At 41.7% G+C, this 138,163-nt stretch overlaps 4 protein-coding genes across 6 annotated transcripts in view; 3 read left to right on the forward strand and 1 right to left on the reverse strand.

Annotated features, from left to right (window-relative positions):
• LOC111970341 (pleckstrin homology domain-containing family A member 6-like) overlaps positions 1-11,263 on the forward strand; it is a 53,882-nt gene extending 42,619 nt beyond the window's left edge. Inside the window, exons 18-19 of the mRNA XM_070445719.1 lie at positions 3,170-3,277; positions 6,612-11,263. Coding sequence (XP_070301820.1) covers positions 3,170-3,267 — 98 coding nt within the window. The 3' untranslated portion in view covers positions 3,268-3,277; positions 6,612-11,263. The remainder of the gene's footprint in view (positions 1-3,169; positions 3,278-6,611) is intronic.
• A 16,819-nt stretch (positions 11,264-28,082) lies between these two features.
• On the forward strand, positions 28,083-37,400 carry LOC111970342 (vesicle transport protein GOT1A). Of its 3 annotated transcripts, XM_023997022.2 has the most exons (6): positions 28,083-28,197; positions 28,484-28,575; positions 32,646-32,824; positions 33,609-33,672; positions 33,782-33,884; positions 34,138-34,872. In XM_023997022.2, the coding sequence occupies exons 1-5, from the start codon at positions 28,173-28,175 to the stop codon at positions 33,875-33,877; spliced, it is 456 nt and encodes a 151-aa protein (XP_023852790.1). In that variant the 5' UTR covers positions 28,083-28,172; the 3' UTR covers positions 33,878-33,884; positions 34,138-34,872. The 3 variants fall into 3 exon arrangements, with proteins under 3 accessions (XP_023852790.1, XP_023852792.1, XP_023852791.1); XM_023997024.2 differs by lacking the exons at positions 33,782-33,884; positions 34,138-34,872 and adding an exon at positions 37,314-37,400; XM_023997023.2 differs by lacking the exon at positions 33,782-33,884.
• A 52-nt stretch (positions 37,401-37,452) lies between these two features.
• Positions 37,453-43,581, forward strand: kiss1 (KiSS-1 metastasis suppressor). Its single transcript, XM_070445720.1, has 3 exons — positions 37,453-37,537; positions 42,579-42,713; positions 42,992-43,581. The coding sequence occupies exons 2-3, from the start codon at positions 42,623-42,625 to the stop codon at positions 43,246-43,248; spliced, it is 348 nt and encodes a 115-aa protein (XP_070301821.1). The 5' UTR covers positions 37,453-37,537; positions 42,579-42,622; the 3' UTR covers positions 43,249-43,581.
• A 17,268-nt stretch (positions 43,582-60,849) lies between these two features.
• csf1a (colony stimulating factor 1a (macrophage)) lies at positions 60,850-92,897 on the reverse strand. Its single transcript, XM_024147325.2, is given in 10 exon segments — positions 60,850-63,623; positions 65,441-65,487; positions 65,649-65,839; positions 66,130-66,884; positions 66,886-67,009; positions 79,457-79,646; positions 80,927-81,097; positions 82,149-82,211; positions 83,013-83,126; positions 92,592-92,897. Coding segments are annotated over 10 exon segments (1,743 nt in total). The 5' UTR covers positions 92,625-92,897; the 3' UTR covers positions 60,850-63,568.
• Positions 92,898-138,163: the final 45,266 nt, after the last annotated feature.

The raw sequence follows: 138,163 nt of genomic DNA on the forward strand, positions 1-138,163 counted from the left end.
ATAGTGAGACAGACATAGTGAAATATTTGTGATGAGATTGGAGGCACAAGATAGAGGGAGAGAGTGGATAAGGACAGTCAATGGCGCGAAGTCCCCGCCAGCATCTCCAGCACTCGATCCACACCAATCGGAGCATCGTGTTAGGTTAGTTGCGACACGCACATACTTTTGCATATTGTAGCGCAATCTAGTTGGAGGCTTAGGGTCTTTTTGTTGTGGCTCACAGCTTGGTGTGGCTACTACGTGGTGGGCTAGCCCAGACCCGTGGGCTTACTCCCTCACGGCCCGAAGCACGGTTCTCGTTAAACCCCAGCTCGGGTACGTGACAGACAGACACCGCTCCTCATGTGAATATTGTGCTGCAGACCGTTGGAGCAGGAATAGTCGGGACGGTACGTGATGATAGAGAACAGACCAGTAATATTTTGTACGGAGTGGTGGAGACTTCCACTGTCCTGTCATGTGGCAGGACTCAGTCTACACCCACTTCCTCCACTCCCCACGAATATAATATTTGCGACTCCTCGGGTCCTGACTGGTGGCTCACTACCCGCAACCTTCTCCTCCCACTCCCCACATATGCACTGGTCTGTCTCACACCACTGGTCCGCGTCCACTCTCCACGCAAATTCATGTCTGTCTCACTACCCCACTCCTCCATCTCCACAAATTCACTGTCTGTCTCACTACCCCACTCCACACTCCCACAAGTATGCACTGTCTGTCTCACTACCCCACTCCCCACTCTCCCACGATATTCACTGTCTGTCTCACTACCCCACTCCTCCACTCCCACAATATGCACTCTGCTGTCCTGTCTCACATATTCCACTCTTCCCCACTCCCCACAATATGCACTGTCTGTCTCACTACCCCACTCCCTCCACTTCTCCACATATTCACTGTCTGTCTCACTACCCCACTCCTCCACCCCCACAAATATGCACTGTCTGTTCACTACCCACTCCTCCACTCCCACAATATGCACTGTTTCTGTCTCACTTTACCCCACTCCTCCACTCCCCACAATGATGCACTGTCTGTCTCACTACCCCACTCCTCCACTCCCCACATATGCACTGTTCTGTCTCACTACCCACTCCTCCACTCTCCACAATATTCACTGTCTGTCGCACTACCCCACTCCTCCACTCTCCACAATATTCACTGTCTGTTCCACTACCCCACTCCTCCACTCTCCACAATATTCCACTGTCTTGTCTCACAACCCACTTCCCCACTCCCCACAATATGCACTGTCTGTCTCACTACCCCACTCCCCACTCCCCACAATAGCACTGTCTGTCTCACTACCCCACTCCTCCACTCCCCACAATATGCACTGTCTGTCTCACTACCCCACTCCTCCACTCCCACAATATTTCACTCTGTCTTCTCACTACCCCACCTCCTCCACTCTCCACAATATTCACTGTCTGTCTCACTACCCCACTCCTCCACTCTCCACAATATTAACTGTCTGTCTCACTACCCCACTCCTCCACTCCCCACAATATGCACTGTTCTGTCTACTACCCCACTCCTCCACTCTCCACAATATTCACTGTCTGTCTCACTACCCCACTCCTCCACTCTCCACAATATTGCACTGTCTGTCTCACTACCCCACTCCTCCACTCCCCACAATATGCACTGTCTTGTCTCACTTACCCACTCCTCCACTCTCCACAATATTCACTGTCTGTCTCACTACCCCACTCCTCCACTCCCCCCAATATTCACTGTGTTGTCTCACTACCCGCACTCCTCCACTCCCCACAATATGCACTGTTCTGTCTCACTACCCCACTCCTCCAGCTCCCCAACAATATTCACTGTCTGTCTCACTACCCCACTCCTCCACTCCCCACAATATTCACTGTCTGTCTCACTACCCCCACTCCTCCACTCTCCACAATATGCACTGTCTGTCTCACTACCCCACTCCTCCACTCCCCACAATATGCACTGTCTGTCTCACTACCCCACTCTCCACTCCCCCACAATATGCACTGTCTGTCTCACTACCCCCACTCCACACTCTCCCACAATATGCACTGTCTGTCTCACTACCCCACTCTCCACTCCCCACAATTGACACTGTTCTGTCTCACTACCCCACTCCTCCACTCCCCACAATATGCACTGTCTGTCTCACTACCCCACTCTCCACTCTCCACAATATAGCACTGTTTGCTCTCACTACCCCACTCTCCACTCCCCACCATATTCACTGTCTGTTCCACTTACCCCACTCCTCCACTCTCCACAATATTCACTGTCTGTCACACTACCCCACTCCTCCACTCTCCCACAATATTCATGTCTGTTCACACTTACCCAACTCTCCACTCTCCACCCACAATATTCACTGTCTGTCACACTACCCCACTCATCCACTCCCCACAATATTCACAACACACGCTGATGCTCCACTGTCTTAACCTAGAGGCTCTACTATATAGTCCTTGAAGATCACAAGCTCTCCTATAGTTAGATCGACAGTTTCCGTTTGCTCAAAACTACGACACTATTTCTTACTGCTTACCCTCTGTCTCTGCCCCTCTACCCACAACCAACCACATATTCACAATGGCATCACGGTTAACTTAATGATTTGGGGAAATTGAACATTATCTTGTCAGCTTTAAGTGATAAGCTGAAGAAAAACAAAACTGGCTTGATTTATCAACTCTTATAGTGCCATTAGTATTCAGTCATACTATGTGCTGCCTGCTGTCAGTCGTGGTCATAAAAACATGGTCCAGCTGCACAGAGATCAAACCAAGTTTGCGCTTTATACTGTATCTGTGTTTCTCTGGTGATGCCAGATAGCAACTATTTTATTTTGTCAAGCCTCCTTAGGCTCCAGAGCCGAAGTGCTCTGAATGTGTGTAGGTGAACTCCAGATCCAGGTACAATGGCTTTATCATAGTATACACTACCCCCATAGTATACACTACCCCCACATAGTATACACTCCTCTTGCTTCCTCAGTACAGAGCTACATGCTAAGCACCATTCATCTTATGCTTGTGAGGTGATGTGAGTGCACAGTCTCCCCTGTTTTACCTCCCTCACTCTACCTACCGTTTTTAAATTGCTTTACACCTTTATGTTTTGCTATTTGTTTTGCTCGTTCTCACGTCACACCCCCATTCCATTCCAGCCCAGTGCGCCCCCAGCCCCCTCGCCTCCCCGACCAGCCTGGCCCCTCCCCCCTCCTCCACTGGCTTCTCCGACTCCGCCCACATCATGAAGGTGTGAGTCTGTGAAGGTGAGTCCCCGCTCACCAACCACACTTACCTCCCCCATTAAGCCCCCACTCCCCATTAACCCCTCGCTGGTTGCCGTACCTCCTACCTCTCCTGGTTTGGGCAGGGCTCTCTGTTTTTCCCTCAGGTGATGTCTTGACCAATGGCAGCAGGTGGACATCAAGGAATCTTTTATTGTTACCTTTTATTACTATCTGCTTTGCTCAATTGTTTTACTAACTGGAAACAAGTTCAGAATGCACTCAATGGCCAGTGCTAACATCAGATTTTTGCTAAGTATACCAAAATAAACACACACCAATAGTATATTACTACCAGTCCTTTTCCATATACTGTACTCATTTTAAGGTACGGAAACCGTCAATCAATACAGATATAGCAGTGAACTATCCTTTTAAGATTTATGACAGTTAATATTAATATCACAGGMTCAGATCAGTGGGGCTAAGCTGTTATTACTATTATCACGAGGTCAGATTAGTGGGACTAAGCTGTTATTACTATTATCACAGGGTCAGATCAGTGTGGATAAGCTGTTATTACTATTATCACAAGGTCAGATCAGTGTGGATAAGCTGTTATTACTATTATCACAAGGGTTAATATTCAGTATGTATAAGCTGTTATTACTATTATCACAGTGTCAGATCAGTGTGGACAAGCTGTTATTACTATTATCACATGGTCAGATCAGTGTGGATAAGCTGTTATTACTATTATCACAGTGTCAGATCAGTGTGGATAAGCTGTTATTACTATTATCACGAGGTCAGATCAGTATGGATAAGCTGTTATTACTATTATCACAGGGTCAGATCAGTGTGGATAAGCTGTTATTACTATTATCACAGTGTCAGATCAGTGTGGATAAGCTGTTATTACTATTATCACAGGGTCAGATCAGTATGGATAAGCTGTTATTTCTATTATCACAGTGTCAGATCAGTATGGATAAGCTGTTTATTACTATTATCACAGGTAATATCAGTATGGATAAGCTGTTATTACTATTATCACAGTGTCAGATCGTATGGATAGCTGTTATTACTATTATCACAGGGTCAGATCAGTATGGATAGCTGTTATTACTATTATCACAGTGTCAGATCAGTGTGGACAAGCTGTTATTACTATTATCACATGGTCAGATCAGTGTGGATAAGCTGTTATACTATTATCACAGTGTCAGATCAGTTGGATGAGCTGTTATTACTATTATCACGAGGTCAGATCAGTATGGATAAGCTGTTATTACTATTATCACAGGTCAGATCAGTGTGGATAAGCTGTTTTACTATTATCACAGTGTCAGATCAGTGTGGATAAGCTGTTATTACTATTATCACAGGGTCAGATCAGTATGGATAAGCTGTTATTTCTATTATCACAGTGTCAGATCAGTATGGATACGCTGTTATTACTATTATCACGAGGTCAGATCAGTATGGATAAGCTGTTATTACTATTATCACGAGGTCAGATCAGTATGGATAAGCTGTATTACTATTATCACAGGTCAGATCAGTATGGATAAGCTGTTATTACTATTATCACAGGGTCAGATCAGTATGGATAAGCTGTTATTACTATTATCACAGTGTCAGATCAGTATGGATAAGCTGTTATTACTATTATCACATGGTCAGATCAGTGTGGATAAGCTGTTATTACTATTATCACATGGTCAGATCAGTGGGGCTAAGCTGTTAGTACTGACAACACTCAGTGGTTTGGTCTCTGCATGCCTCATGTTGCTCTAGGTGTGTCCTAAATGGCACCCCATTCCCCATTTTGTCCAGAGGCCTATGGGACTAGGGTGGCATTTGGGATACAGACTCTATTTTTCTGCCTTGGACCAGTCAATTTAGAGCTCTACACGTTGAATAAAGCCAGGCTGCCACATCCAACACATATTCAGCAATGAACCCAAGTAATGATAAACTGCTGTTTCAGACTTTGAAGCTAACAGACATCACATTCAACTAATAAGAAGAGGATCACTCTTACTGTCAGCACTTTAGTTTAATCATATCATGTGTACAGACTCGGATGAATACCAGATATTTGAGTTAGTTTAAATATTGAGGGATCGACACTGGGTGGTTGCGACGGTAATGCAACCATAATCTTTATAAGCCCTCCAGAAGACATTCTTGTCATTTCTGGTCAAGAAATCAAACCTCAAAAACTACACTGATTTATTTCCCTTTCATTGTGTTTGGCAAAAACAACTCAAGATATCCGCCTTACTTTTAAACATTGGCAGGATCACACATGGCCCTTACAAAAGCCAAATGCACAAATTGAATGCAGACGTACACCAATGGCACAAGACTGCAATGCCTAAATAGACCTTGAAGTCCATGGGTAGTATCTTTGGTTCTGCCTGGTTTATGATGTTCAGGGTCTATTGTCCATATACTCACACCAAACATACTTCCGTGACTTTCTATGGTCATTGTTGTTGTTTACAAGCTGATAAATCAGCACATTTCCTAAGACCATTGTGGACTTGTTTTACCCAAAATTACAACTATGCAGGAAAAGTATGTTAGCTGGAAAATTACTCAAGTTGATGTTGCACTGCGACTTTCTTGGCCTGGTTGTGACAACTATTGAATCCCTTCAATAACCACTCTCCCACATAACAGGGGCACTTCCTGTACTGTGCGACAGGATTCTCAGCTGTGATTGGTTCAAACTGGCCTGGAGCGGTTGACCAAAATGAGGCAGCATAGAGAGTTGTCCTGCTGTCAAATTAGCATTTAAAGTCACACGAAGACATAACAGAATGGGATCTCATATGAGTTCGGATGCATTTCCTTTCCTTGCTTTCAGTTTTCATTGTGTCTCTGTTTGAATGTTTTGTAAGAGTTTTACTGGAGTTAAAGTGTATTCTCTCTCTCTCCTTCCCGTCCTCCCTCTATCTATCACTGTCTCTATCTCTGTGTCTATCTCTGTGTCTATCTCTGTCTCTAACTTTGTCTCTGTGTCTATCTGTCTCTATCTCTGTGTCTGTCTCTGTGTCTCTCTGTGTCTATCTCTGTGTCTATTTCTGTGTTTATCTATGTGTATATCTCTGTGTCTATCTCTGTGCATATGTATGTATCTATCTCTGTCTCTATCTCTGTGTCTATCTCTGTGTCTATCACTGTGTCTCTCTGTGTCTATCTCTGTGTCTATCTCTGCATCTAACTCTGCGTCTATCTCTGTCGCTGTCTCTATCTCTGTCTCTATCTCTGTCTCTATTCCTGTCTCTATCTCTGTCTCTATCTCTGTCTCTATTCCTGTGTCTATCTCTATCCCTCTCTCCCTTTCTCCCTTTTTCATTTCTAGCTCAAGCACTGGCTGCCGTTAAGTTTGATGGAGCATCCTTCTGAGGATCCACTGGAATATAAAGAATAAGCCCAAAGAAACTGGTTTTGTTTAGTCTCTGACCGTACGCCTGCCGGTGTATAAACCCAACGACCTCCACAACAACACAACAGGAAAAAGGAAGCTGTCACAGGAAGTCTGGAAAGTTGGCCACCTGAGGACGTCTTCAAGCCAAACAGACTAATGATGGAGTAACTTAAACTTAATGTCCACACCTCCCACCCACCCCAGGGGCTGCTATAACAGCATCCTCCACTCTCCTTCTGTCAATGACCACATTTACACTCTTCCTCTCAGCCTAGGCCTGGTAGAAAATAGCTTCTCTATGAGGGCAGGAAAAGCAAACAAAACAAAAGCAAATTCACAATTTTGGGTGTACACAATTTTTTGATGCAGCATCTGAAGCTACTAAACTAGCCATAGAGCATAGGGTGTATACAGTACATTACTCATAGGGTGTATACAGTACATTACTCATAGCGGTGTATACAGTACATTACTCATAGGGTGTATACAGTACATTACTCATAGGGTGTATACAGTACATTACTCATAGGGTGTATACAGTACATTACTCTAACATGGTCTCCGCCATGCTAAACAGACAGTCAGACAGTGTTTCTCTGTTACTCAGCTCAGAACGGTATCTGCTATGGAAAGATTAGAAGTACCACAGAGACTAGAAGCCAAGGACAGTAGAGTTTTGTGACTGAACGGTTCAGGAGAGCACTTATTGTACGTGATGCACAGATCTCAGTTAAGATGATTAGGGAAGAGGACTGGCTGAGCTGGACTTCAGGAAGAAGGTAGGAAGGTTTTTATTGGTGCAGAGAGTAGTAGAACAAATCAGAGACTGATGTGTTTAGTGTAACAGAAAAAGGTCACAGAGGAGAAGGAGGTGAACGGAGGGTGGTTCAAGAACCATAAAGAGATAAAAGTAGCAACAGTAACAGAAGGTACCAGAACAGAATACGGCATCTTAAGAGCAATGTGGTCTTCTCTCTATTTGACTCCTGGGTCATGTAGTCTTGTTTCTGATTGGCCCCTGGGTCATTGTCTCTAACTCAGTTAAACAGCCCTTGACCCTCAGAGGCCAGTAGCGGGAGAGCTGTACTGCATGCAAGCAAAGTGTCACACACATACACACACACACACACCATTCTTTCCCACCTCAATCCACTGGTGTCAGGGCATGGGTGTACAGCAGTGCGTGATGAGCCACCCCCCCCTATTCCTTTCCAACCCTCTCATCCCAGGTCAGGAACACACCTGTTGAACACTTACCTGACCCACTGTGCCTGCCTCCCAGCCCCTTCTCCAGGCTTGGCTACCCCCTTCGGTTCCCTCTTCTGTCTACACCCCGAGCTTGTTGGAACCTGTATGTGTATGTGTGTGACTGTCTACAGGAAGACCCATTCTGACTCTGGTAACTGTGAATCTAGATGTGAGTAAAGCCCAACCACCTTTAGCAATAAAGCCACTGTCTTCTCTTACTCCTCTCATTGCTAGGACCTTTCTTCAGTGGTACAGTACGTCAATAGCTAAATGTCTGGATAAAATCCATGCATACAGTAGCAGTCAAAAGTTTGGACACACCTACTCATCCCAGGGTTTTTCTTTATTTGTACTATTTTCTACATTGTAGAATAATAGAGAAGATATCAAAACTATGAAATAACACATATGGAATCATGTAGTAACCAAAAAAGTGTTAAACAAATCAAAATATATTTTATATTTGAGATTCTTCAAAACAGCCACCCTTTGCATTGATGACAGCTTTGCACACTCTTGGCATTCTCTACACCAGCTTCATGAGGTAATCACCTGGAATGCACTTAAATGAACAGGTTTGCCTTGTTAAAAGTTAATTTGTGGAATTTCTTCCCTTCTTAATGCGTTTGAGCCAAAGTTGTGTTGTGACAAGGTAGGGTTGGAATATAGAAGATTGTTTGGTAAAAGACCAAGTCCATATTAACTCAAGAAGATCTCAAATAAGCAAAGAGAAACGACAGGCCATCATTACTTTAAGACATGAAGGTCAGTCAATCCGGAAACTGTTAAGAACTTTGAAGTTTCTTCAAGTGCAGTTGCAAAAATCATCAAGCACTATGATGAAACTGGCTCTCATGAGGACCGCCACAGGAAAGGAAGACCCAGAGTTACCTCTGCTGCAGAGGATAAGTTCATTAGAGTTACCAGCAGCTCAAATAAATGCTTCACAGTGTTCAAGTAACAGACACATCTCAACATCAACTGTTCAGAGGAGAATCAGATCTTCGTGGTCGAATTGCTGCAAATAAACCACTACTAAAGGACACCAATAAGAAGAAGAGACTTGCTTGGTCCAAGAAACACGATCAATGGACATTAGACCGGTGGAAATCTGTCCTTTGCTCAGATCAGTACAAACATGCGATTCTGGTTCCAACCGCTGTGTCTTTGTGAGATGCAGAGTAGGTGAACGGATGATATCCCAATGTGTGGTTCCCACCATGAAGAATGGAGGAGGTGTGATGGTGTGGAGGTGCTTTGCTGGTGACTCAGTGATTTATTTAGAATTCAAGGTACACTTAACCAGCATGGCTACCACAGCATTGTGCAGCAATACACCATCCCATCTGGTTTGCGCTTAGTGGGACTATCATTTGTTTTTCAACAGGACAATGACACAAAACACACCTCCAGGCTGTGTAAGGGCTATTTGACCAAGAAGGAGAGTGATGGAGTGCTGCATCAGATGACCTGGTCTCCACAATCCAGGTGAAGCAGGTTGAGAGAATGCCAAGAGTGTGCAAAGCTGTCATCAAGGCAAAGGGTGGCTACTTTGAAGAATCTAAAATCTAAAATAAATAAAACATTTTATAACACATTTTTTGTTACTACATGATTCCATATGTGTTATTTCATAGTTTTGATATCTTCACTATTATTCTACAATGAAGAAAATATTAAAAATAAAGAAAAACCTTTGAATGAGTAGGTGTGTCCAAACTTTTGACTGGTACTGTACATATACAGGTATATAAATATATATACATACAGTACAGTATAAAGTATGTGGAAAGATGTCAGTGGAAAAAAGAAGTGGCCTTAGAATTGTAAGTCTGCTAGTTGGAACACTTGTGTTAAGATGGGCCAGCAACTTGCATCACAGCCAGCTTACAGTGCATAAATATCAGAAAACAAAATGCATCCTACATGTATCATATCCCTAATATTAAACAGTGCCATGATGAAGTCTGAAGCTATTTTAGCATATAGAGATGGTTTATCTTGTCATTCTGATCAGACAGATAAACAGATAGAGATATCCTGGTAAGGGTTGGAGGAAAGGAATTCTATCTGGAGTGAAGGACGTTTAATGGTGCAGTAATGTGCCCTATTCTGCTTCTACTGCGTTCCTCCCATGCAAGTTGTTGACCCATCCTTTGTATTTGGTCTGTCTCTCTTGACACAAAATCTGTTTGTCAGTTTGTCAGTCGATCACTGTCAGCGTCTCCAGATTTAACCTGTGGCCTTTGCGAAAGTCCAGCCCTTTTTATTGCCTTTCATTCATTCCTCCCTCCATCACTATCCACCCATCTCTCCCTCGTCTCTTTTTCCCTCCATCCCTCCCTCTGTTTCTCTCTCTTTGTCATATTGGCTCAAGAGGTAATGTTGTGTCTGTACAGAAAGACATGTTTCTTCAGACCAGCCAAGATGTTTGATGGTACGTGAAACGTGTAAACACAAAGCAGATTATCAATCTCACAAAGCAAAAATCAACAGGTCTGAGGAAAATAGTTATATTTTTTCTTGTTTTGAGAAAGGGAAAAATATGGTCAAAAAGATGCACAACATATTTTTTTAGACACATGGGTATTTGATGATTAAAATAAGATTTCAGCCAACAGGTTACATTTTTAACAAGTAATCAGGAATGTTTAGAATTTTTTACGACATTGGGGAACAATTGTTGCAGAAATATTTTATTTAGGCTATTTATTGCTTTTAAGAATTGATTTTGGAAATGGTTGATTTTGGTTGATTTTGAAAATATAGGTATTTTTGGAACAATTGGCATCAGATGTGTTGAGAAATACAAAACAGCCAAATAAGMGMTGTCCAATATTTGATAACAAATGAAGCATTTATGGCTAATAATGATGTGGAGAGATTTAGCACATTGGTCAATGTACATATTTCTTATTTGAACTACGTATATCTTAATAATAACATTAACTGTTACTATTTTGGGGAAATACACAAACTGCTTGAACTATGCAAATAAAAAAGTGAAAAACCATATGCTTGCTTAGGAAAACCTTCTTGCAATAAAGTGAATGTATACAATAAAGTATGTTTTACTCTTTAGATGCTTTCGGAATATTCACGCTGTACTTTATAACAAAAATTATTATCGTAATCATTGATATTATTAGCGTTATTGTTTTGATCATAATATTGATGTTGACTAGGCCTATCACTGCCAAAATAATCACACTACTGAGATTGATTGCTCACCTTTTTGTCTGTTATATTAATAGACCTTTACTTAAAATAACATAAGGACTCTGTTATATAATATCATGTGTATGTCCGGATAAATAAACCTGATGATATCATGTAGACTTTGAAGACTGACTGGATTTGTGGAAAACACTGTATCAACTGTCACTTGACTTTCAGAATTTCTTTGAAACTTTCTCTTCTGCATCTCGGACACATTTGACTGACAGATTATCACCATGGATTGTAAATAAGAATTTGTTCTTAACTGACTTGCCTAGTTAAATAAAGGTTAAAAAAATATATAAATACTCGATTAAACACAGAGGTCAATCTTCGTTGCTTCGCATGGGGAACACTTTCTGGATTATGCTATGGTCAAGAGCCTACTACTATACTTCACAGGGAACTCCTCTATTAAAATATATTTTAATTTCTATAAGGTAAAGCTATCTGGCATCTGTTTGTTCTTATTGACATTGGTAGCCTAGTGGTAGAGTTTAGAAAAGCAACAAAGCAACTTGGTCATCTTTTATGCCACAAACAATTAGATCTTTTACTAATGAAGTAAGATGCAGGCTGTTGAGAGAGGCGGATCTCACATTGACTAAAGCTATGATGTGTGTCATGCCAGTGAAATTACATCCAGTCCGGTTAAAATGCTCAATGAGGAAATTGAAGTACACAAGATAAAAAGTGTACAGTGTTGGCCAAAAGTTTTGAAAATGATACAAATATACATTTCCATAAAGTTTGCTGCTTCAGTGTCTTTAGATATTTTTGTCAGATGTTACTATGGAATACAGAAGTATAATTACAAGCATTTCATAAGTGTCAAAGGCTTTTATTGACAATTACATGAAGTTGATGCAAAGAGTCAATATTTACAGTGTTGACCCTTCTTTTTCAAGAACTCTGCAATCCGCCCTGGCATGCTATCAATTAACTTCTGGGCCACATCCTGACTGATGGCAGCCCATTCTTGCATAATCAATGCTTGGAGTTTGTCAGAATTTGTGGGGTTTTGTTTGTCCCGCCTCTTGAGGATTGACCACAAGTTCTCAATGGGATTAAGGTCTGGGGAGTTTCCTGGCCATTGTCGTGTCTTTGGCTATGCCGGATTAAGTGATATGACATGCTATTCTCTAAAATCCTTTCTCCGAAATTAATATTACCTGATTGAGCTAATCATGTAAATGTATTTAACTAGAGAGTCGGGGCACCACAAAATAATATTTATAGAGCTGTTATCTTCCGAATAAACTCTTAAAGACCTAGTAATATTTTACATCAATAGCAGTCAATATTAATCGTCACCTTAACGTTGTAAATTATTGGTTATCTTCATGAACCCTGGCTAACAAGTTGAATCAGCAATACAAAATTGGGTTTAATTATTTATTTACTAAATACCTAACTAATCACACAGAATTACATATACACAGAATGAATCATACCTTGATTACAAATTACGTCATAAAGGAAAACGTCCCTAGCGGGCGGAACAGATATGACAGCTGGTTACACAAAATAAAAGGGGGCTGGGTTTGAGTGAAAGAGCGGGAAGACTTGAGGAACCAAGGGAGAAGCCATGCTATCGTAAATATAGTATCTTATGCATTCTAAATTACCACCCATTTGGAAAAGGAAAATGCAATAAATATTTACTCCAAGCTGCGCTTCGGTAGGTTGGTGGTAGATGGAAGGCCGTGTTGCCCAACCGAGTCCTTTGTCCTTTGAAGAATGTCTCTGCTGGTAAATTGGGTACGTTGTAGTAACATCGTTGTGTGGTAGACGGGATACTCTGTCTGTTCTTTTTTAACTTACGTTTGCAGCTGCTGTTGCTAACTCAACGTCTAGGAGGTATCACTTCTGTAGTGAATAAGATTTCAAAGTTCATACCATTCGCAACCAAAGCTCACGCTGATGTTGGCTTAGTTCTGTAGTTGACATGTTAGTCCTTTTTAACGCAGAGGCTGCAGACCTCACGTACTTGGAACAGGATGTTACATTTTCGTCAAGGGCTTATACGTATAGTGGAGGGAGAAAAGGGGTGTGTTTCATAATTTACAACCTATGTCTCTTCACGTGGACGGGCCACTGAGTCGGGCCTAATTCACTCATGAAAACTCAATTCTCACATTTTAGAAGCTAAAATCACATTTCATCCCATCACGAATAATTTAATATTCAAACATTTAAATTGAACAACAATTCCATGTGAATCCGATAACTCTGATGTGTAGACTTTCCACTGTATAGTTTGTCATCCTATCATTGATGAGAATGTCTCAGATGACAACCGAACTGACATCATATTCATTAAGTACCACCGCATATGTTCAATTGGTCGGATTACCAGAATATAGTTCATTTCCCCCCACCTTCTGATGTTCCCAGAATCTCTATGTTAACCAAGGGGTTTTCTAATGTCAGATCAGTAGGGTAGAGAGAGGAAAAAGGGGGGAAGAGGTATTTATGACTGTCATAAACCTACCCCCAGGCCAACGTCATGACACCATGGACCCAAGATATTGATGTTTTGTTCCCCGAGCCACTTAGTTATCACTTTGCCTTATGGCAAGGTGCTCCATCATGCTGGAAAAGGCATTGTTCGTCACCAAACTGTTCCTGGATGGTTGGGAGAAGTTGCTCTCGGAGGATGTGTTGGTACCATTCTTTATTCATGGCTGTGTTCTTAGGCAAAATTGTGAGTGAGCCCACCCCCTTGGCTGAGAAGCAACTCCACACCTGAATGGTCTCAGGATGCTTTACAGTTGGCATGACACAGGACTGATGGTAGCGCTCAACTTGTCTTCTCCGGACAAGCTTTTTTCCGGATGCCCCAAACAATCGGAAAGGGGATTCATCAGAGAAAATGACTTTACCCCAGTTCTCAATCCCTGTACCTTTTGCAGAATATCAGTCTGTCCCTGATGTTTTTCCTGGAGAGAAGTGGCTTCTTTGCTGCCCTTCTTGACACCAGGCCATCCTCCAAAAGTCTTCGGCTCACTGTGCGTGCAGATGCACTCACACCTGCCTGCTGCCATTCCTGAGCAAGCTCTGTACTGGTGGTGCCCCGATCCCGCAGCGGAGTCAACTTTAGAAGCCGGTCCTGGCGCCCTGAAGTCTTCTTCACAACATTTGAACCGCTCTCCTTGAAGTTCTTGATGATCCGATAAATGGTTGATTTAGGTGCAATCTTACTGGCAGCAATATCCTTGCCTGTGAAGCCCTTTTTGTGCAAAGCAATGATGACGGCACGTGTTTCCTTGCAGGTAACCATTGTTGACAGAGGAAGAACAATGACTCCAAGCACCCCCCAAGCACCCCTAAGCTTCCAGTCTGTTTTTCGAACTCAATCAGCATGACAGAGTGATCTCCAGCCTTGTCCTCGTCAACACTCACACCTGTGTTAACGAGAGAATCACTGATGTAAGCTGGTCCTTTTGTGGCAGGGCTGAAATGTTTTTTGGGGGATTCAGTTAATTTGCTTGGCAAATAGGGACTTTGCAATTAATAGCAATTCATCTGATCACTCTTCATAACATTCTGGAGTATATGCAAATTGCCATCATACAAACTGAGGCAGCAGACTTTGTGAAAATTAATATTTGTGTCATTCTCAAAACTTTTGGCCACGACTGTAGAACTGCAAAGAGGTTCGACAAGAACAGAGCAAAGGCAGCTCAAGATGAACAAYAAAATATATGTAAATTGCAACAGATGTGGTTACAAGCGCGAGTACAGAAAATTCCCAGCCTATGGTGAAGTATGTAAATCCTGCCAAAAGAAGAATCACTTTGCCAAGATGTGCAAATCACAGAGCCAGCAGAACCAACAAAGGAAAATGCATGTAGTTGAGCAGAGTGAAGACAATGACAGTATGTTCCTAGGCACAGTTGAGATTGAGATGACTGAAACATTAAAACACATTGAAGTTGTCACTGCAGATATGGACAATGACAAGCAAAATAGACTGAGAAACTGAGACTGAGAAACTGAGAATAAAAAACAAAGATGTGACATTCAAGCTTTACACCGGTACTGAGTGCAACGTAATGTCTTCAAAGATCTTCAACTCACTTGGACTGAGAGAGAAGTTTTGGGGCGGCAGGTAGCCTAGTGATTAGAGCTTTGGGCCAGTAATCGAAAAGTTGCTAGATCGAATCCCCGAGCTGATTAGGTAAAAATCTGTCGTTCTGCCCCTGATACATGGCAGTTAWCCCACTTTTCCTAGTCTGTCATTGTAAATAAGCAGTTGTTCTTAACTGACTTGCCTAGTTAAATAAAGGTTAAATAAAAAATAAAGAAATAAAGTTGAAGAAGTTCACCTGCAAACGGCTTACCTATTCTGGCCACCAGATATCGCCATTGGGTCAGAAATCATTAACTTCCAGATTATTTAAAGAGATGCTCCAGCAATTCTCAGAAGATACACATGTCAAAAACTAGGCATGGTGAAGAGAATACATGATGTTCGAGTCAAACACAATGACATACTGAAAGACTTTGAGGATCTGTTTTCTGATCTCCGGTCCATGATGGAACAACATCATATACAGTTAGACCCTACAGTTGCACCAGTTGTGCACGCCCCAAGATAGTTTCCAGTTGCTCTCAAAGACAAGATCGTTGTGGAACTTCACGGAATGGAATAAATGGAAGTGATCACTAAGCATACAGAACCGGCAGACTGGGTTAGTAGTGTGGTCAAACCAAACAAGATACGGATATCTATGGATCCAGTGGACTTGATCAAAGCAATCAAACGGGAGCACTACCCACTCCTCACTGTTGAGGAAGTTGTATCCAGCATGCCAAATGCTAAGATATTATCTGAACTGTACACGAACCAAGGACTCTGGCAGATAAAACTGGACAACGAGACTTCCAAGTTCTGTACATTCAACACGCCCATAGGAAGATATTTATTTCTGTGTTTACCCTTTGGTGTCTCATCTGCATCTAAGGTGTTCCGGAGATCCGTGGCACAGATGATTGAAGACCTGGAAGGAGTAGTCAACATCATCAATGATTTGTTGGTCTGGGGTGAAACTATGGAGGAACATGACCACAGACTGAACAAGCTGCTACATAGAGCGAGAGTACAATCTCAAACTAAACAGAAAGAAATGTAAAATCAGAACGACAGAGATTAAACCTCTTGACGCTATTATTTTTAAATAACGTTCCCAAGGTAAACAGACTATTTCTCAGGTCCAGATCGTAGAATATGCATATAATTTACAGATTAGGATAGAAAACACTCCAAAGTTTCCAAAACTGTCAAAATATTGTCTGTGAGTATAACAAAACTGATTCTGCAGGCAAAAACCTGAGGAAATCTAACCCGGAAGTAATTTTTTAAATTTTTAATCTGTGTTTCCTGGCCCGTCTTTCTTCCATTTAAAGGGGTATCAACCAGATTCCTTTTCCAATGGCTTCCTCAGGCTGTGACCAGGCTTTAGACATAGTTTCAGGCTTTTATTTTGAAAAATGGGCGAGATTTTCAAAACTAGTCAGGGTGTCCTTTTGATTAGTTCCTGCTCGCGAGAGGGGTAGCTCTCCATTCTCCATTCTTTCTCTCTTTTATTGAATAGGTTCGGTCCGGTTGAAATATTATCGATTATGTTTGTTAAAACATACTGAAGGTGATTATAAAAAATTTGATTCATGTCTACGAACATTACGGATACTTTTTGGAATTTTCGTCGAACGGAATGAGGCTTTGGTTTTCTGAACATAACGTGCAACCCAAATGGCGTTTTTTTGGTTATAAAAGTAATATTTATCGAACAAAATAACATTTATTGTGTAACTGGGAGTCTCCGTGAGTGCAAAACTCCGAAGATTATCAAAGGTAAGCGATTAATTGTATTGCTTTTCTGACTTTCATGACACATGCTAATTTGGGGCTAGCTGTTCTAGGCATTGATTGATACAACTCACAAAAGCTTGGATTGCTTCGCTGCCATGTCATATTTTCAAAATCTGACATGATAGGTGGATTAAGCAACAAGCTAAGCTGTGTTTTGGTAATTCACTTGTGATTGCATGATTATAAATATTTTTTAGTAATATATTTTTGACATCTGATACGTTTGGGAATTCTCTTCTGCCTTTCAGGACCGGAACGAGGCTGTAGTTTTCTGAACATAACACGCAACCCAAATGCCATTTTTTTGTTATAAAAGTAATATTTATTGAACAAAAATAACATTTATTATGTAACTGGGAGTCTCGTGAGTGAAAACATCCGAAGATTATCAAAGGTAAGCGATTAATTGTATTGCTTTTCTGACTTTCGTGACCATGCTAATTTGGGGCTAGCTGTTCTAGCATTGATTGATACACTCACAAAAGCTTGGATTGCTTTCGCTGCAAAGCATATTTTCAAAATCTGACATGATAGGTGGATTAACAACAAGCTAAGCTGTGTTTTGGTATATTTCACTTGTGATAGCATGATTATAAATATTTTTTGTAATATTTTCCGCCCTGCAATTCAGCGGTTGTTTAGGAAAATGATCCCTTTAAAGMGATCCGTAGCGCAGAGAAGTTAAGCATATTGTCACAATGGTCTGAAACCAGATGATGAGAAGGTGAGGGCTGAGGTGCAGATGCCTCCACCTGAAGAGATTCATGGGCATGCTACAGTATCTTGCCAAACTCAATCCCAAACTTTCTGAAGCTAGAGCTCCACTCAGAAAGCTCCTCGAGAGTGTCACTGAATGGCATTGGGATCAAAAACAGAAGAACAGTTTTGAGAAACTCAAAAGTCTGGGAACAATTGCGCAAACACTGACGTTCTATGACATGAATAACTCCTAATACTGTCAGTAGATGCCAGTTCAGGAGGTATAGGAGCAGTCATACTCCAAGATGGTAGATATGTTGCATATGTGGTTCTCGATCATTCACAGACTGTCAACGTAGATATGCACAGATCGAGAAGGAACTACTTGCCATTGTTTACGGATGTGAGAGGTTCCATCAGTATGTGTATGGCAAAGAGGTACAAGTTGAGAGTGATCACAAGCCCCCCGAGAGCATATTCAAGAAGCCGCTAAATCAATCTCCTTCAAGACTGCATAGGATGTTGCTCCGACGTCAAAGATACAGTCTCAATGTGACCTACAAGCCAGGCAAAGAAATGCACATAGCAGATGTGTTGAGTAGAGCCTACCTCAACAAACAGAATGAAGATGTGCTGGGAGAGGAGTTGGAGGTAAAATGGATAACACCTCAGCTGCCAATCAGTGGAGAAGCTACAAGCGTTCAGGAAAGCAACAGTAGAAGATCCCGAAATGCAACTGTTGAGAGAAAGAATGATGAGTGGATGGCCCAGTGAAAAGAGTGTAGTTCCCAAAGAAATCCATCCATACATTCAAGGAAGAAATCAGCTACACATCAGAACTGATGTTCAATGCCGTGAAGCTCATTGTACTACATCAACTGAGACAAGAAATGCTGAACAGAGTTAACAAATCACACCTGGGAATAGTCAAGTGCAAAGAAAAAGCAAAATACATTCTATACTGGCCAGGTATGTCAACACAGATTGAGGACATTGTGTCTCAGTGCGCTGTCTGTACCGCCAAAAAGAACAGCAACCCGAGAAAGCCATTGCTTCCACACACTCCACTAGAATGACCATGGGCAAAGATCAGCACTGATCTGTTTCACTACATTGGCTCAGAGTATCTTCTCTATGTCGACTATTACTTCAAAGATCCAGATATCACCAAACTGAGTGAAACTACGAGCAGCAGTGTCATCACAGCCATGAAGTCTACATTCGCCAGGCATGGCATAGCAGATGTTGTCGTTTCCGACAGTGATCCACAATATGCAAGCACCGAGGTCAGATGTTTTGCTGAAAGCTCAGTCAAAGGGACAATCGGAGATCAAGAACCTGCTCAAGAAGGCACAAAGTAGCAAGAGTGACCCCGACAAAGGTCTACTGGAGTACCGCGGCACACCACTAGAGGGCATAGGTTTATCACCAGCCGCACTACTAATGGGATGGCGACTGAAGTCCAAGTTGCCAACCTCTACCACCCTAGAGACTCCTAATGATAACGTTCAACTCCAAGACAAGCTGAATTACAGACAGCTTAAACAAATCATATCAAATTGTATTTGTCACATACACATGATTATGGGTTGGCGACCCCCTTTGGGTTGTGCCGTGGCGGAGATCTTTGTGGGCTATACTCGTCCTTGTCTCAGGATGGTAAGTTGGTGGTTGAAGATATCCCTCTAGTGGTGTGGGGGCTGTGCTTTGGCAAAGTGGGTGGGGTATATCCTTCCTGTTTGGCCCTGTCTCCTGAACCCTCCTGTCTCAGCCTCCAGTATTTATGCTGCAGTAGTTTATGTGTCGGGGGCTAGGGTCAGTTTGGTGTATCTGGAGTAATTCTCCTGTCTTATCCGGTGTCCTGTGTGAATTTAAGTATGCTCTCTCTAATTCTCTCTTCTCTCTTTCTTTCTCTCTCTCGGAGTACCTGAGCCCTAGGACCAATGCCTCAGGACGACCTGGCATGATGACTCCTTGCTGTCCCCAGTCCACCTGGCCGTGCTGCTGCTCCAGTTTCAACTGTTCTGCCTGCGGCTATGGAACCCTGACCTGTTCACCGGACTGCTACCTGTCCCAGACCTGCTGTTTTCAACTCTCTAGAGACTGCAGGAGCGGTGAGATACTCTTAATGATCGGCTATGAAAAGATAACTGACATTTACTCCTGAGGTGCTGACTTGGCTGCCCCCTCGACAACTACTGTGATTATTATTATTTGACCATGCTGGTCATTTATGAACATTTGAACATCTTGGCCATGTTCTGTTATAATCTCCACCCGGCACAGCCAGAAGAGGACCGGCCACCCCTCATAGCCTGGTTCCTCTCTAGGTTTCTTCCTAGGTTTTGGCCTTTCTAGGGAGTTTTTCCTAGCCACCGTGCTTCTACACCTGCATTGCTTGCTGTTTGGGGTTTTAGGCTGTGTTTCTGTACAGCACTTTGAGATATCAGCTGATGTACGAAGGGCTATATAAATACATTTGATTTGAATTGATTAGCAGATGTTAATGTGAGTGTTGCGAAATGCTTGTGCTTCTATTTCCGACAATGCAGTAATATCTAACACGTAATCTAACAAATTCACAACAACTACCTTATACACACAAATGTAAGGTATGAATAAGAATATGTACATATACATATAAATATATGGCTGAGCGATGGCTGTGCGGCATAGGCAAGATGCAGTACATGGTATAGAGCAGTATATAGTAGTACATATGAGATGAGTGATGTAAACATTATTAAAGTGGCATTATTTAAGGTGACTAGTGATACCTTTATTAAGTCAATTTATTAAAGTGGTCAGAGATTTGAGTCTGTATGTTGACAGCAGCCTCTTTATGTTAGTMATGGCTGTTTAACAGTCTAATGGCCTTGAGATAGAAGCTGTTTTTCAGTCTCTGGGTCCCAGCTTTGATGCACCTGTACTGACCTCGCCTTCAGGATGATAGCGGGGTGAACAGGCAGTGGCTCGGGTGGTTGATGTCCTTGATGATCTTTTTGGCCTTCTTGTGACATCGGGTGCTGTAGGTGTCCTGGAGGGCAGGTAGTTTTCCCCCAGTGATGCGTTGTGCAGACCGCACTACCCTCTGGAGAGCCTTGCGGTTGAGGGCGGTGCGCGGTGCAGTTGCCGTACCAGGCGGTGATACAGCCCGACAGGATGCTCTCGATTGTGCATCTGTAAAAGTTTGTGAGTGTTTTAGGTGACAAACAGAAAAGGTACTATGACATACAAACGAGACAACTACCAGCCATACAGTACCAGTAAAACGTTTGGACACACCTACTCATTCAAGGGTTTTTCTTTATTTTTACTACTTTCTACATTGTAGAATAAGAGTGAAGACATGAAAATTATGAAATAACACATATGGAATCATGTAGTAATCCAAAAAGTGTTAAACAAATCAAAATATATTTTATATTTGAGACAGCTTTGGCATTCTCTCAACCAGCTTCACCTGGAATGCTTTTACAACAGTCTTAGTGCTTTTTATTTAACCTTTATCTAATAGGCAAATCAGTTTACTTCTTATGGCTGCAATCCCGTTAACGGGATGATATGACAACAGCCAGTGAAAGTGCACGGCGCCAAATTCAAACAACAGAAATCTCATAATTAAAATTCCTCAAACATACATGTATCTTAAACCATTTTAAAGGTAATCTTGTTGTTAATCCCAGAAAAGTGTCCGATTTCAAATAGGCTTTTCAGCGAAAGCACCACAAACGATTATGTTAGGTCACCACCAACTCACAGAAAAATTCAGCCATTTTTCCAGCCAGAGAGAGGAGTCACAAAAAGCACAAATAGAGATAAAATGTATCACTAAACCTTTATGATCTTCATCAGATACACTCATAGGACATCATGCATGTTACACAAATACATATATGTCTTTTTCGATTAAGTTCATATTTATATTCAAAAACTTCAGTTTACATTGGCACCATGTTCAGAAATATCTCCAAAATATCCGGAGAAAATTGCAGAGAGCCACGTCAAATAACAGAAATACTCATCATAAACTTTGATGAAAGATACATGTTTACATAGAATTAAAGATACACTTGTTCTTAATGCAACCGCTGTGTCAGATTTCAAAAGTTTTACGCCAAAACAATATTCAATAATCTGAAAACAGCGTTTCAGTCACAAAAGCAAGCCATACAGTTACCCGCCAAAATATGCAGTCAACAAAAGTCATAAAAAAAGCATTATAAAAATCTTCACTTACCTATGCTGACTTCGTGCGGAATGCACTCCAGGACTCCCACTTTCCACAAGAAATGTTCGTTTTGTTCGTAATGTCCATCATTTATGTCCAAAATAGCTATTTTCGTAGCGTTTGGTAAACAAATCCAACGTCAGGAAGCACGTTCACACTAAAAAGCTGACGAAATGGTCCAAAGGTTCCTAACAGTCCTAGTAGAAACATGTCAAACGATGTATTGAATCAATCTTTAGAATGTTTTTAACATAAATCTTGAATAACGTTCCAACCGGAGAATTACATTGACTTCAGATGAGCGATGGAACAGAGCTCCCTCTCATGTGAACGCGCATGGTCAGGTCATGGCAGACCTGACTAATTCCCCTCTCATTCGGCCCCCCTTCACAGTAGAGGCATCAGACAAGGTTCTACAGACTCTTGACATCCAGTGGAAGCCGTAGGAAGTGCAAACTCATCCATATCTCGCTGTGATTTCAATAGGGTCTTGGTTGAAAATCGACCAGCCTCAGAATTCCCACTTCCTGTTTGGATTTTTTCTCAGGGTTTTGCCTGCCATATGAGTTCTGTTATACTCACAGACATAATAACAGATAACTGATAACAGTTTTAGAAACTTCAGCGTGTTTTCTATCCAATACTAATAATACTATGCATATATTAGCAACTATGACTGAGGAGCAGGCTGTTTACTCTGGGCACCTCTGTGCACCTTTCATCCAAGCTACTCAATACTGCCCCTGCAGCCATAAGAAGTTAAGCACAAATTCTTATTTACAATGACGGCCTACACAGGCCAAACCCTAACCTGGACGACGTGCCAATTGTGCGCTGCCCTATGGGACTCCCAATCATGGCCCGTTGTGATACAGCCTGGAATTGAACCAGGGTCTGTAGTGACGCCTCTAGCACTGAGATGCAGTGCCTTAGACCGCTGCGCCACTCAGGAACCCTGAGCACTTGTCGGGAACCCTGAGCACTTGTTGGCTGCTTTTCCTTCCTTCGCTCTGCAGTCCATCTCATCCCAAACCATCTCAATTGGGTTGATGTCGGGTGATTGTGGAGGCCAGGTCATCTGATGCAGCACTCCATCACTCTCCTTCTTTGTCAAACAGCCTGGAGGTGTGTTGGGTCGTTGTCCTGTTGAAAACATATGAGAATCTGTCACGCCCTGACCATAGAGAGCCATTGTTTCTCTATGGTGAAGTAGGTCAGGGCGTGACTGGGGGGTATTCTAGTTTATTATTTCTATGTGGGGTTCTAGGTTATTATTTCTATGTTGGTGATTTGTATGATTCCCAATTAGAGGCAGTTGGCTATCGTTGTCTCTAATTGGTGATCATATTTAAGTAGCATTTTTTCCACCTGCGTTTTACGGGATATTGTTTTGAGTTAGTGCACGTAGCACCTCTGTAGTCACGGTTTGTTGTTAGTTTATTGTTTATTTGTTTTTTGTCTTTGCTAAGTTTCACTTTATCATCAAATTATGTGGAACTCAACATCCGCTGCGCCTTGGTCCGATATTTATTCCAGCGAACGTGACAGAATCCCACTAAGCGCAAACCAGATGGGATGGGGTACTACTACAGAATGCTGTGGTAGCCATGCTGGTTAAGTGTGCCTTGAATTCTAAATGAATCCCTGACAGTGTCACCAGCAAAACACCATCACARCTCCTCCTCCTCCATGCTTCACGGTGGGAACCACACATGCAGAGATCCGTTCACCTACTCTGATGACACGGCATTTGGAATCAAAAATCTCAAATTTGGACTCATCAAATCAAAGGACAGATTTCTAGTGGTCTTATGTCCATTGCTCGTGTTTCTTGGCCCAAGCAAGTCTCTTCTTATTATTGGTGTCCTTTAGCAGTGGTTTCTTTGCAGCAATTTAACCATGAAGGCCTGATTCACTGACCGTGAAGGCCTCCTCTGAACAATTGACGTTGAGATGTGTCTGATATTTCAACTCTGTGAAGCATTTATTTGGGCTGCAATCTGAGGTGCAGTTAACTCTAATGAACTTATCCTCTGCAGCAGAGGTACATAACTCTGGGTCTTCCTTTCCTGTGGCGGTCCTCATGAGAGCCAGTCTCATCATAGAGTTTGATGATTTTTGCGACAGTACTTGAAGAAACGTTCAAAGTTCTTGACGTTTTCCCGGTTAACTGAACTTAATGTCTTAAAGTAATGATGGACTGTCCTTTCTCTTTGCATATTTGAGTTGTTCTTGCCATAATATGGATTTGGTCTTTTACCAAATAGGGCTATCTTCTTTATACCAACCCTTCACAACTGATTGGCTCAAATGCATTAAGAAGGGAAAAAATTCCACAAATTAACTTTTAACAAGGCACACCTGTTAATTGAAATACATTCCAGGTGACTAACTCATGAGCTGGTTGAGAGAACGCCAAGAGTGTGAAAAGTTGTCAAGGCAAAGGGTGGCTACTTTAATACTTTTTTGGTTACTACATGATTACATATGTGTCATTTCATAGTTTTGATGTCTTCACTTTTATTCTGCAATGTAGAAAATAGTAATAAAATAAAAAAATGAAATTAATAGGTGTGTCCAAAGTTTTGACTGGTACTGTACATGCAGAAGAAAAGTCAGGATCCAGAGAGGAGAGGTGTGGCAACCAGCTGTCGCGTGCTGAAAAGACATGAGCAGCTAAGGTAATTTGTTGTTCGTATGCCGGATGGAAGAATCTACAGGAGAAATTGGAAGCATCTGCTGAAGACAGGCGAACGAGCGTTTTCACAAATGGAGTCAAAGAGAGACATTAGTGCTGACTCTGGGATCACAAACACTCATGTGTATGATCATGATGATCAGTCAGCATCGAACAAGATCACATACCAGCCTGACACACCTGAGAGACACAACTGTGTCAGACAACTAGATTAGGCAGCGCAATCAATGTTCCAGCTAGATTCAGAGACTAAAAAATATTCAGCACAGATTTACACTTAGTTTATGTTCATGTATAGTGTATAAGTGAAAAGAATAGGGACAATGTCTGGACTGTGTTGTAATTGAATGTATGTGCAGATAAAAAAAAGGGTCAAAAATGTTGTTTCTTTGTTAAATTTTGCTGGAAGTAAGATACACCAGTATTGCACATTTGAGGCATTATTTCATGTTTATGTCACATATATACTGAACAAAAATATAAACGCAACATGCAACAATTTCAACATTTTTACTGAGTTACAGTTTATATAAGGAAATCAGTCAATTGATATAAATTCATTAGGCCCTAATCTATGGATTTCACACAATCGGGCAGGGGCGCAGCCATGGGTGTGCCTGGGAGGYCATAGGTCCACCCAATTGGGAGCTATGCCTACCCATTGGGGAGGCAGGCCCAGCCAATCAGAATGAGTTTTTGCCCACAAAGGGCTTTATTATAGACAGAAATACTCTTCAGTTTCGTCTGGGTGGCTGGTCTCAGATGATTTGCAGGTGAAGAAACCGGATGTGGAGGTTCTGGGTTGGCGTGGTTACACGTGATCTGCGGTTGTGAGGGCGGTTGGACGTACTGCCAAATTCTCAAAAAATACATTGGAGGTGGCTTATGGTAGAGAAATGAAGATTCAATTCTCTGGCAACAGCTCTGGTGTACATTCCTGGAGTCAGCATTCCAATTGCATGGTCCCTCAAAATTTGAGACATCTGTGGTATTGTGTTGTGTGACAAAACTGCACATTTTAGAGTGGACTTTATTTGTCCCCATCACAAGGTACAGCTGTGTAATGATCATGCTGTTTTATCAGCTTGTTGATATGCCACACCTGTCAGGTGGATTATCTTGGCATCATTAACAGGGATGTAAACAACTTTCTGCATGAATTTAGAGAGAAGTATGCTTTTCTGCACAGAACATTTCTGGGATCTTTTATTTCAGCTCATGAACCATGGGACAAACACTTACATGTTGCATTTATATTTTTGTTATTTATGGCAAAAACAAAAAATCTCCAATAAAAGGCTATTATCATACGACATGTGTTGCTGACACAGAGAAMAGTATGCCAAACTCTGTTTAGTGGCTCTGGGTATTGGGTGGTCTATGGACTACTGGTAATGACTCCAGCCTATCTCTACAGCGGGGGTCCTCAAATTTTGGGCCCCCTTCCAGCATTGAGGAACATCCTGCTCCCCCTTTCTTGTGTGCACGCGCTACGTCTATTTCTATGGGCACTAGCACTGTTCATGACACAAACTGTTCACACCCCTCTTGTTGGTGGAGAGAATTTTGCAGGTTTAAAGCTTATTTCCTGAAATTCTACACATTTTGAAGTTTTGAAGCACATTTTTTTATTTATTATTTTATATTTTTTACCCCTTTTTCTCCCCAATTTTGTGGTAYTTACAGTCTTGTCTCATCGCTGAAACTCCCGTACGGACTCGGGAGAGGTGAAGGTTGAGAGCCATGCGTCCTCTGAAACACAACCCCACCAGGCCTCACTGATTCTTGACACACTTCACCTGGAAGCCATGCGCACCAGTGTGTCGGAGGAAACACCGTGCACCTGGCGACATGTCAGCGTGCACTGCGCCCGGCCCGCCACAGGAGTCGCGAATGCGCGATGGGACAAGGACATCCCTGCCGGCCAAACCCTCCCCTAACCCGGACGACGCTGGGCCAATTGTGCGCTGCACCATGGGTCTCCCGGTCGCGGGCAGCTGTGACGGAGCCTGGACTCAAACCCAGAATCTCTAGTGGCACAGCTAGCACTGCGATGCAGTGCGCCACTCGGGAGGCCCCTTTGCAATTCTATACATTTTGCCATGTCTAATGTGTATTCATGTGAAATTTGAGTGACAAAAATTACAACAATATCTATGGGCTAAAAAACCTAAATATAWTTTTTTTTTCAGAGATGGGCTAGTTGATCTGGACATTTCTGACAAGTTATAAAGAGCTCTCTAAGGTATGCAATGACTACAATGGCAAGAGGAACTGATGATGCACTACCCAATTAAAAAATGATACCTTATGCATTCTACTATTACAACTTTCAAGAGTAAGTTTAAAGCCAGACCCACACACAGAGACGTACGCACGCACACATACCCACACACATTCTCTCCCCTCTCTCTCTCTCTCTCTCTCTCTCTCGTGACTTCAGATTCTGAAGTTTTTCCACATTTCTCCAAACGTAGAATTTTGAACACCCTGGGCACATTTTCGGTTGAGTTAAGAGTTAATGTTTGGGAAAGAGTTAAAACAAAAACACCTTCACGGTTAAGTTTCGGCATTAAGATTGAACACGCTACCCTCTGAGCTTTGTCTCGCGGCTTACGCCTGTCCGCCTTCCCTGTCCACATGCCCTAGCAAAATCCAAGCCTACTTGATGGTAATAGCGCTCACTGTTGCCCCTAGTCGTAGGTTTTGAAGACATCTCCCGACGACCTCCCGACCTCCACACTGTGGACACTATCCTGCTGCTTTTCCACCATTGTCCACTGTAGCCTGCTTCATTACTCAAACACAGGGCGAGACGAGGTTAAACTCTCTCGGGTCTGTACAACCTCCAGTGTACACATGATGCTGGGTATCTTGTTTCTTCACAAGTTAGACTTTGTAGTGTCTGTAGCCTTTTTTGAAAAGATTACAACCATGCCAGAACAATCACACTGAGTCTGTGAAAACTGTGAATCTAATGATCATGGTGGAGAGAGGAGCCTCTGACAATCCAATCAGTTGATAACAAGCCTACAGAGGCAATCAATTTCACATCCACTCTATCAAAACCTGTAAATTGTCTSCTTTATAAAAATAGGGCCATTAAAAACAATAGTTGTATATGATTCCTTGATTCAAACTAGGAAGTCCCATTATGATAAACTGGATCCTTTTTTCAAGAGAGACCAAGTCAGGAAGGCAGCTTAAGAACAAATCAATGGATAACCCCCCCCCCCCAGTCTGGTTGATGATCACCTAGCACGCAGGATGTGACAGCACAGTTCAAAGGTCACCGAAGAGAAAGGTGCACAGATCTACACACCGATCGCAGAGAGAGGAGAGAGATGACGAGACGTAGAGAGAGAGAGAGAGAGAGAGACGAGAGAGAGAGAAGAGAGAGAGAGAGAGAAAGACGAGAGAGAGAGAAGAGAGAGAGAGAGAGAGAGAGAGAGAGAGAGAGAGAGAGAGAGACGCAAGAAGGGGGAGAGAAGGAGAGAGAATTCAGGGGAAGACAAGGACATCATGGTTTCAATCACGGAGACTCAGAGTAAGTGGTTTACAACAGCCTTTCTTACAATCAGTTTGTTTTTTATTTACTGCTCAGGTAAATCTGCTAGTCGACATATTGTACCTGGACTTGAGTTATTTTGTTGTGAACTTTTACATTTGAAGTGTGTCATGGTGAAAGCCTACAAGGCTATGGATACTGTGAGTTTGAACTCTGTAGACTGCCTAAATGTAGGAACAGACTGTAGAGTTGGTTTAACTACTCGGGATGTCTCGCTAATTTGTATGTGTGTGTGTTTCTCTCTCAATGTGTGTGTGTGTTCCAGAGATCGGTGTTGGTCTCACAGGCTTTGGCCTCTTCTTCCTGCTCTTTGGCGTGCTGCTGTACTTTGACTCTGTCTTGCTGGCGTTTGGGAATGTGAGTAATACACTTTCTAATTTGAAAATGATAATACAAATATATATTTTGTACACAATAAAGAAAATAAATTATGGGTCAACATCTAAATATTGCTCCCAGCGTTGATCAAAGCTCAGAACGCTTATTTTCTTGTTCTGACTGAGTTCTAATCGCGCCTGACTCTTTGTGAACAAGTGGAATCTTGAACAGTGCTTTGTATGTTATGTTGGCCTGCGTCTTATGGATTCGCCTCCCAGATTTGCCTTTTTAGCAGCACATTCACCACTCTCTCAAACAGCTAACTCTGCACTCTCGGGGCACATGCAGAGAGCCTGAAACATGAAACGAACTACCCCAGTTCGTAATCGGGTCCCCTCTAGACAACTATACTGTAGGCGGCGACAGTGTGCTTGTGAGATGCCAGACAAAAGGCCATTTTAAAACCGTCCTGGGACTACTGCCGTGTCTACAGACATCCCCCAAACAAACAAAAACGGACTCTCAGAGAATGAGTCGCTTATAGATACAGTCAGTCAGGTGGCTAGCTGCCGGCAGAGACTTCTATTGCAGTCACGTTGAAGGGCTCTGGCTAGTATTACTTAGCCAGCTAGAAAGATTACATAAAAAGCTCATGTTAAATGGAGCCTACCTCAGCAGGATCAAAAAATACGCAGGCTACAGGAGGAAGTAGACGATACAGCGAGAGAAAGGAAGCAAGCAGAGAGAGAGAGGTTAGCACAGTGGTTCCTTAATTTGGGGTCGCACCCCAATGTGGGGTCCTCTGAGAAAATCTGTACTAATCTTTTCAAACAATTTTTTTTATATAGATGTTTCAAAATGAACATCTCCACAGGGCTTATCTTCACTATAGMTAGGCCTACATGAAATTGCAGTCAAAATACAGCTCTAAAAATGTCATATACGATTTTGTTTATATCGGTGGTTGTTCATCTTATCTTGATTGCCTACTGGAGTTTATAGTTTACTCATTATACACCTTTTTTTTCAAATAAAATCACAGGCGTAGACTAACAGTGAAATGCTTACTTATGGGTCCTTTTCCAACAATACACAGTAAATAACGTATAACAATAATGAGTAACAATAACATGGATATATACAGCTAAGTACTGTCGGTGTGTGTGGGAGAACAATGTTTTTGCATAGTGTCAGTGCAAGAGAGTTAATGCAGAAAAGGGTCTATGCAGGTAGTCCGGGTAGCCATTCCGCAGGGTTGTTTAGCAGTCTTATGGCTTGGCACAAGCTGTTCAGGGTCCTGTTGGTTCCAGACTTCGTGCACTGGTACTGCTGGCCTTGCAGGAGCAGAGAGAATAGTCTATAGCTTGGGTGGCTGGGGTCCTTGACCATTTTTTGTGCCTTCCTCTGACACTGTCTGGTATTTAGGTCCTGGATGTCAAGGAGCTCGGTCCAGTGATGTACTGGGCCGTATTCACCATACTCTTGCGGTCGGGTGCCTTGCAGTTGCCGTACGAAGTGGGGATGCAACAAGTTAAGATGCTCTCAATGGTGCAGCTGCGGAACTTTTGGAGGATCTGAGGATCCATGCCAAATCTTTTCAGTCTCCTGATGGGGTAGAGGCATTGTCGTGCCCTCAACTTTGTGGGTGTGTGTCGAACATGTTAATTTCTTACTGACGTGGACACCTTTGGAACTTGAAGCTCTCGACCCGCTCCACTACAGCCCCATTAATGTGAATGGGGGCATGCTCACCCCTCCATTTCCTGTACTCCACTATCATCTCCTTTGTCTTGCTGACGTTGAGGCAAAGGTTGTTGGCTTGGTAACACACTGCCAGGTCTCTGACCTCCTCTCAAACTTGATGATGGTGTTGGAGTCGTGGGCCAGGCAGTCACGGGTGAACAGGGAGTACAGGAGGGGACTAAGCACACACTGTTGAGGGGCCTTCGTGTTTATGGTTGGATATGTTGTTGCCTACTCTCATCGTCTGGGGGCGGCCCGTTAGGAAGTCCAGGATCCAGTTGTAGCGGAAGGGGTTCAGTCCCAGGGTCCTGAGCTTAGTGATGAGAGTGAAGGGGACTATGATGTTGAACTGTTGTAGTCAGTGAACAGCATTCTTATACTGAACAAAAACATAAATGCAACATGCAACAATTTCAAAGATTTACTGACTTACAATCTATATAAAGAAATCAGTGAATTGAAATGAATTCATTAGGCCCTAATCTATGGATTTCACATGACTGGGAATACAGATGTGCATATGTTGATCACAGACACCTGTAAAAAAGAAGGGTTGTGGTTCAGAAAACCAGTCAGTATCTTGTGTGACCATCATTGCCTCATGCAGCACGACACATCTCCTTCGCACAGAGTTGATCAGGCTGTTGATTGGGGCCTTTGGAATGTTGTCCCAATCCTCTTCAATGGCTGTGCAAAGTTGCAGGATATGGCAGGAACTGGAACACGCTGTCGTATACGTCGATCCAGAGCATCACATGTCTGGTGAGTATGCAGGCCATGGAAGAACTGGGACATTTTCAACTTCCAGGAATTGTGTACAGATCCTTGCGACATGGGGCTGTGGATTATCATGCTGCAACATGGGGTGATGGTGGCGGATGAATGGCACAACAATGGACATCAGGATCTTGTCACTGTATCTATGGGCATTCAAATTACCATCGATAAAATGCAATTGTGTTCAATGTCCGTAGCTAATACCTGCCCATACCATAACCCCACCAAACGCAAGTGAAATGTTGGTCCCATGTTTCATCAGCTGAAATAAAAGATCCCAGAAATGTTCCATATGCAGAGTTGGCTGAGAGCCAGAGGAAGGCATAGCACTACAGGTTTCACATGGGTTTAATACTAAAACAGGAGGATCCAACCCCAGTCCCAGAGTGCTTCAGTATCTTCTGAACTATACTGAACAAAAATATAAAGTTTAACATGTAAAGTATTGGTCCCATGTTTCATGAGCTGAAATAAAAGATCTAGAAATGTTCCATACAGTATGCACAAAAAGCTTATTTCTCTCAAATGTTGTACACAAATTTGTTTACATCCCTGTTAGTGAGCATTTTTCTCTTTGCCAAGATAATCCATCCACCTAACAGGTGTGGCATATCAAGAAGCTGATTAAACAGCTCGATCATTACACAGGTGCACCTTGTGATGGGGACAATAAAAGGCCACTCTAAAATGTTTTGTCACACAATACAATGCCACAGTTGTCTCAAATCTTGAGGGAGTGTGCAATTTGCATGCTGACTGCAGGAATGTCCACCAGAGCTGTTACTAGAAAAATGGAATGTTAATTTTTCTACCATAAGCCACCTGCAACGTCATTTTAGAAAATTTGGCTGTACGTCCAACCGGCCTCACAACGGCAGGCCATGTGTAACTACTCTAGCCCAGGACCTCCACATCCAGCTTCTTCACCTGCGGGATCATCTGAGACCAGCCGCCCAGACAGCTGGTGAAACTGAGGAGTATTTCTGTCTGTAATATAGCCCTTTTATGGGGAAAAACTCATTCTGATTGGCTGGGCCTGGCACCCCAGTGGTTGGGCCTGGCTCCCAGGTGGGTGGGCCTATACCCTCCCAGACTCACCAATGGCTGTGCCCCTGCCCAGTCATTTGAAATCCATAGATTAGGTTCTAATGAATTTATGTAAATTGACTAATTTCCTTATATGTACTGTAACTCAGTAAAATTGTTGAAATTGTTGCACGTTGCGTTTAAATTTGGGTTCAGTATAATTTAAGAAAAGAGATATCTATGGAAAGAGTTTATGATTTTATGCAATTCATCATCACAACTCACTGAGCAGTCGCTGATGCTATGTGTCAGTGTGAATCATTTCCCATATTTCCCCCTTCTCAGGGGTATAACATTACAATTGTATAGCTAATAGGCTATGTGTTTGTAGATCGACTGAGATTTAATGTATCTACAGCAGCCAAGGTGGCGACCGCGGAACTCTAACTCTGTTGGCAATTCGGTTGCATGACAATAGTCACAGTAACAGGAAATAACAGTGACAATAATAGCATCACAAACAGGAAAAGAGTTTTCTATATTTTCATACTTCTTTCCTTCAGGTTCTGTTTCTGACTGGTCTGACGTTCATCATTGGCCTGAGGAGGACGGCCGGCTTCTTCTTCCAGAGACAGAAGCTCAGAGGCTCCACCTTATTCCTGGGGGGCGTGGCCTTGGTGCTGTTCCGCTGGCCAATCATCGGCATGGCCGTGGAGAGCTACGGCTTCGTGCTCCTGTTCAGGTGCGTTCAAAAGACATCTGGGGTATTGATAGAGAGGACATTTTAGATGTTACATTTTTGTTGTTGTCATTCAGCAGACACTTTCATCCAGAGCGTCTTAGAAGACATGCTTTCTAGAAAGCAAGGTGGAACAACCACATAGCAACAGGAGAGCTGGGAGACGATTAGGTATGAGAGACGTACAGTACCTTGGTGGCGGAACCGTATTTTTAAACGCCTGCTTCTCCTCGTTTCCTTTCTTTGATGCCAACTGATTGGAAAGTTCCAGGGGAAAGCAGTATCAACTTTCCCAGACCTCTCAACTATATTGGCCTTCAATTTAAAACAGACAAAGCAAAGGAGGGATTCCATTTAAGGTTGTTTGGAAACAGTGCGTTTAACACAGCAGCTATATGACTGATGCCATGCCAACACTTTCAAAATGAACACCCAGTTTGGAAGATCACAGACGCTACCACGTCCGAGTTTCTCTTCCACCTTATCCAAGGTTCTGACATGACTGAAGGGTCAAAGAAAGCCAACATCACTTTACTGACCGCGTCCAGGGACCAGCCCTGGACCACTTTCTGAGACAAACTGTGGACAAAGCATGTGAGAAAGCTTCAATCCCCAAAATAATGTCTGATATGTCTAAAGGGATATTTGTCTTGGGCATAGTTCTGAAGTTCTGTATCCTGGGCAACACCAAAGACAGAATCACTCTGTGGTAGTTGTAAGCTGAAGTGACAGTGTCTGCTGGGTTGAAATGTTCTCACTTCTTATGTATCTCTATATCTCCTTCCAGGTCATTCTTCCCTGTGGCGTGTGGATTCATTTTATCGTTGGTGAATATACCCTATCTCAATGTGGTGAGAGCAACAATCATTATTTTTTTCAACTGTGACTGTCACTAAGCCAGACTCATCACTTTGAATAAACATAATACATTATGATTTTTTTCATTCTCCCACAAAATAGCCGAGATCCATCAGTAAATATGGGAAGCGTTGTTTGGGCTCTCAAAGCAATGGAAAAACAACAACAATACATGAGCCCGTCTCCAAGACTACTTGACGTTTGGGTACACCCCAGATATTTCATCAAAGACAACATTTTTCCAAATAACATTTTCACAATGTGTCTAGTGGCAAGTTATAGCCTCCCGATAGTGCTGCTTCATGAAAGACTGAAATCTCTCTCTCTCTCTCTCTCTCTCGCTTCTCTTTTTTTTTCTCCAAGGGAAACAGCTCCTCTATGATCTGAGGGAAGAGAAAGGGGGTGGAAGCTCTCTATATTTATCTCACTCTTTCTCTCTTCTTTCTTTCATGTCCCAGTTGTACAACAACTTCATAGGAAGTAGCCCTTCTATTGTCTGAGGAAAGGGAGAGAGAGAAGCCGAAAAAGAAGAGAGGAGGAATGGAAGTGATGGATGACAAAAGGAGAAGTGTATTTGGGCTCAGACTGGCTATGACCTTTGACAGAGACTGATGGAGCGGGGAGGTAGCTTAGAGCCTTCCCCCATCAACAACCATGAACCAACCGATGGACTCTTCTTCTTGAAATGTTTACATAAAACATGAACCACCACATGATGTGTGGCAATGACTAGCTGCCCTACCACTAATGTACATGGTTGGGAGTAACCGATTACATGTAATCAATGACATGTAATCATTTACAAGAAACTGTAACTGCAATCAGTTACGTTACAAGCAGAAATATTGTAATCAGATTACAGATACTTTTCAAAAACTAGGTGATTAGTTCTTGGATTACTTTTACATTTAGAAAGGATGTTTGCAGAAAAAAATACATTATGACACCTTTCTGTTTTCTCAATTCAGCATTGACAAAACGGCACGTTTAAGTTTGTTCAGCCTGAGAGAGTCTGACCACAAGTCAGAGACCACTATGATGCGTTTGATGGATCCTTTTTGTCTCTTTAGAGGAAGGCATTCAAAAAGCAACTGAAAGTTATCAGATTATTACTTAGTTTGGGTAATCATTTAGAAAGTAACCTACCCAACCCTGCTTATGTATTTATAATTAAACCATATTTTTGATCTACAGTTTATCATACTCTTTATTATAGTTGTAGTCAAGCAACTACGAGCCCTTCTGTTAAACACACTTTGGGCTCAATTCAATCCATAGTGCTGAACTGCGATAGAAATTTAAAGTCAATGTTCCGCCATTCGAAGAGAATGCATTTATGGTTAATGCTGTATATGTTGGTTCAATCGAAATTAACTTTAAATTTCGCTCTAAAGTGTGGATCTTCAGCGCAATGGATTGAATCGAGCCCTACACATTTTATTTATTTACAGTGCATTCGGAAAGTATTCAGACCCCTTGATTTGTTCCATATTATGTTACGTTACAGCCTTCTAAAATTTACTAAATAATTTTATRCCCTCGTCAATCTACACACAATACACCATATTTACAAAGCAAAAACAGGTTTTTAGAAATTTTAGCACATGTATTACAAATAAAAAACAAGTATTCAGACCCTTTGTTATGAGACTCAAAATTAAGCTCAGCTGAATCCTGTTTCCATTGATTATCCTTGAGATGTTTCTTAAACTTGATTTGAGTCCACCTGTGGTAAATGTAATTAATTGGACATGATTTGGAAAAGCACAAACCTCTATATAAGGTCCCACAGTTGACAGTGCATTTCAGAGCAAAAACCAAGCCATGGGGTCGAAGGAGTTGTCCGTAGAGCTCAGAAACAGGGTTGTGTTGAGGCATAGATCTGGGGAAGGGTACTAAATAATMTCTGCAACATTGAAGGTCCCCAAGAACACAGTGGCCACCAAGACTCTCCCTAGAGCTGGCCGCCCGGCCAAACTGAGCAATCGGGGGAGAAGGGCCTTGMTCAGGGAGGTGACCCAATGGTCACTCTCACAGAGCTCCAGAGTTCCTCTGTGGCACTCCACCAATCAGGTTTTTATAGTAGAGTGGCCAGACAGAAGCCACTCCTTAGTAAAAGGCACATGATAGCCCYCTTGGAGTTTGCTAATAGGCACCTAAAGACTCTCAGACGATGAGAAACAAGATGGTCTGATGAAACCAAGATAGAACTCTTTGGCCTGAATGCCAAGCGTCACGTATACGTATGGAGGAAACCTGGCACCATCCCTACGGTGAAGCATGGCGGTGGCAGCACCATGCTATGGGGATGTTTTTCAGTGACAGGGACTGGGAGACTGATCAGGATCGGGGGAAAGATGAACGGAACAAAGTACAGAGAGATCCTTGATGAAAACCTGCTCCAGAGCACTCAGGACTTCAGACTGGGCCAAGGTTCACCATCCAACAGGACAATGACCCTAAGCACACAAACAAGACAATGCAGGAGTGGCTTCATGACAAGTCTATGAATGTCTTGAGTGGCCCAGGCAGAGTCCGGACTTGAACCCGATCTAACATTTCTGGAGAGACCTGAAAATAGCTGCGCAGCGACGCTCCCCATCCAATCTGACAGAGCTTGAAAGGATTTGCAGAGAAAAATGTGAGAAACTCCCCAAATACAGGTGTGCCAAGCTTGTAGAGTCATTGATGACCTTTCTTTAACCTTTATTTAAGGCATGTCAGTTACAAACCAATTCTTATTTACAATGGGGAACAGTGAACTGCCTTGTTCAGGGGCAGAATGACATATTTTTACTTTGTCAGCTCGGGGATTCGATCTWGCAACCTTTCAGTTACTGGCCCAACGCTCTAATCACTTATCTACCTGCCGCCCCAGGTATATAAATAATATATCTATTTTTTATCCATTTTAGAATAAGGCTGTACGGTAACAAAATGTGGAAAAAGCCAAGGGGTCTGAATAGTTTCAGAATGAACTGTATTTCCATGGTATGTTGTACATTTAGAAAGTGTTGTGTGTTACCTATTTAACATTTACTTAAGTGATAATGCCCGAGAAGCCTGTGTTTGAAGGATATACAGTACCAGTCAAAAGTTTGGACACGTTGACAAGTTGATAATTCGCCTGGCTGGGCTAATAAGACAATGGGTTGCGCAGTCAGATGGAACAGAGTAAATAGGCATTTTAACATCATAGATTTAGCCGGTGGTAACTTCTGGAATAGACACCGGCTTGAATGTGGTTTTAACCAATCAGCCTTCAGGATTAGACATCCCATTGTATAATGGTAGATATGCCTTTGATTATTCAGAATGTCTAGTGAATTACTTTTTCCACTCCTTTTTGGGGGAAATGGACTAGCAACTGTAGCCAGTGCTATTTTGTAGCATCCCATACCCCTTTTGTGTAGTTTAAATACAAGGAACAACATCAAGAAGACATTGGGTATGAGGCTACATATTCATCAAACCACTTCTCCTTTGCAATGTTCCATTATTTTGTTTATAGTCTGGATGATCTTGACATGTCACATTCTTTTGTTTATTGTCCGGATGATCTTGACATAAAGCTCAATTACCCTGCATTATGTGCTGGATGGGTCTAAATAAAACTTAATTGGTTCCAATTCAGGGGATTCACTTCTGAGAAATTCTGGCAATCACCAAACAGAAGAGAGGACAGGAGGATGAAAGGAGAGATAGAAAGAAGGGAGGAGGTCCAAGCACACCAGGTTACAACACAGGGACGATGACGCAAGTGGTCTCCCTACAAAAGCCCCTTTGGGGTGGGTAGTGAGGACACCGTCGGAGTGGTCTACATATCTTTCCTCTTCAGGCGGCTCCACAGGGAAACAGGTAAGCCAATGTTGTTCCTTCCATGGTAGATTTTTTTATGGTGAACAGAATTTGTATGCCATTGCCTTGAAACTGAGTGGTTTGTCAACTTGGTGTTGAAATCAACCACATTGATTGCTCCTGGTCCTAAACAAACAAGGTATTTGGCCTAAATTTCAGCAAGTAGTATTCAAGAAAAAAACTGGGTTTCCAGGAAGTTCAAGATATCAAGAATCACCTATTTTTGTCAGTCTATTGTTCTCTTAATTTACATTCAATGTACTGTACATATGCCTTGTCAAGTACATATGCCTTGTCAAGTACATATGCCATGTCAAGATTTTCAGGAACATAGTAAAGGTTGTGGTTAGTGTTGTGTACTGTAATGCACCAGAGGAGTGCCAGGTTAACCAGATCCACAGCTGAGGTAGGCAGTGATCAGTATCCCTTTGTTAACTGAGATCTGCACTGCAGGATCAGTGTCTTTGACTTTAGCGGCGCATGGAAAGCAGATAAACTACTAGGTTACAGGCCTCTTTAGTGTTTAACGAGCCAGAAGAGTCAATGCTTGAGTCAAGGTTCCCCTCCATCAAAACCACAATCTGGAGGTTTCTGAAGATAACATTATTTAGGCTATTCTATTAGTTTTTTTATGTAATTTAACAGACACTTTTATCCAAAGTGACTTACAGTCATGCGTGCATACCTTTTTTACATATATAGGTGTTCCCGGGAATCAAACCCACTATCCTGGCATTGCAAGCATCATACTCTATCAATTGAGCTACATAGGACCACGTTTAATTTGAATTTATGAGTACTGTGTTGAATACATTCAACTGGTTACTGAAAATATTCTATGTGGGTCCAAAGTGGATTTTTTAAAATATCATTAATATAATTCAGGATATATCGGTATATGAAAACCTTTTAAAACATTTGTAGCTAAGGTTTCCCTTCCGCTTAACTGTCCAAAGTAAGCAAGTCAGGAAAAATAATTAGCCAATAAAAAGTGATTCAGGGCTCCCTGGAAAGCTCCTTGAATATGAAAGATTTGGAAATGTTTACTTTCTCATCGTTACAATGTGGTGTTTGGGCAGAAATGGGACTCTAGCACTGAGTAAACAGGACTCTTGAATATCAAGCGCATCCCTTCAGTCAGCCAGAGATAACTGAGGAAGTAGTGGTTGGTAATGATGTCACAGACCTTTGATGCTCCTGTTTGAAGTCTGAGTGTTTGAGTGTGTGTGCGTGTGTGCGTGTGTGTATGTGAGGGAATGGGGGGGTAGGAGGAGATCATTCTGTTTTGTGTGTGTGCGTTTCCGTGCGTGCATGCATGATAATCTATGTGTGTTTCTGAAAGAGTGAGTTTCTGTCTTCGTTGAGAAGAGTATGAGCAGCTCTGGGAGTATTCTGTCAGCTGTGGCAGGTCAATACCCCAACCTTTCCCCTGTGTTCCTCCTGTGTGCTCTGCAGGGTGAGTTGCTTTCATCTCCACAGAGCAGGTGATATGAGTTAACACTGAGGTCACATTGGCAAGTTGCCCAGCAACCACACACATCCCAGACACATCAAACTGCCTTTTACACACATCCCCAATACATCAAACTGCCTTTTACACATCTCCCTAATACATCAACTACCTTTTACACACATCCCCAATACATCAAACTGCCTTTTACACACATCCCCAATACATCAAAGTGCCTTTTACACACATCCCCAATGCATTAAACTGCCTTTTACACACATCCCCAATACATGAACTGCCTTTTACACAGATCCACAATACATCAAACTTCCTTTTACACATCTCCCCAATACATCAACTGCCTTTACACATCTCCCCAATACATCAACTGCCTTTTACACATCTCCCCAATAACTCAACTGCCTTTTACACATCTCCCCAACAACTCAACTGCCTTTTACACATTCCAATACATAACTGCTTGACATACCATCCCCATACATCAACTCCTTTTACACATCTCTCCTCAATACATACGGCATTTTACACATCTCTCCAATACATCAACTGTCTTTTACACACATCCAATACATCAACATGCCTTTAAAACCATCCCAATACATTAACTGCCTTTTACACATCTCCCCATAACACAACTGCCATTTACACAATCTCTCCAATAACTCAACTGTTTTTTACACACATCCCAATACAAACTGCTTTAACCCCAATCTCAGCTCTCTACACATAATCATCACTGTCTTTTCACACATCCCCAATACATCAAACTGCCTTTTACACACATCCCCAATACATCAAACTGCCTTTTACACACATCCCCAATACATCAACTCCATTTACACATCTCCCCAATACATCAACTGCCTTTTACACACATCCCCAATAAATCAACTGGCTTTTACACATCTCCCCAATACATCAAATACCTTTTACACACATCCACAATACTTCAAACTGCCTTTTGCACACAACCCCAATACATCAAACTGCCTTTTACATACATCCCCAATARATCAACTGCCTTTCACACACATCCACAATACCTCAAACTGCCTTTTAAACACATCAACTGCCTTTTGAATACATCCCAAATACATCAACTGCCTTTTACACACATCCAAAATACATCAACTGCCTTTTACACACATCCCCAATACATCAACTGCCTTTTACACATCTCCCCAGTACATCAACTGCCTTTTACACAAATTCCAATACATCAAAATGCCTTTACACACATTCCCAATACATCAACTGTTGTCACGCCCTGACCTTAGAGCTTTTTATGTCTCTATTTTCGTTTGGTCAGGGTGTGATTTGGGTGGGCATTCAATGTTCCTTTTTCTATGTGTTGTATTTTTTTTTTTACTTTGGCCGGGTATGGTTCTCAATCAGGGACAGCTGTCTATCGTTGTCTTTGATTGGGAACCATACTTAGGTAGCATTTTCCCACCTGTGTTTTGTGGGTAGTTATTTTCTGTTTAGTGTTTTCTGCACCTGACAGAACTGTTCGTTGTCGTTTCTCGTTTTGTTATTTTTGTTCTAGTGTTCAGTATTAATACAAATCTTGAARATTTACCACGCTGCGCTTTGGTCCGACTACTCCTCTTCAGACGACGAAAACCGTTACAGAACTACCCACCACCAAAGGACCAAGCAGRGTGGTAAGAAGGAGGACTGGACATGGGAGGACATTTTAAATGGCAAGCGATCCTGGACGTGGGAGGAGATCCTGGCCGTGAAGGATCYCCTGCCCTGGGAGCAGGTAGAAGCAGAGAGGAAGGKGAAGGCAGCAGCTAAAGCGGAGCGGCAATGTTATGAGGGAACACGGCTGGCAAGGAAGCCTGAGAGGCAGCCCCCCAACTTTTTTTMMGGGGGGGGGCACATGGTAGGTGTGGCAGAGTCAGGTTGGAGACCTGAGCCAACTCCCTGTGCTTACCGTGGCGAGCATGTGACTGGTCAGGCCCCGTGCTATGGGGTGATGCGCACTGTGTCTCGGCCGAGCATTCACAGGCCGGTGTGCTCGGTGCCAGCGTCCGGCATTTGCCGGGTGGAAGTGGGCATCCAGTGTCTCGGCCGAGCATTCACAGGCCGGTGTGCTCGGACCGCCGTGCGCCCCACGGCCCAGTGTATCCGGTGCCTCGGCCAAGGAAGAAGGCCTCCTGATTGTCTCCCCAGCCTGGTGATCCTGTGCCTGCTCCCTAGAATCAGGTCTCCTATGTGTCTCCCCAGCCTGGTGAATCCTGTGATGCGCCCAGCCCGGACTTTCCAGAGACGGCCTCAGAGACGGCCTCGCAGCCCGGAGCCTCCCAGAGGCGGCCTCCAGCCCGGAGCCTCCAGAAACCTTCTCCATGTCCGAAGCCTCCCCAGAGACGTTCTTCCAGTCCGGAGCCTCCAGCGACGGCCTCACAGTCCGGTCCGTCCAGCGACGCCCTCTCAGTCCGGAGCCTCCAGAGTCGCCCTCCCAGTCCCCGGGCCTCCAGCGACGCCCTCAGAGTCCGGAGCCCCAGCGAGGGTGCCGAGTCCGGGGCCCCGCAACGAGGGTAACAACCGTCCGGGGTCCGCAACGAGGGTGCCCAGTCCCGGGGCCCGCAATGAGTGTCCCCTGTCCAGGGTCGGCGGCGAGGGTCCCCGCACTAGAGGCGCCACCAAGTGGGCCAAGGGCCCAGAGGTGGAGCGGGATATAACGTCCCGCACCAGTGCCGCCACCGGCAGAGAAATGCCCACCCAGACCCTCCCTTATAGGTTCAGGTTTTTGCGGCCGGAGTCCGCACCTTCGGGGGGGGGGGGGGGGGGGGTACTGTCACGCCCTGACCTTAGAGCTTTTTATGTCTCTATTTTGGTTTGGTCAGGGTGTGATTTGGGTGGGAATTCTATGTTCATTTTCTATGTGTTGTATTTCTTTGCTTTGGCCGGGTATGGTTCTCAATCAGGGACAGCTGTCTATCGTTGTCTCTGATTGGGAACCATACTTAGGTAGCATTTTCCACCTGTGTTTTGTGGGTAGTTATTTTCTGTTTAGTGTTTTCTGCACCTGACAGAACTGTTCGTTGTCGTTTCTCATTTTGTTATTTTTGTTCTAGTGTTCAGTGTTAATAAAAATCTTGAACACTTACCACGCTGCGCTTTGGTCCGATTCTTCTTCATGCAARGATGACCGTTACAACTGCCTTTTACATACATCCCAAATACATCAACATGCCTTTAAACACATCCCCAACACATCAACTGCCTTTTACATACATCCCAAATACATCAAAGTGTATTTAACACACATCCCCAATACATCAACTGCCTTTTACACACATCCACAATACATCAAACAAATTTCACACTAAACCCACCCCTGCTAAGATGCACTGTATCCATTTACAGAATCCATGTTGATCTAAAGGGGTGAGCAGGTGGACAATATACAGTTATATACATATACAGTTTTATTTTACCATGCTTTATTTTGGCTAGATAATTCACTTTTAAGGCCTTCCTACTACCCTAAGGACTTTTAAAATGTTGGTCATTACTGCACCTTTAACGTACTGGACTTTTCTCCTGTGTTTCTCCTTACAGATACATTAAGCCAAGCGGTGGGTTCCAGGCTAACACCACCAACCATGCTGCAGCTCACCGTGGTTCTGATGTTAATCGCTTCAGTAACAGAGACTTTCCCTGCTAGCAGCCTCAGATACTCCCACTATACCCAAGGTACAGTCACTCATGTAAATTAAATAGTGTCTGTAAATACAGTATGTATGTGACTTAAGAGGACAAATTATCAGTGGTTTAGATCAAATGAGATGAGATAGAAAAAATGAAGGTCATGCTTCACATGAGTGTTAGTCCTAAAATCATCATTTTTACAATGACATGACAGTATTATAACAGACATATAAAGGGTGACTGAGGCACGTGTTGTTTTTGCTCTGGTGACTGTTAAGGCTCATATTTGGATCTACAATGTAATATAAACTTTGTTTCCACAGGGGAGAGTCCAGACAATGCAATGCTAAAAGTCTTGAGAGATGTATCCACTGCATCAACAGAGGGCCCACCCCCTGACAAACTTCCTGCTCTTCTACCCAATGACGTAGACAATCCACTGCTAGAGGCGGAACTACCCAGAAGGGTGTGGTGGTGGTGGTACCCAGCGAAGCCCCAACCACAAAACAGGATTCGTCAGAATCGAGCATGGAGGTCCTCATACAACCATAACTCCTTCGGCCTACGTTATGGAAAATGATAGTTATTACGTCTCTCAGTTATGTACTTGATTATATTTGGAACAGTGCCTGACAATATGATGTAGGTAGATATATGTATGTGGAAAAAGCAGACAAAATTCCAAGGCCTACACTTGAAATATTGCTATATCATCTATGACGATTCATGACAGCTATTGATGAAATTACTTTATAATGACTTTATCATTTCTTGTTTACAACACACTGTCATGTGTTACCCATATGTGTGTGTGTTTTGCGACATGTTTCCGTTCTGATATCTGTGATAGTTTTATGAATGCAACTGGAAATCAAAAAGATGACACCATTCAATAAATGGTCACTGTAATCCAGCAGACTGAAATGTAATTTATTTTCAGCAATACTTTCAAGCAACTCCACCTCATGTGTTATCAGTTCAACATCAACATGGTTTCCTCTCTACAGAGGGGTTGTGGTCAACACATTTTCACTGGGGGTTGGCTTATTTGTCTGATCTATTGGTCTATAAACTGCTCAAGCATAAGATGAACTAAGTACTGACAATGTAGAGTAGATAATGTTTTAGAATCAAGTAGCCAAAGCATGTAGATACCCAGAGACAACAGCACCTTTACCGGGTCAGAGACCTTAGGCCTAGAGTAGTAGGACTTTAATACAGTACATGAACATGAAGAGAGTCTACAGTTTTCTTATCGGGATGCTTCTGCTTACCAGGTTGGAAGGTAAGGTTCAACAGAACACACCACAATGCATTGAGTTAATTGGGGGGTGGGGGTACTAAAGTAACAAAATAAAGTCTATTCATAAACTGAATTAAGTAGTTAACCAAACATGAATACATTTAGTTTTATTGACTAAAAGGCGGACAACATTGTTAAAAGCCCATAGATTTTGTTGAGTGGCTAGCCATAGCTAGCATGGTTTAAAGCTACTGTTCTGTTCACTGAAATTGATATACAGTACAAGAAAATGAATGACAGTGTAGAAAAAGGCAGATCACAAAACCGATCCTGTGTGAATTATAACAGATCTGGTATCCTCATTCGGACATTTTCATGCAAATTAGAGCTAAACAAAAAACATACAAAGTGACATTTCTACAATTTCAACAGGTGATTCGGGAGTTCAGCAGATTAATGGGAAATTTGGAGGCTCTGTGGGATTTAAGTGTTCAAATGGTTACTGGCTATGGCCTATCATTGAAAACTATGAGCAGCTTTTTGCCAAGTTTCCAGAGAAACAATAAGTTAACAGTTCCGACCTGTCCTGCCTGCCCTGACACCGAACCCGCCTGCCATTCCATTCAGCCTGCCCTGACCTCGAGCCTGCCTGCCGCCCTGTACCTTTCGGACTCTGACCTGGTTTACGAACTTATTCCTGTCCTCGACTTGCCTCTTGCCTGCCCCTTGTATTTGAATAAATATCAGAGATTCAAACCATCTGCCTCCTGTGTCTGCATCTGGGTCTTATCCTGAGGTTTGATAGAAATGGAATGACATTAGTTATTGTTGTTGTATCAATGACATTAACTGGTATGAATCCTAACTTGATATGTGTCCACTTGACTCAGACTTTCARGTAAATCATGCATTGTCCATCGAAGATTTGGACAAAAACAGATCGGATAAGATGAGATAAGTTAGTATTCGGCTCAAAGGCAATACATCCTTACCCACTGTGTTATTTGTTTTTTTGCAGCAGCCCAAACCCATTGGTGTTCTACATGGCCATAGGAGCAGGCACTGCCATATCCTTAGCATTGTGTTGGTGGTTCTGAAGAAGRGAAGTGGTGAGTGTTAAGGGTGATCATTTAAACTTAAAACAATGGTTCATTAATCAGATGTCATCATAATCTCACATGTCAATAACCTTGTTCCTGTAACYACTCTCCTCTTCGTCTGATAGGAATCATCGGACCAACACGCATCGTGGTAAGAGCTCATAATACAATTTAATCAAATAAACTGAACAATAAATGACAAAAAAACAACAAAGAGCGTGAACGCCACGAAACAGTCCTGTAAGGTGAAAAAAACACAAAACAGTAAACAACTACCCACAAACACAGGTGGGAACAGGCTACCTAAGTATGGTTCTCAATCAGAGACAACGATTGACAGCTGCCTCTGATTGGGAACCATACCAGGCAAAACACATAGAAAAGGACAACATAGAACAAAACATAGTATGCCCACCCCAAATCACGCCCTGACCAAACCAAAATAGAGACATAAAAAGGATCTCTAAGGTCAGGGCGTGACAGTTCCTTACATAACAAGGTTGGGGTCAATTTTAATTCAAGGCAGTCAATTCAGGAAGTAAACTGAAATTCCAATTCAATAGTTTTTCCAATTTCAATGATTTTCAATAAACTGAAAAAAATATTTCAAATGTTTTTAAATGTTAGAATTTTATATTGGAATCACTTCCTGAATTGACTGCCTTCAATTTGAATTGACCCTAGCCCTGTTACATCAGAATCTCACTGGTGTTAATAATTTACTTACATAAACTCTAATTTTCACTTGAAATCTTTTTGAGTAAATGAAGTTGACATCCTGTAATGCATGACATACACAGATACACTGGTGCAATAATGGGTTTAATTCCTGCTGGGGCCACCCATACAAAAAATGGATGCACGCATGACTGTAAGTCGCTTTGGATAAAAGCATCAGCTACATGGCATGCATAAATGTCACGCCCTGGCCATAGAGAGGTTTTGATTCTCTAGTTTGGTTAGGTCAGGGTGTGACTAGGAAGGGCATTCTAGTTTCCTTATTTCTATGTTAGTGTGGTTCTCAATCAGAGGCAGCTGTCTACCGTTGTCTCTGATTGGGGATCATATATAAGTTGTCATTTTCCMTTTGGGTTTTGTGGGATGATGTTTTCTGTTTAGTGTTTTTCCTGACAGAACTGTGCACTTTCGTTTTCACCTGTTGTCATTTTGTTTGAGTGTTTTTTGAACATTATATCATGAACACTTTCCACGCTGCGCTTTGGTCTCATTCCGACGACAACCGTTACAATAAACTAGGACTCTTCCCTAACTTTCTTAATGCTCTTCGTCCCTTTTGGGGAACAATAGCTAGATGTCTGTAATGTACAGGGCATTATTTGTTAGGTAAATCTGAGCAGCTATCTTATCCATTACATCCACTCATAAATCAACATATGAAAACATTTTTGTCTTTCACTAAATCCAGCCACATCCAACCAAGGTGGAGGCAAAATCCAGGTACGATTCTCCAGGACCACCCCAACAAATATGGCTCATGGCAATGCTTATGACTGGGAGACTGCATTTATTATGTACCACCAACACCATCATCTCACCGGAGTCATTGAAGAGGCTGCAGGTAAACATATCTCTGTCCTGTGTATATGTAACATTCCCACTTGGTATGTCAATCGTTATGTACATTCTCAAGCTATGTTTGTTTTACAATTAACCAATGTAGACCAGACATTATTTAAGTACATACAGACTTTATAAACTAAATTCAATACGGATGTCTCCATTTTGTTGATTACAAGACTTCCACAACGAGATCTGATGACTCGGTGATTGACCTCACAGGAAGCAGGAACCCTCTAAAACCTCTGCTTTTGATTATTGCCAAAACAACATGAAGCTAAAAATAACATAATAGAACTTGGAGAACATTATGTTAGGCTATTCTGTTAAAGTTTACTTGAGATGTGCACAATCCTGACAACGGTTGAATTCTATAAAATACAGAATATGTCCTATATGAAAAACAGTGTGTAAAGTTGACATTTTCCCTGTGTTTTTTTCTAGTCGAACGATTTCATCTTTGGCCCCTGCATTAATCCCAGTGTCAGAGAATTTGGCCAAGACAAGGATTACATCAACGTTTCCCCTGAGGCGTCTTTGAGGGGGGTACTATGAGAACGTGGCGTCTGTCCTGGGAGGAAGGTACCATGGACGATCCGCCCTGGAGATGACTACAAGAACGTGGAGGAATAGCTAAGAYAGGCAGAGGAGGAGGAGGATGACTATTACGATGAGGTGAAGACAGAAGAGGCCTCTGCCAGGATATGTAGCCAACAGAAGAAAGAGAGGGGAGTGAAACAGACAAAGGAGATGATAAGGAGGACATGGAGGATGGGGAGGACAGTGATGACAATGATAATGATGACTCTGTGAACTACACCACTGTGGTGTTCAAACCCAGAAACAAGATCAAATGAGCCTGAAGAGGGAAGCTACCAGACACTGTCTGTCAGTATGTTGTCACCTTGTACCAAACGTATGGTTGTAAAGGTGCAGTGTGTAGAAATCGCTCCGGTATTACCTGGATAAAAATGATAAACTGTTTGGTTTATTTCAGTTTATGTGACAAAACAAGAAATGTAGAGATTCATTGTATCATCTAAACGGCTTTAAAAATTATTTTCAATAACCAAAAATATAGTATTTTCAGCTGTTTGAAGCTGGTGTACAAAACTGAAAGTAAAAAGATMCAAAAACTAAACTTAATGACAAGAAGCATAGAAATAGTAGAATGAATAAAATGAATCAACTGCTTGTCCGACTTGCGTTCAATGAGAATTACAGATCCAATGACATTTCAATTAGTGATGCACCGATATTACATTTTTGGCCGATACCGATATCCAAAATGTTCCTTGRCCCCCAAAAAACGATAACGATAACCGATATTTAACATTTATGCTGCTTTTTAAGCATTCTAGTACAGTTAAATAGTTAACATACACACATGTACGCAGCGGTCTAAGGCACTGCATCAGCACAAGAGGCATCACTACAGTCCCTGGTTCGAATCCAGGCTGTAACACATCCGGCCGTGATTGGGAGTCCCATAGGGTGGCGCACAATTGGCCCAGCGTCGTCCGGCTTTGGCCGGGYTAGGCCGTCATTGTAAATAAGAATTTATTCTTAACTGACTTGCCTAGTTAAATTAAGGTTACACACACACACACACACCACACTGACCAAAAGGTTATTTTGTTGGCATTTACGTATGTCCCCATTACCAGTAAAACGTTATCAAAACCTATTTCTTTCACTTACTTGCTGTGCTGTTCCGTTGTTCTTTTGTTCAGTCGTTTCATTCTCAACCAGGATTTCTATGGAACGCTGTTTGGGTCTTTGCTATGGAACGCCGTTCAGGTCTTTGTGTGTCAAAAAAATATACTATTTAACACTATTTGACGTGTTAAATAAGCTTGTTGACCAATCAGGACCTGAATATGACTGCACGTCACATAATAATTTAACGCGTTCATTTTTTACGTAGTTATTATTACACATTGTTTACACTATCACTCGTATTTCATATGTCACAACAATTAATGATACATATGCTATYATGCTGGTAAAGTTGTCTCGRGCACCTACAGTGCCGGTCATAAAAAAAAGCTAGCTAGCTCYTGGATGCAAACAATGTTCTTCCCCAAAAACATAGCAAAACAACATAATCTGTTTCAGTAGCTATAGTTAGCTGGCTAACTATATAGTAGGTATCATCATCTGAAATATGATTGGATTATTGGATTAATGGTGGTAGAACCCATCTATGTTAAGATAGCCACAATAAGGATTAGTCACAATAGTGGACTTTGCGGTTAGCCTTCAAAATAAAAGTATTGCATAATTCAACTATTTGTATTCATTTGCATCACTGTCAATGACATACTTTTATTTTGAAGGCAAACCGCAAATTCCACTATTGTGCCTAATCCTTTTTGTGGCTAGCTTCACAACACATAACCCGGTGCGGTCAAGCCTCACTAGCCAGATGAAGCTAGCTGGCTGCTTATAACGTTAGCTTTGGGCAACAGGGTTAAGTAGCTGGCTAGCTATTTATTTTCACGAACTGAAGTTCAATTTCAATAGGCGAACAACAAGTGGCAACCTAGCTAATACTTACTCACAAGGATTCCTAAATCATTGCTAAGAATAATGACAATGACTGCGGTTTCTACTGGTCATTGTTTTCAGGCTGGTTATATTGGTGCTAGCTAGGTACCAAGCTAAAGCTAGCTAGCTACCCCAGAAGTTGCGGCTGAACAAATTAAGCTTCATTACCAATGCGGTATTGTAAATACATCGTTTGTGGCCGGTGTTTGCTTGTTTGCAGACTTTTTTGTACAGCTTTGACAGTGTTACTGTATCTTTTTTGACATGCAAAGACCCAAACGGCGTTCCATAGTATGTATGTTGTGAAGCAAATAGCAGCAAATAGCAGTTATTACTTTGTAACTCCGGTAGTGCAACATCTGAAAAATAGCACACTTGGTAGTGTGTTAATTGTCAAGGGCAATGAATTCCATTATCTTTGCTTTAACCTTTACTTAATATCCATCCCGGATCCGGGATCCTCCTCATCAAAAAAGCTGACTAGCATAGCCTAGCCTAACGGGACAGGGATATCATATAATATAATTTTCATGAAATCACAAGTCCAATACAGCAAATGAAAGATAAACATCTTGTGAATCCAGCCATCATTTCCGATTTTTAAAATGTTTTACAGCGGAAACACAATATGTATTTCTATTAGCTAACCACAATAGCCAAAGACTCAACCGCATATTGTCACCATGTTTCTACCGCATAGTTAGCTATCACAAAACCGACCAAATGGAGATATAATTAGTCACTAACCAAGAAACAACTTCATCAGATGACAGTCTTATAACATGTTATACAATAAATGTATGTTTTGTTCGAAAATGTGCATATTTGAGGTATAAATCATAGTTTTACATTGCAGCTACCATCAAAAATATCACCAAAGCAGCCAGAATAATTACAGAGAGCAACGTGAAATACCTACATACTCATCATAAAACATTTATGAAAAATACATGGTGTACAGCAAATGAAAGATAAACATCTTGTGAATCCAGCCAATATTTCCGATTTTTTAAGTGTTTTACAGCGAAAACACAATATAGCATTATATTAGCTTACCACAATAGCCAAACACACAAATGCATTTATTCACCGCATAGATAGCATTCGCAAAAACCAGCAAAAGATATAAAATTAATCACTAATCTTGAACAACTTCATCAGATGACAGTCTTATAACATCAGGTTATACAATACACTTATGTTTTGTTCGAAAATGTGCATATTTAGAGCTGCAAACCGTGGTTATACATTGTGAAAATGTAGCAACATTTCCCCAGAATGTCAGGAGCTATTTTGGACACTCACCTAATCTGACCAAAYAACTCATCATAAACTTTACTAAAAAATACATGTTGTACAGCAAATGAAAGATACACTGGTTCTTAACCTCTCTGGGATCGCGGGACGCTTGCGTCCCAACAGCCTGTTAAAATGTAGAGCGCCAGATTCAAAAAAAAATCTATAAAATCAAACTTTATTAAATGACACATATAAGATACCAAATTAAAGCTACAGTCGTTGTGAATCCAGCCAAAATGTCAGTTTTCAAAAAGGCTTTTCGGCGAAAGCATAAGATGCTATTATCTGATGATAGTGCAATGGCTACACTCTCTTTGTTGACAATTTCAACCATGCCGGCGCTACTCAAAACGCAGAAATAAAATATAAAACATGCATTACCTTTGACGAGATTCTTTTGTTGGCACTCCAATATGTCCCATAAACATCACAAATGGTCCTTTAGTTCGATTAATTCCGTCCATATATATCCAAATTGTCCATTTATTTGGCGCCGTTGTACCAGGAAAAAAAGCGTTCAATTTGCGCAAAATCACGACAAAATATCTAAAAAATTACCTCTAAACTTTTCAAAGTTACTTTTGTAATACAACTTAAGGTATTTGTAAACGTTAATAATCGATCGAATTGAAGACGGGTTCAATTCTGTTTTCAATTACAGGATATCAACAAACTCACGGTACTTTTCAAGTCTTGCTCAACTTCAAAACATAAAACACCACGCACTCCACTTCCGGGTCAATATCTTTCTCAGTTTTACTAAGGAAAAACCTTAACCTTTTTTCCATACAATGGCGACATCCAGTGGAAGCAGTAGAAACTGCGTGGATAGTGATTAGAATTCTGGTGTGCCCATGATAACCATTGCACATACAGGAACTTAACAATAAAAAAGTTAGTCCTCAGGTTTTGACTGCTATATAAGTTCTGATACTTACAGATATGATTCAAAACAGTTTTAGAACTTCAGAAGTGTTTTCTATCCAAATCTACTCAATAATTATGCATATCTTATATTCTGGGATGAGTAGCACGAGTTGAAATTGCGCATGCTATTTCCTAAGTGAAAACTCTGCACCCTATCCTCAAAAGTTTAATAAAACCGCGTGTTGATTTTTAAAAATAAATTTACCATAAAAACAGCTTGCTTTTGCGAACAGCGCCCGCCAAAACGGCGGAGAATAGAAATAACATTTTCCACAGAATACAAAATAACATCATAAATTGTTCTTACTTTTGCTGAGCTTCCATCAGAATCTTGTACAAGGAGTCCTTGGTCCAGAATAAATCGTTGTTTGGTTTTAGAATGTCCTTTTCTCCTGTCGAATTAGCAACCTTAGCTAGCCATGTGCGCGAACATGCCATCGTTCTCTTGACGCAAAGAACGGAAAATTCCAAAAGTCCCAATAAATCTGATAAAACTCGGTTGAAAAAACATACTTTACGATGTTATTATCACATGTATCAAATAAAATCAGAGCCGGAGATATTAGCCGTGTATACCGAACGCTTATCAGAAGACAATGTCGACGTACTTCGCGCGCCAGAGAAGATAAAGACATTTCCAGACCTGTCACTCCAAAAGGTCTTGTTCGSCCTCAGATCAAGCTAGACACCCCATTCCACCTTCCACTGCCTGTTGACATCTAGTGGAAGGCGTATGAAGTGCATGCATATCGATAAATATAAGGCAATTGAATAGGCAGGCCCTGGAACAGAGCATCGTTTTCAGATTTTTCACTTCCTGTATGGAAGTTTGCTGCAAAATGAGTTCTGTTTTACTCACAGATATAATTCAAAAAGTTTTAGAAACTTGAGAGTGTTTTCTATCCAATAGTAATAATAATTTGCATATTGTATGATCTAGAATAGAGTACGAGGCAGTTTAATTTGGGCACGATTTTTTCCAAAGTGAAAACAGCGCCCCCCTATTGACAGAAGTTAATGGATTTCGCCTTTGAGTTGTCTTGCTGAAACTGTTACTCTTTCAAATGACTGCTCGACTTGCTAACTGCTTGATCCACACAGCAGACATTGTGGGCTAGTTTAGGAATGCTGTGTTGCACATATAGCGCAACATTTTATCATTACATGTACCTACGTTATATAGGTATGCACGTCAGCTTTGACCTTGGTTTTGCACATCGGCGTTAAACTAGACATCAACAGATATCGATGCTGGCATTTTTAGCTAATATCGGCCGATTCCGACATATATCATGCATCCTTAATTTCAATGTGAATTTGGTCGGGTCGCTCGCGTAGCTGAATATTGTGCCTTTAAAACAATGTTCCATCTACTCAAATGTTATGTGCATAGATTACATCAGTTATTTATGTAACTATTGAGTAGTTTGCTGTTTGGATGACGTAAGTAAACCCACTATTGTCCTCAAAGATATTCAAGACTTCTCTCAACTACATTATGTCATTACTGTTTATTGATTAATATGATTCAACTCAGAAACATACTTGAGGGATTCTTATCTATGTGTCTGATGTTCTGGCAATAGCAGTGCGTGGGTAAAATCACTGGGGAAGCCAAGCCAGGGGAAAAAAGCAATAGTACAACGTATATGTTGTGATAATTGCGATTGCGTTGGTTGCTTTTTAACCTGTTAGTTCATATGCCTTGCACCATGATATATAGGCCTAAGGCCGAGAGAATAAGAAGACACAGTGGTAGAATAAATTTAAACACACCTTTGCTTCATGACAACTCCGGAGAGCAACATCTGTCCGGTGAAGTCCACAAAGCATTTTGCATGTAACTAACATGATCTACAGCATGGTCAAGCAAATCGTTGATTTAGAACCACAGCGAGTTACCGTAAGCAGCTTCCTCCACTATTCCAGCACCATTTCAACCTCAACATTTCAACATCATCAAATCACCTATGCTTAGTTTAGTACAGTGACAACTAAAAMATACCAAAGAAATGTAGTTCAATCAACGTAAGCTAAATATGATGTGGCTGTCCATGGTGCTAATTTCTGTGTGTGTGTGTGCATGCATGCCCGCAAGTAGAAAGAAATATGTTGAATCACCCTGCTTGTGGAGAAATTCCAATGATATCCGAAATAGACTATGATCCTATCATACAGTACAAGCTTTTAGTTTTTGTTGTCCTAGGCTACTTGGCTAAAATGCTTGCTTGCTAGCCTAACTTCCTTTCATGGGCAATGATAATACATTACTACATCTACCTATTGAACTTCCATCCTCTCAGGCCAGGGGCAAAATATATGAATTTATGGTTGGATCACAATCACTGTTAAAATCATTGGCCAGTACAGATAATTATGTAAAAGTCAAATTCCCTTACTCCATCCTTGGCTAATTTGGTATTTGGTATTTTATTAGGATCCCCATTAGCTGTTGCAAACGCAGCAGCTACTTTTCTATTGGGGTCCACGCAAAACATGAAACATGACATAATACAGAACATTAATAGACAAGAACAGAATTACATATATATTTTTAAAGGCACACATAGCCTACATATCAATACATACACAACCTATCTAGGTCAGATAGTGGAGAGGCGTTGTGCCGTGAGGTGTTGCTTTATCTGTTTTTTTAAACCAGGTTTGCTGTTTATTTGAGCAATATGAGATGGAACGGAGTTCCATGCAATAAGGGCTCTATATATCATACTGTACGCTTTCTGGAATTTGTTCTGGACTTGGGGACTGCGAAAAGACCCCTGTGGCATGTCTGTGTGTGTCAGAGCTGTGTGTAAGTTGACTATGAAAACAATGATTGATTCTATATGTTTTGCACATGACAGTTTACAATCTAAGGCAACGCCAAATCATTTAGACTCCTCAAATTATTCAACAGCCACACCATTTATTACCAGATTCAGCATATGTCTAGAACTTAGGGAATGATTTGTACAAATTACAACACTCTTAGTTTTAGAGATGTTCAGAACCAGTTTATTACTGGCCACCCATTCCAAAACAGACTGCAACTCTTTGTTAAGGGTTTCAGTGACTTCATTAGCTGTTGTTGCTGATGCATATATGGTTGAATCATCAGCATACATGGACACATGTTTTTTTACTGCCAGGTCATTGGTAAAAATAGAAAATAGTAGAGGGCCTAGAGCGCTGCACTGTGGTACACCACACTTTACATGTTTGACATTAGAGAAGATTCACTTAAATAAAATCATTTGAGTTATATTAGATAGATTGTTCTGAATCCGCAATATGGCAGAGGTTGAAAAGCCATAACGCATACATTTTTTCAACATCAGGTCATGGTCAGTATCTCAAAGGCTGCAATGAAATCTAACAGTACAGCTCCCACAATCTTCTTATTATCAATTTCTTTCAACCAATCATCAGTCATTTGTGTCAGAACATATTGAGTGCCRCTCTATATAAGCATGCTGAAAGTCCCTTGCTAACCTCTCTGGGATCGTTCGGGACGCCACCTCGCCAATAGCCAGTGAAATTGCAGGGCGCCAAACTCAAACAACAGAAATCTCATAATTAAAATTCCTCAAACATAAAAGTATTTCACACCATTTTAAAGATACACTCTCGTTAATCCAACCACAGTGTTCGATTTCAAAAAGGCTTTACYGCGAAAGCAGAACATATCATTATGTTAGGACAGCGCCTAGTCACAGAAAGCATTCAGCCATTTTCCAACCAAAGGGAGGTGTCACAAAAAGCAGAATATAGATAAAAGTATAGTATAGATAAAATGAATCACTAACCTTTGACGATCTTCATCAGATGACACTCCCAGGACTCAATGTTACACAATACATGTATGTTTTGTTCGAAAAAGTTCATATTTATATCCAAAAACATCAGTTTACATTGGCGCCATGTTCAGAAATGCCTCCAAAACATCCGGAGAAATTGCAGAGCCACATCAAATAACAGAAATACTCATCATAAACTTTGATGAAAGACACATGTTTTACATAGAATTAAAGATAAACTTGTTCTTAACCTGTTATGGCTGCAGCCCGTGACTAAATTAATGACATACATCCAGTCTCAATGGAGAGCGCTGAAAATTCACATCTCATTATTCCAATTATTTTTTTTATATTTAACTTTCACAGCATTAACAAGTCCAATACAGCATTTGAAAGATAAACATCTTGTCAATCCAGCCAACATGTCGATTTTTTAATGTTTAACAGAGAAAACACCACATATTTATGTTGACTCACCACAAATAAAAAGGAGGACAGACAATTTTTACAGCACAAGTAGGATACAAGTAGCATGCACAGCCAACTAACCTAACTAGAACCAACCTAAATAACCTAGAAAACCTACCTCAGATGACAGTCCTATAACATTGTTACACATATAATCTATGTTCTTGTTCAAAAAATTGTGCATATTTTAGCTATAAATTCAGTTTTCATACTGCTACCATCATTTATTTTTTTTATTTTTTTATTTTACCAGGTAAGTTGACTGAGAACACGTTCTATTTGCAGCAACGCACTGGGAATAGTTACAGGGAGAGGAGGGGGATGATGAGCCAATTGAAACTGGGGATTATTAGGTGACCGTGATGGTTGAGGGCCAGATGGGAATTAGCCAGACAGCGGGGTTAACACCCTACTCTCTACGATAAAGTGCCATGGGATCTTTAATGACCTCAGAGAGTAGGACACCCGTTTAACGTCCCATCCGAAGAGCGCACCCTACCAGAGCAGATGTCCCCAACTCACTGCCCTGGGGCATTGGGACCTTTGTTTAGACCAGAGAGAAAGAGTGCCTCCTACTGGCCCTCCAACACCATTCAGCAGCACCTGGTCTCCACATCAGGGACTGACCAGGACCAACCCTGCTTAGCTTCAGAAGCAAGCCAGCAGTGGTATGCAGGGTGGTATGCTGCTGGCGATCATAGCTACAGTCAGAAATCGACGGGAGTAGCCAGAGAAAATACAGACACCACGTCAACTACTAATCACACATCCTAAAACATTTCAGAAAAATATTGGTGGATAGCTAATGAAAGACAAAGATCTTGTGAATAGAGCCACCATATATTCCGATTTTTGAAGTGTTTACAGCGAAAACACAATATATCGTTATATTAGCTTACTACAATAGCTAGCACACAGCAGCATTGAAATTGTCCTAGTCAAACGGTAGCGATAGCACAGTTCGACAGATATATGAAAAGAGCATCCAAATGGTCCTTATCTTTGTTGATCTTCCATCAGGAATGTTCTCCAAGGGTCCCTTTGTTCAGAACCGTCTTTTATTTGGATCAGAACGAACGATTTCCTCTTGATTAGCAAGCACACTGGCCGTGCGCGCGCTAACCTCTCCGTCTTGACAAAATTCTTGCGTCGCATCACGTCTAAAGTCCAGAATAAATTTCTAATTAATTAAACTATATTGCAAATAACATACTTTAGGATGATATTGTGACATGTATCAAATAAAATCGAAGCGGAGATCATATTCACCTTTAACGAGGTTTTCCAGGAGCGAGTCCAGGTCTACTTCTCTCGCGCCCAGAAAAAAAATAAAGTGCGCAACTCTCACTCCAAGAGGTTGTGTTCAATCCCAGGACGAGAATAAATCAAGTCATTTCTGCTCTCACTTCCGCATGACACCAGGGAAGGCGATATGACGTGTTTCTACAGTCCTAAGTGACATGCCCTTTTATAGACAAGCTCTTGAAGAGAGACATCGATTTTGGAAATCTCACTTCCGGATAGGAAATGGGCTGTAAAAAGAGTTCTGTTCCACTTAGAGAAATAATTCAAACGGTTTTAGAAACTAGAGACTGTTTTCTATCCAATAGTAATAATAATATGCATATTGTACGAGCAAAAATTGAGTAAGAGGCCGTTTGAAAATTGGCACATATTTTCCAGTTTTTCAATACGCCCCCTGCAGCCATAATGCAACCGCTGTGTCAGATTTCAAAAAAGATTTACGGCAAAAGCACAATATTCAATAATCTGAGTACAGCGTTCAGCCACCAAAGCAGGCCATACAGTTACCCGCCAAATTGTTGAGTCAACAAAAGTCAGAAATAGCATTATAAATCTTCACTTACCTTTGCTGATCTTCGTCGGAATGCACTCCCAGGACTCCCACTTCCACAAGAAATGTTTGTTTTGTTCGATTACGTCCATATTTATGTCCAAATACCTCCGTTTTGTTCGRGCGTTTAGTTCACTATTCCAAAGGCACAATGCGCGAGCTCAAAATCCAGAAGAAAAGTCAAAAGAGTTCCATTACAGTTTGTAGAAACATGTCAAACGATGTTTACAATCAATCCTTAGGGTATTTTTATAAGAAGTCTTCAATAGTATTCCAAACGGACAATAGCGTATTCATTACAGAGGAAAAAGAAGGAACGGCATACCCGCGTGACCGCGCAGTAAACAACTCATTGGCCTCAGCCTAGTCCACTTGTTGAAACAGCTCTTATTCGACCCCCTTCCACAATAGAAGCCTCAAACAACTTTCTAAAGACTGTTGACATCTGTTGGAAGCCTTGGGAAGTGTCTGGCCCCATAGACACAGCATTTTGGATAGGCAATCACTTAAATGAAACTACAAACCTCAGATTTAACACTTCCTGGTTGGATTTGTCTTAGGTTTTCGCCTGCCATATGAGTTCTGTTATACTCACAGACATTATTTTAACAGTTTTGGAAACTTTAGAGAGTTTGCTTTCCAAATCTACTACTTGTATGCATATCATAGCTTCTGGGCCTGGGTAACAAACAGTTTACTCTGGGCACCTTATTCATCCAAGCTACTCAATACTGGCCCCCTTTCCCAAAGAAGTTAACTTGTTTACAAAGAAATAGCATTGTATTTGGTCAAACACTATTTTTTCCAACAGTTTGCTAAGAGCTGGCAGCAAGCTTATAGGTCTGCTGTTAGAACCAGTAAAGGCCGCTTTACCACTTTTGGGTAGCGGAATTACTTTGGCTTCCCTCCAGGCCAAGGGACAAAGACTTTCCTCTAGGTTCAGATTAAATATATGACAGATAGGAGTGGCTATAGAGTCAGCTACCATCCTCAGTAGCTTTCCATCTAAGCTGTCAATGCTCGGAGGTTTGTCATTATTGATCGATAACAACAATTTTTCCACCTCTCCCACACAAACTTTACAAAACTCAAACTTGCAATGCTTTTCTTTCATTATTTGTTTTTCTATGCATGAATACGATGGCTCACTGTTCGTTGTTGGCATTTCCTGTCTAAGTTTGCCCACTTTGTTAATGAAGTAATCATTAAAATAATTGGCAATATCAAATGGTTTTGTGATGAATAAGCCATCTGATTCAATGAAAGAAGGAGTTGAACTTGTCTAGAAAGTTTTTTTCCCATCGTTCTTTAAATTATTGATCTTTATTTCATAACACAGTTTATTCTTCTTCTGTTGAGTTTAGTCACATAATGTCTCAATTTCCAGTAAGTCAGCCAGTTAGACGTGCAGCCAGACTTATTAGCCACTCCTTTTGCCCCAACTCTTTCAACCCTACAGTTTTTCAATTCCTCATCAATCCATGGAGCCTTAACAGTTCTAACAGTCAGTTTCTTAACAGGTGCATGTTTATCAATAATTTGAAGAAGCAATTTCATAAATTCATCAAGTGCAGCATCTGGATGCTCCTTATTAATCACATCAGACCAACACATACTTTTAACATCATCCACATAAGAGTCATGGCAAAATCTTTTGTATGGTCTCTTATACACAATTCTTGGCCCAGCTTTTGGAATTTTGGCTTTCCTGGATATAGCCACTGCATCCAATGGGTACAGATACAGCTTTAGAACAAAGTTCTACAGTATTAACATGTGGATGATCTTGTTCCTGTAGTGTTTTTAAACACCCTGGTAGGTTGATTAGCAACCTAAACCAGATTACAGACACTGGTTACAGTGAAAAGCTTCCTCTTGAGCAGACAGCTTAATGAAAACCAGTCAATATTCAGGTCCCCAAGAAAGTAGACATCTCTGTTTACATCACATACACTATCAAGCATTTCACACATATTATTTAGATACTGACTGTTAGCACTTGGTAGCCTATAGCAACCCCCCGAAAGAAAAGGCTTTAGACGTGCCAAGTGAACCTGCAACCACAACACTTCAATAACACTTGACATGAGATCTTCTCTAAGCATTACAGGGATATGGCTCTGAATATATACAGCAACACCTCACCCATAAGCATTTCTGTCTCTTCTACAGATGTTATATCCTTGTATTGTTACTGCTGAATCATCAAATAAATTATCTAAGTGAATCTCAAAATGGCTAATATATGAATATTATCTGATGTTAGCAAGTTATTGATTTCTTGAACCTTATTTCTAAGGCTACGTACATTAATATGGACAATTTTTTGCCCTTTCAGGAGTACAGTAGCTTATCTGAGATAGAGATAATACTGAAAAGAGCAAACAAAGCAAGATAAAAAAAATATGCATTCAGCAGTCCTTTAATCAATTGGTGTGTGTGTGTGTATGAAAGGGACAATTTTAGCTAGCCACTGGAGGCCAACAACATAACAAGATGCAACAATTCAAGTTTTTTCTATAAATGACGTTATGATTTGATGTGATTGGTGTAAAGTCAAATCCAAACTGGCTTCTCTTGACACTTTTTCTTCTGTGCTAGGACCATTCACAGTTGAGTTCCCTCAGTTTCGCTCAAAGCTGATTGGCTATTATTATAAAAAATGTTTATCATTAAGTGTTACGGGCGGCAAGAATGTCATGCTTTTTTTCACCAGACAGCATCAGATAGATGGGCTACATATACTGGAAAAGAGGGGCGCTGTTTCGTTCGCTCGAATGCTTTCTCCAGTGAGATACATTCAGCTTTTTGTGAATTGAAGGAAAATTATGAAACACAGAGAAACAAAAGATCAAATCAAAAATAAAATCAAGTTTATTTTATATAGCCCTTCTAACATCAGCTGATATCTCGAAGTGCTGTACAGAAACCCAGCCAAAAACCACAAACAGCAAGCAATGCAGGTGTAGAAGCACGGTGGCTAGGAAAAACTCCCTAGAAAGGCCAAAACCTAGGAAGAAACCTAGAGAGGAACCAGGCTATGAGGGGTGGCCAGTCCTCTTCTGGCTGTGCCGAGTGGAGATTATAACAGAACATGGCCAAGATGTTCAAATGTTCATAAATGACCAGCATGGTCAAATAATAATAATCACAGTAGTTATTGAGGGTGCAACAAGTCAGCACCTCAGGAGTAAATGTCAGTTGGCTTTACATAGCCGATCATTAAGAGTATCTCTACCGCTCCTGCGGTCTCTAGAGAGTTGAAAACAGCAGGTCTGGGACAGGTAGCACGTCCGGTGGAGAGGTCAGGGTTCCATAGCCGCAGGCAGAACAGAATCATCACAATAACAGGCAAAACCAGGGATTCATTCCAGTCCAATTTTATTGAGGATTCCTTTAATATATTGTTATTTCTGCATTTAGACACTAAGGCTTCAAGCCGTTCACGCATGTACAGATGTAGGATCTTAATATGAGCCAGTTTGCTACAGCAACAGGACATGTAAATTATAATGTGGATTATAATTAATGGACATTTTTGTAGGGGTTGATACATTTTTAAGAGAAAATCAAGTCCGCCATTTCTAAGTGGAAATTACAAACTTCAGAAACCTTTTTTAACATCAAAAACACTACACGTTTTAAAGGATTCTACAACAGGGTGATCGAATTAAGTTCCTAAATCTAAAGACAATGCAGCTTTTAAGGCAATGTTCCCACTTTTGCTGAGATTGCATTGACGGTAAACGCTGCAGATGTCCGCTCAATCAGATATTACCTTTACGTCAAACGCACTATAACATGACTCTAACACCTTTTTGGATTGAATCGTGGCCTAAGCAAAGACCAATATGAACAGACAATACCTCAACTTCTATTTACTGCAATTGTACATAAGAGTCTAAATATTTAACAGTTCCATGTCAATCTTCATTATTATTTGTATTATTATTATTATTATTGTATACAGTATTAAAGTAATACATACAGTAAATGATCCTGGGGCTTAACATTATCTAATACATTGCATTTAATCAACACAATTGATCCGAAGTACAGCATAATCCAAGTGTGACTCATATGGGTTAGCACTGTCAAGATGTTCAATTGCACTTATTACAGGGAACAAGTCATATTGAAACTTTTCAGAATTTAGGTAACAAACTGAAAATGTCATTGCAGTTTCTATTTAATTGTGTAGTGCTAGTTGAAGGTTCTAGGCACAGTCATCAATTAGCAGCACTTCAATTGCATTCTCTTACTTCACAATTAAGCAATTGAAAGGGACAAAGGACCAACATACAAATGTTCAACATCTTCAACTTTTGTGATTTATAAAAACCCTCACGCCACATGAGTACAACGTAATCGTTTGTATATGGACATGATTCACTGTATGGAATGGAGCGCTCTAATAGGTTTACAAACTGCTGGAGATTGTCATACATTCTAATTGGTATCAGCACAACATGGCATGAGAGACAGGTTTAAGTCATTTTCATAATTTGAAAGGGACAAAACAGAGTAATGTTAAAATGCAAATTAATCCAGTATGATGCATCATTGCATTTATGGAGTTCCCAAAAATGTTGTGTTTTTTTTCTATTTAATTGATTTATCCCCAAAGATACATCCTCTGTCAGCTTGAAGTAATGGCACCTGGTATTACTTTGGCTCAAGAACCCAACTCCATTCAACAATGTCATGGGAGTACATCAGTCACACAGACTTTCTTAAGCTTGATGTTGACTTGGGAGACACATCCAAACACAGATGCCGATGTAATAAAAAACAAGGTTCTTCCCCTCTTGAACTGTGAGGATCTATCAGTCATGCTTGAACTGTGCATTTCACTGTGAGGATCTATCATTCTCACTTGAACTGTGCATTTCACTGTGAGGATCTATCAGTCACGCTTGAACTGTGCATTTCACTGTGAGGATCTATCAGTCACACTTGAACTGTGCATTTCACTGTGAGGATCTATCAGTCACGCTTGGAGATGTTTGATGGCAGGGCAGTGTCAGTGAAGAAGCATCAGGGTTAGGTGAAGTCACTAACCCCTGCCGTGCCGAAGAGTCCTTGGAGGATTGATTGGTCCACACTATTTCTGGGAAGATCCAAATTCTGTTGTACATGACACCGTCCAAATAGTCTATGAGCGACAAATTCACTCAAACCTTTTAAACAGAAAAATAATGGAAGCAGGCCAATATTGTATAACTTTGATAGCATAAGATTCTCTGTAAAAAAAATACAGCAATATTTCAAGCAATAATAAACTTAATTTGTATAAAAATAGATTACTTTAGATTCTTAGATATTTATAAACAAAAGAGTGACACGAGTAAAATAGTTCAGCCAAATGTCTATGTCTTCCACTTGTCTTCCACTCTCCAGAGAGAGAGAGAGAGAGACTAACTTCTTAGTCATCCGTGAATGATATACTGAGAGAGAGAGAGAGAGAGAGACAGACTAACTTCTTAGTCATTGTGTGAATTATATACTGAGAGAGAGACTAATTCTTAGTCATTCGTGAATGATATTCTGAGAGAGAAAGAGAGAGACAGACTAACTTTTTAGTCATTGTGCGAATGATATACTGAGAGAGAGAGACTAACTTCTTAGTCATTGTGTGAATGATATACTGAGAGAGAGAGAAAGAGACTAACTTCTTAGTCATTGTGTGAATGATATACTGAGAGAGAGAGAGAGAGACTAACTTCTTAGTCATTGTGTGAATGATATACTGAGAGAGAGAGCGAGAGACTAACTTCTTAGTCATTGTGTGAATGATATACTGAGAGAGAGAGAGAGTCTCAGCAGTGTACTCCACCGGTACTCAAGCATCTTAAACTGTTTCCCTCAGATCTCAATAGGGGTGCAGTAGTCCCAGCCAATTCCACATATGGGGCATTGAAAAGAACATACCATTTGAGAAATGCTCAAAGCGAAACCAAACCTTGGCCATCCGAAGTGCTTGGATAGGAATGAAGGATGTTTTCTAATGACTCAATAAATCATTTAGCATTCATTCTTGCTGAAGACGTGGAAAGGAATGTTAATGGCTCTTACCAGAGCTCTCAATCCTTGGCTTTATAATACTGCAGCTCAATGTCCTTAATGCTGCGGCATGCCCTGTGGAACATGTTACAGTCCCTTCAGATAGTATTCACACCCCTTTACCTTTTCCACATTTTGTTGTGTTACAGCCTGAATTTAAATGGATTAAATTGAGATTTTGTGTCACTGGTCTACACAAAATACCCCATAATGTCAAAGTGGAATTTTGTTTTTACAAATTAATAAAAAATAAAAAAAATAAAATGTCTTGAGTCTATAAGTATGAAACCCCTTTATTATAGCAAGCCTAAATAAGTTCAGGAGTAAAAATGTGCTTACCAAGTCACATAATAAGTTGCATGGACTCTATGATTAATAATCATGTTTAACATGATTTTTTAATAACTACCTAATCTCTGTACCCCACACATACAATTAACTGTAAGGTCCCTCAGTCGATCAGGGAATTTCAAACACAGATTCAACCACAATGACCAGGGGTGTTTTCCAATGCCTCATAAAGAGGGGAACCTACTGTACTGGTAGATGGGTTAACAACAAAAAAAGCAGACAGTGAATATACCTTTGACTATGGTGAAATTATTAATTACACTTTGGATGATGTATCAATACACCCAGTCACTATAAAGATACAAGCATCCTTTCTATTTCAGTTGCGGAGAGGAAGGAAACCGCTCAGGGATTTCACCATGAGGCCAATGTTGACCTTAAAACAGTTACAGAGTTGAATGGCTGTGATGGGGGAGAAAACCGAGGATGGATCAACAACATTGTACTTACTCCACAATACTAACCTAAATTACAAAGTGAAAAGAAGGAAACCTGTACAGAATATTGCCTTAATGCAAACAAGATGAATGTTTTTGAATATTTTAATTAAAACTGCAAAAAATGTGGCAAAGAAATAAACTTTATGTTCTGAATACAAAAGCGATGTCCTGGAGTTTTTAATAAAAAAATTAAGGAATAGTGCTAAGCACAGGCAAAATCCTAGAAGAAAACCTGGTTCAGTCTGCTTTCCAACAGACACTGAGAGACAAATTCACCTTTCAGTAGAACAATAACCTAAAGCACAAGGCCAAATAAACACTGGAGTTTATGTTAACAAGATGACATGGACTGTTCCTGAGTGGTCTAGATCAGCTTGAAAATCCATGGCAAGACTTGAAACAACCAACTTGACAGAGCTTGAATTTTTTCAAGAATAATGTGGAAGTATTGTACAATTAGATATTTCTGTATTTCATTTCCTCAACATGTTCACTTTGTCTTTATGGGGTATTGTGAGTAGATGGGTGAGAAAACAAATCRATATAATCCATTTTGAATTCCGGCTGTAACACAACACAATGGGTTAGGTTTTAGTGAAGACTAGTCCATGGAATTGTGAGGGTGAGGTAGCATGTGATCATTGTGTAAATATAGGCTACTTCAGTTCAAACAGAACAAACAGTTGCTGCAGTTTTATATTAATAAATTAATCAACAATACATTTATTTAAATTAATGAATTCATCTGAACATGTGGAAAGACATCAGATCACTAGGACTGAACGTAGCAATAAACGTTAGCCTATTTATAGATTTTGATTTCCAGAGAACGTTTGAGTAAAAATCAATATGACACTGAGTTGGAGTTGAGTATAAGTTGCAGATGATCGTCTTGAGCCAAAACCATGAGTTCATTGCCTGACGATATCTGTCACTGTTGACTGCACCATCGCCATGTCTGACTGTTTGTGTTGTGGTTGTTGCCTAGCAATAGTGCCGCCCTGATTAATGTAAAAAGCCTTCAAAGGACTACACTGTCTTATCAGTTTTCTGTTTTTACCATCATGACATTTAAGGATAATATTAAATATAATTTTTTACCTCTGGTTTTCAATTATGTTGGCACTGTAGAGAAGGGCTCGGAGTCTCTGAGAAATGAAAAAAATATTCAATTAGACGTCTATGTAGGAATTAGAGTGGGATTGGTTAGCAGGGTTAATCCTCACATGTGGAGGCAGATGTAAACTAGTTGTCTCTGACAGCTTAGTTGGGCACTACAATTGTTTGTTCAGTGTGTGTTCCCTCTTACCTTTTTCTCACTGAATAGTGTTGTGATGAGGAGAAGTCCGCCGCACATGGATGCAATGATAAAGGCTGTCTGGTAGTAGGTGCTGGAATCGTAATGACCAGTTTTCCCATTCTGGAATTTCTTCTCTGAGCCTTCACTGGGCCTTTCTGAAATAGGAGCGTCATCCACATCTGTCTTCTCTGACAGGATATCTGAGGGATGATGGCATGGTATTTAAATGGCATGGTATTTAAGATTATTCTACATGGTGAAATGGTATTACACATCAACATGCATTACTTTATTGTTTCCTTAAAATTTATTAAAACAAGCATAATTTGGTAGTACCACATACTTACCAATACTTTCTTTAAAGTATCAGGTAAATATRAGGTACATACCAGAGAAAACAGCCAAATCTCTATGCAAGTGAATGTGTGTATTTTGAATCAGGAGGAGGACACAAAGTAGTTCAAACAGGGTGCTATGCTACAGTATTTACCTGTGCTCAAGACTTCCTCATAGTATGTCCTAGTATGTTTTGACTCAGTCTTCCTGATTTGGCCCAGGACCTTTGTAGTGGTGTGTAGTTTGTCTGGCTCCTCCTCTGTCATCTTCCAATGTGGAGATGCTTCAGTCGTAGTGCTCCCAATCGGATGGTTCCAGTCATGTGAATATCTCTCTGTGCTTGGGTATGTTTTCGTAGTGTCCTCTAGTTGAGGGGTCTCTGTTGAAACGTCCAGTGACCTCTTGGCCAACACATAGGCAGTGCTCTCATCACTACTGAGGGTGATGCCCATCACCTTGTACAAGAAAGGGACAGGTGTGACCAGCTTGACCCCAGGGACAATAAAGAGATCGTGTGGTGAACCTGCTGCTCCTCTCCCTGCTGGTTTGTCTGCAGAAGCCTCCATCGCCCTTTCAGTCTGGGGGTAGTAAAAACCCTTGTGCTTGGATCCAACAGTCTCCATGAGAACTAGGCTGGGAGGGGAAGACATTAAAGGGTGGTCTGTGGCAGAAGGGGGGTTCGAGCCTGTTTTATAGAGTGCAGAGTCTGACTCAGTTCCAGTGGGTGGAGGTGGACGAGAATCCCAGTGTAACTCCCCCTCTCTGCCCTCTCCAAGTGAATGTCCATCGGGGACAGTCACCTGCAGCTCCCTAAGGGAGGGGGGTCCTATAGTACCAGGACTCCCTAGGAACACCCCAGGGTCAGCGCTGTGGGTACCCAATGGTGGGTGAGGAGGCCTGGGTTGCATGGTTGGGGGACTGGGAGAGGGTGGGCTGTGGGGGACTGCTCCATACACTGTGGGAGACCAGGGAGACATCAGGGGCCACCGGACCCACTGTTGGACATGCACACTGGTGTTCCGGTTCAGGTTCAGCTAGGGGCAGATGAGAGGAAGATGTAAGGGGTTTGGTTTTCATAAAATATTTTGCAGGTTTTACTACATAATTTCTTCCATCCGAGCCAAATGTCCTCATCTGCTTGCATGCTCCTCCCCTATATCAAGGTGTTTTGGTACTCCCTTTTGACCTACGCTTTTCAACACACTAACTATTACTATACCACAGGTCAGTATAATCAACCAATCTAACTGTCTATCCTGCTCTCTATCCACCATTCATAGCGACAATAGTGGTAGGTGGATTGTTTGTCCAGATCTGCAATAGGCTAACTAGCCATCGTACCACACATAAAAGCCTTCAAAGCTGCATATATTTTCTATATGAATCCACATTAACAAATAGGAATAGCTGATAGGCAGCGGAGAAGCCAGGTGCATCACTGCGCATGAAAGAACAGTGAAGACATGAGACACACAGCTCGAAAAGCTCCCCTATATATCTTGTTTAGGGACAAGACAATTATCYTACCTAGACTAGCCTACAACACCACAATGCAAGGAATAATTGCATTATTGTTTTCAAATGAGTACAAAATTCTACTCTAGGCTGCGGTGAAAACATCATTTGAATAACAGCGCAGAAGCTGTGTGATTTGAATGTTTAATTCCATTTGGATTGGTTGTGAGTCTACTCTCCACAGTTTATACAGTCTAGAAAGGCACAGTAGCAGGCCAGTCTGGCTGTATTTCTACTTCTGATACTGAGATGGGGTGTCTGTTGCAGATCATCATTCTCCCAAGCCATCCTATAATAGGGACAGGGGAATATCTAGTCAGTTGTACAACTGAATTCCTTCAACTGAAATGTGTCTTCCGCATTTAACCCAACCCCTCTGAATCAGAGAGGTGCGGGGGGGGGGGGGGGGGGGGGGGGGGGGGGGGGGGGGGGGGGGGGGGGGGGGGGGGGGGCTGCCTTAATCAAAATCCACATCTTTGGCACCCAGGGGGTAGAATGACAGATTTCTACCTTGTCAACTCGGGGATTCGATTCAGCAACCTTTCGCACCTAGAACCTAACACTTCAATATAGCCTAAATGTGTGTCATTTAACTTTTAAAATGTTTTGGCTTTTATATGTGGCATAAACACAGCCAGTCACAATGTTTTAATCTGATTAGGCTTCTTCAAAAGTCTCCTGTYAGCATACACACATTCGTCCCAAATATAATTCCAGCATCCTCAAAGTAAAGTACATGTCGGATAAAAAATGTCACAACATCATGGGAAAGCATACAATCCACAGATGAAATAAATGATGATGAACTTCACAGGATGGTGAAAGTGCACGCTGATGAGCTTGATGCTCRTTTCAATGAATATGGAGGGTCTTATTCTGGTGACATGATGATTGACTCTTGGCTGCCATTTGACAGATAAATATAATCTCACAGTTTAGTCCATAATAATCTCATTGCTTAGGCTATACCAGCACCGTATCTCTGAGCTATTGGCTAGAGCACACATGCCAGTACCAGAGTGGGTACATTCACTATACTGTACCTATTCCAAAAAATTTGGGACAAAACCATCAGTAGGCCTAGAGTTGAAAATGAGATGGAAACCCATTTAACTTGTATTTTGTATTCGTTTCACGGGAATTGAACTGCAGCAGGTATTTGTATGTGCACAACATATTTACTGAAGCACAGACTTTTATCCACAACAAGTTAATTTGATGGACACAAAACACTGATGGGAAAATGCACATATTGTTCTTATGCAGATTTGAGAATATTTGCATGACACTCTGTGGTCAACTGGATGGTAACCTAGCTACAGACACCCTAATCAACACAGTTGCAGTTCTGACATACGKTATTATGTTTGTTTTAAAAAAAATATTGCATACACCTGCGACCCAAACTGGCCATTGTTTTATTAGAAAAAATATGGCCTTCATAATGTCCACTTATGTACAAAGGATGCTGTATATAGCATTTTTTTAACATATTAAAATAAGAGAAGAGATACATAATATTTATCCAGCCTTTGCTGCTATGCTCGCAGATGCGCATAATGTGCTACAACCCCCTAAAAAGTACATAATAACTCCAAATAACCAAAAAGTAGCTTGGTTGTTGTCAGTGGCGATTTCAGCATGTAAATCTTTGAGGGGAATTTATTTTTATTTTTATTAAGACGCATGCCAGCTATGCCACTACACAACAGTAAACACTTGCACTATAACAGTGACAAATGGTGCCCACAATCTGTTAGGGCATACATAAAGCTGTCCCAACAGCAGAGTATTCTTTTCAGCACCATGGAGTGAATCCTTACCACCGCTACACCTGACTATCAGAGGAGCCTTGTCTGGCAGCGAAACAGTTCATTCAGCCTCATTTACTGCCTTTTTAAAAACATAGTTGATATGGCTGACTTGCTTAATAAACAAGTGTGGTTTCTACTGACAATTGACATGTACAAACTATGGCATATGGGAACAATGCGCTGATAACAGGCAATCCATAATTTCTATTAAGACATTAATGAGCAAGCCAAGARAGACGTAGTCAATAAAACTATTTGTTCAGCACTTTTGAAATGTACAGCGACAGAGCTCAGAACATGGGCCGTTCTTACAGTATTTTCCCTGTACACCAAGCCAGAACCATAGGATAAATAAACGGGGCATATAAACAGACAATGAACGCTCTTACAATATTCGATGATGACATTTCTCTATACCAGGCTATGTGCACCACCAGCTCAGAACAGTAGGCTGAGTTATGAGAGGGAAAGGGACCAATTTATTAGCGTGAGGCACATGGGCTACTAACAGCTTACTACACAACATTGTCGTGTCTTTGGCATCATTAAACTGAAGACTGTTAGTTTATCAAATCAATTCTCTGTAATTATTATTACGTGATTAACTAATCAGATAAATATAATTAACTAGGAAGTCTTGGCACCAAGGAAAATATTCAGATTACAAGGTTATAATTTTCCTAATATAACTTTCAGATATTTAATATCTGATCAATTAGTCTTCTAATTAATTAATTATTCTTTACCTCACGTTAGTTTCATTCCAAACGTCGTAAATTGTTGGTTATCTGCACGAACCCAGTCTTCACTATGAATCTACCATACATCAATTGTCTTAAAAATGTATTTGCTAACTAACTAAATAATCACAGAAATGCACATACAAACAAACAAAGTAGATATGGTTACAAGGAAATGATAGGGMATGTGCCCTAGTGGGCTAAACCGGTATTACGGATTGGTGGACAAAAGGGAGGTGGGTGTAGACTGAGAAAGGCGGGAATTACGCAAATGAATCACTACACACTTGATAATCATATTCATTGAAATGCTAATCCTTTGCACATGAACGCTCACTCATTCGGGAATAATTGCAAACAATATATATATTTATGCTCAGTGTGTCGTCGTGATCTCTGTTGGGATCGTCCGTCTTTCTGTTGGAGAGTTTGTCCGTCCGCCCTCTCTCTCTCTCTCTTTCGTGGTTAGAATGGATAGTTCAGAGAAACATTCAGCAATGTTGCTATAGAATAGGTGTTTCGGCGGTTGTCGGCCTTCACATTCAATGGTATAGAATTCCTAGCTGCAGACTAGTAATTAGTATCAACGATTTGCTCTTATTCTGTCGGTATCGATAGTCTCAGAGTTTCAACAACCATTACAACCTTAGCTTATACTCAGGTTTATAGTTTCTCCTCAAACCTTAGCCCTCTCGTGGTAATCGAGGTAAGCTGGTCTCAAACCTRAGCCCTCTCGTGGTAATCGAGGTAAGCTGGTCTGAAGGGAATTCCTCCCTGTGGGGGTTATATTGATAACAGTAGAAAGGGGCTGTCCCATGACGCCAGATCAATCTGTGCTCATGGGGCGGCCCAATGATTTATTTAAAATTTAAAGGGAATTGGAGTTTCCTTCATTAAACAGTTTAAAATCACATTACATAATTTCACAAATAGTTTCATCTTTACTCATTCATTTTATACAAAAATTAGATGCAAGCCTCACAACTGAGACTCTTGTATAAACGGAGTTATGGTAATGTGGCTGTATTATCTCTCATGAGTTTCACAAAATTGTACAAAACAGACCAGTTCATAGCTGGATTCTTCCACGACTGTGTACACCTTCTCCAAAACATGGAAATTGTTCAGTTCTCAAGTTCTGTGATTTGGAAGAGGTTCCTTTGTTCTCKTGTGAACCTTACTCCCTCTCTACTCTGGCCATGAGGAGAGAACTCCTCTAGGGATTTATGACCTGCCTAACAGAGCCTGGGTGTAGGGGGAAGAGAGAGAGGTGGTGAGAGAGAGAGGGGGATGGTGCAGAGAGAGGGGGATGGGGCTCGCTGTACCCAAAGAGGGCCACGTCATGACGACATACACTTAGTATTACTTTCTTTGCTACAGTATACATTTCTCCCTAAGACATTTTTGGTCTCACCATGAACAGGAAGGTGGCGAGGCGGTCCTTCTTGTGGGCAAATTTTGTCATCAAACTTTGTCATCAAAGTCTGCCATTCTCTGGATTGATGGTGCTTTCAAGACAACTGGGAACTCGAAGAAAGAAAAAAACAAGGTTGAATCATGACATCAGTGATCTTCATGTCAGAGCTCTAGAAAGAGGCCCGAGTTCCCGACTTGGAATTTTGAGTTCTTTGACCGTTCAAAACGCATTTTCCCAGTCGGAGCTTGTTTCTTCCCAGTTGTCTTGATCTCACTGAAGTCTGAGATTTCCCAGTTCCGAGTTTCCAGATATTTTGAACGCGGCAGAAGTCATGCTGGATTGACAGAATGGCCAATGTATTCAGCCTTTTCTGGCCCATGGAGTTGCATGTGAATGTTTATCCTTTAAAGCTTGGAAAAGAGACCCTTAAACCAAGACTTGGACCACTCCACTGAATAGCAGGCTATTGATTGCTTTGCAACGCTTGCAGTTAGCCACTGATTCCTTCCAAACCACTCATTGTTGAATTTGCGATTTCCGACTTGTTGTGTAATGTTTATGTCCAGTGGCCGATGAGCACCGATACATTTTATCTATAATGTCTCTTCATATGACAAGGATTGAAAAGGATTTTCCAGTAGATTGTCGACATGATTCATGATGATGACTGCTTGTCTAGCATGCTAGCTAAGATTTTGAAAGTATGATGTTGACATGATCAGTCCAATCAAAGCTACGATAGATATAACGTGATTTGACATAATTTTATCTGTGGCCAATGACCTTGAGCCTTCTTGGATCGACACTTCTAATATAAATCTCTGGCAGCACCCAAGGGACTTGAATTGTTTTGCTCTCCCTGTAGATTTTGCAGTGACGTAGTGTCCCCATGATTGACAGAACACTGAGCCAATCACAGGGCAACTAGAGAACATTACCAACACGTACGCTCTGTATTTTCCGCTGGCTGCCCCACCACCACAGAAAGCACTGAGCTGGGCTGAAACACCTGCATTTTGGAGCTGCATAACTCAAAAAAGAAAAAAAGAGACAATGTTTGTAGGTGGCTTTATTAACTGAATTTTTAATTTATTTATTACATTGTTTGCAAACTGATATGCCTAAAAAAAAGCATGAGCTGGCGCACACCCAGAGACAATTATTTAGTGTAAAGGTACTGACTAACGGTGAATCAACTGTAAGCTATAAAACAAAGAGTGTCGCACACTCCGTATGTATAARCTCCCAGTAATTTACTGGGTGAAAAAACACCAATGTTTCGGCATCACTGTGCCTTCTTCAGGGTAATGCCATGAATGCTTGAACCAGGTTATGTAGACAAACAGTGCAATTAGTGCAAKCAATGACAAAAGTGAGGGGTGTGTCATAATTGCTAGGTTGATCAGAATGAATTGAGCTAAACTGTTAAAAGACCCATAGCATATTGGATATATGCCATTAACATTAGCATAACATTAGCATCAACATACATTATTGTTTCATTTATTTTTACCTATATATTTAAATATTTTCGATTTCATTTAAAATGTTGTTACATGTAATATTTTGGTTAAACCATAATAATAATAAGCATCATCAACAGTGGGAACATAGTAGGTGCACTATGATAAGATGTAGAAAGAATACATTCATTTACAAGACCTGTTCACAGAAAATATAATTGGTCATAAGAAGAGCCTGAGATCAAAGTCAATATTCAGACCACTAGGGGTCAACGTTTTTAAAAAGGATATCCAGTAAACCTCCCTCTGTAGTAGTAGGATCTCCATGTTACCTCCTCTCCTTGGTAGAGCAACATGCTCAATGCCTCTACATCTGAGGGAGGAGATGGGATGGTTAGTGTTGGATTTTGGGTCAACTTTGAACATTGCTAAACTACAGGACTGTTTTGCTTTGACTGGAACATGTTCCGGGATTCCTCCGATGGCATTGAGGAGTACAACACCCCAGTCACTGGCTTCATCAATAAGTGCATCGAGGACATCGTCCACACAGTGACTGTACGTACATACGCCAACCAGAAGCCATGGATTACAGGCAACATTCGCACCGAGCTAAAGGGTAAAGCTGTCGCTTTCAAGGTGCGGGACTCTAACCCGGAAGCTTATAAGAAATCCTGCTATGCCCTCTGACGAACCATCAAACAGGCAAAGCGTCAATACAGGGCTAAGATTGAATAGTACTACACCGACTCTGACACTCAATTTATGTGGCAGGGCTTGCAAACTATTACAGACTACAAAGGGAACCACAGCCACGAGCTGCCTAGTGACACGAGCCTACCAGACGAGCTAAATCACTTTTATGCTCGCTTCGAGGCAAGCAACATTGAGACATCATGCATGAGATCTTCAGCTGTTCCGGACGACTGTGGGAGTAAGACCTTTAAACAGGTCAACATTCACAAGACTGCGGGGCCAGACGGATTACCAGGACGTGTGCTCCGGGCATGTGTTGACCAACTGGCAGGTGTCTTCACTGACATTTTCAACATGCCCCTGATTGAATCTGTAATACCAACATGTTTCAAGCAGACCATCATAGTCCCTGTGCCTAAGAACACAAAGACAACCTGCCTAAATGACTACAGACCCGTAGCACTCACGTCCATAGCCATGAAGTGCTTTCAAAGGCTGGTAATGCCTCACATCAACAGCATTATCCCAAAAACCCTAGACCCACTACAATTTACATACCGCCCTAACAGATCCACAGATGATGCAATCTCTATTGCACTCCACACTGCCCTTTCCCACATGGACAAAAGGAACACCTACGTGAGAATGGTGTTCATTGACTACAGCTCAGCTGTAGTGTGTTGAACACACCATAGTACCCTCAAAGCTCATCACTAAGCTAAGGATCCTGGAACTAAACACCTCCCTCTGCAGCTGGATCCTGGACTTCCTGACGGGCCGCCCCCAGGTGGTGAGGGTAGGTAGCAACACATCTGCAACGCTGATCCTCAAAACTGGAGCCCCTCAGGGGTGCGTGCTCAGTCTCCTCTGTACTCCCTGTTCACCCACGACGGCATGGCCAGGCACGACTTCAGCACCACCATTAAGTTTGCAGACGACAATCTGATCACCGACAACGATGAGACAGCCTATAGGGAGGAGGTCAGAGACCTGGCCGTGTGGTGCCAGAATAACAACCTATCCCTCAACGTAACCAAGACTAAGTGGATATGTGACTCATGAAAAGGTAGACCTAAGCAATGCCCACATTCTCCATCGAAAGGGGCTGTAGTGGAGCAGGTTTGAGGCTTCAAGTTCCTTGGTTGTCTACATCACCAACAACTAGAATCGTGTCAACCGACACCAAGACAGTGTAAGAGGCACGCAAAGCCTATTCCCCTCAGGAAACTAAAAGGATTTGCTGGTTCAAGACCTCGAAAAGGTTCTACAGCTGCACATGAGAAGCACCTGACTGGTTGTTCATCCTGCTTGGAAGGCAACTGCTCGGATCCGACGCAGTGTGGTAGTGTTGTACGCAATACATCAATGGGCTAAACTGCTCCATCAGGCCTCTACTACAGGGTGTGCAGAGAAGCAAAAATTGTCAAAGAACCCAGCCTCCCAAGATCGACTGGTCTCTCTACTACCACATGCAGGTGTACTGGAGTGCCATTAGACAAAAGCTTACACATTTTCCCAACATAAGCTCCTGAGGTAAGCAAATGGTACTACATGCATGTGCCCCCCCCCCAACCAATCCTTCTTTTACATGCTGCTACTCTCTGTTAGTCATATATGCATGTCACTTAATATACATTCATGTACATAATACCTCAATAGCCGACAACTGGTGCCCCGCCATGGCCACCCGGAGCATCTATTGTGGTCCCGCCAACCTCACTCACCACCCCCAAACCCTCTTTAAACGCTAACTGTCTTTTCTGTTTATCAAAAGCATAGTATTTAACCATGCCTACATGTACAACTACCTTCAGTCAGCCGACTAACCGTGCATTATAGAGCCGCTACTTGTTAAGCCTCGCTACTGCGTTTTACCGCTTTTTACTGTGTTTTTATTCTTTACTACTATGTCACCTAATAGCTTTTTAAAACGTTGACTTGCACTGTTGGTTAAAGCTGTAATGTAATTATTTCATTCGCGCACTGAAAAATTATTCTTTGATTGATTTGAACATGCTAACATGAACATGATAGATCAGAAGTATAATAAGTATATGAGGGATAAGAGAATTGGTTGTTACTTCAGAATTAGGTTATCTGTATGGAGCCAGATAAGTTTGACGTTAGGTAGACGGTGAATCTTAGAAACTAACAAGTCACTGAGGGAGAGAGGGTTAATGTATAACGTTTACATTTATGTCAGCAGTTATGTAGCCACGGGATCTTCTGGAGAGAAGAGACAGTCTGGTATCATAACCAGACAGCCTTGAGTGGGATGGAGTGAGCACTTTGGGGTAGAGGTCAGGTTAGATGAAGTAAGGAAGAACAGATATCACTAAGGTTCTGTCTAGCAACAGGGATGCAATGGCTGTTCGGTTGTGGAGAAGGAGACTCAGACTAGGAGAAAGGGTTAAATATCAGTGCTTTTGTGAAATGCTGTTTGTCTGAATGCAGCTGTATCGACACTTAGGGAAGAATTAAACTTGGTTAAGCTTCTCTAGTGTGTGTGAGTTATTTACTCTGAAAATTAGAACCTAACATTAGCTTCAACAAAGTAAGCTGCTACTGGATAGTCAGTATTCTTAGACCTGACTGAGCTGCGGTATTCAGCTATGCGTTGTTTTAATTGTCTTTTCGTTTGTCCCACGTAGGCTTTCCCACATGTAAAGGATATGAGATAAATTACTCCCTTTGTCTTGCATGAGATGTTACCCCTAACAGGGAGTTTTTGAACTGTATGTGGGTGTCTGAAGAAAGATGTTTTCATAGTGTTATTGCACTGTGCGCATGATCAACATTTGTAGTTCCCATTCGGAATAGGTGTCAAGAGTGTCTGAGTGGGCTCAGGGGGCAGGTCAGATCTCACCAAGTTAACCCCAATATTGCGACCCCGCTTATAGACCAGCAGTGGGGGCTCCTTGAAGAGGTTTGCAATTTTTTTGTCTGATTGCAGAATATGCCAGTGCTTTTTCAGGATTGCTTTCATGTTCTCCGAACACTTGGTGCAAAACACTGTTGCGTTGTTTTTCTTCTTTGGTTGAGTTTTTAGCAATTCCTCTCTTGGTTTTTGAGATATTTTCATCATTGCAGCATCAAGAGTTTGGTCCTTGTAGTCTCTCATTTTGAATTTATCTGTCATTTTCTTAGCATTGCTGTCAAAATCTGTCTGGTGGCCACAGATCTGTTTTACCCCGCATAACTGGCTATATGGTAGACCATTCCTGAGGGGAAGGGGATGCATACTATCCGCACGTAGCAGGGTATTGCGGTCTGTGGGCTTCGTGTATAAGTATGTATGTAATGCATCATTCTCTTTGATGATCCATAAGTCCAGGTATTTACATTTTCTCTCATCAGTCTGAGTTTGAAGGTAGGCCTTGAAATACATCCACAGGTACACCTCCAATTTACTCAAATGATGTCAATTAGCCTATCAGAAGCTTCTAAAGCCATGACATCATTTTCTGGGATTTTCCAAGCTGTTTAAAGGCACAGTCAACTTAGTGTATGTAAACTTCTGACCCACTGGAATTGTGATACAATGAATTATAAGTGAAATAATCTGTTAACAATTGTTGGAAAAATGACCCTTGTCATGCACAAAGTAGATGTCCTAACCGACTTGCCAAAACTATAGGTTGTTAACAAGAAATTTGTGGAGTGGCTGAAAAACGATTTTTAATGACTCCAACCTAAGTGTAATGTAAACTTCTGACTTCAACTGAATGTGTTATTTCATAGTTGTGATGTCTTCACTATTATTCTACAATGTAGAAAATAGTAAAAATAAAGAAAAACCCTGCAATAAGTAGGTTTTTCCAAACTTTTGACTGATACTATATATATAATATAAACACATTTTTGCTGAACAAGTGGGGCTCAAAACAAGTAGGCTCTGTCCCACTTGCCCTGAATGACGGGTCGCCACTTTATTTAGATTTTTTTGGAATGCATGGATGACCAATGCGGTTGAATGCAGCATTGCTGTATGGCCACTCAAAATGTCTTGTAGTTGAGTAGCCAGGCCTAGGCTACTGCACAAATGTTGCTTGTGCTTCTTCATCTGCATTGCTTGCTGTTTGGAGTTTTAGGCTGTGTTGCTGTATAGCACTTTGTGACATCTGCCTGATGTAAAAAGGGCTTTATAAATACATTGATAGATTAATTGATTGTAATAGGTCTACATGTTTCTCCCTTGCATGGTGTTGTAGGTTTTGTTTTTTGGTTGTTCAAAGTCATGCTTAAAAAACGAAAAAGGTGGGAAAAGGTTTTTGCCTGCTATCGGTCCGATTTTTCAGGGAGTGCTGCAGCACCGTTAGCACCCCTTGGAGAGGGGGTTGTGTTGTGTGTGTGGCAATTCCATTTGGCGTGCAGCACATTGGCAGCGCTTGCTGTGACTTGGAGTGCAGCGCATCGTGGGCTGTATGGAAACGTGTCTAATTGAATTGACAACCAAATCATTGGCGGCCAGATAGAGATGTGTCATGGGCCGGATTCGGCCCACAGGCCTTGTGTTTGACACATGTAATCTAAAGAATAAGCTACAGACTATACAGACTATCCAGAACAAGATTGTAAGAATTGGTATTAAAGTCCCCTCATACTCCTCTAGAGGTTGAGCTTTGTAAGGAGCATGTACTTTGTCCATAACTTTGTCTTTACTGACAAATAAAATGTGTACAATCATATACAACTTCGTCAACACTTGACAATATTCCAGCAGCAGCCATTTGTTGAAAGAAAGACATCTGTACCAGAACACCAAAAAGTTTAATGACATTTGGAGATTGTCAAGCCAAGCCTTTAATACTGGGTAGACATTCAAGGGTAGGTAAGGATGTATTTTTCTGTTTGTCGAGATTGACATAGTCTATTTATTGTGATGTTGAAAACGCAAACCATGAAATGGAAGTGCTCAAAGTCAGTATTCTTTGTTTATTGGTCGTTGGTGTGCATTTGCACATTTGAACATGTTGGTCTAAAATTGGTTGCATATATTTATACATGAATAAAATATGGCATCGAAATTGTGAAAATCGAATTTCCCCCAACTCGTCATTGTCTGCAGCCGGTTCTGATTGTAATGTATGCCTAAAGAAACAAACAGGGAGCGTGAGCTCGTCTGTGGTGATCGGTGAACCCTCAACTTTCTGGCCTGTAGCTCTGCTTGGCATCGACTGTGCACAAAAGTGGCCAAAGTCGATATCCAGGTTTATAGACCATATAAACGCTTTAGTTATTGTTATTTGTGGTGGTAAACATTATTTAGAGTTAATTCTATGAGGGGGGGAGGGTGTGCAATTTTATTTACAGTACAAGGGGAAGGTCATGTGAAAATATTTTTTATGTTGGGGAGGGGGGGCATTTTTTGTGGGGACACCTTGAACTGTCTCTAACATGGTTATGATAAATAGGTCTAGGAGAATAGTCTGAAAACAGCTTGGAGTAATCATGTGTGGAAAAAATGTTTGGTTCCTAAACAGCAAAGTAAACACGTACACACAATCTCTAAATCATTGCTGGGAGCTTTGCTGGCTTTTGAAAAGGAAGCATTGTTTAGATGCGTGTTTCCCAGATTTTCTGTTGATACTTTAGGCCTTGACTGGTTTTTATATGGGCCATAATGTTATATTCTCCTCATAACCTTTAAGCCAGCACTTCCAAATGAAAGTTGATCCTTTCAGCCTATGCACATAAAATGTTCCACTACGGGGGACAAACAGCAATAACAATCAATAAAATATGTGGTAGTTATGGGAGACAGTATTAATTCACAATGACTTCAACTGTCTCTTAGAATAGATATTAATGGATAGTATAATTCATCTCACTCTACCTTTGGTTGGGGTGGGGAGGACAGTGGCGGATTCTGGGTAATCCTCAGCGTACTCTTCCTCACAGTTCCAGTCGACAGGCCCGTTGCTCTTGGTCATCAGGGTCATGTACATCTCAATGACCCRGCGGGCTTTCCTCAGAGCCTCTCTGGGCGAGGTGCTGTGCACCCTCACAAACTTCACTGGGTTGTCCTGTGACAGAGACAAGATAGAGGGAGAGTGGTGATGGGATGGGTCACATTCTCTACAAACAATTCAAAACATCCTGAAATACTTTCAAGTTGTTTTTAATGGCACTCAGTTAATGCCTCATACCTAATGAATGTTTCATCAACTCTAACTATGAACACTCAGATCTTGTGAAGGAAGTTGCAAGAGGAGCAGGCTATTCTAAATAATTATTAGAAACAAAATGAAAGTGTCTATTTCCAACGCCACTTCATTGGCTATTGGCCACCTTGGCTTAAGTCTTCAGTATTTCATAGTTTAAAAGGGTTTTGTGAAGCACTCTAAAACAAATTTGTTGAAAGAAAATCAACTGACAAATTATAATCAATCACTCTGATTGGGTCGAGTAATTTGATTTGTATAGGAGTTAATTTAATATTTGATACTGGATAAGACTACAGCCATTCACAAAACAGACACATTTAGCCAGCCCAAACTTCACAGTGTAGATGTTGGACAAGCATTCCCTTAAGAGACAGGGGTCACTTGAAGAGGGACCATTGTCTGATACCATCATCACAGGGTACCCAGAGACATACCGGGGGACCAGTCTCATGTCTGACCTTAATCTAACACTAATCTAATATAGACACAAGATGATTTGCCCAGACTTACTGGCATTCTGAAGTGTGCATGCTTATGCTGTCTCCTGGGCCCTGCTATCTCCCCAAGCCAACTTAATAGAGATCACATTTTTTTCCCATGCTGTTAAAACTATTCTATTAACCCTGCCATATCAGGGGTCACAATCTCATTGAAGAATGAATTCAATGCTAAATTGAATATTGGTGACTGTTCCTCTGTACTCTGTAAATTGAATTGATTTGAGGTCTGAGGAAGCTGGATTGATTGATTGCATTCTATCCCTACTTTACCTATTTGATCTATCTAACCACCATGATCACTGAACAGCTTAAAATGTTTAGAGAACATAATATATATCTAAGGAGCCATATTGTAATAAAGAAATGTGTTTAGAGTTACCATGTCCTATTGGAATTTAAGATAAACATTATTAACATCACTGCATACTACTATGCCTTTTCAAATAGTCCAATTTAATAAGGCTGCACTTCATGCACCAACCACCCAAGCACTATTTCACTTTGTTTACTTCTGAGAAATAATTATGCTGCCATCAATAAAAGTTGAAGTCTGGCACAATCCAACAGACCTTTGGAAGAGATTTAGCTAAGCCTATTCCCAGACTAGAGTAGCAATGCTCATAAGTAAGTAGCACGCACCTCAATCTCCTCGTTGATTTCAGGTATGCAGTTGTGGGAGTAAAGGTTGTATATGACCTTCTTCAGGGATTTGACATAGCGTCCGTTGTCCGACTTCATGACATAATTGAAGTTTGTGTTCAGAAGCTCCAGGATTTGTGGAAAGGCTGCTTTCACATAACAGACTTCACTCTGTGGTTCAAAGGAGAAAGAAACCTATCGTCACTGCATTTATTAACACCGATTTCCATTGAGGTTTGAACCTCCTTTCCAAAGCAGACCTGGAAAGTCACTCATGACTCAACAGTCATTTCCACTTAGCCATAGTGACTTTGCTTCCTGTGTATAATAACTAGACTTAATTGGAGGTGCAGGAAAAGTTAGTTACATAACAACAGGTCCTTGTGGTAGTTATTGGCACAACCTTTAAACAGACCTTCAACATTTCAGAGACCTTGATGGCACTTTCCTGCAGTCAAATGACCTACTGGCCGCATGGGTGGAATGTTATCAATATTTTTCACAATGTCATAAATCTTCAACCTTAAAAAAATGTAAACGCCGGTGTTTCTATGTCAAACAGTTTTGTTATATTTCAGTCTTCTTTCATGTATATAAAGTATAATATTGGGATGCAAACTCAAAATACATTTCAACTCTATATCTGACATGGTACAGGGGTCATCTTTTTTTAAGCCCATAACCATGTGTGTGAGGTGTAAACTTTTGTTTCAAAGTACATTTGTTTAAGACTACCAAGAAACACTCTGTATGACCCTGATTTAGCCCACTGCAGTAAACAGTTTACCTGTAAACCATTTCCTGATCGGTGTCAAGTTAAACTGGGGGGGACTTGACTCCGTACTGCCACACAGCTCTCTCTCTTTATCTATCTACTGTAACTTGGCACAGTTCAGAGGTATTTTCAAAACATTCCCTTCCAGGGGATGAACAACCTGGCTCGTTCATGGCATTATACTTTTCTTCTAAATATAATTCAATTTTTGCGTAAAGGCTGGATGGAACAAAAGATGTGATGAACTTGGACCTGTAATGTTAGAAGTGAGAGCATTAGTTTGAATCAGTATGCCAGCCTGGCACATCTTGAAAGAACAAGGCTATCTTGACAGTGACTGGTTGTGATGTTGTGTATATCTATGGTATAATATCCTTTATGTGCACGCATCAAACTCATTTTGTTGTGAAAGATGTAATTACAGCGTAGTAGGAAGGAAATACTCACCAAACTCTGGAGCTCAGTAAATACATAGGTTATTGAACAGCCATTCTCCAACTGATTGTCAATCTGCGAGGTAAACAAAGATACAAACAGTGAAATGTAAAACAGAAGTGTGGAATTCAGTAGTCAGGCAGCCATACAGAATTCACATCTGCCACATTTTGTTCTCATTAGTTATGTGTGTGGGTCACAGAAGGAAAAATCCTACATTTAGATAATACATTAACTAACTTGGGAGAAAACCTTTCATTAACATCAATATGTTCAGGCATGAGTTATATGACAGTTTGAGTGATTGAAAGCAACTATATCTCAAGTTGATTTTTAGTTTATGGAATCTATTGATATCACTGCATGATTTTTTTAGTTATTTATTTTATTTATTTTACCAGGTAAGTTGACTGAGAACACATTCTCATTTGCAGCAACGACCTGGGGAATAGTTACAGGGGAGAGGAGGGGGATGAATGAGCCAATTGTAAACTGGGGATTATTAGGTGACGTGATGATTGAGGGCCAGATTGGGAATTTAGCCAGGACACCGGGTTAACACCCCTACTCTTATGATAAGTGCCATGGGATCTTTAATGACCTCAGAGAGTCAGGACACCCGTTTAACGTCCCATCCGAAAGACGGCACCCTACACAGAGCAGTGTCCCCAATCACTGCCCTGGGGCATTGGGATCTTTGTTTAGACCAGAGGAAAGAGTGCCTCCTACTGGCCCTCCAACACCACTTCCAGCAGCACCTGGTCTCCCATCCAGGGACTGACCAGGACCAACCCTGCTTAGCTTCAGAAGCAAGCCAGCAGTGGTATGCAGGGTGGTATGCTGCTGGCCCAAAAGTGTGGTATGAGGTGTCCTCACCAGGCGATTGAGGTTGAGGAGGTGACCCTTTGTCACAGAGTGTCGACATGGACCAGGGACGCCAGCCCACGCCAAAGGGAAGCAGAGGAGGACGACGAAGCACAAATGCCTAGCCTGAAATGAACAAAACAGTATTATTACATAACTACTACCACTACTACTACTACTACTACATAGTACTACAACAATAACTTATTTTTCCACTACAACTACTGCTCAGGGATCTACAAGTCAAAGTTTAGTTGTTCACACTGAACCATATGTTCCCATGAAGAAGAGCAAAGACATGAATCGGGCTCAATAATGTTCAATAATGAGTTGCAAAATGTTAGGCACAATAGTGCCTTTAATCCACACATGATAACTAAATGACATATTAAGTATTAAGTATATACAGCACCACTTTAACAATCATAAGAAGTACATTTAACAAAATAAAAACTAATCTTTAAAAAGTAGTGCACTGGGCCTTTACTACAACATACCCCAGCTTCCCCGCCCCCACCACACACACACTTCCTGTGGCTATACAAGTTTGCGTTTCCTGCAACTACAGGAGGATCGAATTACTATACGGCATTTGTATTTTATGGTTATTCTCTCCAAAATCATGACCAGATGGAACCTGTGGGCTTATTTCTTTTCCTTTCTTTCACAGCAAAAGCGGCATATGTAATTGATGAAGATTGATATGTTTCGCAACAGTATAAAATGTTATATGGATTAAGGCCATAATAATAAAATAAAAAAAATATTGAATTAACATGTGTTCATCAGAAGATGTTGCCTCCATAGATTCCGTCATGGCCCTAACCATACACCAGAGAACACTTCATTTCAAGACATACTCAGACATCAGCCACTGGTCACATTCATCCCATCTTTGAAACAGAACAGAAAAAAATCATCATGTGAATAAAATGTTAATGTACACATTGGCTAGCACCGTGGAGGCCAAAAACAACAGTTGTTGATGGGTGTTGTTCTAATGAAACACTCCAACAGCACTCAAGTATTTTTATTTCAATTAACTCAACTCATGTAAAACACCCTGCTTCCAATATCCCAACAATATGAGCACAGTAGTTATTTGTTTAATATGAAGACCGTTTGTGACCCACTGTATGAAACAGGACTTTAGTTTTAAAAAAGTATGTTACAATGACAGCTTTAAAATGAATGAGTTATGCATTTTCATGAAAAAATCTAATGCAATAATGAAATCTAACATGATTAATGGAAGACAGAGATATGGATCCAAGGAATGACCACGCATGATATCAACTCTATAGTTTTAAGTACATGTTTTGAGGCTATACAGTGTTTGTTTACATGTATTTTGTTTACGAACAAGATTCTATTTTGGGTTCTGATGGGGTACAACAGCTAAACTAAGCTCATGTGGCATTTATAAGTTACAGTGCCTTCAGAAAGTATGCATACCTCTTGACCTATTCCACATGTTGTGTAACAGCCTGGATTCAAAATGGATTAAACATATTTTTTGCTCACCTATCTACACAAAATACCCCATATTGTCAAAATGGAAACGTATTGAAAATGAAATACAGAAATATCTCATTTACATAAGTATTCAAACCCCTGAGTCAATACATGTTAGAATCACCTTTGGCATTGAAAACAGCTGAGTCTTTCTGGTTCAGTCTAAGAGCTTTGTACACCTGGATTGTACAATATTTGCACATTATACTTAAAAACATTCTTCAAGCTCTGTCAAGTTGGTTGTTGACCATTTTCAAGTCTTGCTACAGATTTTCAAACTGATTTAAAACCTCTTGGAAATAGGGGGCGCCCTTTTCACTTTTGGATAAAATGGTGCACAAATTAAACGGCCTCGTACTCTGTCCTAGATCATATGATATGCATATTATTATTACTATTGGATAGAACGCACTCTGAAGTTTTTAATACTGTTTGAATTATATCTTTGAGTAAAACAGAACTCATTTGGCAGGCAAACTTCCAAATAGGAAGTGAAAATTCTGAAATGGGTCTCTGTGAAAGGCATCGCCTATTCAATTGCCTTGTATTTATGGATCTGTATGCACTTCATACGCCTTCCACTAGATGTCAACAGGCAGTAAACTGTGGAATGAAGTGTCTAGCCTTATGTGGGACCGAATGAGAGCTTTTGGAGTGTCAGGTCAGCCATATTGGCAGTATTTGGCTACGCACTTGGGTATGTCATATCTTTGTCTGCAAATCGTTAGATAGACATGAAGAAATGCTCCGTCTGGGACGTTATTGGATATATATGAGAAAAACATCCTGAATTTTGATTCTCAACTGAGTTTGACCAGTTTATTAGACTTTTATTATCACATTTAGAAGTTTTCGTTCAATGCGTCAAATCTTCTTTAATTATATGTACAACATGTATTTTTATCAAAGTTTATGATGAGTTTTTCTGTTAGATTACGTGGCTCTCTAAAATTTCTCCGTATATTATGGAGCCATTTCTGACCATGGCGCCAATGTAAAACCACGATTTGTAGCTATAAATATGCACATTTTCMAACAAAACATAAATGTATTGTATAACATGATGTCATAAGACTGTCATCTGATGAAGTTYTTCAAAGGTTAGTGATTAATTMTATCTCTATTTGTGGGTTTTGTGAAAGCTATATTTGCGGTGAAAAAATGGCATTGTGTTTAGGGCTATTGTGGTGAGCTAACATAAATATATGTTGTGTTTTTGCTGTAAAACATTTTAAAAATCGGACATGTTGGCTGGATTCACAAGATGTTTATCTTTCATTTGCTGTATTGGACTTGTGATTTCATGAAATTATATTATATTATATCCCTGTGGCGCTAGGCTAGGCTATGCTAGTCAGCGTTTCTAATGAGAATGATCCCAGATCCGGGATGGGTAGTCCAGAAACTCAATCATCAAGTTTGCAGTCGACACAACCATAGTAGGCTTACCAACAATGATGAGACAGCCTACAGGGAGGAGGTGAGGGCCCTGGTGGAGTGGTGCCAGGAAAATAACCTCTCCCTCAACGTCAACAAAACGAAGTAGCTGAACGTGGACTTCAGGAAAAGGCAGAGGGAACACACCCCTATCCACACTGACTGGACCGCAGTGGGTGGAAAGGTGGAAAGCTTCACGTTCCTTGGTGTAAACATCACTGACGATCTGAAATGGTCAGTACAGGTGCATCAAAGCTGGGAACGAGAGACTGAAAAACAGCTTCTATCTCAAGGCCATCAGACTGTAAAATAGCCATCACTAGCCAGCTACCACCCGGTCACTCAATCCTGCACTGTAGAGGCTGCTGCCCTATATACATAGACATATACACATCCTAGACATTGCACATCCTAATATTTATATATTTTTTTATTCCATTATTTTACTTTTAGATTTGTGTGTATTGTTGTGAATTGTTAGATATTACTGCACTGTTGGGGCTAGGAACACAAGCATTTCACTACACCCACAATAACATCTGCTAAATATGTGTATGTGACAAAAACAATTTCATTTGATTTGAAACTCTGTAACTGTTTTAAAGTCAACATTTGCCTCATGGTGAAATCCCTGAACGGTTTCCTTCCTCTCCGGCAACTGAGTTAGGAAGGACGCCTATTCCCCCCCTATTCCCCCTCAGGAAACTACAAAGATATGGCATGGGTCCTGAGATCCTCAAAAGGTTCTACAGCTGCAACATCGAGAGCATCCTGACCGGTTGCATCACTACCTGGTACGGCAATTGCTCGGCCTCCGACCGCAAGGCACTTCAGAGGGTAGTGAGTACGGCCCAGTACATCACTGGGGCAAAGCTGCCTGCCATCCAGGACCTCTACACCAGGTGGTGTCAGAGGAAGGCCCTAAAAATTGTCAAAGATCCCAGCCACCCCAGTCCTGGACTATTCTCTCTACTACCTCATGGCAAGCGGTACTGGAGTGCCAAGTCTAGGACAAAAAGACTTCTCAACAGTTTTTACCCCCAAGCCATAAGACTCCTGAACAGGTAATCAAATGGCTACCTGGACTATTTGTATTGTGCCCCTCCCCAACCAACCCCTCTTTTACGCTGCTGCTACTCTCTGTTTATCATATATGCATAGTCACTTTAACTATACATTCATGTACATACTACCTCAATTAGCCTGACCAACCAGTGCTCCCGCACATTGGCTAACCAGGCTATCTGCATTGTGTCCCACCACCCGCCAACCCCTCTTTTTACGCTACTGCTACTCTCTGTTCATCATATATGCATAGTCACTTTAACCATACCTACATGTACATACTACCTCAATAAGCCTGACTAACCGGTGTCTGTATATAGCCTTGCTACTGTTATTTTCAAATGTCTTTTTACTGTTGTTTTATTTCTTTACTTACCTACACACACACACACACACACACACACGCACACTTTTTTTTCTCGCACTATTGGTTAGAGCCTGAGGTAAGCATTTCACTGTAAGGTCTACACCTGTTGTATTCGGCGCACGTGACAAATACACTTTGATTTGATTGGGTGTATTGATACAACAACCAAAGTGTAATTAATAACTCCACCATGCTCAAAGGGATATTCAATGTCTACCAATTGGTGCCCTTCTTTGCGAGYCAATGGAAAATCTCCCTGGTCTTTGTGGTTGAATCTGTTATTGAAATTCACTGCTCGACTGAGGGACCTTACAGATAATTGTATGTGTGGGGTACAGAGMTGATGTAGTCATTTAAAAATTACGTTAAACACTATTATTGCACACAGAGTGAGTCCGTATTTAAGCTTGCCATAATAAAAGGTTGAATACTTACTGACTCAAGACATTACACGTTTTACTAATTCATAAACATTTCTAAAAACAGAATTCCACTGAAATTATAGGATATTGTTTGAAGGCCAGTGACACAAAATCTAAATGTAATACATTTTAAATTCAGGCTGTAACACAACAAAATGAAGAACAAGTCAAGGGGTGTGACTAATTTCTGAAGACACTGTATATTCTTCAGGAATCAATAGGTATATATCATTAATTTATGAGTAGAACAATGTATGTAGCAACTGCTGATTTCCCTTTTAAAGTTTGGGTGCATTTTCTGACATTTGCGACAAAAGCACTGTTTGAGGGAGTGGATCCTATTTTGAACACAGAATATTTTGAATCATAGGACAGCACCTATGTATCATCCAAGCTTATTTTAATCCGTTTTACAAAAAAAGGACGATACAATCATTCATCATTTCTTCAATTTGCTATCGTACCCAGATTCTAACAGAATAGTTAAAAATGTTGCATTCGAAAATGTGACTGCCTCAACTGCGTACATGACACCCTTCTATTGGGGTTACCGCTGTTGCATGTTGCAGAATACCCTGTGTCTGAGCAGTTTGAGCCAGGTTCCATACCACAGCGCCAGGGAATTCCACCCAATAGCACAGGAAGGGAAAGAAGGAAAATAAGTAAAGAAGGAGATTATTCAGTCTATCATAATGCTTATCAATCATCTTCTCTGTGAAAACGTTAGCAAAAAATGCTTTACTTTTAAGGATTCAGACATAATTCACATCTTCAGTCATAGTAACAGACACCAGATTGTGGCAAATTGTTGAACTTTTCATGCGAATCATTGATCCCATAGATGTAGACATGCCATTGGAATGATCATATTCGTGTCTGGTATCTGAAATAGGACACCTTTAGTATCAGCAGYCCCTACATACCAACTAGCTCTCATAGTCTCACGTCAAAATTAGACGTTCATTTTCTCAAATGTAACATTTCGAAGTTTTTGCAAAAGTCAAATTTTGAAGTGTTTAAGGTTAAGTTAAGGCATTAAAATCTCAAAAAAACTTTCTATCACTGGGGTGGAACTTGAAACTTCTCTATATTTTCCACTTCACAATAACAGCAGAAATTTGACGAACTGACTTTTTGGAAAGGTGGCATCTATGATGGTGCCACATTGAAAGTTACTGAGCTTTTCCATAAGGCCAATCTACTGCTAATGTTTGTCTATGGAGATGGCATGGCTGTGTGCTCGATTTTATACATCTGTCAGCAACGGGTGTGGCTGAAATAGCCAAATCAACTAATTTTAAGGGATGTCCACATACTTTTGTATATATAGTGTATTTAACCCCTCATTGTTGTCACTAAACAGTCTCCATATCTACACTGAACAAAAATATAAACGCAACATGTAAAGTGTTTGTCCCATGTTTCAAGAGCTGAAATAAAATATCCCATATATATTTCCATTCACTTTATTTGTTCTATACACATAAAAAGCTTATATCTCTCAAATTGTGTCCACAAATTTGTTTACATCCCTGTTAGTGAGCATTTCTTATTTGCCAAGATAATACATCGACCTGACAGATGTGGCATATCAAGAAGATAATTAAACAGCATGATCATTACACAGGTGCATTTTGCCAATAAAAGGCCACTCTAAAATGTTCCATTTTGTTACACAATACAATGCCACAGATGTCTCAAGTTTTGAGAGAGTGTGCAATTGGCATGCTGACTGCAGGAATGTCCACCAAAGCTGTTGCCAGAGAATTGGCAGTACGTCCAAGCGGCCTCACAACCGCAGACCACGTGTGTGGCATTGGGGGAGCAAGTGGTTTGCTGATGTCGTGAACAGAGTGCCCCATTGTGGCGGTGGGGTTATGGTATAGGCAGGCATAAGCTACGGACAACAAACACAATTGCATTTTATCGATGGCTCCCTCTGCAACTGGATCCTGGACTTCCTGTCGGGCCGCCCCCAGGTGGTGAGGGTAGGTAACAACACATCTGCCAAGCTGATCCTCAACACTGGAATCCCTCAGGGGTGCTCAGTCCCTTCCTGTACTCCCTGTTCACCCACGACTGCATGGCCAGGCACGACTCCAACACCTTCATTAAGTTTGCAGCCGACACAACAGTGTGTGAACAGTGCCTGATCACTGACAACGACGAGAGAGCCTAGAGGGAGGACGTCAGTGACCTGGCCAGGTTGAGAGCTTCAAGTTCCTTGGTGTCCACATCCCCAACAAACTAGAATGGTCCAAACACACCAAGACAGTCGTGAAGAGGGCACGACAAAGCCTATTCCACTTCAGGAAACTAAAAAGATTTATCATGGGTCCTCAAATCCTCAAAAGGTTCTACAGCTGCAACATCGAGAGCATCCTGACTGGTACGGCAACTGCTCGGCTTCCGACCGCAAGGCACTACAGAGGGTAGTGCGTACGGCCCAGTACATCACTGGGGCAAAACTGCCTGCCATCCAGGACCTCTACACCAGGCGGTGTCAGAGGAAGGCCCTAAAAATTATCAAAGACTCCAGCCACCTGTCATAGACTGTTCTCTCTGCTACCGCATGGCAAGCGGTACCAGAGCGCCAAGTCTAGATCCAAAAGGCTTCTCAACAGCTTTTACCCCAAGCCATAAGACTCCTAAACAGCTAATCATATGGCTACCCCCCAACCCCTCCACCCTCCCGACTAACCGGTGCACCCACACATTGACTCTGTACCGCTACCACCTGTGTATAGCCTCGCTACTGTTATTTTTGACAGTTTTTAACTTTTTARTTCTTTACTTATTTATTGTTAACCWAATACCAATTTTTTACTTAAAAACTGCACTGTTGGTTAGGGCTTGTAAGTAAGCATTTCACTGTAAAGTCTGTTGTGTRCGGCACACGTGACAAATACATTTTGATTTGATTTGATTTGAATACATAGAGATACCATGACGAGATCCTGAGGAACATTGTGAGGCCAATTTTTTTTAAGGTATCTGTGACCAACAGATGCATATCTGTATTCCCAGTAATAGGAAATCCACAGATTAGGGCCTAATGAATTCATTTAAATTGACTGATTTCCTTTTATGAAATGTAACTAAATAAAATCTTTGAAATTGTTGCATGTTGCGTTTATATTTTTTATCAGTATTCTTCCATAAATTTTTCAACTGGTACCCGGTGACCTTCAGACGAGTCTTGTGAGCATTCTAGAGCAAAACAACCGCCATCTACGTGTTCGTGAGTGTCACGCCCTGACCTTAGAGATCCTGTTTATGTCTCTATTTTGGTTTGGTCAAGGTGTGAGTTGGGGTGGGTATTCTATATTCTATTATTAGTATTTCTATGTTTTGACCGGGTAGGGTTCTCAATCAGGGACAGCTGTCTATCGTTGTCTCTGATTGAGAACCATACTTAGGTAGCCCTTTTTTCCACCTGTCTTTGTGGGAAGTTGACTTTGTTTATGGCACATAGCCTTTAGCTTAATGGATTGTTTTGTAGTGGTTATTGTTTGTACGCTCACCACGCATCGCCTTGGTCCAGTTCATTCAACAGCCGTGACAGTGAGAGACTCGTCTGTCTTTTGTAGGCCAAACCGTTCGATAGATAGAGACTAGTTTGTGAGAATAACAATTTTAGGGATGTCTCATCGTCTGACAAACACTGCTCCAGCTCTGTCACCTTTCAACACAGATGCGGAAGTGAGACATAGGCGGATGTGGTGGATTGAGACGCATCTAATGCAAAACAGCAGATATCTCTAACTTGAACTGATATATTTATTTTTATGCTTATTACATTTCCACGGGGGGCACGAAAATTGACCTTACGGGGTTTAAACTTGTGAAGTCTTTGTGCAGGAAATTGACTAATTCCATTGATGTGGCTTTTTGTCTGCTTCAATCACTCCTCTTTTCACAACACATCTCCCCATCCATCCCATTCACTACAGTCATATACATGTATGATACGCCTGTCGGAGAAAACGCAGCACCCCCACCCCCAAACTACTTCCTGCGGCTATGAATACACCTACAGGATTGCCTTTCTGGCATTACAATGGTTACATAAACTAGAAGCTCAAAGAACCAACAAGAACCACAGGAGAGAGAGATCTCTGCTGAGCTTAGCAAATAAGTTCAAGAAGAGACATTTAAAAAAAGACAGTGTTCTTATGTCATCCTAGATGTTAACTTTTGTGTGTGGTACTGTGTGTTTTAGCTGGGCCACAGAAGTTGTTTCATAAACCTGTGACGCATCCCAAGCTCATTTCATAAGCAACAAAAAAATGCTTCCAATATTTCTTCTCACTCCCTAAGATCCATTGGCTACACTGGGTGTTTCACAATACAGACTGGAACCATCGATCTTCTTCACAGTAACAGTAACCACTCTCTGTGCATTGCCTAGACTACTACAGTAAATGCAGTTAATTACAACTCATTAACTGTCTTGTCAAATTCACACAAAGTATGTGGCTTAATAAAATAAACTTGCCTTCAATCAAGTCAAAGCATCACTCTCTGTGTGAATTGCAAACTTAGACCTTATACTCTAAACAAAATCCACAGCCATGATGAATACSTAATTTAAAACAAATAAATACATGGCATTAATGTCGATAACAAATGTTGATAACAAAATATCTAGCATTCAGCATTCAGCATTCAGCTTACAATTTCCAGCCCATCATTTTTGCCCTCAACAAAGAAAGCTTGGAATGATACAAGTTGACATCACAATAAGATGCCCAAAATGCCAAGGTTCCAGAGTGGGGGACCTACCTTGGCTTTGTGGGCTGGTTTGTGTGTGTTCATCTGGCTGACCTAGGCAAGTAGAAAAGAGTAGAGTCCACTTTTAGAGTCATTGGAGCAGAGTACCTTTCTCTGGTGGTGATTCAATTATTTCCCACTTGAAGTGCATAACGATGAGGAGAAAAGAGAAGGAAAGAAGTGACACCAAATGAGGGAAAGATCAATGTCCGGATGTTGACCGACAAGAAGTTCAGTTCTGCTTCGCCATATCTGTCTTCACCGACTGAATGACTGAGCGAGTCTGAGTGTGGATTGGGTTGTGGGTGTGGGTGTGTGACCGCCTCTCCTCACTGGTACCTCATTACATGTTAAATGTTTTTTGTTGAGAAGCAGTATTAAAACCCCTCCTATTTCTCTCTGTCTTTGTCCCTCCCCCAGCCACCCTCTATCGCTATCTTGTTCCTCTTACTTGCGCTCTCATTCTCAATCTCCTCTCTTTGTAACTTGCTGTCTAAATCTACTGTATCAATCTCTCTTTCTCAAGTCATACTTTCCTTGACACATGGAGCGGTGCCCCCGTTGAGCACTCATGAAACCCAATGCAGTAAGAGTCCTATCAGATGTCTATCTCAGCCCAACTCTTTGGCACAGTATGATCACTTGTTATTAGTCTTGTACAACCTTTTGTAACTGGCCCGTAATATCTTCAAGACTCTGTATGTGAAGACACTTTGAGCAGCTCTGTGAACATGAAGGGTATTTTCTAATTCAACTGTACTAACAAGACAGAGCTTTTGTGTTTCAATAATGTCTCATTAAAGATCACATGATCAGGCTGAATCCTCATAGCAATAGTTCACCATTGTGAACATGGTGGCGGTATGTTCACAATGGTAAACTATTGCTATAAGGATTCAGCCTGATCATGTGATCTTTAATGAGACATTATTGAAACACAAAAGCTCTGTCTTGTTTGTACAGTTGAATTAGAAAATACCCTTTGTGTAGAAAATCCTTGAATTCAGTGCATTTTTACAATCAAAATCAAAATGATTTCACTCATTGAGTTTAATTTAAATGCTGAGGGTCTGAAAAAGATGGGTTGACGTTAGATTTCCCCTGCCCTTTTTTGGGCAATGGCCAATTGCTATATCCAGATGCTGTCTCCAATCAAATCAGGGAGTTGACGAACACAGAAAAGGAAATGACCTCATACCTAGAGGTCACAGAGGTCAAAGACTGGTGACACCGGTTTTTATGATCATCCTTATTGGTTTACACAGACATTATATGGGATATTTTATCTTCTCATCCTTCCCCTTGTAATATGGGCAATGTGTCATTAGTTAGTTGTAGGTTCAAACCAAAGCCTGCAATTCATAGCCCCGGGAAGAACGGGTGCTGGAGATGCTGCAGCACCCCCTGGTATATTGAATAAAAATAGCAAGAATTATGTAATTAGATTAGATTGACATCATATTGTACAATCTATGTGTCTCCCTTTCGTACACATACGCTATTGGTTGCATTCAAGAGGAGATCGTTTGTATTGTTTTCAGTTTGTCAATATCAAAGTAGCCTGTCATTTTGGTATTTTTGTGGTATAAAAAAAGATTATGCTAATTTCTCCAGTCTGTAAAATTAGGTCAATTTTTTTGTAAAAGGACAAAATTTGCCCGGACAGCCTAAAATAATTTACCCCTGGGCTTCGAATGTGCGCTCTGTACAGAAGGTAATTTTGCAAATAGTCATTGAGTTCAATAACCTGCAGTGACTAGGCTACTGGTACCAAATCTAGACATAGGCCTAGTCATCACATTAGGAATAGTATTTTACTGTTTGTCTGCAAATGCGATGATAGATGCATATGCTGTATTATCCAGATTATGTATTTATTCATTATTAAGGTGAATTCTTCAGTTCTGGTCATAGGTTTCAACCATAGCCTGATAAGATAATTTGACCCCTAACCCTAACCTTGACCCTTCCTGTGGTTATGGTGGAAACTCACGAGTAGATATCTGGTCAAATTCCTTTTTTATTACATACTGACATTCAAAATGTCAATATATGACCACTAAATCATGAGACCAGTCTGTCAGACTCAGTACATAGCTCGGGTACAAAGTCAGGATGCTGAGATTTCACTTTCAGATTGGTGTCTGACCCAGAGTCAAGCCAATCACTGCTTTACGACACTTGGCAGACTGGACATCACTGATCACATTAGCCTTCTGGCATACCCAAAGCCACAGTCCCGGACAAAATTGCTCCAATTAACTGTGGTCCTCTATCTCCTATCTAATAAGCTGTATTGCCATTGAACATCCCATCTGTCTTTATGGTCCCTAGGCCCTATTGGCTATGTATACAGTGCCTTCAGAAAGTATTCACACCCCTTGACTATTTCCACATTTTGTTGTGTTACAGACTGAATTTAAAATGTATTAAATTTAGATTTTGTCACTGGCCTACACACAACACCCCATAATGTCAAAGTGAAATTAWGTTTTTTGACATTTTTACAAATATATTCAAATGAAAAGCTGAAATGTCTTGAGTCAATAAGTATTCACAATGAAGGGCACAAATTTGTAGACTGGTAAAAAAAAAGCAAACATTGAATATACCTTTGAGCACGGTTAAGTTTTTAAATATCCTTTAGATGTTGAATTAACATACTCAGTCAATACAAAAATACAGATGTCTTTCTTAACTCAGTTGCCAGAGAGGAAGGAAACCGTTCAAGGATTTTACCATGAGGCCAAAGGTGACTTTAAAACAGTTACAGAGTTTACCTTCTGTGATACGAGATTGAGGATGGACTGAGGATGGATCAACAACATTGTAGTTACTCCACAATAATAACCTTGTCACACCCTGATCTGTTTCACATGTCTTTGTGCTTGTCTCCACCCCCCTCCAGGTGTTGCCCATCTTCCCCATTATCCCCGGTGCATTTATACCTGTGTTCTCTGTTTGTCTGTAGCCAGTTCCTCTTGTCTTGTCAGGTCTTACCAGCGTACTTTCCCGTCTTCCTGCTTCTCAAGTTCTGTTTCCTAGTTTTCTCGGTTCTGACTATTCTGCCTGCCCTGACACCGAGCCTGCCTGCCATCCTGTACCTGCCTGACTCTGACCTGATCACAAACCCCTGTCTGCCCTTAACCTGCCCTTTGCCTGCCGACTGGCCATGACAGACCCAGCAGACCCAGACCAGATCCACAATGCTGTCTCCCAGCAAGGAGACACCATTGGAAGACACGAGGAGTTACTGCAATGCCTTATGGAGGGACTCCATACCTTGACAGAATGCCATGATCAGGCGTCCGATACATTGCTGGAGTAATTCCACGGATTCCTTGCTAGGCAGCGGGCCACACCAGTAATCCCCCAGACTCTCAGCAACCCCGCCACCAGCGATTCTTCTTCCCAGCCTACCCCAGTGTCCCGAGAACCCCACTTACTTCCTCCGGAGCGCTACGCTGGAGATTCTGGAACCGGCAGGGCCTTTCTCTCCCAGTGCTCCCTCATCTTTGAGCTGCAGCCTTCTTCGTTCCCCTCAGACCTCTCATAACCTCATAACGCTGATGTCCGGGAGGGCACTCGCCTGGGCTACAGCGGTGTGGGAGCTACAGAGCCCCGAAGTCTACATATCCGAGTGAACCCGATGTCACCCGAGTTCACTCAGGAAAGACTGAGGGCTTCCGACTCAACTCATTCGGATCCCATGCAACTGGGCAGGGCTAGATTGTCTCCGGCTGAGCGCGTGCGCGGACTTAACACCCAGAGCTTTCTATTTTTTGGAGCTACGGGACATTTCTTAGCTATCTGCCCATTAAAAACCCAGGCTCATCAAGTAGCTATGAGTACGCTGGTGAGTCGTATGGGGAGTTTCCCATATTCCATTGCTCATACCCCTCTCCATGCTACCCCAAATCTCTCCGGGTGCTCATTGACTCATGGGCCGACGAGAGCTTTATGGACTATACTGGTCACGGAGCTGGGATTCCCCACACAACCCCTCTCCATTCACATGGATGTCAGAGTGTTAGATGGGAGCTCTATTGGCAGAGTCACCCACACTACGTTTCCCATTAACCCGAGAGTGTCGGGCAATCACAGTGAGTGTATGCAGTTCCTGCCCATTGAATCCCTTCATGAACCCGTGGTTTTGGGGTTCTCCTGGCTCCAGAGGAACAATCCTCTGATCAACTGGGCAACTGGTTCTATCCTGGGTTGGAGCCCATTTTGCCAAGCACATTGCCTGAAGTCGGCACTGCCTGCCCCGGGACATCTTTCTGCGGGCTTGGGAGAAGCCACGAACCTCTCCGCCGTTCCTGCGGAATACCAGGACCTCCGGGAGGTTTTCAGCAAGGCCCGTGCCACCTCGGTTCCTCCGCATCGGCCCTATGACTGTGCCATCTACCTTCTCCCGGGCACTACACCTCCTCAGGGGCGACTTTATTCCCTGTCGGGTCCGGAGACCAAAGCGATGGAAGGGTATATTGAGGACTCTCTCACTGCTGTGTTTATGTGTCTCTCTTCCTCCCTGCCTACATCCATGTATCAACTACCGGGGTCTCAATGACATTACGTTTAAAAACCGCTACGCGCTACGACTCTTCTCCTCAGCTTTTGTAAAGTTAGTGTGGGAATGGTGGAACAATTGTTGTTCTCGATCAATAATGACTAATCTCCTGGTATTGACAACTTAGATAGAAAGCTACTAAGGATGGTAGCTGACTCTATGGCCACTCCTATCTGTCATATCTTTAATTTGAGCCTAGAGGAAAGCCTTTGTCCTCAGGCTTGGAGGGAAGCCAAAGTAATTCAGCTACCCAAGAGTGGTAAAGTGGCCTTAACTGGTTCTAACAGCAGACGTATCAGCTAGCTGCAAGGTCTTAGCAAGCTGTTTGACCAAAAACAATGCCATTTCATTGTAAACAAATGAACAGATGCTTATAGAGAAGGGCACTCAATTTGTACTGCACTGACACAAATGACTGATGATTTGTTGAAATAAATTGATAATAAGATGATTTTGGGAGCTGTACTGTTAGACTTCATTGCAGCCTTTGATATTATTCACCATAACCTGTTGAAAGAATGTACACTACCGTTCAAAAGTTTGGGGTCACTTAGAAATGTCCTTGTTTTTGAAAGAAAAGCAATTTTTTATCCATTAAAATAACATGAAATTGATCAGAAATACGGTGTATGTCACGCCCTGACCTTAGAGATCCTTTTTATGTCTCTATTTTGTTCTGGTCAGGGTGTGATTTGGGTGGGCATTCTATGTTCTGTATTTCTAGGTTTTGTATTTCTTTGTTTCTGGCCGAGTGTGGATCCCAATCAGAGGCAGCTGTCTATCGTTGTCTCTGAATGGGGATCATACTTAGGCTGCCCTTTTCCCTCTTTCTGTGTGGGATCTTGTTCTTTGTTTGTGTGCAGGGAGTTTGCACATCGAAGCTGTTCGGTCGTTGTATTCGTTATTGTTTTGTCCTGTTTTAGTTTCACTTCGTGATTAAATTATGTGGAACTCTAAGAACGCTGCGCCTTGGTCTCTTCCTTCCTTCCGACACCCTTTACAGTGTAGACATTGTTAATGTTGTAAATGACTATTTTAGCTTGAAACGGCAGATTTTTTTATGGAATATCTACGTAGGCGTACAGAGGGCCATTATCAGCAACCGTCACTCCTGTGTTCCAATGGCACGTTGTGTTAGTTAAGCCAAGTTTATTAATTTGAAAGGACAATTGATCATTAGAAAACCCTTTTGCAATTATGTTATCACAGCTGTGCTAACGTAATTGCAAAAGGGTTTTCTAATGATCAATTAACCTTTTAAAAAGATAAACTTGGATAAGCTAACACAACGTGCCATTGGAATACAGGAGTGATTGTTGCTGATAATGATTGTTGCTGATAATAGGCCTCTATACGCCTATGTAGATATTCCAAAAAGAATCTGCCATTTCAAACTACAATAGTCATTTACAACATTAACAATATATACACTGTATTTATGATCAATTTGATGTTATTTTATTGGACAAAAAATGTGCTTTTCTTTCAAAAACAAGGACATTTCTAAGTGACCCCAAACTTTTGAACGGTAGTGTATATGTTATGGCTTTTCAACCTCTGCCATATTGTGGATTCAGAGCTATCTATCTAATATAACTCAAAGGGTTTTATATAATGGAAGCTTATCTAATGTCAAACATGTAACGTGTGGTGTGCCACAGGGCAGCTCTCGGCCATCTACTCTTTTGTTAGGCCTAGGGTCTAGTTTCCTGAATTTCTGCCTGACTGATGTGCCCAAAGTAAACTGCCTGTTACTCAAGCACAGAAGCCAGGATATGCATAAAATTGGTATCATTGAATAGAAACACTTTGAAGTTTATAAAACCGTTAAAATAATGTCTGAGACTATAACAGAATTGATATGGCAGGCAAAAATCTGAAGAAAATCCACCAGAATCTTTTTTCTTTTGAGCTCCCAGGCTCTTATTACGGAAACCTATTGTTTCTATGTAACTCCGTCACCCAGATTGCAATTCCTATGGCTTCCACTAGATGTCAACAGTCTTTATTCAGGCTAATTATTTCAGGCTTCTGTTTTGAAGTATTTGGAGTTTTTGTTAGGTGACCACCTGAAGCAAATCAGTCTTTCGAAGCGCACTTATGAATTTTCCTTTCCTATTCAACATACCACTTTCCATATGAAATATGATAGTTTATTTACATTTTAGAGTACCTGAGGATTAGATAGAAACATTGTTTGACTTGTTTGGACGAAGTTTAGCGGTAGCTTTTTGGATTCCTTTGTCTTCATGCTGAACGATTGGATTACTGAAATCAATGGCGCCAACTAAACAGACTTTTGGGATATAGAGAAGAATTTTATCGAACAAAACGACCATTCATGTTGTAGCTGGGACCCTTGGGATTGCAAACAGAGGAAGATATTCAAATGTAAGTGACTTATTTAATCGCTATTTATGATTTTGTGAAACTTGTGATGGTTGAAAAATAAGTTAATTTGGGGCGTCGTCCTCAGACAATCACATGGTCTGCTTTCGCCGTAGAGCCTTTTTGAAATCTGACAATGCAGTTAGATTAACAAGAAGGGGCGCTGATCCCGCTAGCGGGATCAAATTCGACAACATCTGTTGAAATCGGAGCGCGCCAAACTCAAAATACAAAATCGTAATATTAAGCTTTCATGAAAATACAAGTGTCATACATGATTCTTTAGCTTAGAATCTTGATAATCGAACCGCTTTGTCCAATTTACAATACGCTTTAAGGCGAAAGCATAGCATTCGATTATCTGAGGACAACGCCCCACAACAACATATGTTTTCAAACCAGCACAGGTGTCACAAAATCATAAATAGCGATAAAATAAATCACTTACCTTTGAAGATCTTCCTCTGTTTGCAATCCCAAGAGTCCCAGCTAAACAATTAATCAACTCAAATGTAAATCTCATTTATTTATAAAGCCCTTCTTACATCAGCTGATATCTCAAAGTGCTGTACAGAAACCCAGTTTAAAACCCCAAACATCAAGCAATGCAGGTGTAGAAGCACGGTGGCTAGGAAAACTCCCTAGAAAGGCAAGAACCTAGAGAGGAACCAGGCTATGAAAGGTGGCCAGTCCTCTTCTGGCTGTGCCGGGTGGAGATTAAAACAGAACATGGCCAAGATGTTCAAATGTTCATAGATGACCAGCAGGGTCAAATAATAATAATCACAGTGGATGTCGAGGGTGCAACTGGACAGCACCTCAGGAGTAAATGTCAGTTGGCTTTTCATAGCCYATCATTGAGAGTATCTCTACTGCTCCTGCTGTCTCTAGACAGTTGAAAACAGCAGATCTGGGACAGGTAGCACGGACGGTGAACAGGTCAGGGTTCCATAGCCGCAGGCAGAACAGTTGAAAATGGAGCAGCAGCACGGCCAGGTGGACTGGGGACAGCAAGGAGTCATCAGGCCAGGTAGTCCTGAGGCATGGTRCTAGGGCTCAGGTCCTCCGAGAGAGAGAAAGAAAGAAAGAGAGATAGAATTAGAGAGAGCATACTTAAATTCACACAGGACACCGGATAAGACAGGAGAAATACTCCAGATATAACAGACTGATTCTAGCCCCCCGACACATGAACTACTGCAGCATAAATACTGGAGGCTGAGACAGGAGGGGTCGGGAGACACTGTGGCCCCATCCCCAGCCATTAGAGGCAGAGAATCCCAGTGGAGAGAGGGGAACCGGCCAGGCAGAGACAGCAAGGGTGGTTCGTTGCTCCAGTGCCTTTCCGTTCACCTTCACACTCCTGGACCATACTACACTCAATCATAGGACCTATTGAAGAGATGAGTCTTCAATAAAGACTTAAAGGTTGAGACCGAGTCTGCGTCTCTAACATGGGTAGGCAGACCATTCCATAAAAATGGAGCTCTATAGGAGAAAGCCCTGCCTCCAGCTGTTTGCTTAGAAATTCTAGGGACAGTTAGGAGGTCTGCGTCTTGTGACCGTAGCGTACGTGTAAGTATGTACGGCAGGACCAAATCGGAAAGCTAGGTAGGAGCAAGCCCATGTAATGCTTTGTAGGTTAGCAGTAAAACCTTAAAATCAGCCCTTGCCTCAACAGGAAGCCAGTGTAGAGAGGCTAGCACTGGAGTAATATGATCAAATTTTGGGGTTCTAGTCAAGATATTAGCAGCCGTGTTTAGCACTAACTGAAGTTTATTTAGTGCTTTATCCGGGTAGCCGGAAAGTAGAGCATTGCAGTAGTCTAACCTAGAAGTAACAAAAGCATGGATTCATTTTTGGACAGAAAGTTTCTGATTTTTGCAATGTTTCGTAGATGGAAAAAAGCTGTCCTTTATATGTTCGTCAAAAGAGAGATCAGGTCCAAAGTAACGCTGAGGTCCTTCACAGTTTTATTTGAGACGACTGTTCGACCATCAATATTAATAGTCAGATTCAACAGAAGATCTCCTTGTTTCTTGGGAGCTAGAACAAGCATCTCTGTTTTGTCCGAGTTTAAAAGTAGAACATTTGCAGCCATCCACTTCCTTATGTCAGAAACACAGGCTTCCAGTGAGYGCAATTTTGCGGCTTCACAATGTTTCATCGAAATGTACAGCTGTGTGTCATCCACATTGTAGTGAAAGTTAACATTTTGTTTARGAATGACATCACCAAGAGGTAAAATATATAGTGAAAACAATAGTGGTCCTAAAATGGTACCCTGAGGAACACCGAAATGTACAGTTGATTTGTCAGAGGACAAACCATCCACAGAGACAAACTGATTATCAGATAAGATCTAAACCAGGCCAGAACTTGTCCGTGTAGACCAATTTGTGTTTCCAATCTCTCCAAAAGAATGTGGTGATTGATGGTATCAAAAGCAGCACTAAGGTCTAGGAGCATGAGGACAGATGCAGAGCCTCGGTCTGACACCATTATAGGGTAATTTACCACCTTCACGAGCGCAGTCTTGGTGCTATGATGGGGTCTAGAACCAGACTGAAGCGTTTCGTTACTGGTAAAGTTTGTCCAAACAAGTCAAACGACATTTCTAATTAATCCTCGGGTAGTCTAATATCTAAATAAATGATAATATTTCATACGGAGAATAGTATGTTCAATAGGGACGGAAAATAACGAAGAGCACGTCCTCATTTACGCGCTCAAAGAGACTACTTTTGCCTTAGTGCTCCACATGGATAAACAACTATTCCTTATTGGTTTTTCAAAAAAAGAGCCTGAAACCATGTTTAAAGACCGTTGACATCTAGTGGAAGCCATAGGAACTGCAATCTGGGAGGTGGAAGTCATAGTTTCCAATAGCTTCACATTTGAAGTGGATGGGAGCTCAAAAAAAATTCCGGTTTGATTTTCCTCGGGTTATCGCCTGCCATATCAGTTCTTTTAACATAACACACATTGTTTTAACAGTTTTAGAAACTTCTGAGTGTTTTCTATCCAATGCTACCAATTATATTTTTATATTTTTCCATCAATTGTTTACAGACAGATTATTTCACTTATAATTCATTGTATCACAATTCCAGTGGTTCAGAAGTTTACATACAGTAAGTTGACTGTGCCTTTAAACAGCTTGGACAATTCCAGAAAATTATGTCATGGCTTTAGAAGCTTCTGATAGGCAAATTGACATAATTTGAGTAAATTGGAGGTGTACCTGTGGATGTATTTCAAGGCCTTACCTTCAAACTCAGTGCCTCTTTGCTTGACATCATGGGAAAATCTAAATTAATCAGCCAAGAACTCAGAAAAAAAGTTGTAGATGTTCACAAGTCTCGTTCATCCTTGGGAGCAATTTCCAAATGCCTGAAAGTACCACATTCATCTGTACAAACAATAGTACGCAAGTATAAACACCATGGGACCACGCATGCGTCATACCGCTCAGGAAGGAGACGCGTTCTGTTTCCTAGAGATGAACGTACTTTGGTGCAAAAAGTGCAAATCAATCCCAGAACAACAGTAAAGGACCTTGTGAAGATGCTGGAGGAAACAGGTACAAAAGTATCCATATCCACAGTAAAAGGAGTCCTATATCGACATAACCTGAAAGGCCGCTCAGTAAGGAAGAAGCCACTGCTCCAAAACCACCATAAAAAAGCCAGACTATGGTTTGCAACTGCACATGGGGACAAAGATCGTACTTTTTGGAGAAATGTCCTCTGTTCTGATGAAACAAAAATAGAACTGTTTGGCCATAATGACCATTGTTATGTTTGGCTTGCAAGCCAAACAACCCCATCCCAACCGTGAAGCACGGGGAGGGGGGAGGGGGGGGCAGCATCATGTTGTGGGAGTGCTTTGCTGCAGGAGGGACTGGTGCACAAAATACATGGCATCATGATGAGGGACAATTATGTGGGTATATTGAAGCAACATCTCAAGACATCAGTCATGAAGTTAAAGCTTAATCACAAATGGGTCTTCCAAATGGACAATGACCACAAGCATACTTCCAAAGTTGTGGCAAAATGGCTTAAGGACAACAAAGTCTAGGTATTGGAGTGGCCATCACAAAGCCCTGACCTCAATCCTATAGAAAATTTGTGGGCAGAGCTGAAAAAGAGTGTGCGAGCAAGGAGGCCTACAAACCTGACTCAGTTACACCAGCTCTGTCAGGAGGAATGGGCCAAAATGCACCCAACTTATTGTGGGGAGCTTGTGGAAGGCTACCTGAAACATTTGACCCAAGTTAAACAATTTTAAGGCAATGCTACCAAATACTAATTGAGTGTATGTAAACTTCTGACCCACTGGGAATGTGATGAAAGAAATTAAAGCTGAAATAAAGAATTCTCTCTACTATTATTCTGACATTTCACATTCCTAAAATAAAGTGGCATTCCTAACTGACCTAAGACAGGGCATTTTTACTTGGATTAAATGTCAGGAATTGTGAAAAACTGAGTTTTAATGTATTTGGCTAAGGTGTATGTAAACTTCCGACTTCAACTGTAATTACTATGAATGCAAGTTTCTCCTGTCTAAGAGTTGAGGAGAGACTGCCTGCAAAACGTTAATGTGTTGAAAATCACAAATTGTTTGCATAGTTAACGTACACACAGCTCTGACACACACACCTACCCTACCAGACATGCCACCAGGGGTCTTTTCACAGTTCCCAAATCAAGAACAAATTCAAGAAAGTGTACATTATTATATAGAGCCATTATTATATAGAGCCATTATGGAACGTCGTTCCTTCTCATGTTGCTCAAAGGAACAGCAAGCCTGGTTTCAAAAAACGGATAAAGCAACACCTCACCACACAACGTCTCTCCCCTATTTGACCTAGATAATTTTGGAGTATGTATTGATATATAGGCTACGTGTGCCTTTTTTGGAAATGTATGTAGATCTGTCCTTGAGCTGTTCTTATCTATTAATGTTTTGTATTTTGTAATGTTTCGTGTTTTGTGTGGACCCCAGGATGATTAGCTGCTGCTTTTGCTTCTAGTTCCGACAGTGCAGTATCAAGTAATCTAACAATTCCACAACAACTACCTAACACACACAAATCTAAGTAAAGGAATGGAATAATAATACATGGATCCTAATAAAATAACAAATAACAAATGTCAATGAACTTTTCGTTGTTTTTAACAGATGTCCCTTTCAATTAATCGAATGGCCGTTACGCAGTTTGGATGCTGGAATTATATTTGAGTGGATGAACATGTGCAGGTAGTCTACATAAGACTTTTGAAGTAACCAAATTGTGACTAGTTGTATTTATGCCACACATAAAAGGAAATACATTTTGAAAGTTAAATGACAAATATTTAGGCTATATTGAAGTATTAGGTTCTAGGTCTAGGAAAAGCTGCATTTATATCCACATAGCTGATACCTGACAACCAAAAATACAATGCCCGATTTATCTGGGGTTTTGATGGGATGAAAACAACATAGGTAATGCCTTAAGAAGGGTGAAATATTGGTTAGAGGTTTCCCCATTACATCCTAAAATACTCCATGCTGAAGTCTACATGGGTTTCAACTTCACTCCGTCCAAATTAATTGTGATCCGTTTACCAGGTGGTTGGGGGTTGGTGTTTGGTAAAAACGCATCATAGTGTGACACCTTCTGTATTTTGAAAGTTCTATATCTTGACAACTTGATTGCTCACATGCAAAACATTTTGGGGCTGTATCAACAGTGAAATAATGAAACAAATATCAAAAGATGGTTTTTGAATGGTATTTTCCTTTAAATGCCAAATGCAGCTGTGTTTATATCAATATCAAATAATTTCTGAGTAACAATGAAGTACCTTACTGTAATAGATTTCCATTAAAATGGGCAATAATAGCCTGTGTAGATTGTATTTTCAACCAGCAAATATCAGGATATAAAAAAATTACACTTTTTTAGTGTTAGTTTTATCAGCTCTTTCAACTGCACTGGGCCCTTAACAATGCAGGCAAAGTGCATGGAAAAAATATAAAACAGCTCAATGGTGACAACTCATTAAATGGACTGCCACAAATATAGTTTGGCATTTAGAAGGATAGGAAGTTACCTGTATATCACTAGATATAACTGACATTCCATGCGCTGTTATAAGACTATTAAAACCAGATCAGCATGGACAGTATCATGCAGTGCAGCTGCAGTCACATGAACATTGGTCCTGCTGCCACGAGAGAATTGTTTCCAAGAGACAAGTCACATTTCCTAGAAGGAGAAGAGTGAGTTGCCTCTGAAAAATCCATATGTGGTCTTGAGTTTGACTGAGCCATCTAGCCGTTTGGATGGAACTCAATCCATCTTAAAGCGATAGGTATCAGAGTTGAATACAGTAACTGTCAAAACAAAGATATTGATTTTGGCACTACGTAACAACAGCTGTGGTTGTGAAATTGAGTGTAGCAGGTTAGTTAGCTGAAGTATGTCTGTGTGGACAGAGATGGACAATGCCTTGGGCAGCAGGGGGCTGAAACCCTTTCCACAGCACCTATCCACTATGGTGTCCTTCAAGGGTCAAATCTGGGCCCCATTATTTTTTCCCTGTACATGGGAAACCTTGGTGACATCATCCGCAATCATAACATTCAGTTTCACTGCTGTAAGGATGACATGCAGCGTTTTACCAATCAGTCCCAGTGACCAAGCTAGTGTAGCTACCCTTCACAAGTGTCTTGCTGACATCAAATGTTGGATGTCTGACAATTTTCTCCCGCTCATTGATAGGAAATAGGTTGTTTTATTTGGCCCGCACCTTGCTAGAACCCACACTGTAAATAATCTTGGTCATTTGTCCACCTACGTAAAGCCCACAGCCAGAAACCTTGCTGTCTTCATGGACCATGACCTAAACCTCAAACTGAATGTAAAGAACGTTGTTCAGTCCCGCTTTTACCATCTAAGTAATATCGCAAAAAAAAATTTGGTCACTGATCTGGAGAGAGTTATATATAATGTTATTAATCACATTCAAGGATAGGCTTGGTTTAGCCCAATCCTATATCTCTGATATTGTATCTCCATAGTCAGGACCCAGCTTGAGATCCTCTGGCAGGGTACTGTTGACCATTCCAAAGTATAGGTTGAGTTTTTGTAGAATATCTTATACAATGGGTTAAAGATATGTATAGTAACCCTTGGTGTAAAATAGTAAATAATGGCTATTTCTCAAAAAGTATTAAACTGTTAAGAGGAGTAAAACAAAGTTGTCCACTATCGGCATATCTATTAAAATCAGATCCAACAATAATATCAAGGGGCTAGAAATCCAGTGCTTAAAAACAAAGGTGTCATTGTATGCTGATGATTCATGTATTCTTTTAAATCCACAGTTTGGATCTCTCCCTAGTATCATAGAGGATCTACAAACATTTTCTAACCTAAGTATATTATATTACGTATTGGATCACTAAAAAATATAACTTTTACATTACTGTGTAGTCAGGGTTAGGTAACTAACTTTCAAAATATAATCCATTCTAGTTACTAGTTACCTGCCCAAAATTGTATTCAGTATCGTAACTTTTGGATTACCCAAACTCAGTAACGTAATCTGATTGCATTCAGTTACTTTTAGACTACTTTCCCCTTGAGGCATTAGAAGAAGACAAACATGTATGTTACCAATTGAACGACATCTATTGCAGGATAAATCAATGTTAAAGTTTATATAGCTGGCCATATATGGATGTTAAATGTTCCTTTATGTGTTGGTTATGTAGGCTTCTTCTAACCCATTGCTTTCTACTAAATATAATAATACGATTATATTATATCTTTACATTAGAAACCAAAGTCTATCAGAATTCCAGTTTTCCAATAAATCTTATACCCCTTGATCTTCAAGAATATTACTGGAAAATATGGAAGTATAGATTAGCCAAATTGTTTTATCTGAGCAAAACCCCAAAACTAGGAACTTATTAGCCAGCCCTGCTCTGTTGTTTATGATTTGGTTGTCATGGAGGACTGATTGGGCTCATTGATTTTTGTTGAACAATAAATGCTGCCCTCATGGAATGGCATGCTTTGAACACTACTGAAAAGTTATATTTACATGTGAAAAATGAATGCCATATGCTGCATTTGCWATAGGCCTATAGTTTACCTTTTTCTTGGTGATACTTTGATATCTTGTTAATATGCAGCTGTTTAAAGGGCAAATCCACAGAAGAAACAATAACAACACTTCGGCCCTGCCTCTGTTTCGGTAAAAAGCTGAGGGATGAGCCTGGCGAAATGTAACCACTCTCAGATTATTAATAGAGAGAGCTATGGATGCAAGGACTGACCATCCATGATATTCAAATTATTGTTTTAACCATGTAATGAGACTATACAGTGTTTGTTTACATTTACAATGTTTAAAAACATTGAAGAAAAACAAGCTAATATTTTGGGTTCTCATGGAGTGTGACAGCTGAACTAACCTCATGAGGCATTGGTAAGTTATATTCTTTAAGAAACAATGGATATATACAGTACCAGTCCAAAGTTTGGACACGGCTACTCATCCAATGTTTTTTCTTTAATTTGACTACTTTCTACATTGTAGAATAATAATGAAGCCATCAAAACTATGAAATAACACATGTGGAATCATGTAGTAACCAAAAAAGTGTTAAACAAATCAAAATATTTTATAGATTTTAGATTCTTCAAAGTAGCCACCCTTTGCCTTGATGACTGCTTTGCATGCTCTTGGCATGCTCTCAACCAGCTTCACCTGAAATGCTTTTCCATCAGTCTTGAAGGAGTTCCTACATATATGACCCGTTTCAGGAAACTAGGTGTATGTCACTGGTCAATACTTCACAGGAGAGCCCTTTGAAGGTAAACTTAACCCTTTCACACGTACCATCACACGGGTGTGATCGTTCTACAGTGGTCCCTGAAGTGTACGATCACACCTGTGTGATTAGAACGCTTATTTAGAACAGCTAGTTTCGAATGACGCAACAATTGAGCTTGACGCAGAAATTGCGCTAGCCACACTTTTTTTAAGAAACTATTTTCACAAACACAGTCCTTACAAAGTTATGTCCAGAATGTGAGCAGTTTATTTTTGGATGCAATGTTCAGATTTTCACAGAAGTATCTATAGCATAACACAATCACCCAAACTGGAAAAATGTAGGCTACATTTGTCCTAGCGCTAACTGAGGAAAGATTGACTCAACACAAGAGGTCATATTTTCTAACTCTCGGCTGACATAAACTACAATATGAATTAGCTAATAGCAATTACTATGTATAATTAATCACATCAGGGGTGAGCTCACCATTGAATCGAAATAATTGAGTTAAACACTTTCTAGAAATCGAAAGTAATCCAACGATGATAAGTTTCAGCTCGAAGCCATGCTTTTTTTCCTCACAGAAACCAAAGATAATAAGAGAAGACAGGATGAGTTTGGTCTGTTTATAGTATGCATGTTGAAGGGGTGTGTCGTCTACCATCGTTCACATCACATCATTCACTTCCTTAAGTTCTCAAAAAATGAGTGAACCCTTACTCACCTCATTTTGTRATAGCATCTTTGGTCCGACAGACGATTAAGTGAAACCCAGAATGCATTGTATGTCAACAAACACACATAGCTGGAATTAGCTTAGCTCATCATWATCAGTACATAGTTCTGCTGCTATGACTGCATTTCATCAACAATGCTACTGACATCCTAAATGACCCTTTATACAAAATAAGAAATGTCAACAGCTGGCAGTAAAGTGGGCATGACAAATGAGACATCCATGTCCTCTCCACTGTCCATACAGCAACCATGTCGGTCACAGGGAAGGTAGACCACCTGATGGGAGAGAGAAAAATCAAACCAGACTGCGTGCTTGACTATACCCTCAAAATGGGGCAGTTGATAAGGCGGACATGATAAACAGCTTTGTGGAATGCACTCYGAAAACGACCAAGTGGTATAAGAAGATATTTTTCAATTTTTCCAGGGTAGCTTCAAAATACAGCAAGCCAATAGTTCTGACGCAATTAGCATTGTTTTCCAGAGCTAATAGAAGAATGTAGCTAGCTACCTAAGCATTGAATATAACACCAAAAAGGTTATGAAATGAGTAACGTTACCTCACGTGTACACGGTTATTAGGAATATACACTAAAATATTATGCTACAGTAGAAATGACATAGCACGACAAGCAGAAAATATTATAACCTAATAAGGCACTTTTATAGAAACGCACACATTTCCYAAGTTATTATTGGTAACGAAAACAACTTTGACTGCGGGAATTTTGTCCGGGTCAGAAATGTCTAAAAAATMTATTGGTCCGCAAAAGTAAAAATGACTACTTTTATGTGAATGAATGAGTCGGAACACACCGCAATTCAAACTGTTATTAGAAAATAAAAAACTTGTTAGAAAATAATTTGAAATTGACAAGTTGAAAACAGCCTATAAATAAAAACAGGCTGCGTGCTTTGGTTCGAGGGCAGCGCGGATTAAATGTACTGTTGCGTAACAATCACATTCTGGAATGGAGAGAACGTTAAAAATTCATTTCTTGAACATGTGAACTTTAATATGCCTTAATAACAAACTTGTATGCCATCTGTAAATACTAATACAATTGTTAAATTACGAGCCTAGTTGGTTAAGCCACAGAAAAAGTCAGCAACCTTCCCACTACCCATGATTGGCTGAGATAATTAGTGGGCTGGACAGGCCAAGAGATGAGTTTGGATTGGTCTGCCATATACTGTAGCAGGCTTCTGTCTATTTGAGCTGGTCAGTTTGTGTAGGTAATCCTGTCTAACGTGGCTTTTATAAAAAATGTATCGTGATGTAAAACTTAACAAAAGACTCAACTATGCAAGTATCCATTTCAATAGAACGTCACTGCAACAACTGTTTCACAGTGCTCTCGTCTGAGTGTGTGTAAGAGCGTAGAATAACTGATGAATTTATGAACGCTCAACACCGGTTGAATATGGCCGGTGTCAGTAAACGTCGGCAAAAAAGCATAATTAAATTGTTGCCAGGAGCACAGTTACAGTCAACAACGCTCTGGATAACATGAAAACAGCCTAACCGGCTCTGCTAGGGCGAGTAAATTTGTCAGAGTTTGGGTGGGGGTTAAAGCTTAAGATGATTCTTATGGCATTGCACATGGTCAGTGCGAACCAGTGACTTGACACAACAACGGGCCAAGCAAGCTGTACAAACAAAACGGAAACGACACAGGACATCTTATTTAATGAAACAGGTTGCAGTCTGCCATGAAGCTTTCATCCATGTATGCAGGTAAGAGTCTAGCTACAGTTTCAGATATTATACGTTTCAAATTTTGTCAGAAAGTTGTTTTCATTGCAAGTTAAATCTTACTGTTAGCTAGCTAGCTGGGGTTAAACGTCACTGTTAGCTAGCTAGCTGACGTTAGACAGGTCGACAGGTAGCCTAGTGTTTAGAGCGTTGGACTAGTAACCGTAAAGGTTGCAAGATCAAATATCTGAGCCGATAAGGTGAAAACCTGTCGTTCTGCAGCTGAACAAGGCAATTAACCCACTGTTCCTAGGCCATCATTGAAAATAAGAAAAATAGATGGCTAGCTAACATTACATMCATGATCTGTGTGTAGTAATGTTATCTCAGAATTCCATTTTGCATTGCTAGTTATAGCCTAATGTTACCTAGCTAACATTGAAGCTAGTTGGTTAACTTTAGCTAGCGATGACAATCGGTTTGTATTGCTAGTACTCTATGGATTTGGATTATTGTTCATTTTTTAGCTATCTAGCTAGCTGGATACATGTCTAAACAAAAGACCCCAAGTTAAAGCTTACTGTTAGCTAGCTAGCTGATGGCTGGCGAGCCAGGTGGCTGGCTCGCTAGCTAACATTACGTTTACAATCTGTGTGTAGTAATGTTATCTCAGAAATGTCATTTCGCATTGCTAGTTATAGCCTAATGTAAGCTAGCTAACTAGTTAACATTGAAACTATTTGGTTAACTTTAGCTAGCTATGGAAATCTGTTTGTATTGCTAGTACTCTATAGATTAGGATTACGGTTCATCGTTTAGCTAGCATGTCTAAACAAAAGACTCCACTTCGCAAAAAGAGTACATGACCCATCAAGTTAGCCATGTGTGTCTGACTTTGATTACGGCTATCTAATGTATAATAATGCCAAAATATTTGTATTTGGAATTTGCCTTTCAGCATCAGTAGAACATGCCTGACTTTCCTCCACCAGTCATACAAGGAGAATGGTCTAATGCCTCCCATCAAAAAGAGAGCTGGCCCAAGCAAGCACAGGTTACACCTGAAGCATGAGGACTTGCAGCGAGTGTTAAACTTCATCAACAACTACGCAGAGGATAATGCAATAGTATTACCAGGATGCCACCCAGGACACAAACACTTAAGTGGAAAGCTGCTACCATCCCATGTGACAAAAGCAGCAGTGTGGCGTCTARGAGGAATCGATGACAACACTTGGCATGTAAAGCGTAAACAACACATTTTGATGATTTAATTGACCTCTAACATGATTGGCACTACTTTTATTGATCTCACATTATTTCTGTATTTTCCAGAGGTACGTGTAGTTGGGCTGTATGTCATTTAAACTTCTAGTTTCCAAGATGAGGTTTCTGTATGCAGTGCTGCTGCTCTGCACATGTGTAGGTAAGGTAAACTTACCTGATAATGATGCATAAAAAAATTATATTATATTTTATGTTACATTTTCTTTTATTAACTTATCTTAATGTTATTTTGTTGTTTGCAGGTGCACTATCCTTCTGACCCTATGCAGACAGGTCCCATCTTTTTTTTAACTCCTCGCAAGCGTGGTTTGTTTGGTGTCTGCTGTGAAGGAATGCCACAACAAGTCAACGACTTGATTCATGAAGGCATGTCATCCAGCAAAGGCAGCAGCGCAGTCATCAACTCCATGCACCATTTCTTCAGTAACTACGGAGTTGGGGAAACAAGTGTGGATCTGAATTGTGATAACTGCAGTAGCCAAAACATGAACAAGTTTGTGTACTGGTTTTGTGCCTGGCGGACCATGCACAACCTCCACAACAGTCCGGACCTTCACTTCCTGATCACAGGCCACACCAAGTTTGCCCCCGACTGGTGCTTCGGCCTCATCAAGCAGCGCTTCAGAAAGACCAGAGTGAACACTTGTCTGAGATTGTTGGTATTGTGAAGGACAGCACTGTGCCAGGGGTCATGTTGGTTAAGTGTGCCTTGAATTCCAAATAAATCACCAACAATGTCACCAGAAAAGCACCCCCACACCATCACACCTCCTCCTCCATGCTTGACGGTGGGAACTCCACATGCGGAGATCATTCATTCACCTACTATGCGTCTTACAAAGACATGGCGGTTGGAACCAAAAATCTCAAATATCAGACCAAAGGACAGATTTCCAACGGTCTAATGTTCATTGCTCATGTTTCTTGGCCCAAGCAAGTATCTTATTCTTATTGGTGTCCTTTAGTAGTGGTTTCTCTGAACAGTTGATGTTGAGATGTGTCTGTTACATGAACTCAGTGAAGCATTTATTTGGGTTGCAATCAGAGGAGCAGTTAACTTGAATGAACGTATCCTCTGCAGGAGAGGTAACTCCCGTTTAACGGCAGTTTCATCATAGCGCTTGATGGTTTTTGCGACTGCACTTGAAGAAACTTTCAGAGTTCTTGATATTTTCCAGATTGGCTGACCTTCATGTCTTAAAGTAATGATGGACTGTTGTTTCTCTTTGCTTATTTGAGCTGTTCTTGCCATAATATGGACTTGGTCTTTTARCAAATAAGGCTATATTCTGTATACCAACCCTACCTTGTCACAACACAACTGATTGGCTCAAAGCCATTAAGAAGGAAAGAAATTCCACAAATTAACTTTTATCAAGGCACACCTGTTAATTGAAATGCATTRCAGGTGAGTACCTCATCAGGCTGGTTGAGAGAATGCCAAGAGTGTGCAAAGCTGTCAAAAGGGTGGCTACTATAAAGAATCTCAAATATAAAATGTATTTTAATTTGTTTAACACTTTTTTGGTTACTACATGATTCCATGTGTGTTATTTCATAGTTTTGATGTATTCACTATTATTCTACAATGTAGAAAATAGTAAAAATAAAGAAAAACCCTGGAATGAGTACTGTAGGTGTGTCCAAACTTTTGACTGGTACTGTATATAAAAAAAACATGTTAACAACCCAACATTGTTAATCAACCAGGTTGTCAACAAAATACTTATAATTTAATAGTAGTCTTACTTTTTACATTTTTTTATTAATGCGAATGCTGTTTTCTATGCTTGTTTTCCCTTAATACTTTGGGATACCGGTGCTATGTCGGATTTTATGAGGGTTGCCAGATTAGAATAAAAAGCTTTATTTATCTTTTTTTTTTTGTGGTATCGATGAAGGTATTTGAAAGGGGAATGGAGATACATTTTCATTATGGGAAATTAATAAATCAATAAATGTTGGGAAACAGAAGACCTGCCAAAAAAATCTGTTTGGTTTCATTTCCCTTGTGCAACTGCATGGTATTTGCAACTATAATGAGTCTGGACTACGATCAATTCAGCCATATCAATGCAGTTAAACAGGCTACTGAAAAAATAATGAATAATGTTGGCTTACACTTATGGCATTTACTGTACAAGGCCATTTCATGATGATTATTATGGTTGTGTCAATCATGTTATATACTTAGGCTATTGTAACAAGGTATATGCCAGCATTGTAGACCTACTGACTCTGCCCTGAGGCCTACTACACTTTCATGGCAATGGCCGTTAGATCTTACTTTGCCACGTAAGAGCCCTGGTTAGAGTCCCTGTTGCATTTTCACTTTCTTCCGCTTTATTGGTGGCAGCGTTGGGATCACATCACATCACGACTAGTGGTGGGAAGCATTCTGTTTTTCAACATTGTGTTGGGTGTAACTACATTGATATAACTAGTGAACAATGGATAAGCAACAATGGGCATGATGGTTAGAAGTYATCACTACAGGTGTGATCATGCCTTAAATCAAAGTTGCCTGAAGCTGAATGGAAAGTGCTATGCCCTGACCAGTTATTCAGAAGAAAATCCTGTGTGACTGTCTAATTTACACAAGTTAAKTTACCAGTCTGGACCCAAAACAAACACATTCAAAAACAACCTTTTTAAAGTGTTAATTATAACCATGGTGGTCATTTGTTACTTAAGCTTATACAGTTGAAGTCGGAAGTTTACATATACTCTGGTTGGAGTCATTAAAACCTGTCTAMGACTGGGGTTCCGCTAGCGCATTCCTCTCTTTAGAACTTTAGATACACTTCTCCTTAATGCAACCGCTGTGTCAGATTTACGGAAAAAGCATCATCTGAGACCAGCGCTCAGAGCCCAAACCAGCCAAAAGAAATATCCGCCATGTTGCGCCGTCAACATTAGTCTGAAATAGCATTATAAATATTAACTTACCTTTGATGATGTTCATCAGAATGCACTCCCAGGAATCGCAGTTCCACAATAAATGTTTGTTTTGTTCGATAATGTCCATCATTTTTGTCCATTTATGTCAAAATAGCTTCTTTTGTCAGGGAGTTTGGTAAACAAATCCAAAAGCGCGTTCAGGTCCAGTCGGACAAAAAGTTCAAAAAGTTATATTACAGGTCGAAGAAACTTGTCAAACTAAGTATAGAATCAATCTTTAGGATGTTTTTATCATAAGTGTTCAATAATGTTCCAACCGGATAATTCCATTGTCTGTAGAAAAGCAATGGAACGAGAGATACCTCTCATGTGAAATGCGCGTGACTGAGAACGAGGCTGCTGGCAGACCCCTTAGTKAAACAGCTCCCATCCGGCCCCCCTTCACATGAGCAGCCTGAAACKACYTTCTAAAGACGYTTGACATCTAGTYGAAGCCTTAGGAAGTGCAACATAACCCATATCCCACTGTGTATTCGATAGGGGCTGAGTTAAAAAACTACAAACCTCAGATTTCCCACTTCCTGTTTGGATGTAGTCTCAGGTTTTTGCCTGCCATATGAGTTCTGTTATACTCACAGACATCATTCAAACACTTTTAGAATAGAGTAGGAGGCAGTTCACCCTGGGCATGCTATTCATCCAAAAGGGAAAATGCTGCCCCCTATCCCAAAGAAGTTTTAACAACCCAATATTGTTAATCAACGAGGTTGTCACCGAAATAATTATAATACAATAGAAGCTTTTCGTTGTTTTTATTTTATTAAGCCAATACTGTTTTCTATGCTTGTTTTAGCTTAATACTTTGGAATACTGGTGCACTTGTAGTCAGAAAGGCCCTTTTTTCTTGTAGGCAAACTTAGGCCCGACAAGATTTTCTTCATAACGCAGTTCATATTTTGTGGAGCATACATTACACAATTTTCTTCATAATACATTTAATACAACACCCCACTTTTTGTTTACATTACATCATTTCTTTCATAATGCATTTTATGCAAGGCTTGTTAAATTTTATGAGGGTTGCCAGATTCGAGAAAAAATACAGATTATTTGTATTTATTTTTTGATATCGATGAAGGTATTTGATTAGGGAATGGTGATACATTTTTATGATGGGAAATTATAATACACACCATAATACACACACACGCACAAAAACAGTTACACAGATAGAGCCAACTGATGACTTTTGTATGAACTATTTGTATCTAGTTGTCATGTATTCATCATCTTTAACTGGTTAAATGTTTAGTCAGTAATGATTAACATGGTTAACAGTCGTAAATCTCTGCTTGATTTAACTTTTGCTATGAATACACACATTCTGTATTTCCACTGAAGAAAGCAATAATTAATCAACACACCAATGTAAATAAAATGGAAATTGTTCTCTGTAAATAAGTGGGGAGAAATGCTCAGTCTGAAACCATTCTGCTATGGGTTTCACAGCCCTATAATATTGATACAAGTTATATCACCTTAAAAGGGGTTTATTTACAACCTATGGGGTATAAGATGTTGGACAAGTGGTATAGGAAGGTCTGACATATAACCCCTAACTTGAGTTCAGTCTTTGCCAATGAGAACCAAGAGGGGCCTAGCTTCGTCCTTCATGACTGGGAAAGGCCTCGATTCTAGGCTGTATAAAATCCTAGATCCATCTCATTAGATCAGAACAGGATGGATCAAAAGTGATTCACATTACTGGTTTGCATCCTAAAAAAAGGATAGCTGTGTTTTGCTGCATAACACTTACAGTATTTGTCTACCCATATGATGTAGATCATTGTCAGGTTAAGTTTTAATGACTCCAACCTAAGTGTATGTAAACTTCCGACTTCAACTGTAGATGTTGTGCTCTGGTACTGACATTGAACGCGTTAGATTGCTCTGAGCTATGCACCAATGTGTTCATGATTTAGTCAGAATGAATTAAACTATGAAGCCTGCAAATCTGAAAAACTAAAAGAATGAGAGCGAGAGAGAGAGAGAGAGAGAGACTCCCCATGGTGTGTGTCAGTGGCTTTCGAGCCGAGACCTTCAAACTATTACGTAATTCACACCAACATCAAACTTTCCCATACACTTTCATCCCTCAAATGTGTTCCAAAGCTAAGTTTGCGTTCCATTCAATCTCCAATCTCCACAGCATCTCTCCTTTAGATGTTGTTATATATGCATAATCCTGTTATATGTTAATCACTCAGTAGGCCCACACAATGTTAGGGCCCACTTAGGGCTCTGCATCTTACCATCCCAAATTTTACTTACAGAAATATTTCCAACAATTTATGTTTTTGTTCAACATAACCTTAAACAAACACTTGGGYAAAAAATGGAAATGATCAGGGGTCTAAAACCATTCAGGAGCAACTACATTGTAAATGGCATATTGCATGCTTGTCTTGCTGGCATTACAAAATATTGACTTAAAAAATGCTTCAGTTGTAAATAGACTTTAACATGAAATTGAAACATTATCACTTCCCTAAGGGGGAATGGTTTTGTTCCTGGCAACAGAATCCTTTAAACAAATACACATTTCAAGAAAGTAAGATATGGAAAGCATTTCACTTTAAGGTGAAATGTTGTATTCGGCGCACGTGACAAATAAACTTTGATTTGATTTGGAAGACAATACATAGATATGACAAAGAGTATTGCATTGCACAAGGTTGTGTGATCTACTGAAGAGTAAGGTTGAGTGTTAGGTGTAATTATAAGTTTAAGGTGAAATGTGTATGGACAGCAGTGACAGACAATGCGTTCATCAAAGAAGTAAATTACATTCAAAAAAGAAAACATTTGTCAAGGCTGATTTTCTGCTATTGTGTTCGATGGTTGGAGATACAGTACACGGCATAGGGTAGAAGGGCAGATGGTTAAGGAGGTCTCCTGAATTGTACATTTTGCATTTCAGTCATTTAGCAGACGCTCTTATCCAGAGTGACTTACAGTAAATAGGAAGTGTATACTTTTTTTGTCCTGGTCCCCAGTGGGAAACAAAACCACAACCCTGGCGTTGCAAGCGCCATGCTCTACCAACTGAGCCAAGCCGAAGACAACTCTGCACTCTCCAAGATCCCTTTGTTTAGCCCTGCAGCCATGGCCTTGGTCTAAACCTGTCTAGTGACTGCTCAACCCTGAAATGTTTTTAAAAACTTGTTAAGATTTATACTGAAGACATGTCAAACTGGACAGCTTACGTCCTAAAGACACTTCATGGTTCCATGGTGTGCCAATCTGACGATGAGAGGCCTACTGTACACAAAGCAAGGTGCCACACCACACCCACCAAAATAGCAAGCTTGCCAAAAAATGATTGAGGTCGAAACTTAAATTAGTTCACTTTAAAAATATATATAATTACATCCCTCTCCTTCATATTGTTTTWGCGTTATTTTTGCTGAACAAAAATATGAACGCAACAAAGTACAATGTTGGTCCCATGTTTCATGAGATCCCAGAAATGTTCCATAAGCAAAAAAAGCTTTTTTCCTCAAATATTGTGCACACATTAGTTTACATCCCTGTTAGTGAGCATTTCTCCTTTGGCAAGATAATCCATCCACTTAACAGGTGTGGAATATCAAGAAGCTTTTTGCTGGGGACAATAAAAGGCCATTCTAAAATGTGCAGTTTTGTCACAAAAAACAATGCCACAGATGTCTCAAGTTTTGAGAGAGTGTGCATTTGGCACTCTGACTGCAGGAATGTCCACCAGAGCTGTTGCTAGAGAATTGAATGTTAATTTCTCTATCATAAGCCGCGTCCAACATCATTTTAGAGAATTTGGCAGTACGTCCAACTGGCCTCACATTTGCAGACCACGTTGTGGCAAAATCCTGCATGGAGCCTTCATGATGCGCTGCCACTTTAAGAGCGCATCAACAGCCAGGAAGGAGGAAATAAAGATGGCTCTTAAAGTGTTTAACTCGATCGCCGGTGTTACCACTCTAGGTCGTGATGTATCTTTTTGGTCAGCACCGGCTATTGATCGCATGGATTAGTAGCAACATTGTTACGAAGCTTTGACATACAAACCAACAAACCATCAGACGGACAGACAGTGCAACTGCAAGCCTGAAGTCAACAGCCTCTCTCTCTCTCTTTCTCTCTCTCTCACTCTCTCTCTCTCTCTCTCATTTCCCCTCTATCGCTCCAGCGCTTTACACTGCAGCAGACTTTGCCTTTTTGTCAATATGCTCCCTTTGATGTTTAGTGTCGTTAGACTATTAGTTCCCTGCCAGTTGWATTTGGTGTGATATTTTAGTTAAGGGAGTTTGCGTGAGAGTATTGTTTAATATTGTTTGAACTGTATTGATTTGGTGTGGGACTATTTACATTTGGCCGAGAAATGTGAAATTTTAAGGCCTTTGTTTGGTCTATGAACACCCACCCCCACACACCCATTCATATCACCTGCACTCCCCTCCTGGGAGGTAATACAGATTATTGCAAATCCTCTAATGTTGATGACTGGGTTATTCTTGTCAATTGTTTCTATGAAGTTGCCGTTAAATTGCTCTGCCCTTATTGTTGTATGAGGTATTATTGGTTGGGTTACCCCTGTGCTGTGACGTGTGTTTTATATGGTGTGTCTTTATTTGTTATCTCCAATGGCTATCTGACAAACAGGCTACACTCTAGGCAGTCTCTTCTGCTGATGTGTGTGGGTCTGATAGTGGTACACTTGAGACGGTTTCTGGCAGAAATTCTTCAGATGTGCAAACCCACAGTTTCATCAGCTGTCCAGTGGCTGGATGTGGAGGTCCTGGGCTGGAGTGTTTATACGTTGTAGCGGTATTGCTAGAGAGGGGTAAAGATAAAGATTTTGTTCGGTTGCCAGGCAAGTATTAACCCTGCCGAAAGGAAAAGAGTAGGATAGAGAGGAAGCTCAACTGCGAGCTCGTCGTCCTCAACAGGGTCTTGACCAGACTTCAGTACTACATTGTAACCGACTTCAGTGGGAAAATGCTCACCTTCGATGGTGACTGAAACGCTGGAGAAGTGTGCTCTTCACGGATGAATCCCTGCTTCAACTCTAATGGGATAGATGGCAGGCAGCGTGTATGGCTGTCTGTTTGCTGATGTCAACGTTGTGAACAGAGTGCCAGATGATGGCGGTGTGGTTATGKTATGGGCAGGCATACGCTACAGACAACGAACACAATTGCATTTTATTGATGGCAATTTGAATGCACAGAGATACCGTGACGAGATCCTGAGGCCCATTGTAGTCCCATTCATCCGCTGCCATTGCCTCATGGTTCGGCATGATAATGCACATCCCCATGTCACAATGATCTGTACACAATTCCTTGATGCTGAAAATGTCCCAGTTCTTCCATGGCCTGCATCCTCCCCAGACATGTCACTTATTGAGCGCGTTTGGGATGCTCTGGATCTACGTTACGACAGCGTGTTCCAGTTCCTGCCAGTATCCAGCAACTTCATACAGCCATTGAAGAGGAGTAGGACAACATTCCACAGGCCACACTCAACAGCCTGATCAACTCTATGTGAAGGAGATGTGTCGCACTGCATGAGGCAAATTTGTTTTCTGGTCCACACTCCTACCTTTTTTTATTGGTATCTGTGACCAACAGATGCATATCTGTATTCCCAGACATGTGAAATTCATAGATTAGGGCCTAATGAATTTATTTTTGACTGATTTCCTTATATGAACTGTAACTCAGAAATATCTTTGAAATTGTTGCATGTTGCGTTTATAAACTCAGCAAAAAAAGAAACATCTTCTCACTGTCAACTGTGTTTATTTTCAGCAAACTTAATTAACATGTGTAAATATTTGTATGAACATAGCAAGATTCAACAACTGAGACACAAACTGAACAAGTTCCACAGACATGTGACTAACAGAAATGGAATAATGTGTCCCTGAACAAGGTGGGGGGGTCAAAATCAAAAGTAACAGGCAGTATCTGGTGTGGCCACCAGCTGCATTAAGTACTGCAGTGCATCTCCTCCTCATGGACTGCACCAGATTTGCCAGTTCTTGCTGTGAGATGTTACACCACTCTTCCACCAAGGCACCTGCAAGTTCCTGGACATTTCTGGGGGGAGTGGCCCTAGCCCTCACCCTCCGATCCAATAGGTCCCAGACGTGCTCAATGGGATTGAGATCCCGTTTCTTCGCTGGCCATGMYAGAACWCTGACATTCCTGTCTTGCAGGAAATCAAGCACAGAACGAGCAGTATGGCTGGTGGCATTGTCATGCTGGAGGGTTGAGCCTGCAGGAAGGGTACCACATGAGGGAGGATGATGTCTGTAACGCACAGCATTGAGATTGCCTGCAATGACAACAAGCTCAGTCCGATGATGTTGTGACACATCCCCCTAGACCACGACGGACCCTCCACCTCCAAATCAATCCCGCTCCAGAGTACAGGCCTCGGTGTAATGCTCATTCCTTCGACGATAAACGCGAATCCGACCATCATCCCTGGTGAGACAAAACCGCGACTCGTCAGTGAAGAGCACTTTTTGCCAGTCCTGTCTGGTCCAGCGACAGTGGGTTTGTGCCCATAGGCGACGTAGTTGCTGGTGATGTCTGGTGAGGACCTGCCTTACAACAGGCCTACAAGTCCTCAGTCCAGCCTCTCTCAGCCTATTGCGGACAGTCTGAGCACTATGGCAAGACTTGAAAATGGCTGTCTAGCAATTATCAACAATCAATTTGACATAGATGTTTTTATATAATAATGGGAAAATATTGTACAATCCAGGTGTGCAAAGCTCTTAGACTTACCAAATAAGACTCCGCTGTAATCGCTGTCAAAGGTGCTTCAACAAATGACTCGGGTGTGAACACTAAAAACATGTTTCACTTAGTTATTATGGGATATTTTGTGTAGATGGGTGAGATCATTTTTATCCATTTTTAACTCAGGCTGTAATACAACAATGTGGATTAAGTCAAAGGGTATGAATACTTTCTGAAGGCACTGTAGCTGTTATGAATGCATTCATTCATAAGGACACCGACAGTAAAGTGTTACCGTTATTTTATCTAAAGGAATGCATTTATTCATTTCAGAACCATTTTGTAATTGCCAGGGAGGAGTCTGATTTCCTAGTTAGAGCAACACACTTTTTTTGCTACAGCAAGGACAATTTCAGTTCAATTTTATATGACAGTTATTTGTAAGGTTTACCTTCTCAAAATTACCCAGAAGGCGGTTTGGGGTCTGTGGAACAAGATTATTCATGACTAATYGAAGCATGTCATATACCTCCTCCTGACAAAATGCTTGTAATTTGACAGTCCCATGTAGTGTAGAAAAGTACTTTCTGTTATTCCACACCTGAAACATATTGCTCGTATATCAGGATAATTTCTATTCAACCTGTCAGATACAGTTGATAAAGGAAATTATATTGTATAAATCTATACTGAACAAAAATATAAATGCAACATGCAGCAATTCTACTGAGTTACAGTTGATATAAGGAAATCGGTCAATTGAAATAAAAATAAAATAATAAATTAGGCCCTAATCTATGGATTTCACATGACTTTTTCCATCTGAGCCAAATAAGTTTTATTAGCTCATCTAAACTCACGATAGGAGTTCCATAAAAACTGTCTGATATTTTTATTTAATTAAATAATGCAAGCTAATGTTAGTCTATTTCCAAAGTCGAATGAATATCAAATTTAAAACATTGTTGTCACGACTTCCGCCGAAGTCGGTCCCTCTCCTTGTTCGGGCGGCGTTCGGCGGACGACATCACCGGCCTTCTAGCCATCGCCGATCCACTTTTCATTTTCCATTTGTTTTGTCTTTGTTTTTAACACCTGGTTTCAATCCCCCAATTACTTGTTCATTATTTACCCTTATTTACCCTCTGTTCCCCCATGGGTTTTTGTGAGTGATTGTTTTGRATGTAGTGAGGTCCGTTTATGTGGGCTCTCTTTTGTATTGCATTTGATTTATGTTGAGTAAAATATGTTTATTTACTCATATCTGCGGTCCTGCGCCTGACTCCTAAACAGCTACACACAGACCTCATTACAATTGTAGCTAGCCAAGGACTGATGCAAGAAATTCACATCTGTCCAGACTAAATGTGAAAATGACAGCCCTTTTTAAAAGTAAATGAATTTCACTTGCAAACTTTCTCATTGTTGGTCCTGTGTTCAAAATGTATCAAATTTTGATGTGTGTTTGTGAGGCGGATTAATGTATCATCAGCATAGTGTCTTGCTTCTTCTCCTCTTTCCTATTAGCCATGTGCAGAATGTCATTCACTTTTCTACCTTATAATTAAGGCAAAATAATGCACATTCCCCACACTTGCTGTTTGTTGTATGGGCTCACTCTTGAAATGATCACCTTCCTCTCTCTCAACCAATGGCAGTAAATCTTGGGATATACATTACCGGTCATACCCTACATTACTCATCTCATATGTATATACTGTACTCTATACCATCTACTGCATCTTGCCTATGCCGTTCGGGTATCACTCATTCATATATTTTTATGTACATATTCGTATTCATTCCTTTACACTTGTGTGTATAAGGTAGTTGTTGTGAAATTGTTAGGTTAAATTACTTGTTAGATATTACTGCATGGTCGGAACTAGAAGCACAAGCATTTCGCTGCACTCACATTAACATCTGCTAACCATGTGTATGTGACAAATACATTTTATTTAATTTTATTTGAATACTGTTTGTCTCATGAAATGGGTTCTTGTGCTGACGTTGCTTCCAGAGGCAGTTTGAAACTCGATAGTGAGTGTCGCAACCGAGGACAGACGATTTTTACGTGCTTTAGCACTCAGCGGTCCCGTTCTGTGAGCTTGTGTTCTACCACTTCATGAATACTTTGTTACCATTTCACAATAACAGCACTTACAGTTGACCGGGGCAGCTCTAGCAGGGCAGAAATTTGACGAACTGACTTGTTGGAAAGGTGGCATCCTACAGTATTACAGTGCCGTGTTGAAAGTCATTGAGTTCTTCAGTAAGACCATTATACTGTCAATGTTTGTCTATGGAGATTGCATGGCTGTGTTTTCGATTTTATAGACCTGTCAGCAACAGGTGTGGTTGAAATAGCAGGATCCTCCCATTTGAAGGGGTGTCCACATACTTTGTGTATGTTGCAGCTCTTGTCCTCATTGACCCATTGCCGTTCTCCTTGTCCTTATTGTGACCTGACTGATCTCTGGGATTCCTAACAACACATGCACTTCAACTACTCTGAGGACCTTCAATGGATTGATCTGGAATTCTAGTGTGTGTTCTGGGAATTAGATTTATGGTTGAACAGATAATCCTAGTTAATTTATGAAGTCCATCCTAATCCCCTGCCTCAACCATAGAGCACACAATCTAATTTGATTTATATACCACCTCCTTATACTGTATGTTGAATAAATCAGCCTCTTAATCCGGGTCCAACTGTGCCCACTATTTAAGCAAATGCATATGAAATAATAACATTAAAATGATTTTAGAGCTTCCCTCAGCCATCACCTGCTTTTTCCTGACACTGACAGTGGGTTAAATACTGTAACAACACAGAATAAACCATTTAGAGCCCCATGTTGTTAGTTGAATGCCCATTACTGGTTATCACATATTAACCATTTATTCACATTACTAACTTTACTTTAATAAAATATTTCAGATGTATATATTACTTAGTTTTTATCTGATTACTTTAAGTCATCATCTCATCTCTGCTCAGGCAATAGCAGCCAGCCATACAACCATCTGTTATCTCTGTCCTCCTCATTGAACGAGTCATCCTATTTAGCTAGGCTAGCAGCTAGCTGGTTGATGAAAACATTTATACTAGTTCTTCAAAGTAGATAACGTATACTTTCAAGATCGCTTATTACCAATAACTACAACTATCAATTGGGTAGAGCTACCTCATAAACTGTCTCTATCCCACTTGTCGTTGTGTTGTGTACATTCCTCTCATAGGGTTTCATATGGTCTGTATGTATCCACCTCTGGGCCGGGAAGAACAGGTGATGTGGATTATGGTAATTGTAGTTAATTACTACTTTTCTGCGCAGAACTAGGTTGAATATTTGCCTAATGAAAACTTACAAACAGCCCATCGTCACACATAGTTATTGACTACATTTCTCTTGTGAATAATATGATTTCTAAACTAGATGGAATTTAAGTAATTGAACTGTTAAAAGTTGTTTAATAACCCCCCCCCCCCCCAAAAAAGAATGAAATTTCGGTTCATCTTTCAGCCATAGTGTTTGCTCTCTGTGTTACACCAAGTGTAGCACGCTTTACTAGTTTGCTATTCTTGTTTGCTCACCAGATTTGCTATTGCTAGTGCCAACTAGCCACTTTACCGATACGGTATTAGTTTTGCTACTCACCACCTCTGCCATAGGACAGCTCATGTTCTCTTTATCCGATGAAGACCTGTTCCCGGATACCCCAATACAGCATTCTATCAGACCGAGCCAGCAGATTCAACCATCCCCTGCTGCCCAAGTCACTTCGACATAGTCTGGGAGAGATACAGATCTCCCCGCACAGCCTACAGCAGGAACAAGTCCAAGCCACTAGCCATCACTGGTGGTCGGCCTCCAGAGTTACTCCAAGAGCGGGAAATCCCTTTTCGCTAGGTAGATTCCAAAGCTCTAGTGTTTTCGATCTACACCAGTTCCCTCAGCAGAGAGGGCCCCGCTAGTACGTCCACTGCTGCCAGAGCCGAGCACCCGACTTCCGATGATGACCTCACGTCCCCCAATCCCATTCGTTGTGACGTCACCCACCAGGCTCCAGCTGGAAGAGCTGAATCTCTACCACCATCAACATCCCAGCCATGGCAGCCAAACTCTCATCTCACCCCAACACCCCCTTCGTCCAGTTCTTCCTCAATGGCCTCACCCACAGTTTCTCCCCCAGTCTCATCACCCTGCCATAATCATCCTTCACATGCCCCAAGCTCCAGACTGTAATCACAGAACCGGAAGCAGTGGAAACTGGAAACTCTTCTTGCCAAGGAGATGAAGGAAGGATTCATGATTGGCCCCTTCTCATCACCATCCTTCCCCATCTACAGGATCAGCCCCATAGGGATAGCTACATGTAAGTACTCTGGAAAGAAACAAATCATCACTGACCTCTCTGACCCCTGCAACAGCCACATCCCCAGTATTAACAGCCTTATTCCCGGCTAAGACTTCTCTGTTGAGTACCACATAGTCAACCAGACCATCTCGATGATAAACTCGCAGGACATAACGCTTGGCTTACCAACGATGACGTCATCAGCACCTTCAAGGTCCTTCCTCTGGTCCCAGAATACTTGCATTTTTGTGGGGTCTGCTGGAAGTGCCAATACTACTTTGCAGTCCCCCTCAGCTTCGGCTGCAAGAGTAGCCCCAGGCTCTTTGACTCCCTTTCCGATCCTGACCAACAAACTGCCATATGTCCTCCACCTCCTGGACGACTTCCTTGCCATCGACTATCTATCATCTCGTCCCACACAAGGTGAGAACAACCTATAGAAATAGCAATTCCTCAAGGTTTATCAGTTGTTTTGTCCAGGGGTGAAACTAAACATTTTATTAAGGGTTTAATTTGTAAAGATTTGTCTTTTTGCTTTTAAAATATTTGACCTTTCAATATGTGGCATACCGGAAAGCAGAACCAGTCATAATGTTTTCATCTGATTGTCAAACAAAACACTTCAAATGCTTCTTAGGCTACCTGCACACGTTCATCCACTCTAAAATATTTCCAGCATCCAACAGTGCACCATCCATTTGATGAATGAAAAAAGACATCTGCTAGAAAATCACCAGAAAGTGTAATGACATTTGCAGATTGAGACACTAACCAGGATTGAGTTTAGGTTGATGCGTCCTCTGTTGTCCYCGGGCGCCTTGGTCTTGGCATGTCATCTCTGTCTTGGCAAAATTTCAGTGTTCTTGTTCTAGAGAGAAACCCACACCACATTCAGGAACGTACACCAACTTTTTCAAGTCCATTTAAAAAATGTTTGTGACTGATGTGTTATTGATAATTATAATGTATAAGCCTAAGGTTTTGTTGACATCTTTGATCTAATTATTGTGATAGGCTAATCTTTTACTGGTACTGTGTATCACCACTATTTGTTTTACTGGTACTGTACTCCATACTGGACCGTACCGGGTTCACTTTCAACCCTGGTTATATTGTACAGTGGGGTATCTAAAGGCGTTAGGATTTCCCCAAAATTTGACCTTTTCCTGATGAATTGGTAGGGGACCCATTTAGTAAACCTGCGGGGAACACACTCCCTTCCAACCAATATCGCAGACCTGTCAAACATCCGAAGGATACATTCTGAAGAGTAAAGGCGAGGCCAGACTGGCCTGCTGATTTTATCTGTATCCGTGATTTCCAATGATTTCTCAATAGGAGTCGTAGGTTTATGTTCTGCGAAGATGACACATCCATACAATTTCCATCCATTTTCATGGACAAAAAGTTGACGAGTTGAACTTTTGAAGGGCCGACAGATACGTAACCATCCGTTTAGCAAAGAGGGAATTTTATGTCAAATGAAAATCATATAGAATTTTATTGGTCACATACACATGGTAAGCAGATGTTATTGCAAGTGTAGCGAAATGCTTGTCACGCTCTCCACACGCGCGTGGACCACGGACCAAAATGGATTTGTTCTAATTTGGTGTCCATTCTCCAGGGATCAGTATGGCTTTGCCCTTAAGGTCTGTCTCTGTGAAAGGGAAGAGGGCCTGGATTCTGCTCTGTTTGGGAATGGCCTCCAACTGTTTTGAGAAATGTTGCCTCCTTTATGTCAGAAGGGAGTCTGGTTTACTGAGTCAGTTTAGCAACAGAGCAGACAGGGTACCTTCCCCAAGTGGCTTTGCAGGACCTGGATACTAAGGTGGAGCGCAGCCAAGGTGTCAGCCAAACTATTTACACTACACTCTGTATTGGGCGGTGGAGTGTGTGTGTGTGGATTAGCTTAATTAATAACCTTTCAGTGATACCCATCCCGGATCCGGAATCCTCCTCATCAAAAAAGCTGACTAGCATAGCCTAGCCTAACGGGACAGGGATATCATATAATATAATTTTCATGAAATCACAAGTCCAATACAGCAAATGAAAGATAAACATCTTGTGAATCCAGCCATCATTTCAGATTTTTAAAATGTTTTACAGCGAAAACACTATGTATTTCTATTAGCTAACCACAATAGCCAAACACACAACCGCATATTTTCACCATGTTTCCACCGCACAGGTAGCTTTCACAAAACCGACAAAATAGAGATATAATTAGTCACTAACCAAGAAACAACTTCATCAGATGACAGTCTTATAACATGTTATACAATACATTTATGTTTTGTTCGAAAATGTGCATATTTGAGGTATAAATCATAGTTTTACATTGCAGCCACCATAAAAAATAGCATCAAAGCAGCCAGAATAATTACAGAGAGCAACGTGAAATACCTAAATACTCATCATAAAACATTTATGAAAAATACATGGTGTACAGCAAATGAAAGATAAACATCTTGTGAATCCAGCCAATATTTCTGATTTTTTTAAGTGTTTTACAGCGAAAACACAATATAGAATTATATTAGCTTACCACAATAGCCAAACACACAACCGCATTTATTCACCGCAAAGGTAGCTTTTGCAAAAAACAGCAATAAATATAAAATTAATCACTAACCTTTGGACAACTTCATCAGATGACAGTCTTATAACATCATGTTATACAATACATTTATGTTTTGTTCGAAAATGTGCATATTTAGAGCTGCAAATCGTGGTTATACATTGTGAATACGTAGCAACATTTTCCCAGAATGTCCGGAGATATTTTGGACACTCACCTAATCTGACCAAAGAACTCATCATAAATTTTACATAAAAATACTTGTTGTATGGCAAATGAAAGATACACTGGTTCTTAATGCAACCMCTGTGTTAGATTTTTAAAAATAACTTTACTACAACATACAAAATACATTATTGTGAGACAGCGCTCACATATTCTCCGCCCTGTTGGATTCTACATATTCCACAGAAATACGAAATAACATCATACATTTTTTCTTYCTTTTGCTGAGCTTCCATCAGAATGTTGTGCAAGGAGTCCTTGGTCCAGAATAAATCGTTGTTTGGTTTTAGAATGTCCATTTCTTCTGTCGAATTCCCGCCACAATGCTAGCCAAAGTTGCTAACATTCCCATCCTCTCTTGGCGCAAAGAACGGAAAACTCCAAAAGTCCCAATAAACGTTGAATAAACTGATAAAACTCGGTTGAAAAAACCTACTTTATGATGTTTTTCTAATATGTATCAAATAAAATCAGAGCCGGAGATATTCGCCGTGTATACCGAACGCTTTTCAGAAGACAATGTGGAGCTCCTTCGCCCGCCTTGGAAAACTGACAAAATGGCAGACCTGTCACTCCAAAAGCTCTCATTCGACCTCAGATCAAGCTGGACACCCCATTCCACCTTCCACTGCCTGTTGACATCTAGTGGAAGGCGTATGAGGTGCATGTATATCGATAAATATAAGGCAATTGAATAGGCAGGCCCTGAAACAGAGCCTCGTTTTAAGATTTTTCACTTCCTATATGGAAGTTTGCTGCCAAATGAGTTCTGTTTTACTCACAGATATAATTCAAAAAGTTTTAGAAACTTGAGAGTGTTTTCTATCCAATAGTAATAATAATATGCATATTGTATGATCTAGAATAGAGTACGAGGCKGTTTAAATTGGGCACKATTTTTTCCAAAGTGAAAACAGCGCCCCCCTATTGACAAGAAGATGAAGATGATCTTCATGTGGGCAGATGTCTGTTTATGCAGGTAAAAAGTGTATACCGATGCATCGATGGCGTATGAAAACATTACCACAGAGTTCCACTGATGGAAGAGTTCCACTGATTCCACTGATGGAGGGATTGGAGGGATTGTGCGTTCCTGGAGTAACTCGGGCAGTTGTTGTTGCCATCCTGTACCTGTCCCGCAGGTGTGATGTTCGGATGTACCGATCCTGTGCAGGTGTTGTTACACGTGGTCTGCCACTGCGAGGACGATCAGCTGTCCGCCATGTCTCCCTGTAGCGCTGTCTTAAGCGTCTCACAGTAAGGACATTGCAATTTATTGCTCTGGCCACATCTGCAGTCCTCATGCCTCCTTGCAGCATGCCTAAGGCACGTTCATGAAGATGAGCAGTGACCCTGGGCATCTTTCTTTTGGTGTTTTTCAGAGTCAGTAGAAAGGCCTCTTTATAGTGCCCTACGTTTTCATAACTGTGACGTTAATTGCCTACCGTCTGTAAGCTGTTAGTGTCTTAACGACAGTTCCACAGGTGCATGTTCATTAATTGTTTATGGTTCATTGAACAACCATGGGAAACAGTGTTTAAACCCTTTACAATGAAGATTTGTGAAGTTATTCTGATTTTTACGAATTAGCTTTGAAAGACACGGTCCTGAAAAAGGGACTTTTCTTTTTTTGCTGAGTTGATATGCTGTATTCTATACCATCTACTGCATCTTGCCTATGCCACACAACCATCGCTCATCCATATATTTATATATACATATTTTTATTCATCCCTTTACATTTGTGTATATAAGGTAGTCATTGCGAATTTGTTAGATTGCTTGTTAGATATTACTGCATTGTCGGAGCTAGAAGCACAAGCATTTCGCTACACTCGCATTAACATCTGCTAACCACGTGTATGTGACAAAGTTTGATTTGATTTATGTTTTAGTCAAACATTATATCGGTTTGGGCTTCTTGTTGTTAATTTGCAGTCTATAAATTATTTGTAATAATGTTCCGCCCCCCCGGCCATCCTCTCAAGATAAAATCGGCCGTCGGCTGAATCTAGTTGATGATCCCTGCAATACAGTACCGTAGCCTACCTACTAACTACATTAGACTGCAGGTCCATTGGGCGCCATTTCTAGTAGCATACTGTAGGCTACATGCAGCTACAGCATCTCTCGTGTGAATTATGTGGTACTGGATTATAATAAATTGACATATTTGTGTGTGGGGTGTGGCTATTTTTCGTTAGGGGAATTCCATTTTTTATTGTTTTATTATGTTCAAAGCTTGTAAAAGGCAGAATAAATCATTGGGAAAATAGCAATTAGATTGTGAGAGCATTTACAAGGTAAATTCATAGAACATGGACAGACCTAGCAAGCAACAATATATGTTATGCAAATGGTTTACACCATTTAAAGGGAAAACAAGCTAAATAAAAAAGTATCTTTATATGATGAAATTGAGGTCAGAGATTTTGAGGTGGAGATTAAACGCTTTAGAGGACATTTAAGCCAWGAATACATTGCATGTTTGCCCCTTTCAGTTCTAATTAATGCACTGAATGAGTGGAGGAGTTCCAGCATCTGATCAAATTTCTTTTTATTATTTAAATATGAATTAAACCTACAAGTTCATCCTTAAGAGTCTATTGATGCACCCGTGCATAAATCGAAGTAACATCTTTAAAAAATCCCAATCAAAATTTGTCACTTTAAGATAGAGGTATAAGATATTTGGCTGCGTCTCAATCCACCGTATCAGCCTATCAGCCTTCCGCATCTGAGGAGGAAGGTGGCCGAGCTACAGCAGTGTTTTTCAGACCATGAGACATCCCGAAAATCGGTCTTCTCACAAGGTGTTTGGCCTACAAACTAATATGAATGCGGTCTCCATTTTGCTCTATGTCACGACTTCCACCGAAGGTGGCTCCTCTCCCTTTTCGGGCGGCGCTCGGCGGTCGTCGTCACCGGTCTACTAGCTGCCACCGATTCCTTTTTCTTTTCTGTTAGTTTTGTCTTGATTGTTTTCACCTGTTACTTATTTGTTATTAATTATGGCCTATTTAAACTTCCAGGGCCCGCCTGATTTTGTGCAGGCTTATTCTTACTGTCAATGGTGAAATTGTTTTGCTTACGTATTTTTGCTGTCTGTTATTTTTCCCTGGTTTTGGGGACATACCTGTTTATTGGTCATTTTGCCTGTTTGTTGGCTAGACCCAGCTTAATAAACGTATCCATTGGAAGCATTGCTCTCTGCGCCTGACTCCACACCCACCACTCCTAGCTATCCTTGACAGAAGCCCGCACCCGAAGCCATGGAGTCAGCAGGAGCAGCTGCGCCCCCCTCTCCCATCCATGGAAGAGCGTGTCCTCCATCACACAGCCATTCTACACCGGATCGGGACGGCGATGGATCAGATGATTGAGAGAATGGACAGATGGGAGAGGAGCGGCCTCCCTACTTCGTCTCCAGCTCCTCTTCAGCCTGCGCTATCAACTTCTCCGGTGGCGTCCGGACCCAGCGCTCTTCGGCTCGCGCCCCGGAGGGAGTACGATGGAACGGCTGCCGGGTGCAAGGGATTCTTGCTCCAGCTAGACCTTTACCTGGCTACCGTTCGCCCAACTCCCTCTGGAGAGGAGAGTGTGAGTGTCCTCGTCTGGAGAGGAGAGTGTGAGCGTCCTCGTCTCCTGCCTGACGGGCAGAGCCCTGGAGTGGGCCAACGCGGTCTGGGAGGGTCCAGAATCAGCGAGGGACCACTACCCTGAGTTCACCCTCCAATTCCGGGCTGTGTTCGACCACCCACCGGAGGTTCGAGCGGCGGGTGAACGGCTGTTCCACCTTAGGCAGGAGACGAGGAGCGCGCAGGACTTCGCGCTGGAGTTTCGAACCCTGGCCGCTGGAGTGGGGTGGAACGATAGGGCCCTGATGGACCACTACCGGTGTAACCTCCGGGAGGAAATCCGCAGGGAGCTAGCTTGTCGGGACGCCACCKTAGACGAACTCATCGACATGTCAATACGACTGGACAACCTCCTTGCTGCTCGCGGGCGTCCAGAGCGGGTCCTGTTTGTTCCACCCCCCCAGCACTCCCGCTCCAACACCCATGGAGTTAGGGGGTGCTGCATCTAGGAGAAACAGAGGAGGAGTCTCCTCCTGCACCAGTTGTGGTCGGAGAGGGCACACTGCCGGTCGGTGCTGGAGGAGCTCGTCTGGGAGTCGAGTGGGCAGGCAGAGCACTGCTCGGACACCCCAGGTGAGTCAGCACCAGACGCACCCAGAGCTCCCTGTTGGTCATATGTTTGTACTAATCTCTTTTCCTGAGTTTTCCCCCTCTTCCCAGCATAAGGCGCTAGTCAATTCAGGTGCAGCTGGGAGTTTTATGGACCACGGGTTCGCTCGTAGATTAGGGATTCCATTGGTGCAGTTAGGACAACCCTTCCCCGTGCGCTCCCTAGATAGTCGACCGTTAGGGTCAGGGCTGGTCAGGGAGGCCACGGTTCCACTGGACATGGTAACGCAGGGGTGTCATAAAGAGCGGATTAGTCTCTTCCTCATTGATTCTCCTGCGTTACCAGTGGTGCTGGGGGTTCCCTGGTTGACTATTCACAATCCTAAGATTTCATGGAAACAGGGGGCTCTAAAGGGGTGGTCAGAGGAGTGTTCAGGTAGGTGTATAGGAGTTTCCATCGGTGCAACGACGGTGGAGAGTCCAGACCAGGTTTCCACTGTGTGCATTCCCTCAGAACATGCCGATTTGGCTATCGCTTTCTGTAAAAGGACAGCGACCCAATTACCACCTCATCGACGAGGGGATTGTGCGATAAACCTCCAGGTAAATGCAGCACTTCCCAGGAGTCACGTGTATCCTCTGTCACAGGAGGAGACGGTGGCTATGGATACATATGTCACTGAATCTCTGGGACAGGGGTACATTTGGCCCTCCACGTCACACGTCTCCTCGAGTTTCTTTTTTGTGAAGAAGGAGGGAGGTCTGTGTCCGTGCATTGAATATAGAGGGTCTAAATTCCATCACAGTGGGGTTCAGTTATCCGCTACCTCACATCGCTACGGCGGTGGAATCATTTCACGGAGCACGCTTCTGTCATGCCCTAACCGTAGAGATCCTTTTTATGTCTCTATTTTGGTTGGTCAGGGCGTGAGTTTGGGTGGGCATTCTATGTTTGCTGTTCTATGTTGTCTATTTCTTTGTGTTTGGCCGTGCGTGGTTCTCAATCAGAGGCAGCTGTCTATCGTTGTCTCTGATTGAGAACCATATTTAGGTAGCCTGTTTTCCCACTTTGAGTTGTGGGTGAWTATTTTCTATGTAGTGTTTTTCGTCACCTTACAGAACTGTTCGTTTGTCGTGTTGTTGTTTAGTTAGAGTGTTCATATTTATTAAAATAACGTATTATGAATACTTACCACGCTGCACCTTGGTCCTCTTCTCCTTCTCCCGATGACGTTCGTTACAGAACCACCCACCAACAAGGGACCAAGCAGCGTGGTGGAATGGACTCCTGGACATGGGAGGAAATCTTGGATGGCAAAGGACCATGGGCACAGCCGGGAGAGTATCGCCGTCCGAAAAAGGAGCTGGAGGCAGCTAGAGCGGAGCGGCGACGCTATGAAGAGTTGGCTCGAGGAAAAGTGCACGAGAGGCAGCCCCAGAATTTTTMMMGGGGGAGGACACACGAGGAGATTGCCTGAGTCAGGTAGGACTGACCCGTGCTTACCATGGCGAGAGAGTGACTGGGCAGGCACCGTGTTATGCGGTGAAGCGCACGGTGCTCCCAGTGCGCACGCATAGCCCGGTGCGCTACATCGCAGCTCCTCGAATACGCCGGCATCGAGCCAGGAGGGATGATGCCGGCTCAGCCCATCTGGTCTCCAGTGCGTCTCCTCGGCCGGGGTATACTGCACCAGCCCTACGCACGGTGTCCCCAGTTCGGCAGCACAGCCCAGTGCGGCCTGTTCCAACTCCCCGCACTTGCCGGGCTACAGGGGGGATCCAGCCAGGAAGAGTTGTGCTAGCTATGCGCTCGAGACCGCCAGTACGCCTCCACGGTCCAGTGCATCCGGTGCCTCGGCCAAGGACAAGGCCTCCTGCATGTCTCCCCAGTCTGGTGAGTCCTGTGCCTTCTCCCAGAGCCAGGCCTCCTGTGTGTCTCTCCATTCCTGTGATGATCCATGGCACGAAGCCTCCAGTGATGATCCATGGCACGAAGCCTCCTGTGATGATCCATGGCAAGAAGCCTCCAGTGGTGAGCCATGGCACGAAGCCTCCAGTGATGATCCATGGCGAGAAGCCTCCAGCGTCGCCCTCTAGTTCCGGAGCCTCCAGCGTCGCCCTCTAGTCCGGACCTCCAGCGTCGCCCTCTAGTCCGAGCCTCCAGCGTCGCCCTCTAGTCCGGAGCCTCCAGCGTCACCCTCTAGTCCGGAGCCTCCAGCGACGCCCTCCTGTCCGGAGCAGCCAAGTCTCTCCTCCGGAGCAGCCAGAGTCTCCCTCCTGTCCGGAGCAGCCAGAGCTCCTCCTTCCGGAGCAGCCAGAGTCTCCCTCCTGCCGGAGCAGCCAGAGTCTCCCTCCTGTCCGGAGCAGCCAGAGTCTCCCTCCTGTCCGAGCAGCCAGAGTCTCCCTCTGTCCGGAGCAGCCAGAGTCTCCCTCCTGTCCGGAGCAGCCAGAGTCTCCCTCCTGTCCGGAGCAGCCAGAGTCTCCCTCCTGCCGGAGCAGCCAGAGTCGCCCTCCTGTCCGAGCAGCCAGAGTCGCCCTCCTGTCCGAGCAGCCAGAGTCTCCCTCCTGTCCGGAGCAGCCAGAGTCTCCCTCCTGTCCGGAGCAGCCAGAGTCTCCCTCCTGTCCGGAGCAGCCAGAGTCTCCCTCCTGTCCGGAGACAGCCAGAGTCTCCCTCCTGTCCGGAGCAGCCAGAGTCGCCCTCCTGTCCGGAGCAGCCAGAGTCGCCCCCTGTCCGGAGCAGCCAGAGTCTCCCTCCTGTCCGGAGCAGCCAGAGTCGCCCTCCTGTCCGAGCAGCAGAGTCGCCCTCCTCCGGGACCCGCTGCGAGGTTCCCCGGTACGGGGTTGGCGGTAAGGGTCCCCGCTCCAGAGGTGCCACCTAAGTGGCCAAGACTAAGGTGGAGCGGCGCCACGTCCCGCACCAGAGCCGCCACCGCGGTGAAATGCCAACCCAGACCCTCCCCTATAGGTTCAGGTTTTGCGGCCGGAGTCCGCACCTTTTGGGGCGGMGGGTACGGTCACGCCCTGACCGTAGAGAACCTTTTTATGTCTCTATTTTGGTTGGTCACGGCGTGAGTTTGGGTGGGCAATCTATGTCTGGTGTTCTATGTTGTCTATTTCTTTGTGTTTGGCCGTGTGTGGTTCTCAATCAGAGGCAGCTGTCTATCGTTTGTTGTGTTGTTGTTTTGTTAGAGTGTTCATATTTATTAAAATAACGTATTATGAATACTTACCACGCTGCACCTTGGTCCTCTTCTCCTTCTCCCGACGACGTTCGTTACAGCTTCTTCACAAAACTGGATCTCAGGAGCGCGTATAACTTGGTGCGTATCCGAGAGGGAGATGAGTGGAAGACCGCGTTTAGTACCACATCTGGCCATTATGAAAACCTCGTCATTCCGTATGGGTTGAAGAATGCTCCAGCCGTCTTTCAATCTTTCGTAGATGAGATTCTCAGGGACCTGCACGGGCAGGGTGTGGTGGTTTATATCGATGACATTCTGATTTATTCCGCCACACGCTCCGCGCATGTGTCTCTGGTGCGCAGGGTACTTGGGCAACTGTTGGAGCATGACCTGTATGTCAAGGCTGAGAAATGTGTGTTCTCCAAACAAGCCATCTCTTTCCTGGGGTTTCGCATTTCCACATCTGGGGTGGTGATGGAGTGTGACCGCGTTGCATCCGTGCGTAATTGGCCGACTCCGACCACGGTAAAGGAGGTGCAGCGGTTCTTAGGGTTTGCCAATTACTACCGGAGGTTTATCCGGGGTTTTGTCCAGGTGGCTGCTCCCATTACCTCACTGCTGAAGGGGGGGCTGGTGCGTTTGCGGTGGTCAGCGGAGGCGGGCAGAGCGGTTAGTCGTCTGAAGGCGCTGTTTACCGATGCTCCCGTATTGGTGAATCTGGACCCCTCTTTGGCATTCATGGTGGAGGTGGACGCATCCGAGGCTGGGGTTGGAGCCGTGCTATCACAGCGCTCGGGCACGCCACTGAAGCTTCGCCCCTGCGCTAWTTTTTCGAGGAAGCTCAGTCCGGCGGAGCGAAACTATGACGTGGGGGACCGGGAGTTGCTGGCTGTGGTAAAAGCTCTGAAGGTGTGGAGACATTGGGTTGAGGGGGCTAAACACCCTTTTCTCATCTGGACTGACCACCCTAATCTGGAGTACACCCGGGCAGCGAGGAGACTGAATCCTCGCCAGGCAAGATGGGCCATGTTTTTCACCAGATTTCGGTTCACCATCTCATATAGACCAGGTTCCCTTAACACTAAGGCCGATGCGCTGTCRTGTCTCTATGATACCGAGGAGCGGTCCACCGATCCTACTCCCATACTTCCGGCCTCATGTCTGGTGGCACCGGTGGTATGGGAGGTGGACATCGAGCGGGCGTCACGGTTAGAACCCACGCCACCATAGTGTCCAGCGGGCCGGAAGTACGTGCCGCTTGGTGTTCATGACAAATTGATCCGGTGGGCCCACACGCTACCCTCCTCAGGTCATCCGGGAATTGAGAGAACGGTGCGGGGTCTTGGGGGAAATACTGGTGGCCCACTTTAGCGAAGGACATGAGGTTTTATGTCTCCTCCTGTTCGGTGTGCGCTCAGAGTAAGGCTCCTAGACACCTGCCTAGAGGGAAGTTACAGCCCCTCCCCGTTCCACAACGGCCTTGGTCACATCTGTCGGTGGACTTCCTCACCAACCTTCCCCCCTCTCAGGGGAACACCACGATACTGGTCATTGTGGATCGGTTTTCGAAGTCCTGCCGTCTCCTCCCGTTGCCCGGTCTCCCTACAGACTGCGGAGGCCCTGTTTACCCACGTCTTCCGGCACTACGGGGTGCCTGAGGACATAGTTTCTGATCGGGGTCCCCAGTTCACGTCCCGGGTTTGGAGGGTGTTCATGGAGCGTCTGGGGGTCTCGATCAGCCTGACCTCAGGTTTTCACCCCGAGAGCAATGGGCAGGTGGAGAGAGTGAACCAGGATGTGGGTAGGTTTCTGCGGTTGTATTG

The sequence above is a fragment of the Salvelinus sp. IW2-2015 genome, linkage group LG11 (genome assembly GCF_002910315.2).
Source record: "Salvelinus sp. IW2-2015 linkage group LG11, ASM291031v2, whole genome shotgun sequence".
Lineage (NCBI taxonomy): Eukaryota > Metazoa > Chordata > Actinopteri > Salmoniformes > Salmonidae > Salvelinus > Salvelinus sp. IW2-2015.

What these genes read in the sequence shown, in the direction of transcription:
- LOC111970342 (XM_023997022.2), top strand. Translation starts at nt 28,173, where the DNA reads ATGGTTTCAATCACGGAGACTCAGA. An exon ending in TTCAATCACGGAGACTCAGA is followed by an intron (nt 28,198 to 28,483) that starts GTAAGTGGTTTA and finishes TGTGTGTTCCAG; the next exon opens with AGATCGGTGTTGGTCTCACA. An exon ending in ATATACCCTATCTCAATGTG is followed by an intron (nt 33,673 to 33,781) that starts GTGAGAGCAACA and finishes CCCACAAAATAG; the next exon opens with CCGAGATCCATCAGTAAATA.
- kiss1 (XM_070445720.1), top strand. Translation starts at nt 42,623, where the DNA reads ATGCTGCAGCTCACCGTGGTTCTGATGTTAATCGCTTCAGTAACAGAG. An exon ending in ATACTCCCACTATACCCAAG is followed by an intron (nt 42,714 to 42,991) that starts GTACAGTCACTC and finishes TTGTTTCCACAG; the next exon opens with GGGAGAGTCCAGACAATGCA.